Source organism: Sylvia atricapilla, chromosome 16 (genome assembly GCF_009819655.1).
Source record: "Sylvia atricapilla isolate bSylAtr1 chromosome 16, bSylAtr1.pri, whole genome shotgun sequence".
NCBI lineage: Eukaryota > Metazoa > Chordata > Aves > Passeriformes > Sylviidae > Sylvia > Sylvia atricapilla.
The window spans coordinates 5,939,764-6,055,247 of NC_089155.1; the positions used below are offsets into that span (position 1 = coordinate 5,939,764).

Below are 115,484 nucleotides of genomic sequence, written 5' to 3' on the forward strand. Positions count from 1 at the left end.
ATCTGTGTTATCTATGTTCCCAGTGTTACCAATGTTATCTATCTGTGTCATCTGTGCTCTTTGTCTGTGTCACCGGTGTTATCTGTGTTAGCTGTGTTATCTGTCTGTGTTATCTGTGTCATCCTTTTCTCAGCTGGTTATCAGAGCAGTAAGCCTGTTGTGTCCAATGCTGTTTTAGGAGGGCAGAAAGGAACAAAAACAGATGCAGCGTTTCTGCCACTTTCTTTGGCACATTGGTGAGAGGCTGCAGGCACAGGGGATGTGGGGCCTGTCCACCCTGTGCTGGTGTGGAGTGCAGTGAGCTCAGCCTCTCTGCACTGATGTGCTGTGGACAGCCCAGGTCAGCCCCAAGGAGCAGGGAAATTAGCTGTGGTAGGAGATAGAGCCCACAAATTGAAGACCCTGTTTCTCATTTCTGGTTACCATAGATTTTATGTAACTCCTGTACTTCACTTTTAAAAATAGAAAGATACTTCTGAGTTGTGTGTTGCAGGAGATAGTATCTCTTTCAGGAAAATAAACTCTTCTTCTTTTCGCTGGGAATAAAACACCCAAGTGAAAAAAACGACGAGGCTTACATCCCTCTTCATCCATCTTGGTTCTCTCTTTGGAGAGGAGAAGATGCTTTGGGATTTAGTTGCACCAATGAGGATTTGAACTGGACATAAGAAAAACTTTTTAACCGTGAAGACAGTGAAACGCTGGAACAGACTGCTGGGGGAGATTGTGGCACCCTGTCACTTGAGGAGTTTAAAAATAAGATAAGCAGATGTCTGGGTGTCTGCTGAAAATGCTCTGGGTACAGTGGGTGCTCTCCTGAAAGTGGGGGTGTCTCAATGAGCCCCCTAGAACCCCTTCCATCCCTGTCCTCAGCATTTCCATGGCCAGTGTAAGGGACACAGTGGCCTTTCCTACTGTAATTGTGAACTCTTTTTCACCCTGGCCACTCGCCACTTCCCTCCTCCTTGCTGAGCCTCCGTGCCAGCACCATTAGTGAAAGTTGTCATTGGAGAAAAAATAGACTCGGGCATCCATCAGGAGCAGCACAGGCTGCCGGCGTGCTGCTCGACATCGCAGGGCTCGCAGCCTCCTAAATCATGTGCCAGAGCCTCTGCTGGAGGAATGTGTGTGGTTTGTGCTCTCTGGGGTGTGTTTGCAGCCCTGCTAACGGGATCTGGGATGCTGTCAAACCTCCAGCCCCAGAGACATTTCTGGCCCTCCTGCTCATGAAGATGCACTTCACCTGGTGCTGGTAATTTTTTCCACTGGTCAGCATTGACTTCCCACCTTGGAGACAGGAGCCAGAGCTGCTAACTGAGATTCTGTTGGTTCCATTACAGTAGAAGGAGATCTTATGATGATTGCATCATACACCTGTCACACACCTTTTAGAGAAGGGGTTCTTGGGCCTCCAGCGCCTTGCAGGTCAAATTCTGGGATCCTCAGGTGATATTTGGAGGGTTAAGCTGATGCTGTAGCCTATTGCTGAAAGCCAGCTGCTCTGTTCAGATGTTGGGCCAACACACCCAGGTTGTAGGCTGCAGCATGGAAACCCTGGGAGATGCTCTCCACTGCTGGGTGACAGTAGGCACGAGGTGCTTGCCCAGTTTCCTTTAGGAGCAGCATCAATCTCAGCTGATCATGAACTCAATCCTGCACAGCTTATTTCAAACCCGTGTTTGTGATGGGAGCCAGCAGTGCTCAGGCAGAGATGGTACAGCAAGGCCTTCCCAAGGCACTGCCTACACAGGGAGGGGTCTGTGGGTGGCATTTCCCCCTCTGTAGGGCTGGGGACACTGGGGACAGGGGGAACATCTCTGCTGCTACAATACGAGCAGCTCTCAGTGCTCCCTACTGCCAGCCCTGTCCTCTTTGGCATTTGTGGTGGACTGACCTTGGCTGGCTTCAAGGTCTTCTCCTGACCCCAGAAGAAATCTTTACCTTGCAGTGTCTTGGGACATGACTCTTCCTCCAGAATGGCCTTTCCCTGCTGCACTGGGAGTTACAGAGACTGGGATGTCACTGATTTCTCCTTTTGGGGCTTGCTTTGACCCCCTGCAGGTCAGAGGCCCCTGTAGAATAAATGCTGCTCAGCAGGGAAAAGGGTAGCAGGATCCATCTCCTAATGGGAGATCCATCTTCCCCAGTAACAAGCCAGGACTGTATTTAGAATGGGACTAGAGGCTTCAAAATTCAGGCTGGATTCAGCTTTGTCTGTTTTTCACTGCTCACACACTGCTTTTTCCTGCCTGCAGTGATCGCAGGGCAGGAGTGACACCCAGCTCTGTCAGATGGCTGTTGTGCAGGGCCATCCTGTCCTGCTCCTCCCAAGGAACAGGAAAGTTTCACACTTTCCTGCTGGGAAACCAGAAGTTCAGCCTTTGTGTTTCTCCGGACTTTGCTCCACTTGAGGAAGGTCAAGCTGGAGCCGTGGGTTCAGGACAGGCAAGATAATGTACTTTATCATTGATTTTCAGGGAGAAGTTGCATTATGAGATTAAATGTCTCATTTTTATTGCATGGGAAGGGGAAAAAAAAAAAAGCAGGAGCTCTGAAAATAAAATGTAAATCCACGTGCTGTGTTTGGGTGGGGAGGTGCTTGCAACTGGGAGCGATTGTTCCTTTTTTCCAATCCTTTGGAGGTGAACTTTGAGAAGCTGCTTCCTCTGAGGCTGGTAAACAAAGTCAAACCTCATCTCTGTTTAAACCACTGCCTAATTAATGTGTCTAATTGGCCCACATCTACTAATTCCAGGCTGGCAGGGAGTTTATTAAAAAGCTTTTCTAGTTCTAATGGATTGAAATAAGCAAAGCTGCTTAGCAGTCTCAGATGAAAAGCACTAAACAGGGACCAGTTGTGTGGGTCTGCTCGAGGCAATCCCAAGTCCCACCAGGTGTCAGCCCCTTCCCTGCTTTCAGCTGCGAGGTGCTCCAGCTCTCTGGGGGCTTGGGGACCATCCTGATGTACTCTGCTTCTTTTGGTTATTTTTAAACACCAAATTGATGTTTTTGTTTGCTTTAGTAAAAGCATCAGCTATTCTAGCTTTAATGGCATTAATACTTAAGATTATAGATAGCCTGGCAAAGCCACAGGGTATTAGTTAATTTCTAAAAGGTTTTAGGTATTCAGAGTATGAATAACAACCAGCTGCAGCTGCCCAGATGATGTCCTTAAACCACAGCAGACTCCAGGCACTGCTGGGCTGCCCCCAGCCAGGCAGCACCGTGAGTTGTGCTCAGGGAGCAATCCTTCCTCTCTGTGTGAAGGGCCATGGCAAAGCCTTCCTCTGCAGACACAGCATTCCTGATCGCATCCAGGCTGGAGGCACTGTTTGCTTCTGTCCCATGACTCCACAAATCATCCTGTAAAACATCCTCCTGCATGCTGGAGCTGCCTCGGATGTGTCTTTTGGCCATGCTCAGAGTTACTGCAGGCTCAGGAGCCTCATGGCTTTCCCTCAGCTCTGAGAATTCCTGCTGCCTCCCTCCTGAGCTCTTTGTGGCTGCAGGCACTTCGCATTGTGATGTGGAAGCTCAGCGAGGGAACTAATGAAGCACTGGCTATTAACTGGTTGTAAATGCAGATTGCCTCTCCAGAGTCTGCCATGGATGTGACTTCCAGGTTTCCAACCCCGGAGCAGGTGGATACAATTCCATGTGTGACTGCCTTCAACCACATTACCCAGTACCAGCCATGCTAAACCTCATCATGCCACCTCCTAATACCCCAGACCTCATCGGGAAGCCTTTCCCAACTACCCTTCCTACCCAAAAAGTGTTCTATGAGGGGACACACAGCCCCATCCTCCCACCCCACTCCCCCCCAGCAGCCTGATCTGCCAGTGGCTGTACACAAAGCAGACCTGGGCTGGAAATGCTGACAGTACTCTTGACAGTTTATGGTCACAAACTCTATTTTCAGCCTAATAAGTTTTTTATATGCTTGGAAAGCTGTCAGTTGAACATCAGCCAGGCACAAAGTACCTGCCATAAAGCGCCTGGACCACAAGCAAACGGGAAAGGTGCTGCTCTGCTTTAGCAAGTTCTTGATCTCGGATACTTTAGTCGGTTCATTTATTTTGTTTGAGGATCTTGGCTTTAATTATAAAATAATACGGTAAAATCATAATGCCTCTACTTCAAAATTTGTGGAAATCTTTGCTGAGAACCTGTGAATCAAAGCTGTCAACCAGTTTGGGTTGGGCTTTGGGGCTGGGAGGCTCTAAGGTGCTGCTGCCTGTGCCAGAGTGGACCTGTTACTGCCAGACCCTGGATCCCTGTGATGAAGGAGAGAGGCTTTGGGAGTGTGTGAGGAGAAGGGTCCTGCTTCTGGGCAAGGTGAATCTGGAGATTGCCGTGGCCACCAGCACAGACTGAACGCAGGAACACGGCCACGGGGAGAACAGGATCTGATCTCTGCTCCCACCACGGGTGACAGCATCAGGATGCTATAAATGACTTCCCTGCATCACAGCCTGTGGGACTGCCAGGAAGGTCAGGGGTGGCGGGGGACAAAGGCTCTGGGAAGGAATTACAAATATGTGAAGCTCTTCTGGAGGGTTCCCCGGTGACAGCTTCACCCCTGCCCCACAAGGCAGCCCACAGCACAGAAGCAGTGCACTGGCTGGAAAGGCCCCGAAGGGATGCAGGGATGCTGTGGGACAGCCCAGGGGCAGGGATGGGCTCTGCCGTGCCGGGTGGCCTCAGCGCCGAAGGCGTCTGTCCGCCCGCACGGTGGGAGCGCTGACCGCGTCCCCCACGGCACCGCCCGTCCCCGAGTGTCCCCACGGCGGGCTGGGGGCGGGAGGCAGCGCTGGAGCCTGCCTGGATGGAGGAACCGAGGCGCTGAGCAGGAGGAGCGGCACTGCCGCAGTCCCGGCGGCGGCCCCCGGAGCTCCGCTCCCCGGGCAGACAGTTTACAGCAAATGGCTCCTTTCGGTGCTAAAAATAACCCGCTAGGAAACAAATCGGCCCCAGGACCTCAACTGGAGAAAAGTGCATTTATTAGTAAAACTCAAGACGTCCTTTCCTGTTTTCCTCTGAAGAACTGGTGCTGAGAGGTTGATTGAGTTTTCCAGCCAGGCAGCGACTTATTTCAATGCAGGGTTTGATTCCTCCAGGACTCATTTTTCTCCCCCTAGCAGCGATGTTCCATGGCTGGTCCTACACTCCACTGGCCAGAATGGTTCTGAGTTTGGGGCCACGAGCGATTTTCCAGCCAAGGGAGCTGTAAATGCCCTGTGAAAGTGTTCCTGCTGCCCATGCCTGAGAGCACAGCAGGTTCCCAGTGGGGAAGGAACAGAACAAAATGAAAAATTTGTTCTGTCTTGCAGTGTAAGCACCGTGCTAGGGACTTATTTCTTCCTCCACCTTAAAACTGCAGATTTTACTAAGTCATGTCTATACACAAAGAGTTTCCAGTTGTTTCTCTCCAGGCTTTTTCTTTCTGGGGAGATAAGACACATCCTCTCTGAACCGCAGATGCAAAAATGTCCCTGTGTTCGTTTGGCCCAGCTGCTTGTCCCCCTGCTCCAGCCCTGGCCTTTTCTTTCCAGCCACGCTCAGGGTTGTGTGGTGTCCCTGGGGAACAGCAAATGGTGGCACAGGAATCACAGCTGTTCCAGGCACTGGGATGCCAGAACAGCCATGAATCAGTCAGAGGGAATTAAATTAACAACAGACTTTTTTTGGAGGCAGGCAAACCACCTGAGGTAAACGAGAAAATAAACCAGAAGCTTCTCTGTGACCTGAAACATTGAACTGACTTTTAGGTCCTTTGTTTAAGTGTCTCTTGAGGTGGACCTGAGGCGCTGAGCTGTGACCGGAGGCCATGATCTGGGTGTCTCTTGGGCACCTCCCCGCAGGACCCAGCACAGGCTCAGGGCATGGCCATTGAGGGGTTTCTGGTTTGAGAACTGTGTGCGAACAGCCCTCGTTATGGAGACAATGGGAGCTCCACCCAGGCTGGGATTGGCAGGGGCGGCTGCAAATCCCATCTCCTCCCTCTGTTGTGCCTTTGGGAGAGGATGTGTCCTATACTCCCAGTCTGCTGGTTTGTCTATGAGCCACCCTCTGCTTCTACACACCCCACGGGAAAGGAAAATAATGTTTCAGCTCGTGAAGCCCCTCTCCCTCACTGTGCTCCTTGTGCTGCTGATGTCTGCCCTGGGGCGCCCTGCCAGAGCTTTTTCCCACATCCCAGCTCAGTGCACTGGGATATTGGTTATAGGGATGGATTTCTTGTTTCACAGAAACAGCTTTCAGTTTTGCACACAGCAAAATTCCCTCCTCCAGCAGCCCTGAGGAAGCTGCATCTCGTGATGGGTAGTGCAGATCTGCTGGGGTCTTGGATGAGCTGCTTCCCAAAGGAACTGCATCCCCATCTCCTCTGGACTCTCAGCACAACACTGTGTGGAAGAACAGCACACTTTCAAAGGTGGATTTTTTGCCTCCAAACCAAGTAACACCTAATCAGTGAGAATGCCTGGCTCTTGGCATCCCCAGCAGTGAACCTACCCTGAGCTCTCCTCCGTGCCAGCAGCTTCCCATTGCCATGGGACTGGAGACATGGAGGTTCTGCAGGGTGGCCTGTGCTGGTAAGAGCAGACTGGGAGCTGTGGTGGGTTGTTCTCCCCACCTCTGCTGAGCACAGATGTGCACCTCTGCACCTCCACACGTGAGCAAAGGCAGCCAGGACAGTTAATCTGTCTCCTGTCCTTGGATGTCCTGAGCACAGCAGGGAAGCAGCCACTCCAAGGAGGAGCTGTGGTACCTTTGGGAAGCCTGGGAGCTCTCTGATGCTCCTTAGGGTAAACTTTTTGCCCGTAAGCCCAAACAAGCAGAAGAATTTCACGCTGGCTGGGCAGTGTGTTGGCACGAAGGGCTCTTCAGGGAGCCAGATTGGATATGAGTGTCTCCTGCTCATGACAGAGGAAGGTGTTGGGCAAAATTCAAATGATAGCTTCCTCCCAGGATGCTGAGGAGGCAGCACAGGTCGTGGTGCAGTGAGCATCTCCCGTGGGTGTCTCACTGCCCCGCTCCTGCGCTGGCGCCTGCCTCGAGCAGCGATCCGGGACAAGGAGATGCTTGCTGCGGGGGGGATATTTAAAGGAACGGCGTAAAAAACGTCACAACTCTCTTTCAAAACCTTGGCTCGGCGAGTCCTCCAGGACAGAGCGGTGCCCGCAGGGTGCAGCCGCAGTGGCTCTGTAGCGCACATACAAATGCGGGCCGGGAGCTGCCGGAGCTGGCCGCGCCTTCCACGCTCTCACGCTCCCCAGGTCCCGCGCAGCACGGCATCACCTATTTATAACTGCACGCACTGCAGGAGTACTATTGGCCTGATAGCTTCACACAGGCACGCTAAGTGTTGTGCTATTTCTGTGATTTGCTCTCTTCTGCACAAGCTGTTGGTCCCTCGGATGCCAAAGCACTCCATGTAGTATAGACAAAGACTCAGCCTTTTCTCTTTGATTAAAATATTCACCAACAGCACCCCATGGCAGGCATATTTACCATTTTTTTCCCAGTTCACCTGGATAATTGCATCTGCTATTCCTTCCTAGCCTGATTGATATCCTTGATAAATCAGATAACCTGCCAGGTCTGTTGTCACTGCGGCCAAAGGTACTTTAGCAATGGAATTGTTTTGCTGAAGAAATAAATACCTCACACAGGATCTGAGGATGCTGTGACCTTTCATTAGTGACCTGAGTGACTCATCCCTTTTTGTGTGCACACTGCAGCCTCCACGCTGTAAAAGATGCTCCACAAAGTCCTACTGCTGGGTGCCTGGAGTAATGGAGAGCCATTCCTGAGTGAGCCTCCTGCTCTGGCTGCTTCTCCTCCAGCTTCACACATGGTCTTTACACCTCAGCTGGGCCTCAGGGCTCTTATGGCCATGGCCTGTTTGTCCAACAGGGAGCTGTGCACCATCTCAGTGATGTCTCCAACACCCCCAGCCCTCGTGTACAGCAGCTCCTGCTCCTCTGGGCTGTGGAAGTCTCTGACACCAAGGCACGAGCCCAGGTTCTCAGCATAGAGCAGCCAACCCACACTTGTTTAGCAATCAGCGCTCCACTGGCCATACCAACACCCCTGAACTGAGTCAGAGCCGATTTTAGCTAATGTGTGCAAAATGAAATAAAGAATTAATCACAGCTGAGTTCTGTGCATTTAGATGTTGCTGATAGCAATATTTTCTTCTTCTGGAGTGTTTTGCATGCCAAAAACACACAGTTCTGCATTTTGAAGGAAGAAAGTGGTTGTACATCTGTGCATCTGTACGTGTGCCTGATTTTTCTGCCTGACTGGCTTCCCTGGGCTGTCAGCTCCAAAGTTCTGTGTAACATAACAAACCTTGACTGTGTTTTCAACATATCCTCAACCAAGAGTGGTTTATTTAATGAAGCAAGAAATGCAGCCAAATTTCCAGGCTTGATCCTGATCACATTAGTGTCAGGAGGAGAATTCCCACCATGTTTGATTTATTGGTTAGGTCTAATCTTGGTAAAGGAGTTAAAAATCTGCTTTCAGCTTGATTTTGCAGACAAGACCATTGCTCCATGTTGCTGTACCAGAGAAGCTGTGGGAAAAGCAGAGTGTGCAGGTGGGATTCCTCTCACTTGCTTTTATACATCTTCAAAGCCTGGCAACAGCCAAGGGAGGGGAAGAGGAATGTTCAGCTCGTCATAAGCCAGGAGCCCAAAAGGGCTGATGATTCAGGAAGGAACCATGGCCCAGCTTCTCCAGTGCCACTGGCTCCTTCCTGCCAGCAGCAAATGCCTGTGTGTGGCTCTGCCAGTGTTTGGTAGAGTGTTGGGAGAAGGGGAAGAAAGAATATGACACCTCCCACCTTCCCTACCCATTTATCCTCTCCCAAAAGTTCTCCCTATGCCACAAGTGGGACCTGGGACAGACTGGCTGCTGCCCATGCTGCCTGTCCCAGGGACAATCCCACCCTCTGGTTCCAGGACATAAAGAGCTCTGGGAGGTTTTATGGGGGGATCAGCACCCACAGGCTTTGAGCAGGGTCCCTGCAGTGGCCACACACCTCCATGTCCCACAGAGAGCAGCAGCAGAGGGCAGGAAGGAGGGATGGAGGAGGGAAAGCGAGACGAAGGAGGGTGGTTTTGTTGCCCCATCACCAGCTGTGAAGAGGCTCATGTGCCAGGGGTTGAGCCTTAATTACACACACACCTAACAAAGGGAAAGAGCTCATTTCCTCCAGTTCACATGGGAAGCAGCACTGTCTGAGAGTCAAGGGGACTGCGAAGTTATAGACTAACAAAGAATTAAAAATCCCACCCCAAATATCTCAGACATCAGCCCAACACACAGATCCTTACTGGCTTTTGCTGCTTTGACAGATGCAGAACACAGAAAAATGTGCAGATTTATGCCTGCAACTGTCTCTGAGGCTCAGAGATGCTTCATAAGATACAGATCTTTAAATCATCCTTAAAAGTGAAGGGAGAGGGCACTGGAGAAGACAAGAAGGGCATCCTCTTGTCATCTGGGCATGAGGATGCAGGGGGTGAGAGCAGAGTTTGCTGGCACGTCCTAGGCAGCGCTCCCTCCCCAGCATGCAGTGATGCTTTATTTCAATCAATAATCAATCCTGCCCAAAGTGGGGGCACTGACAGGCTGTCACAGCTCCCGTGGGCTGTGGGAGCCAAGGCAGGTTCTGTGGGGAGCTGTAGCATCTTAGACAGGACCCATGTGTGAAGATGGAAGAGCTGGACAGCTTTCAGAGGCGTGGGTGTTTTCCGAGGAAAGGAGAAGAGTTCGGAGCTCTGGAGAAGCCCAGATCTGGAGCATGTGTGCAAGGAGCAGGGACCAGGTCTGATCCTAATGTCTCAATCTTCCTGCTACAGAGAGAGAAGATTTGTTGGTGAATTTATGCTTTATGTTTGGTTTTCCTCTGGATGAGATGGGAGCTGGACGTTTCAGGCTCTGCTGGACCCCTGACTGGTGCTGAGCAGGCTCCTCAGTGTGTGCCTGTCACAGAGCACTCTCCACCAGCTGCCTGCAGTATCCCAGCAGTTCCCTGTCTGCAGAGCACTGGGAAAAGCATCACCACCCCCTGAGCAGGCAGGCCCCTGCTCCAACCCACAGGCCAGCTGGCTCCCAGGCTCCCATAAAGCTTTACAAGAAGCCAGACCACTCACAAGTGAAAGCATGAGGTGTTTATTTGCACTGCAGACACATTAACTGCACTGAAAGCCAACCGTGCTCCCTCCACTGCCCCGCTAGGGTGGGTCTGTGTGAGGAACAGCTGACATAGATAAATGTCAGGTAAACAGCACAACATCCGTCTGCGGGCCAGTGCTTTCCCAGAAAGAGCTGATTTTAACTCACAGTCAACTTCCTACAGCTGGGCGCCAAAAGCTGCTGTTGCTGCAAATCACATTATTGACTTGAAATGTTCGAGCTGTTTGTTGCGGGTAACAACAGAAGATCAAAAACCAAAATACTGCTCGGGAGCCTCTGCTCACCCCAAAGCAGAGATGTCACCCCACTGCCATCACATCCTGCCTTCACAAGCCTTCACACCAGTGCTGCTTCTCTTTTTACTTGCATATCTAATTCTTACAAGTCATATCTAATGCCCTCACAAGGCTGGATGCAAGATGCAAGCATCCACCTGAAGATTTGCAAACTCTCCTGGCATTTTCCCGCTGAAAGCAGTTCAGGCGACTGCAGTCATTCACCTCCCAAAATAAAACCCCAACTAAGCCTCCAAAAACTTTAAAATGCCCATTTGTTAGTTCTGCTATGTGCTCTTCCAAAAGAGAGGGATTAATGCCAAAAATGTCTTTTTCTTCTGCAAAGGAGGTGGGCAGTAGAGGATCCCACAGATCCTGAAACAGCTCAGTCACCCAGGAACAGGCAGAGCTTAGTAATGTACTTAAAACCTGATTTTTAATGAATATTTCCATTCCAAAGCTCTTCCCTTGCTGCAAAAATTTCACCCTCTCAGCTGTTCTGCAATGCAGGACCTCTTTTTAGGTGAAAGAGGGAATCCTGTCTCAAACCCATGAACAGCAGAGTAGAGGGGATGCAGTGGAGGGACAAGGTGTCATTCCCTTCCATCCCTCAGGCACAGGGAGCTGGGAAGCAAAAGGCTGTTAACCAGCTCAGACTGCTGCATGACAGCCTGCAGGGAAACACTCTGGACTGGAGCAAACGTGATCATCTCTTTCCATCTCCAGGCGTGCTGTAGGCAAAATGGTTGGGTTGAGTGGTTTTGCTTTTGGAATCTGGTCCCTGTTTTCTCTCCAGTGCTGACAGTCCTGTCTATCCCTTGCGTGCACGGAGCCCGTGATGCTGCTGTCACCATCTCTGCAAAGCAGGTGCCAAAGTGGGGGGCTGCCCCCAGGGAGGGGCCAAGCACAAGCTGATGTGGCAGAAGTGGGGGTGTCAGGAGTCTCAGAGCTCATTAGAAGTGTCCCCCTTACAAAAACTGCTGTTCCTATTCTCAGCTGCCTGGCAGGAGGTTTTGCTCCGGAATGGCCTCAGACACCGGCCGGCGTTTTGGCGGATGGTCCTCACTCGTGACCTCCAGTCTTTGCTGGCAATCACATAGAGCAGGGGGTTGAGAGCACTGTTGAGGCTGGCCAGGCCCCGAGTCACCTGGTAGGAAATGTAGACATCCTTTGAAGCCTGTGTGCAGGACCCTTGCGGTTGCCAGCGAAAGTACAAGTTGAGGTTTCTGAAGATGTGGTAGGGGAGGAAGCAGATGGAAAAGAGAACCATTACGAGGATCACCAGCCCGATGCTTCTCCTCCTGAGGCTGGGCTCCACGCTGTCGTTCCTCCAGAGCACGAACACCACGTGGCAGTAGCACCCGATGATGATGAGGAAGGGGATGACAAACCCAATCACGGTGACAGCAAAGGTGTAGGGCAGGTAAACGCCCAGGTGCTCGTTTCCCGTCGTGTCATGGCACTTCCTCCCCTTGTCATCCGTCTTGCTGAAGGCAATATCAGGCGCTATCTGTGCGAGGACCCACACCCAGACCACCAGGCTGAGCCACCCCGAGCAGGCTGCGCCCTGGCACCTGCCCCGCGCCTTCAGCGGGTGCACGATGCCCAGGTAGCGGTGGATGCTGATGCAGGTGAGGAAGCCGATGCTGGCGTAGAGGTTCAGGTGGAAGAGGCTGCGGGTGAGGCGGCACCAGACCTGCCCGAAGATCCACTCTCTGCCCTGCCGGTAGTAGCTGACGAGGAAGGGCAGAGTGCTGACATAGAGCAGGTCAGCCAGCCCCAGGTTACCCACCAGCAGGTTGAGGGGCTGCCGGGCGGCCGTGCAGAGGTGCCACAGCCCCAGCCCGTTCCCCAGCAGCCCCAGGGGGATCACGGTCAGGTACACGGCGGGCAGGAAGCGCTGGGCGAAGGCGGAATCCACGGGGCAAGGAGGCCGAGTGCCATTGCCGGCCCACGTGGAGAGAGCCTCCGCAGCCATGGGATGGATGCAGCCGTGCGCAGGGCGCAGCCGCTGGCACCGCCCGAGGCACCGGGGCCCGCCGCAGCGCCGTACGCCCGGCACAGGGGCTGCTCTCACCTCTCCGCTCCTGCTCAGCCCGGCCTGGGACTTCAGGGCTCTGACTTTCCCCCGGGGCACGGGGAGGATGTGCCGAAAGCGGCCTCAGCGCGGCGGCTTCCGCCGCTCCCTCGGCGCCTCCCCCAGCCCAAGTGAGGCGCCCGGGGCAGGGACACGCAGCCCCTCGGCTGCTCTGGGCGCTGAGGGTGCCTGGAGGGAGCAGGAGGCACGGAGGTGGCAGAGGGGTGTCAGGAGGGGAGCCAAAGCTTCCAGCTTGTTTCTGTTCTGTCCCGCTCGCGGGCTGGAGAATCCTCCCAGTTTTCCAGACGGGGGGCTGGAAGGCTGCACCCCGTGAGCCGCCCTCACTGCCACTCCTGACAGCCTTTTTCCTGGCTCCGGCTCTCAGAAATACCGGGAGCAAAGGTAAGGAGGAGACTGGCAGCGTTCCCCGGGGCTCACGCTGCCGCGGGGGCTCACGCTGCCATCCCCGGTGCCGCAGGCGGAGATGTACCGGGCTGGCTGTCCCCAGCACAGGCAGAGTGAGCCCTGCTCAAGGGCTGCCCCTCACCACAGCTGCTCCTGCTGCCTACCCCCATCTCCCTCCCCAAGCACAAAACCCCTTTCCCCGCTGCTCCTTCCAGCGGTCCGGACCCGCGCAGGGAGGACTGAGGTGGGCTGTGCCCTTCCTTTGCTGGCACAGGGACCGTGAGGCAGAAGACACCCAGATACTGTGAAATTGGGGCAAAGAGCTGAAACCGGTGACCCCAAAACACACCCCGAGGAAGGGCAGCCCCGATTGCATCGCTGAGCAGCTGCTGCAGCATAAACTGAAATCGCTGGGATCTGCAGGCGCGGGAGATAACAGGGAAGCAATCAGCAGGGAGGAGGTTTACCCTGATAAGGCACAGGAAAACGGCGCTGGGGAAAGCGCTTGAGGTGAAAGGCCGGGCTTTGGAACGGCCACGGCCGCCTGCTTTCCGGGAATTGAGTCCGGGCAGGGAACCGGAGGAGGCTGGTACCTCAGCAGGCAGTGGGGAGTCGGAGGAGGAGGAAGGAGGATGAGTCCTGCCCAACCATCCCGGCTGAGCATCCTTCCCTCCTCGGGAGCAGATGAACACCTCGCGCTCGGGCACGGCTCTGAGGGGCCCGGGTCACGGGTGGGGCGGCGGCGAGTTGACAGTACCGGTGTGTTTGTTGACTTCAGAAAGTCCTTGCTGGAGCAGATAAGCGGTAGGAAACGTTGTGGGTTATTTCCTGCCCGTGTAATAAAATCTCAACACTGTGGGTGTGCCACCGACGAGATTAAGTGTAGAAGCCGTTTCCGTGTGGTGAAGATATGGCTTTTCTGTGGTTTGCAGAGGCTCTGGTGGGTCTGTGCTCCTGGAGAGACAGCAGCAGAGGGGCTCCATGGGGATGTACTCAGGGAAGTGGCTCCATCCTGCCCTGCTCCTGCCCCCTTCACCTCTGTGCACTTCAGCTGCTCCTGAAGCCTGGGCTTGGGGTGGCATTTGCAGAGCAACTTTATGGAGGTGTGGAAGGGCAGCGAGAGGAGAGGAACAAACTGCAAGCAGTTCCCTTTGTCCCAGAGCATCAACCTTTGGGGAAGCTGAAGCAGACAGCGTCAACCTTTGGGGAAGCTGACAGCAGCTGGCTGAGAGGACTTCTGTGATCGTGGTCATGAGCTGCTCTCAGCAATGACGACAGAGCTTTCCCTGTCCTGAGAACGAAAGCTTGGAGTTGGTGCCTCCTGCCATGGCAAGAGAGGAGCAGGGCAGGGCATGGGGAGTGCTGCTTATGAATGGGTGGAGCTCCATGTCCTCTGTATCTCCTGTTGCCTGCACCTGGCGGAGGAACAATCATGGAGCTTTTCTCTTGTGCCTGCCTCCTGTGTGTTTGGGGTGTTCACACGGCCCGTGGTTTCCCTCGCAATACAGGTGCTACTGCCCAAACATCCTGCAGGAGGAAACTCCCCCCTGGCTCCTGGCTCTGGCAGGCAACAGCACTGCTGATGTTAGGAGGAGAACACTGGGCCAAGACAGCTCCTGCAAACACATAATCTGAATCATGTGTTTCCAGGAAAAATAATTAAAAAAACCCACCCCATTTGATCTACTTGTTTTGTTTTTTTTTTCTTTCAATTGAGCACTTCATGCCTGTGCTCAGTTTCTGAAAATGTTTCACTTTAATAAGGGGCTCATCCTGCCCTTTCTCACCCAGCTCTGTGCATTTAAAAATCATCAGTCATGAGAATGGCTTGGAAAAGAAATTCTGATGCATGTTGTTTACTCATCCAGTAAGACAGTTTTCCTTCAGCTGCTGCATGTGCTTGCACAGAAATGAGCTCAATAGTGTGCTTGGCAGATCCCAGGCAGTGTGCAGATGTGCCTTTGTGCCTTGAGGACAGGAGTGAATTTTCTTTTGGTTTGGGGATTTTTATCTTTACATGTTACCTGTGGCTGGGGGGTGAATATTTCTCTGTTGCCCTACACAAGCAGGCAAAGCCAGGACCCTGCGTCAGAGCCTCAAATAACCACGTTTCCAGGGTAGCAGGGCTTTAGAGGGAAATATTGTGCGACTGGCAATCAAATTGCAAGAGTTGATTTCCCTGTATTCATGGGGAAAAATAACTCTGATTTATTTGGAATCATTAATTCATTATTTAGATGCTTAGTGAATCAGGGAGACGTTCTGCAGGGGAAAAAAAAAGATAATTATAGCAGAGGTGTGTTGAGTCATTTTTTCCAGATGAGAATTGCAGGTTTCTGCCTCAAAAGTGACTTTTTGATTTTTACCATCACTCAGAGGAGGCTAGGCAGGATCTGAGAGTGTGTGACAGCCCTGGCAGCTCACCCACTCTTGGTGGCTGAGTCCCAACATACTTGAACAAGAACTGGCTTAAAACCAGGATTTTCAGGACCCACAACGTGTTTTATCCATGTCGGTCGAGGAACGTGGCAGTTTTGAAGTCTACGTGAGCTTTAGGTCACCACTTGTTTGGCATGGCCACCACAGAACTAAAAAAGTCAACCAAAGCTTTTTGTTCTGCGATTTGCTGCCTGCTGGAGGTTCACCATGTGCCCCTATCAAACAGAATTAATGATTTGTATTCAGGCTGAGCACCAGATGATTGCAGTAAACAATTGTCTTTGTAGGCAATGTTTTACTGTGAGAGCAGTGAGGTTTTTGTGTGGTTTGGGGTTTTTTTAAAATTTTTTTTTTTTAATGTATTTGTACCCCCTAGAGGTGACTGAACTGCATCCTTGACTTTCATTTTATTTTCAGTTTCTTGCAGGGCCTGAGGGAGTGGGTGGGTGAGTTGCCTTGGCTCTGGTGCCTTTTCTGCTGCTGCTGGGGAAGCTTTTCCTTGGGCTGGAGAGAGCAGCTCCCCCTGTCATTCAGCCTTTTGCCCCTTTGCCCCCTGATCTGCCCTGGTCAGGAGCACAGTCAGCTGGTGATGGTGGCTGCATCATGCTGGGGAAATCCCAGTCCGGGGCAACTGAGGGAGGTGTGGGCCTGGCAGTAGGAGGGATGAGCTGCAGGGGAGTTTGAGCACTGATTTTTGGGAGGCTGGGAAGAGGCTGTGCCTGTGGCTGCAGACGCAGCAGCAGTGCAGCCCGTGCCCTGCCCTGCTCTCCTGCACACCCAGCACTGGAGACCTGGGCACTGCTATGGCCAGGGCTGGTGCCGTCAGCAGAGCTTATTGGCCGGGTAAGAGTGAAGGGTTTAACCCAGAATAGAATAAACTCTAATAATGTGTTCAGTGCTTTGATTCACTTTTTTCCCCCCTTTTCCTTCTCTTACTCTAAGCAGCCTGAATTCAGGTGGCTCCGAGCTGCCCCACCTGTGCCAGGACTGTCCTGCACCCACCGAGCTGGCCCTGAGCAGCAAGGCTGGGCTCACCCTGCACAGACAAGCTCCACACCTGCATGAGCACATCTTTATTTTTAGTTCTAGAAATACGCATCTGAAAAGTCCATTTCTCACCTGGACACGCCACCCAAACCGATGGGTGCTGCTCCTTCCAGCTGCCCCTCCGTGGCGTTCCCTCTGCACATTCGTGCGAGGCCGTTAGAGGGCATTTGGGTTTCATTTTCCATCGCCCAGAAGGAATTTTGACTGGGAGAAAGTACCGCCAGAGCAGCCGAGCAGCTCTCCTGCGCCGACTCCTGCACGGCTGGAGCAGCTCCAGCCTTTCGGGAGACGGCCCCGACTCATCTTTGCGATTTGTTTTCCCTTTTTTCCTGCTTCTCCCTTGGCCCCGGCTCGCGGGGAATGTGCTTGGATGGCAGGCGGAATGTCTGCGGAGAGGAGTCTGAGCCCCTGGCTGGCCCAAGCCTGCCAAACCACCAGCGCTTTGGAGAGGAGGAGCAGGCAGAGCGGGAAGGCGCGTGTTTATTCTGGAGGGATGAGGGACGGTGAATGAGAGCTGCCAGCTCAGCCCGGTGTGGCAGTGGCTTGTGGGGTGCAGCTGGATGACCTGCTCCCTCCCTGGGGAGCCAGGGCATGAGGGTTCCCTCCAGGGATTTTGGCTTCCAGGTGCTGGAGGTGGTCTCTCTTGTAAGTCCCTGCAAAGCACAGCTGCATGATGTGGCAGAGAAGCAACATCACCTGTCCAGAAGCCCCACTGATCCAGGAAAGGACCAATTCCTGGTTTCTTGGGTGGGTTTATGCTTGGAGCAGGATTTCCCCAGTTCCCATTTCCTTCAGCCTAAGGAACCTGGAATGCTGCCCAGTCACCCTGCCTGGGGCAGCGGGGTGTACAGAGGAGGCAGGTGATGGGTGACACAGGGATCTTGTTCTCTGTTTCCAGCCTCCTTTGCAGCCAAAATCCATCATTTCTCTGTTTTCCCAGTGGAAGCATCCTCCATCCTCACCATAACCACAGTGCCATGGGTGTGTGCCAGACTCTTTGCCAGGATGAGGCGTTGGCTCCGGGGTGAATTCAGAGTGGGCACAGCTACAAGTGACCTCCTCTTCCCCTCTGCAAAGGCAGAACAGAGATCAGTGTGGAGATGGAGAGGGATGGTGGTGTGTCCCCCGCAGCTGGGGAGCAGGGACAGGTGGCAGTGGCAGTGCAGGGGGAAAGTGGGCAGGAAATGCCACCTGAATGCCAGCAAGGCAGATTAGCACCGTGTCCACACTGGGGTTGTGTCAGGCTAATAAAGAGTTGAGAGAACCACCTCCCAGGTGTGCCCAGGGAGCCAGGCAGGAGCTGCAAATCCATCTCTGGCCACAGGGAGGGATGGCCGAGCTCACCTGTGTGGGATCCACAGTGCTCCTGGATGCAGACATGCAAAGACCCCAAAATTCTGCTCTGCACCTGCCATCGGCTGTTTCCCAAGCAAAGTCTCAGGAGATGGTTCATGTGTCCCTCAGCTTATGGCTGAGGAGGGCTGATGGGGGACCCACAGGCAAGGGGGGCTCCAGTGCTGGCTGGCACTTCCCTTTGCCAGCCAAACGTGGTGCCCAGAGGCAGCGGCTGCACCCAGCCCTCACTCACCGCTGGGAAGGCTGCGGGCAGGGCCGGGCAGGGTCTGGCCATGCAGAGCCGCCTCTGTGTCTCCAGCCGGCAGTAGCGGTTCTGGTTGGACACGCGGGTGGCAAAGCCCAGCCCGCAGGTGGCCGAGCAGGCGCTCCACTCCGTGCCCCACTCCGGGCAGGGCGATGGCGGCAGCGGGGACACCGCCCCGGCGGCTGCAAGAGAGGACACGACGGGAAAAGGGTTGGAGGCAGGTGCTGTTCAGCTGCCCCTGATGCTTCAGGTATAGCCCCGCGTGTGAGGTGTCTCCTGCTGATGTTTCACAGCCTGAGGTGAAGGGGCCATCCCCAGAGATTTGCGTGGGCATCCCCTCCCTGGAGCTGCCCTGCATCTTACCTGCCCGGGCATCCCGGAGGAGGTGCCGGTCCTGCGCTTCACAGACCCACTCCGGGCAGCACTTCCCGGGGATCTCCAGGCGCCGGGGGTAGGGGCAGTCCGGGGTGGGCAGCCGCACATCCTCCTGGCAGAGCGGGATGCAGTTGAAGCCCCCGTCCAAGCAATGGCACTGGATTTTGCAGCTGGGCTGGAAAATCTCCCCCTCTCGATAGACCCGGCCGTTCACCTCGCAGCCCTCCTCATCGTCTTCAACTGCAGGTGACAGCCGGGGAGCCCGTTAGGGACAGAGTGACAGAGAGATGGGGATGGCAGGGGGCAGTGCTGGGGGGAACTGCGGGGCTGAACAAAGGGATTGAAGTGGGGAGAGCCCAGAAGTGACTGAGCAGTGTGCAGGGCAGACAGGGCAGCACCTTCATCACCCAGCCTCCTCCCCTCCCCTGCCTTCTCTCTTCATCTCTCTGTTTTTTCAAAGCAACAGCTCACAAGCTGTGCCCTTTGACTCTGCCTTCAGGCTTTCCAGGCTAGGAAAAGTTTCTCTGAGATTTCTCCACAGGACTCCCAGGCTCCAGCCTTGGCTGGGTGACTGCAGTGTCCCTGGGATCCCCCCTGTCCATTCTCATTGAAACCACCCTGAATTCTCAGCCAGAAGGCAGCACAAGAGCTGGCAGGAGATGGGGCACAGCCCCACGGCCAAGCTCCATGCATTATCCTCACGAAAGCAGCTTTCCTAGGCTTAAGCACTTCCCTGGTGGTGCTGTGGGGTGCCTGCAGCCCTGTGAGGTCATGGCTGGAGCTGGGCTGTGTGCTGGGCTGGAGTGTGGGGGTATCCCGGGGGAAATGGGCATCCCCGTGCTCACAGTTGCAGGTGCCTCCTGTCCCTGCAGGTGCTGAGCTGTAGTCACAGACGAGGCCCTGGCTCTGGTCACAGACGTGTAGGAAGTCGCAGGGCTCTCCCAGGCGCCGGGCACAGATCTTGCAGCAGCCACACCCATCCAGGACCAGGGGGGACCCTCGGGGGCAGCGGGGGGGCACCCAGGGGCAGTAGCACGGTCTCCGGCACAGCTGGGCACAAACCTGGGGAGGCAAAGCTGAATCCATACAGGTGTTTTTTTGGCTAACAGCTGCTTTGTCACTGGGACAGCCAGGTAACTCTCTCAGTCATGGGGACAGATTTTTGGTGGAGGGAGGCTCTGCAAATCCATGGCAATACCTCAAAGCATCCTGGAAAGCTGCTGTCCCCTTTGAAGGGCACCTATGGAAAACCATGGAGAATCAAGGATGCTCAGAGGCTCAGCACTCTGCAAGATGAGGACTTCAACGTGCCACTGCTCTGAAGAACCAGGAGGAGGATGGAGCTACAGGGTGAACATCCCAGGCAGTGGTGGTTATTTAATGAGGTCAGCAGCCCCAAGCAGCCCAGTGGGAGAGAGGAAGGGAGGGAGGCAGGGAAAGCAGCCCACCCCCATGCCTTCCCCCAAGGCAGCAGGCTGTGCCCGGCTGGAGACATGGCTTTGAGGGACTGAATTCCTATGGTGAGTCCACAGCACATCCTAATAGTCTTAAGAGCTCTTATTCATGCCACAAAAGAGGACGTTGCATCAGCAGTGGGGATCTGAAGCCAGGCAGACCTCACTGCATTCCTCACTGGTCCAGCTGCATCCTCTGCTTGTCCCTGGCTGCAGCATCCTCACCTGGCCTGGCCCACTGGGCGAGGAGCCCGGAGATAGGCACGTTTTCAAGGACTGGGAGCTGTTTTCCCTCGTGGCTAGACTGAGTAATGACTTTGGCAGGGCTGTGCACTGCAGTCCTTTGCCTGCTCAGCCAATTGTCTGCCAGGGAGGTGCCCACAGGAATTTACCTGGGCAGGTGGATGTTTATACCCTTGGCTCACCCTGCCTGCACACCCACCCTGGCACCAACAGCTTTTTTAGGCAACTCTGGAGCTCCCATCATGTCACATGTGACAGAGCTATTGCATATAGAGCCTGAAGCCACAAGAGTTGGCTCTGCAGTTTGGAAGTGAGTCCTTTTCCAGTGCTGGCCTGACAGTGCATGTGAGCCCCCTGGCAGCCCTGCTGCTCAGCACCATGCACATCCTGCTGGATGCAGGGCCAGCACGTGCAGCACTGCGAGCAGGCAGCCAAAACATTCATCCCTGCCCTGGTCCAGGCACTGGTGTGACTGCTGAGTCTGCCAGGACACTGATGGGTTCAGCCAGACCATGTAGGTTTTAGATATAATTTTTCTTTCACTTTCTCCCCGTGGCATCAGGTCTGACATGATGAGTCAGACAGAGAGGGTAACTACCGGTGCTCTATTTGTTCCCCATTTGCAGCAGTTCAAATGCTTTTCATGGGGCTGTAGAAGTGTCAGTGCCAGTAACTGGAGTTAAAATCTATCCAAAACAGATTGGGTAATTTGGGTCTTGTTCTAGTTCTGTCAGTGAGCAGCATTATTAATGTGGCAGGGACCAAGGCACTGGCTGTGGTGGCCAGCTTTGGGCTGGCAGCACGATGGTCCTTGGTGATTCTCCAGGCACTCGTGTGCACCTGGGGCAAGAATCATTGCTCTGTTACAGCTTACCCAGGCAGCCAAGGGCATTTTTCATCTTTAAGGAGGTTGCTATTACAGATCGATGTTTTAGAAAGATTAGCCAAGCCATAAATTCATTTCCCCCTGCTCCTTGTAATTTACTTGTCTTTAGATGACAATGTGGCTCCTGTCAGTGATCTGAACTTTCTGGGAAAAGAGTCAAACAAGCACGACATTGCCACGACATCCCTGCTCAGGGATTCAACTAGCAATTAGAACTTGGAGCTGAGATGCCCCAAATTTTTCAACATTCCTGTTCTCTGCACAGGCAAATATTTTCACATAGAGTCCAAGAAAAAAAAATAAAAAATCTCTACAACAACCCAAATCCCATCGGAGGCACTGGCTTGGTGTGAGCGTTCCGAGCAGCGGGGAGAGCTGAGTAATGCCAGGGCTGGTGCTCGTGGCTTGGCTCCTGCCTCGGGAGCCTGGGCGGGGATGGAGGAGCCTGGAGGAGCCTGGAGGAGCCTGGAGGAGCCGCTCTCGCCCAGCTGCTGCTCGCTGGCTCTCAGGGACCGAACACAGCCCAGCCCGGAGAGCCGCAGGGACGGCGAGCGCACAGCACATAGCTGGCATTCCTGCGTGCTCCAGGGATTCGCACAGCGGAGCCTCGGGCCCAGGAACGCTCAGACCCCGCTGCTTCATCTCCAACACCTCTCCCGAGCACAGCTCTGCCCCCTGCACCGTCACAGCGTGGCTGCCGGCCGGCAACACCACCGGGCTCCTGGGACAGCCCAGTCCCTCCTGTCCCCGCTTTGCCACAGCCGGGTGCTCCACGGCTGACGGTCCCCATCTCCCTTACCTTGGAGAGAATGCAGAGGAGGGAGAGGAAGAGGAGCTGCTTCTCCAGCTGGAGCCTCATGGTGCTCTCCCCTGGGCCACTTCAGCACATCACCCCCCAGGCAGTTTGGAGGCAGCGGCGTGTTCGCAGGTTTTAAAGCCCAGAGTAGGTCCTGCTGGTGTTTATACTCTCCCTGCTCTGATGTCACTCAAAGGCTCCAATATAAACATGAGTAGGTTTGGACAAGCCTCAAGATTTTCTTTTTTTTCCCTTTCTTTTTTTTCCAGCCCACATTCCAGCTGCCATTTCCACTCTTCTCAAGGTGAGAATATGCTGTCCACGGAGACAAGGAGTGAAGGGAAGGGATGCTGTGCTGTCCCTGGGGAGCAGGGGAGAGAGGCTGGAGGACCAGGCTGGTGGGGTGATCCAGCTCCCTTCTCCTGGCCTGGGAGGGAAGCTTCATGCTCTGTCCTACCGATCAAGGTCTGCCCAGGCAGAACTGGTATCTTCCTCCTGGGATTTGAGGGGATTGGCAGGACTGTCCCTGCTGCTGCCGTGGGACAATGCCATGACCAGGCAGCAACAGGACACCCACCCCTGCATTTAATGCTGCACCCAGTGCATGGCAGGCTGTGGAAGAGGAGTGAGTCACACAAGGGATCTGGAAATGGATTTGCTGTGGTGGTGCTGCCACATCATCTCCATCCTGAGAGGGACTGTGGTCACCTGGGGTGGGGTGGTTGGATGCATATTGTGTTGCATTGTCTTGGGTACCTAATGCAGAGAAGGCTGCAGTCTGACCCTGCTGTTTTCAAGCTCTGTAAATGCAAATTCGGCCCCTGAAGTATTATGATCCTCTTAATCAATTATGAGAATTAGAAATCCAAGTTTGGGGAAGATAAGCAGGTGCTCAGCCATTGCCTCCCAACGCTTTCTCAGTCTGCCCTGTGCAAGCTTTTCTCTTGCCCCCCAGGACTGAGGAGGTGAGGCTGGCTCTTCGAAAAGACAAACTTAAGCACCTCAAGACCTACACTAGACAGAGACACTTCTCCATATTCCCATTCCCCAGATCTGATCACAAGATATGAGAGGACCATCTGTGAGCCCAGAGCCCAAAGGAGAGGCCTGAGCATGAGGATGTCCTGCAGCTCTCCCTGGCTCCTCTCCTGCACCCCTGTCCCTTGCCTGCAGGATGTGTTCTGGGGCCAGGACTACTGCTCCTGTGCTGGCCCGAGGGATGGATCCCGGTGCCTTGCACCGACTCCCTGTGTGATTCAGGCCTGATGAGAGCTGCTGCTAGACATCAGGTATGTGTTAAACACACAGGAGGTGCTGGCTGCTGTAAGCAGAAGACCAAAACCATGCAGCTAAGAGTGATGCCCCATCTCTCCTCTGGCCTTTTTTCCCTCTGTTTTGCTTTTGTGAAACAAGTTCTCACTCACCTGAGCAGCAATCCTGACCTCAGCTCCAGGTTCGCCAGAGCCAGGGCGTGGAGCAGGGCGGGCACAGCCCGGCAGGGAGGAGCGCAGACTGATCTCTCACATTACCACCCCGAATTCCGCTTTGGCTTTGCTTCATTAGCTGCAGTCAGGCTGTTAACGGGCTCACGGCAGCTTGTGGGAATACCAGGACACTTTCCAAAGGCTGCTGTCACTTATGCAAGCGCCTGAGCCTCCGCTCTGCTGGAGCCCCAGCTCTGTGCATCACCCTGGCGCTGCCTGGAGGTCAGGGATCTGTCCTGGCAGCCCTGCCTGCGGTGGAGAAGGCATGAGGAGGGCACACTGCTGTGAACTCACTGGCAGGGGGGTGGTTCAGGACCCACTGACAGGTTCTCACAAGCCGCAGGGTTTGATATCTAAGGCTGGAGACACTTCTCATGTTCCATTTTCTGCTCCGCAGCCAGTGCCTCCCACGGCTCTGGCTCAGCCAAACATCCTGGGGGTGGCTGTGGAGAGCCAAAGGGCCGATCCAGCCTCTCCCCATGGGGACAGTTCGATTAATTATTCCAGCCTTGTGTTTATTAGGGACTCCTGATTAATGGCCATGAGTTCATTTCCCAGTTAGAAATCAGGTGCCAGTGCTGGTAACAGAAATAAAAGCCTCTCATTCCCCACAATGAACGACCCTTGGAGCAGCTGACAGACCCATGTGTGGGGTCTCAGGGCAGGCTGAGGCTCTGGGCTGCCCAGGGCAGCCAAGTGGACATTAAACCCCTGTCACCTGATGTGTCCTGGCTACAGGGTCAGCTCCTTTCTTTACCCTCTGCTCAGCTCCGAACAAGAGGGGACCTTGCTTCCCCCCACACCTGAGTCACTGAGATTTAGATGTGGTGAGATGACATCTCTGCAGGGGTTTGACATCACCAGGAAACTGTCAGGGCTCAGGCAGTGACAGAGAGCCCGAGCCAAGCCTGAGTCAAGTCAACACTCCCAAGTCAAGCAGTCAGATGGGGCCAAACCCAGCATCCCATGTCTGGAAAGCTGCCCACACTTCCAGTGGCATTGGCAATCCTCACTGGTACATTGCTGGGTTTTAGAGGTGCCCAGAGGAGCTGGCTGGAGGGGTACCCACAATCTCCCATGATCTGTCTTCCCAAAGAGGATTCTCCATGGGTGACATGGGCTTTAGCTTCCCTTCTCTCACCTCTCTGGGTCCCACGTGGCTGCCCAGGTGGCTGTGCTGGCACTGCAGGGGCTACAGGCAGAGCCTGGCATGGGAATTCAGCTCCTGCACCAGTTTTGATGTGCAAAGCTGCACCAGAACAGCACATTAGCAGTTCATTTTATAAATACTCAGTAATATCCCTTTCCCTCTGGAGCATGTACCCTATAAGAGTTCTGTACCATACGTGTGATTTCTGAGCTACTAATTAAGTCCATATGTCTCTGCAGTTTCCATGGTATTATTGTCAGGTTTTTTTTGGGGGGGGGGGTTATAATATTTTTCTTTTTTTTTTTTTTTTTTTTTTTTTTTTTTTTTTTTTTTTTTGTCTTTTTTTTTTTTTTTTTTTTTTTTTTTTTTTTTTTTTTTTTTGTGGTCAGTTTTGTAAGAAAATAGTTGATACAGGGATCTGAATACATCTCCTTTGAGTTAGCCGCTGGCAAGCTTGGCTGTTTCTATAGAAATGAAGGAACTGCCCCAGTGAATTTACATTTTAGAGAGCTGAGTTTTTCATGTGTTTGCAGTTCTAACGTGCCATCGTGAATAACACAGAAAGGCTCTCATTTGCACACCCTGCTCAGCTGAAATTGCATCCATCTGGGATGGATATTGAGCATATTCTCCCTTCATGCCTTTCCTTTGCTGGAGACTCCCCTTCTTTACTTTACATCATGTGTTAAGCATCCTCCCTAGAGCTGGGGATGTCAGAGCAGGGTCTGGATGTCCACCTCTGGCAGGGAGCAGTGAGGCTGTCCTGGGTCCTGGCTGCGAAAATGTGGGCCTAGGGTGAGCCCAGCTCCGTGGCTTAGTGAGGAGAACATTCCCTTTGCTCCTGGGCACTCCTGGCTCAAATCCCCACTGCAGAGGAGCAGGACTGCCCACACAGGGTGGACAGCACTGGTGGAAAGCTGGACATACATCCAGCTTGGAAAAACCAAGAACCCTGAGCTGAAATGGAGATGCCTCAGGTCTCCTTCAGCTGTTGGACACTTTGGGGTGGCTGCTGGATGTTTTTCATGAGACTGCTGGAAAACACCATGGCTTTGGGAAATTTTGAAATATCTCTGCTTTTGGCAGCATGGGAGAATTGTTTCCTACCCAGAATGAATCTGGCTCCAGTTTCAAACAGCAAGAGCCGAGAGAGGTGGTGATGGCTATTTCCACCTCTGTCTGGGCAGCTTTATTCCCTCTGGTTCTCACACCTTCACTGGACAGCAGAGCCAGGCTGGGAGGACCAGCCACCCCGAGGGACAAGAGAAGGGCCAGGCAGTCTTTTACCTTGAGGTCACTGCCTCCCCCCCAGACCCGGGATGCAGGGACTGAAAGAATTTACCATCTGGTGCCTGGCCAAGTGACTTGTGAGAAAAGAATTCAGGGCTGCCGTCCAGTTTCTGATGGTCAGGCAACTGCACCAGGAACCTTGGCTACATCTGGGACAGCTGACCCCTCCAAGCTCCCAGGCACGGTGGTGAGGCCAGCAAGGCAGTGGCTGGGCATCCCCCCTGCCAAAGGAGAGACAGGAACCTTGCCTGGTGGTGGGGACACTTGATCCTTCACCGTTTCCCAGATATTTTTAGGTAGACTTCACTAGAAAGAGGCACTGATAAATGGGGCTTGGGGCTGGTTCTGCTCTCAAAGCCTGACATTGCCAAGAGGAAGGAGCTGAGTGATTACATGAGGAGCAAATGGACTATCACAACCAAGAAAAGGCTTGGCTTAGCCAAAACTGTGGTGAGAGCTCATCCTTCAGACTGAGGGGCTTCTCATTAGCACAGCACAGCCTTGTATCAGCTGTTGTGAAGGGACAACAGAGAAAGATCCAATCCATCAAACCCTGGGCAAGACTTCTGTATGATTTTTTTCCCCTGCAGTCCAGACAAGAGCAATTCATAATTGTCCCACTAAGTTAAACATTCAGATAACTCAAAGATTAAGACTTTTGTAAAACAGGCTTGGAAACTTCAACCAGATGAGGTTTTCCATTATTATCTGGAAAACAGTGTCAGAAATCATCACATATTCAATATTGTGATCCTCTGGGAGTTTATTTTTTAATTGAGTATCAAACATCATCAAACCTAAACTTCTTTTTAAAAATATCACTAGAAGTTTTATCTTCCAGACAAGACATAATCCCCAGATCCTGACCTTGTGTGGTTACTGACAGATCCTTTGTATTTTCCATGGAGCTGGATGGCTCACTCATGTTTCCTGATCAAATTACTCATTCTTTTTGACTATCTCTATTTTCCTCCTGGTTTCAGGCTAAAATAGACAATGTTTTTCCTTCAGTTCTTGTTTTGCTCGAGGGTGCTGTGTGTTCTCACACAGCTGCCATGTCCCCTGCAGCATCAAAGAGGGATGCAATGCCTCCCTGCAAATGGAGGCACTCACCAATGTGCAGCCAGTGATGCTTCAAGCTCACCTTGTAATTGTGCCAGCTCTGCTTTAGAGAGGGGTTTGGTGATGGCTGTGTTCCCTTCCAGACCTGCTTTCTGTGACTCTGCTGAGGTTTTGAGGATTCAAGTGCTGCACACATGAGGCAGCTGGTGTTGTGCCTGGGAAGTGTGTGGGGCTGTGTCTGTTCCCAAAAGTCACAGCCCTTGACATCCCCAGGGTTGGCCTTGGCTCACCAGCAGCAGCTCAGGGTGCTGGTGAGTCCAGGAGGCTGGGACAGGGCAGTGCTGGTGGGGGACAGTGACCTGTGGCGAAGACAGCTCTCTTCATCTCCAGTGGATGCTCTGCAAACCCCTGGTTGTGGCTGGAACCTTCCCAAAGGCAGTGAAGTGGGCATTCCTCACTGTCCTTGATGATTGGAAGGAGCCTGGCTCCTGCAGGAGCTTTCAGCATAGACCTTGGGAAGCAGGGCTGGGGGGGAATGATGAGCTGCCAGTTCACCCTTCACACCCAGCACTTGAAAACCCCAAATGGCTGGTCACCATCCAAGCCCAGGCAAGAGGACCTGCTGCTTCTCCTCAGGACTCATGTCAAATGCTTTGCAAGTGAGTCCCATTTCCAAATTCTACCCCAGGGAACAGAGCAATGGCTGGGCTTGCTCTCCATCTTCTGAGCAAGACTGGAAAAGCTGAAGCAAGTGGTGCCTCCATGTGAAGGAGTCCCAGGCCCTCAGCCCTTCCCTAGCTCCCTCCTGATTGCCAGAGACATCTGGAGACATTTCTGGACCTCCACTTGTCCCCTTCCCCAGCCAAATCAATAAAGACACGACTGAAACCTTTAGAGCCTGTGTGGGATCCAGCTGGGAAAAACAAACCTCTGGGTCTCACTATGGCTATGGAAGCAGCGATGTCGCCTGGAAAGTATGTACCAGGGAGCAGAGAGCAGAGGGGTGAGCAGAGGAGCTGGGCACCAGCTCAAATATGACTCAAAATCATGGGAAATTATTTCTGATTAATGTAATTACTTCGGCTCCAGCCCTGATCAATATGAGGAGCTAAAATGCTCATAAACCGGCCGAGAATGTGAACTATGCAGAATGATTTGTAAAAGGTGTTTGGCTGGGTGTTCTCTCCCCTGGCTCTTGGGCTGCCCAGGGCAGGGTGACCTGCTGCTGTGGGAGCTGGGAGAGCACTGAACTGCTAACTGCAAATTGGTGGCCCCCAAATGAGAATCTCCCCAAAGGAACAGGGAGGGGACTGCCTCATGCAGGCCTTGAGTCTAAATTAAAGCAACCAGCCTTCTTGGCTGGGCTACTTCTGTGCTCTGGCCACAAAGCAACAGCCAAGACTGGCCTTCTGCAGGCTCATGGTGGCCCCCACAGTGTGGGGAGGTTCTGGTGGGCACCCAGCACAGCCCAGGCAGGGGCTCTGTGTGGGCACTGAGGAAGGAGTGGAGGACTGCAGGACCATGGGGACACAGCTGGAGAGGACAGTGACCTCAGAGCTCCTGCTGCCTGAGCCCCAGCTGTGCCAAGGGTGGTGTCCATCTGGACAGGCAGGGCTGTGTCTGAGGGAACAGAACCCACAGAAGCAGAGCAGCAGGAGGAGCCTGGGAGATCCCTGGAGATCAAGGCCGGGTGAGAAAGGGCTTTGAGCAACTTTGTCTGGTGAAAGGTGTCCCTGGCCGTGGCAGGTGATTGGGAACTAGATGGTTTTTAAGATTCCTTTCATCTCAAACCATCTTGTGGTTCAAAGATGCCCTGCAGCAGGTCCCTGTGCATGATGCCTGTGGCCACATGAAGGTGGTAGGAATTTCCCCCTGTGAAAGCAAGCTGAGGCTGGGGAAAAGGTCCTTTGGGGCATGGGGGTCTCCAATAACTGGTGGTTTCTCTGACATGGGGAGGAAAGGGAAGAATGGCTGTTACAGTCCCATTTTTGTCCTGCTCTTCCCCAGGAAGATGAGCTGGGCTGGACTGGGAAGTGCAAGGCATCCCTCCTGTCCTTTTAAATCAAGACTCTTCGGGGTAGGCTTCCACCTGCTGCAGGGTTTTGGAGAGAGATATAGAGAAAGGGAGTGTTTGACTGATGTGGCTGCCTGCACCTGGTGATCCAAGGCTGGTGATGGCTCAGCTTGTTCTCAGGAGCTGCTCCCAGCTGGTTTGGAGTCAGCCAGAGCCCCAAAGGAGCATCTTACAAGGCAGCTCCTCTCCTGAACCAAGCTCCAGGAAGGAACCTGGCACCCCTGGAACCCCTGTGACCAGGACAGCAATTGGAGCATGGAGAGCAGTGTGTGTGTGGGCAGCCAGGCTGCTCCTCTGGCCTCCCTACTGGCCCAGGCTGCAGGGAATGTTTTGAGGTGATTTCACTGCAGTGTATGCTGTCCATGATACTTTTCCAACATTATCTCCATGTCCTTCCTGGGGCAGAGAGCTCCCCAGGCCACATGGAGTAATGCTGGTGTGTGATTTTGCTGGAAACCACATGTAGCACAGCGTGGTTGGGGTTGGAAGAGCTGTTTCCACTGCCAGAGGCTGACCACATTCAAATCCCGGTTTTCCTTGCATTCCGTGGTCCTGCTGAGCTGTGGTCTGCCACCCGTGCAGGGGAAGCCGTCCTGCTGGCCTGCCACCCAGAAATCCTGCTCTGGATCATCTGTGGGAGGATGGAACACAAACACTTGGCAAATCACAGTCCTGGAGGGTGAGGCAATGAGCCGAGGGCTGTCAGAGCAAAGGGAAGATCCTCGAGCTGTGCAGGAGAAGCCAGGCCAGCCTGGCACGTGTGAGGGGACAAGGGACAAATGCAGAGGCTCTGACTCCAAGGGACACCAGCCACTCTCTAGGTGTGACCTCAGCTTTGAGAACTCTTTGCCGCTGCCACAGTTCACCCCAGGCTCGTGGTGCAACTTCTCCTGCAGGGCAGTGCCTTGACCAGCAGCTTGGTCCAGGGATGCTCTGCTCAGCCCAGGGCCCTGCAGAGAGGCAGAGTTGTGCCTCCAGCCTTGGCTGCTGCAGCCTCCCCCTGTAACCCCGACCTTCCAGTGCTGCTGTGCCTTCCCCTGCATTACACTCACCTTGTGCCTCCTGTGATGGCACCAAAGGTGTCACAACCCACAGAGAGGCAGCTCAAAGGTCCTGAATGGCCACACAGCTTTTGCTTGGACCTGGACACATTCTCCATGGCCTGATTGTCCTCCTTGTCCCCATGCAGGACCACAGGCACCTGATTTGAGCCAAGTTGTCTCTCCGAGGATTTGTCTGCAGGGTGAGAGCCCAGCCTTGCTCCTCCTGCCTCTGAGCCCTGGCCCCTGGAAACATCTGCAAGGAAATAGCTGAAGGTATTGAAAGGGGAGACAGGAAGCACTCTGAATATTTTTTTTCCTAAATATAATGACACTAATGTTGTTTGCAGTGTTAAAAATAGAAATGAAGAGAACCTGCCTTTTTCCTGTTTGCTTTCAGCTCTCACTTTCCTGCCTGTCTCTGTGTTCTGGGGATCTGCATGAAAATAAACATAAGAAAGATCTCAGCAGTATGCAAAGCAAAGCCAGATGAGTTTGGCCTTGCCTCCAGCTGCCCCAAGTGAGGCCGTGCTCCTCTGTGGAGCACAGGGAGCCTCAGGCTGTGCACTCCCCACCTCCAGTCCCTGTCCCTGCAGGGACCAGCACTGACCCCACTGCTGCAGAACTGGCCACTGTCACTGGGAGTGACCTGCTGCTCCGTGTCCTGCCTCTGGTCACTCTCCTGCCTTCCTCAAGTGCATCAGGGGGCTCAGAGCAGCACTGTTGCTCTTCCTCCCATGGCTGTCAGAGCTGTGCTCCTGCCCTAGGCTGGATCTGCCAGGGTGCTACCACAGAAGCCCTGGGTAAAATCTCTCTGCCCCCACCTCTTCTGCTGGAGACGTTTCTCCAGATGCCTGTGGCACACCCCTCCAGCATGCACTGCATGTGCCCATCCCCAGGACCCCTCCCAGCCTCCTTCGACTGGGAAGATTTTGCTGCTCAATATTCATTACAGAGCAATGGTCATCCCTGAATTCAGAGGCTGATGGATTCAACGCCACACCAGGATTCCCAGAACCTGGAGGATCAGATGTGGGAGCCAAATCCCAGTGCTAAGGAAACTGGCCACAGTTTCACAGTGTCTGAAGAGCAGCATGCCTTTAATCTGGGAGGCAATACCACACCCCGGGTCAGCACGGCTGCCCGGTTGCTGCAGGTGTTCAGATGGAAAGCTCAGCACTCATTTTTCAGCAGAGCAACACAGGGAATGCGTGTCTTGGATGGAGGCTTCTTCCTGATTTATTACAGACTCGGCTCGAGGTGCCTCAGGAGAGTAAGGCCTGGCAGAGGATGAGAGGCAGGCGTGTGTACGGATAGATTGCAGCACACAAAATGCTGCCTTGTAGTAAGACTGCCTGGAATGCACCAAAGCTGGGAGCGGGAGGATGAATGAGTCCTCTGGCCTGGCTCACCTTCCTCTGCCATCCCCAATTTCTTTCTTGAGCTGGTGAATGGGGAGGGTGGGCAGCCTTGGGCTTTTGGTCTGTCTTGGAAATCCATGAGGCAGCCAAGCACTGGAGTGTTGCTGGCACTGTCCTGGCCACATGAGCATGCTGACAGTGCCAGAGGACTGGCTCCACTATGTCCAGGTGCCACCCCTTGTGTAACATCCCTCAAAAGGCTGACTTTTGCAAGGAGTGTGTTTTTCACAACGTGGCAACTTACAGGGTTGACCTCAGGTTGTTCTTAGTTAGCTGGAAATCAGGTGTTTAAAATGTCACTGGACTATTGTGAGTCACTGTCTGGGCCACTTTTGTGTCAAAGAGACATTTCTCCTGCATGCCACTGTAAAGTCTAGGCTTGAACCTGGCATGATGTGATTTTAAAAACAGCCAGAAGCTTCCCCATGTTTCCCTCCCCTCCACTATATGTTTTCCTGCCCCTGGCAGATTTCTGGCACCTGGCAGTCCACACACTTTTGCAGTTTTTCAGCTGCGTCTTCCAGGCACGTCTGAAGCTGCCAGTGCCCAGTCTCTGCTGGCAGAGAGTGTTCAGGTTTTTCAGCAGTGTTGTGTCAGCAGTATCCAAAGAGACCATTCATTCACAGAGTGTGACAATGATGGGCTTCACTGAGGGCTTCCTGACCATGCTTTTGGGGCCCATTTGGGCACCAAACCTGCGGTAGGACTGGGGTTCTGACCTCACCTGATGCAATCTGTCACTGTGTTAACCAGGGCTGAGCCAGAACCATTGACACAGGGTGGACAGTGGGGACTGACAGCCCACCCCCATGAACTCCTGCCCTGCTAAATGCATCTGACAGTCCCTCTGTAATGCACAGTGGGATGATAGCCCTGGATTTACAGACGATAGCTCAACCACAGGGATTCCCAGGTGTTCCTCTCTGCCTGGTCCTGCTGCTGCTGGCCTGCAAGGTGTCCTACCCACAACCCATGTCTTCAGCGTGAGCTGGGAATGAGACAAAGCCTTGGCATCTGAGGAGGAGAAAACAGCCCTTGGGAAGGATTTAGCCATAACCTGTGTGATCAGGTGCTCAGCCTCTTCACCTGGCCAGGCTGAGGAGACAAACTGAGGGTTCCCTGGGCAGAGGGCTGGGGACTGCACCCGTGGTCTGTCTGTGGCGGGGCTGCCCTGCTCCTGCAGCTCCAGCCCCACAGCCCCAGTCCCTCATCCACGGTCCCCCAGCCCAAATCCCCCAGCCCAAATCCCTTATCCCTGGTCCCTCAGCCCCAGTCCTGCAGCCCCAATCCCTCATCCCTTGTCCTCCAGCCCAAATCCCTCGTCCCCAATCTCCCGGCCCTGGTCCTTTATCCCCAGTCCCTCATCCCCAATCCCCCAGCCCCAATCCCTCATCCCCAATCTCCCAGCCCTGGTCCTTTATCCCTGGTCCCTCATCCCCGGTCCCTCATCCCCGATCCCCTATCCCCAGTCCCTCATCCCCGGTCCCTCATCCCTGGTGTCCCAGCTCCAATCCCTTATCCCCGATCCCTTATCTCCAGTCCCTTATCCCCAATCCCCTATCCCCAGTCCCTTATCCCCGATCCCTTATCCCCGGTCCCTCATCCCTGGTCCCTTATCTCCAATCCCTCATCCCCGATCCCTTATCTCCAGTCCCTCATCCCGGTCCCTCATCCCCAGTCCCTTATCCCCGATCCCCGGTCCCTTATCCCCGGTCCCTCATCCCCGGTCTCCCATCCGCGGTCCGGCCGCAGCTCACGGGCTCTGCCTCCCTCTCGTGGCCGCGGTGCTCGGGCTCGCCGTGCTCTGCTGGCCGTGCCCGGGGCTCTCCCGGTGCCCCCCGTGTCCCCGGTGCCCCTGGCTGGGCACACGCGGCCTCATCCCGGAGCCGGCGGCTGCTGCCGGTGTGAGCGGGGCCACAACAGCTCCTGGACATTCGCCTCTTGCTTTTGGGCAAATCCTCTCTGCTGCCGCTGGGGGAAAAGCTCTTTCTAGGCAGTCTTGCATCACGCCTGGCTGGAAACGAAGCCAACTTCACTAGAGTCAGCCGCCTAAAAGTTGAAGCTGTTTTATCCCCAGTAATCTGTTTTCAAATTCTTCTGCTGTCCTTGAAGCCAAGAACTGAACAAAACAAGAGTTCCAGGAGATCCTATAGAATATTAATTGGGTCAGGGCCCTGGATTAGATAAATTAAAGCATCTCCAGATGCTCCAGAAAATTCCAGCTCAAAACAGTGAAGATGAGTTTTTCTTCAAACACTTTTTGCTGAAGCAGAGGCTGTGACCAGTTGGGCCTGGGCTTTGCAGCCACCTTTGCCATGACAAGTGCCAGGCAGAGCTCCAGTATAGCCCAGCACTACCAGTCCTGCCAGGAGCCAGCACTGGGGAGACATGTGGGAACACCTGGTTATTCCTCTTCTCCCTCTGTGTCTTCTCCCCTTCACCTGCCTTTCTCTACCTGCAGTAGCTCCTGGTGTGCATAGTTCTGGTGGTGCTCAGCGAGCCCTGTTTGAGGAGTCAGCAACTCATATGAGCGCTCAGTTTGGGATCCTCAGTTTGGGATGAGCCAGACCCTCACTGGTATTTCATGATGAGTGATCTGGACATGCTGGGATGGCACCTTTGAGCTGGGATCAGGGAGGACAATTTAAGTTACTGCTCTGCTCTTCAGATCCTAAATCTGAAGAACGGCTCCTGAACCAAAATCACCTACAGGCAGGATGGAGCAGTAGCAGGGATGGACCAATGCCAGGACCAACCCTGCTGTCTGCCAGGTTTAAGGGTTCTACGGGGTCAGGGTGGCAGAAACATGGGGACAATCCCCCCAGCTTTGCTGTGCAGGATGTGATTTACAAGTGTCAGAGCCCTGAGAGCAGTAATGGGCTGTATGGCCCTGATCAGCTCCCTTGCCCCATCCCCATGGGCCCAGAAGCAGGATTTAAGCTCAGCCCAGAGCCTCAGACTCTCCTGGCTGTGCTGGGGCAATTCTGAGCTCCAGCACAGCCACAGTGGTGCCTGGCCATGGGTCTTTTTGTCTTGACTCCCACCTGTTGTCTGTTTTCCTGCCTCACTGTCATCCCTGTACCATTGCTCTGGACCTGCTGGTGCTCCTGGACCTGATCCTAGCCCTGATGGTCAGACTGACTTCCTGGCTTGGCCTGGGACCTGCCCCATCACTGTGGTGTTGCCTCATTATCTGTGCTCTTGACTGGACCTGGCTGCTACCTCTGTGTCTGTGCTGCTCCCCTTTCTGGCCCAACACGACAGCCTGAGCAGGATGGCTTGGTCAGGGCCTGTATCTGTGGAATAACTCAGTGGTAAATCCCTGGTGTGGTGGGGATTTGAGTGGATGAACGCCCTCCTTTCCCCAGTACTGAGGGACTCCACGGAGAGCACGTGTGAGCTGTGTCTCCTGCATCTTGGCAGCCGCTGACCAGCCCTGCTGCCACCCCTCTTCCCTCCGTGCCACCCAAAATGAGTGTGTGATGAAGGGCTGAGAGCTCAGCTAAAATCCCTGAGGAAGCACAGAGCTAATCCTGTGGATCCCTGGGGTGTGTAGGAATCCACCACCCAACAAACCAGGCTCCAGAAGGTGTTGTCTGGGAACTGTGTGGAGAGGTGAGAAGTGGCTTTTGGTTCAACTGGAAGCTCCCAAATTCCCCTGGGCAGGGAATGTGCTGTGCCTTTACCTGGGTTTTATCTCCAAACCTGGAGATATGGGGTTTTCTGCTGTGGCAGCAGCCTGGGCTGAGGCTGTGATATTAGAAAGAGTCTGAGGGGGGCAATATTACGCTGATATTTCTGTTTCCTGGTGCTCCGTCCCATCCAAACTATTCTCTAAGAAAGTCAGATTTGGCAAGAGCATTCTCCCTTTCTTTTTCTTTGTGCCACTACAGTGAGACAGATGGAGCTGACCTGTGGTGCCACAGTCCTGAGAAACGCTGTCCTCAGCTCCTCTCTGTCCTTCAGTGGCCCGGGTGGCATTGTCTGGCCGTGTGCTGATAATCTAATTACCTGCTTACCCTGAGGGCTGGAGAACAGCTCAGCCCTCCACAGTGTGACATGTGCTGTTAAACCTCGGCCATCAGAGCCTTTTCTGGGGCCAGAGAGGCTTGTACTGCTGGTCACAGCTTCTGGGTGTGCAGACAGCACCCTGGCCAGAGGTTTCCTTTGGGATCCCTGTCACTCTGCCCAGTGATTCTGCAACTTCTAGGCAGCACTTGGCCATGGAGCGTGGTGTGACATCTGATCTAGCTCCTTCACTGCATGTAGCTGTGAGCTGTCTGTGAGGATGGAGACCTGCTCCTCATACAGCTCTGGATAATGGGGGGGAAGAGCTCGGGGGCACTGTGGGTTTGGGGCTGTGGAGCTTTGCATACGTGAAAAACTGCACAAGCCTTGGCTCCCCTGGGCCTGCCTTGCAGAGATAAAATCAGAGGTGTCAGCCCGTGTGTCTCTTGGTCCTCGTTCAAAAAGTGGACTTGAATAGAGACATGTGTTAGCTGGCCACAGCTGGGCTTGTGTTCAGCCTGGGAGCTGCATCTGTATTGCCCCGTTCAGTGACCCTTTGCTGGAGCAGGGCATCCTGCTCCTGGTGGAATTCCCTCCAGAGAAGTGCTGCAGGAAGGGGTGTGGGGAGGAATGTGTTCTGGATTGGGCCTGGAACACTTCCCTCCACCCCTCCCCAACAGGTCCCAGAGGAATAAGCTGCTGTGGGCTCAGGGTGCTCAGGGCCAGGCCCAGAAGGGTTATTCCAGCTCTGTGGAAGAGGGCAGGAAGGTCAGAGTGGGGCACTGGGGGCATGTTCCAGCCACAGCTTAGACACAGCAGCGCTGTTCCTGTGGAGGTTTTGGTCTGCAGGTGAGCTGAACCTTTTGAGATGGTGCTAAAAATCCTAAGGAGGAGCTTGTGGTGCCAGACTGGGGTGAATCTGGGTGCAAATCTTGTCTCTGTTGGTGTAAGGAGGGCAAACAGAGTAGCAGACCTGCGTTGCTGAGTCACGGCTCTGCCACACCCAGCTGTGATCAGGGATATGTTTATTCTTTCAAGGAACACAAAAAAGGAATGTGTGCCCATGTCCTGACTGCTGGAACTCAGACTGAGCTGCACGGAGACTTTCCCAGCGTGGTGTGGGAACCCTCTGGGATGTGCTGGAACACGCCTGGCTTATGTGCTGCTCTCATCTCTGGGCTTCTCTTTGTGAAAATTGGGGTCAGGACAGGGAAGGGCTGGTGTGTACCTGCGCTGGTGTGCAGGCACCAGAAGGGTCTCCTGTCCTGCAAGGTGGGGTCTTTGGGCACTGACCCAAGCAGGAGGGGGAACCTCTTATCATCCCACCATAAGTAAGGTGGTTCCAGTCTTGCAAGCAAGTTCAGTAATTCCCTAGCAACAAAACCACTCCCCAGTGCCTGAGGCGTCACCCATTGTGGTGAAGGTGGTGGGTGCACTTGGCCAGGGAAGCCTGGTACCCACCCACCCCTTATCTCCTGCTCTCCTCAGGATGATCTTGGCATAAAACGATGTTGGTCTGTCCTTGGCAGATGTCACATCCCGGTGAGGTTTTTGTCTTAGCTGCTGTGGCTGGTTCAGGTTTCTCTCAGCTCCTCTGGACAGCACTGGCACAAGAGGAACAGGGTCACATCTTTCCATAGGGTGGAGTTGGCTCCTTGTCTTTACCCACAAGAGAAATCAAAGCCAGAGCCCAAGAGCGCAGGAGGAGCTGACCTATCTGGCAAGGTGAACCCTGCTTCCATTCGTGATGCTAATGCCCTTGTTCAGGAAGTTGAACACTGGGTTTTTACAGCGATAAAAGCTGACCAAGCAGGCAGAGCAGAGGGCAGGTGGTGCCCCTGCTGAGGTCAGGCTGCTCTGCACTGCAGGGAGTGTGTGCTCCTTTCACCTGGGACCCAAGCTGCAGTGTGAGAGTGGGGCTGCCTTCGTCCTCAGACATCCCACAGGGTGAGCCTTGGAGGCATTTCCAAGTCTGAAACACTGCCAGACTCAGACCACTGCTCTTTCCCACAGCCCAAAGCACTGGCTGTGTTTCTGTGCCTTCTCTCTGCTTTCTCACTTTCCAAGCTGTGTTTATACCAATCTTGGGGTGTGGCATACTTGTCTGGTGGGGTCTGGAGCAGTCCAACTCCCCCCTGGCTCATTCCAGGCAGCATTTTTGTCCAGGAGATGCTCAGAATAGGCTGAAATATATGATGTTGGGTGCAAATTGGCCCTCTGTGTTACAGCCCTAATCTGGTTAGGGGATCAGTGCAGCAGGATTGCAGCAGCCCACGTGGCTCTGCCCAGTGCATCCTGGGCTGTGCCCATGCGGGGCATGTCATCAACTGGGTGTGAATTTCTGTGCTGCTCAAAAGTGCCCCAAAATGGGAAAACGCAACCTGTTTACAGGGTAGCTCACCTGATCCCTGGGTGTGTCTTGGGGTTTCTACTGTGGAGGTTCTTTCTGTTTTCAGGCCGATGTTGTGTTAGGGGTGTGAGGGCTGTGGTTTCCTTGTGAGCAGTGCCAGACAGGAGCCCCCAGAGGGGTCTGCCCACTGGTGCCTCTGAGGTGTAATCACCCTCTGAGGAGCTGCTTGGTGGCTGCAGTTGCATGAATATCCTTAGGAAAAGCCCAGCACCCACTCCCTGCTGATGGGGACCTGGGGGAAAGTCTGCTTGAGATCAGGAGTAGTGCAGAATCTGCTTCTGCTGTTGGAGGCCAGTGTTGTGTCTACTTCCAGCTCCTTTGAGAACAGAGGGGAAATGAAGTCCCTTTGGGGAGCAGGGTGGATCCTCAGTGGGGTTTTTGCCCTTCCCATTGGCCACAGAGTCTCATGATCCCCAGCAGGAGCCAAATGAGACACAGCCGAGTTCCCAGCAGTGACTCCAGTGATGGCTCGCCCAGGGGCAGAGCTTTTCCCTGCCCTGCAGGGAAGCTGCAGAAATTAAATGGGAATTGCTGAGATAAGTTAAGGCTTTGTCTCAAAATCAAAAATTTTGCAGAAGCAATGGATGTTTGGGCTGAGAATGTCTCATCTGGCAAAGTCGGCCAATACAGCATTATGTCATATTTATACATGACAGTGGCATTTATACTGATAGAATTAATTAATCTAAGCACATTTTCCTCCATTAGCCACTTAGAATGGGCTGTAGTGAGATACTGGTATCTGGCAAAAAACAAAACAAAACAAAACAAAACAAAAACCCCACAACAAAAAACCCCAACAAACCAACAAAAAACTCCAAACCAAAATAGAAAAGTGCCTTTTTTAAGATCTAAGCCCAGCATAAACACACTTCTTATTATTTTTGGAAAGCTGTTTGCAGGTGTCAGCAACCCTGACACACAGCTGGTATTAACTTCTGGGGGCAAGAGAAAGGGAACAGGTTTAAATATAGATCCTGGGAAATAAGCATTGGAATAGCTTCCAAGATCAGTTTTACCCCTACTTTGCTGCCTGGAATTTTCCCTAAAAATACAAAAGATAAACAACTTCAGAGATCAGATACATGTGCAGAGGAGCAGTTGCTTTCCTCCAGGATGGCCCCAGAGCATCTTTGTGCTTGTCCAGACAGGGCCCTGTTTGTGCCCCTCTGGTTTCCCAAGTGGGAATTCACCATTAAAAGACAGATTTGTTCTTCTTGAGCCTTCTGGCTGCAGAGAGATGTGGTGTTCTCATCAGGAAACACAGATTTAATGCCAACAGCACAGCAGCTATTGCAACCACCCGATTAAGCCAGTGGTAAAGATAGATACAGTGGATCAGGGTCAGGTCAATTAAAATCAGCCCAAGCCGTGTTTCTAAGGCTCTGTAACACACTTGTGTCCAATGAATGCACTGTGCTGACACTCCTGGAAAGAGCTGAGTCTGCAGCACACGTGTATTTGCTAAGCAGAAAAAAAACCATCAAAAACCCCTTACTGCACCATTCCCAGTCGACGGGGCCAGTTCAGCTCCATTTGCCTCTTTCTGACCTCTGCTATCAACTCCCCTCCCAGCAGAAAATTGCCCTCAGGCTATTTTTTTTTACATTGTAATTTCCTCTAATCTCTAATAAATGCTGTAATTGACCTCTGTCCTCCCAGGGTACACGACACACCAGCAGAGCTGTGCCCACAAAAGATCCTTGGAAAGCACTATCTATTCACAGGGTCATTTATGTTGTAATTGCTTTGAACCAGAAGTCAGACCTCAAATATGCGATGCTGTGAGTTATTATCAATGCAAAATAGATGTTTTTCAGGTAGCTGATAAAAAAAAGCCCATGATATGCAGGTGAAATGGTCCATGTAAGCCAGAGCTCTCCTTGCCCAGAGGCAGTTTCACACCCAGTGGCTAATTTGTACCCTGCCTGGACCATGTTGTTTTTGTCCAGACCATCTATGCACACCCAGAGAGAGGAGGAGTGTTTTTTCCATATTCAGCACTTTGAGAGCTTTGGCAGCTCAAAACGATTTTAAAATATATGCTGTTTATTCCTGCTGGTTTTCCATAAGCCTGGTTAGTGCAGTCTCCTGGAAGCCCTGAGTGGTGCTGACCCCACACTTGGCAGCTAATGATTACTTTCCTCTGCCAGTCACTATTTTGTAAAGAATATTTTTGCCTGTTAGCTGTGGCTAATAGGCTTTGTCTGTACAGCATGGATGCAGTCAGGGCATCCCTGAAAAGTTGTACTTAATAAAAGAGAACATGTTGATGAACCTTCCACACCAGCCAAGCCCTGGGCTATTCCCACAGGCTCCATTGCAGTGCACGTACCCAAATAACCTTGAGATTTGAGCTGAAAAACTACTGTTTTCTCAATGCCCACTTGGCTTTGGGGCAGAAATTCCATCACTGCTCTCATGGCAAAGCTGGGGAGGAGTGACAAGGGAGGCCAGTGACATTTCCCTGTGGAGCAGTGAGGCTGTAGCATGTCCTGCACTCACTAAGCAGTGCCAGCACCAGTTTGCAGCCCCTGGTTTCAGGGCTGCTCACTCTCCTGGGCTGTTTGTTGTCACCTTGTTGTCACCTGGCTGTGACAGCACGGGGCTGGAGGAGCACCCAGCCTTCCCCATCCCCACAAGCAGGGCTCTGTGTAGCTAATCCCCTGCTGCCAGCTTCCACAAACAGTGTCCATCTGGAGTAAACACAGCTGGGGAAGGAGATGAGGAAACTTTATTTTGCAACCATTTGTGGTAGTGTTCACAACCACAGCCCCAAGTGCTTTCTCTGCTTACGCACCACAGCAAGTAACAATAGTATTTTTCATTGATATAATGACTTTTGTCTCCAAGGCTCCCTGCAGACCCAGCCTGTGGTCTGGGGATGGCCTCACCTGGGCAGGTGAACTCCTGTCATGAAGAATTAAACTGTGGTCCTTGACTCTGTGGTGATTTTGGAAATACCAGCTGCCCGGTCAGTACCTTTGAGAAACTTAGATCTTATCTCACTCAGGGCTGCATATGGGCCCCAGGGATGTTCCCCAAGGGTCAATCTAGGGAAGGGTCCATTTGGTAAATTTGCTTTTAGTGAGGTGGGGACGTTAGGTCTGGAATGACTGAACCTCTGCCCTCCTCAGTATCAGAGAATCTATGCAGAGAAGAGCAGACAAAACTTCTCTGGAAGTGTTTTTTTTTTTTCTGTAGATACTCAAAATCAACCTGGACACGATCCCATGCAACCTACTCTAGATGAAACTGTATTATTGGGGGGGCTGGACTAAATAACCTTCAGAGCTTCCCAACCATTCTGTGATTCCGTGGCTTTCTGCCTCGCTGTCTACAAAGATGTGGGCTCCCATGTGCATCGCTCACGGGAGAGGAAAGCAAGAGGCAGAGGAGCACATAAAACAGGTCACTGAAAATAAGAAATGAAAAGCTGAGGGTGAATTTGCAGGAGCTGCAAGCAGATGTATGGTGAACTGCAAGCCACCAGACAAAATAAAGTGAGTCACTGAGCAGCAGGTTTGAGAGCAGGAAAGGTTAAAACAAACATTGTTGAATGCAATCAACAAGTCAAGACTGCAATCAACGCTAGAGTTTGCTTTCCTGTTCTTCAGGCCGAGCTATCACTTTGTCCTGTTCTATTTTTTGCCCGTGTCATTGTTGCAGGAGCAGGTCCACCTGGGCCCTCAGCTCCTGAAGGAAACACGAGCAGGACTGCAGGAAGGGTGGGTTTAGATTAAACGTGAGGGAGAAATTCTTCCCTATGAGAATGCCGAGGGTGGCACAGGTCGCCCGGAGAAGCTGTAGCTGCCTCTGGATCCCTGCAAGTGTCTAAGGCCGGGCCGCACGGAGCAGCCTGGGCCAGCGGCAGGCGTCCCTGCCCATGGCAGAGGGCAGGAACGAGGTGGACTCGAAGCCTCCCGCAGCCGAAGCCGTCCCGTGTGGCCGTGTGCCGGCCGGGCTCTGCGGGCGCGGGGCGGGCCCGGGGCGGGGCCGGCGGGATCGGGGACAGGAGCGGAGCGGAGCGGCGGCAGAGCGGCGGCGGCGGCGGCAGCGGCAGCATGGAGCGGGCACAGAGGATCTTCGGGGGACCCAAGGTGAGCTGGCAGCGCTGCCAGAGGCGCAGTGCCAGGAACCGGGCGTGCACCGGCACCGAGGTGCTGTGAGCGGGAGCGGGGAGTGCCCGGGGCTGAGGTGCCGTGCCCGGGGCTGAGGTGCCGTGCTCGGGGCTGAGGTGCCCAGTGCGGAGGTGCCGTGCCCGGTGCAGAGGGACCCCAGGCGGAGGTGCCCCGTGCGGAGGTGCCGGGCTCCGGTCGTGCCCCGCAGCCGAGCGGCCGCCCCTGCTCTGTCCGCACGCCGGGCTGCAGCCGGCCGGGAACTGGGGCGCGGCTCGCTGGGGATGTGTCCCCCGGGACAGTGCTCGGTGGGCGCTGTCACCCCGCGGTCCCAGGCGGGCGCTGCGCTGCCCTGGTGCTCCCCGCAGGGACGGGCACGGGCTGTCCCGGGTGTCCTCACATCCCGGGTGTCCGCACATCCCGGGTGTCCGCACATCCCGGGTGTCCGCACATCCCGGGTGTTCGCACATCCCGGGTATCCCGCACATCCCGGGTGACCCGCACATCCCGGGTGTCCGCACATCCCGGGTGTCCACACATCCCGGGTGTCCGCACATCCCGGGTGTCCGCACATCCCGGGTGTTCGCACATCCCGGGTATCCCGCACATCCCGGGTGACCCGCACATCCCGGGTATCCCGCACATCCCGGGTGTCCCGCACATCCCGGCTGTCCCGCACATCCCGGCTGTCCCGCACATCCCGGGTATCCCGCACATCCCGGGCGTACCGCACATCCCGGCTGTCCCGCACATCCCGGGTGTTCGCACATCCCTGGTATCCCGCACATCCCGGCTGTCCCGCACATCCCGGCTGTCCCGCACATCCTGCCGCCGGAGCGATGCGGGCCCAGGCTCATCCCAGCGGCCGGCCGCAGACACGGCTCTGCGGGGCTGGGGCTGCACATGTGGCCTGGCTGAGGAAAGGGGCAAGCTCTGAAGGACCCTGCATCCCAACCACTACCGTTGTGTGCTAAAACAGATGTTTTCTCTTGTGTTTTTTTATTTTGTTTTGGGGGTTGATTTTGTTGGGTTTGGGTGCTTTCAGTTGGGTTTTTTTGTTTGTGGTTTCGTTGTTGGGTTTTTTTCTCTTGCACATTGAGTTCAGTTATTCTTCAGATACCCATGACACCACTTTGGAGCACTCTCTGACAGCAGGCACCAGTCTTTCACTCTCTCCGTGCCCTGTATACTCCATCTCTGGTAGGATCATAAGGTAATGTGTTTACTATCCAGATTGTAAAATAGAGAAGGAAGAAGATGAAACAGCTGTGGGTAGCAACAGTCCTGTATCTGATGGAAGAGCACTGCCTGTGCTGCAGGATGGCTCAGCTCTCTGTGGGCAGTGGTCTGGGTAAGGTGCTGTATGGGGAGCAGCTCTGCCCGGTTGGGCTCTTGTGGGAATGTAGGAGTCAAGGCAGAAGAGACCAAGAAAAGTGATGTGAGAGTTGTGGTGCTGCTCTGGGAGAACGTGAGTGGTGGCAACTGCTTGTTGCTTTTCCACAGAAGATTGTCTCCAAAACCACTAAAGGACTGGGGAGTTTTGCTCCTGTTTGCATCCTCTCCCAAACTGTTTATCTCTCAGTTGAGTTTGCACCAGGAAAGTCACACATACTTGGAAAGGGCAGTGTGCACAGGTCTGTTTCATGTTTCATTCCATCACTATGGTTCCCTTTCCAGGAAGCTGATCCATGCAATAGCAGGCAAACGTTGATACCAAGATCCAGGGAGCATTGGCAACTGCTAATAGAATAGTTAAAGCATTTTTAAGTCCACTTCAGTTTTGGGAGATGTTGGTGCTTCATCAGCTCCACTAAGAAAAAAGGCTGTTTCACCCCAGGTGATTTTAATCTTTTGGCTGAGAGAAGCAACTTAAGTTCTTCTTTCATTTGTGCTTCCACTTTTCCACTGTATGAGAGACTGGGATACCAAAGAGAAAGACCTAGGAAAAACTGCAGGGTTTTACTGCTAAGATCAGGCTTCTGTTGTCTGGCTATTGGCAATTATGAGACTGGTTTTCCTGACTCAGGCAGTCCCTTTCAATCCTGTGAACCTGCTAAGTCAGGCTTGGGGAAAAAAAATGGGCCTGAAGTCAGTTAATGAGCCCTATTCATTCCTCTGGATCCTCTGCCATTGGGAATGGTCAGTTTTGTGTTTTAGAGATGTTTCTGGTAACTGGAGCAGCTTCAGGCCCAGCTGAATGTGGGGCCGGGGCTGCCTCTGCGTTTTTCAAGAACTCGCTGACTCCCGGTGACTGCAGGGATGAACAGGAGGACAACTTTGAACCCTGCTTATCGTAGGCCATAAAAGAACAGAAAAGGTTGATATTCCTTTGATGTCAACTGTGACCCTTTCTGTTCCCCAACCAGAGCAGAGACCATGTCCTTGCTCACTGCCCTCTTGTTGTAGGCCAGCCCCAGCCTGGGGGTTTCAGGACATGTGGCTGTCTTCTCCTGCAGCTTCCCTGTGCCTTGAGCTGTGCTGTGGAGGGTGGAATGGGAATGGGGGTTTCTGGGGTCAGGTCCACTCTCTCCAGTGGCTGGTGTAGCTCATTTGCAAAGTAATCATCAGGTGACATGGGGCAGGTGCTCCTGCAAGGCACACTGTGTGTGTCAGCCTCTCAGAGAAGAGTGGCTGCTGACCCAGCCTAGGTGGTACCAAAGATGCCTATGCTGGCTGTACCCAGGGGGTTTGAGTGGATGTCCTGCCCCACTCCCTGTAGCACTGCAGACTCTCCCTGCCTGTTGTGGGGATGGCAAGTGCATGATGGTGTCTTGAGGATGATGTTGGATTTGGCTTGTCCACTCCTTGTGCACAGCCTGACCCCTGACTTGGCATGGATCAGAGCCTGGTGCTGCTGAGCCTGCACTGAGCTCAGGCCATACCTTACACAGTGGTACCTTGTGTGCTGAATTCTTTAATAATGGGGTACAGGGATGCTCGTGGATAACTTTCCCACATCCACTTGTCAAACGTGGTGACAGTAAGAGGTTGTCTTGGTGCTGCACAAAGTGCCAGGACTCTGTGCATTGCTCTGAAGCAATGAACCACTCCTTGCTCCAGGCAGGTGTGGGTGTGAGGTCTGTGGTGGGTTGGTGGGCACATGGCCCTGCCACCCCATGGGAACCATCACCTGTGATGACACAGCCACCGTCGCCTATTAATGTCACCAGAAGTCTTATACTGAGGTCAGTGGAGGTTGAGTGGTTGGTGCCAGGAGGGTGGTACTAAAGCTGCTCAGCACTGGAGCATCCTCCTCTTCCTCAGCCACCCAACCCATAAATCGTTGTCCAGGTGTGTAGAAAGCACAAATATTTCCTGCAGTGGAGCACTGGGGCTTGTAGCCCCCCGTGTTTCTCTTCTAAAGGCTCACCCCAAAAGCATGTGACACGTACATCTCCCAAATGCATTTGTGCTTTCCTGAGGTTTGAGGACAATGCTGTGCTACTTCCACTTCACAACTCTCTTGGGGCACTCTCACCTCTTGCTTCTAAATGAGCATTTGAGATGAACTTAGGATGAGGAACTCTTTGTTCCTAACAGCACATTTCCATAAAGCCAGTCTTTGGGGAACATAGTTAATTGTTTTTTGCAGTGATTTGCCATGCTTATCTAATAATTGACAAATTACAGCTGTAACTACCCTGGTTTTCAGCCATTGAGATTAATAGAATGAACCTAAATTACTACCTTTTAAGAGGCTGATAAATAATCCTGGGCAAAGTCACTGTTAAGGGTTTTAAAATGATGCAGCTTTATCAGCTGCCTGATTATCTATTAACATCTGCTGGAAACCTCACAATAAAAGGGGCAGACTGGCTTTGGTCTTTGTACATATTTTAAAAAAAGACCCTAAAACCACCTAGTACAGAAAATCCTTCAAGTGCCTTAGCTTGAATGGTTCTTTTTATGCCATGTAATGGGGCAAGCTGAGCAGGTAACTGTTCTGCCATGGTCCACTGATCAAACCATAATAGAGAAATTGTGTTGACTGAGGATGAAAATGCTTTGAATGTTTGGTTAACTTTTTCCCCTTAATTTCACTAAAATGAAAATAATCAGACTTGATCTTGGAATGGAACATACTTGTTTGAGTACCTTCATTTTCTGTTTGAATTTATTTTTGAAGCTTATAACATCTCAAAGAAAACATTACAATATTTTTAGAGAAGTCAAGCCAGAGCCCTTAAAACTTCTCCTTTTTTAAAAACCTGAACCAACTTGCTGATATCTGCACTAATGAGTCACGTGAAGTGGTTGAGCTAAAACTTTTTTTGCATAAAAGTGGAAACCACTGGGTTTGGTCTGATGGCCTTGCTGGGGGCTGTTTGTGCTGAGGGTGTACAATTTACAGCCCTTTGAACGTTCTTTGAACCCATCCCTCTGGCTTTCAACAAGTCTAGAGTGAAACTAGAAGTTTTATTGCATTACACTCTGGGTTTTTGATGCGCTGGTGGGAGGTCAGTGGAGGTGCAGGAGGGACTGAGGGATTCCTGCACAAAGCTGGTCCTGAGGGTCTTCAGTGTACCTGGGAGATGAACAAAGCTCCTTCCTCAGGAGAGCCTTGGAGAGTTCTGCTGCTTTCTTATTCTGAATCAGAACAGGTGGTACCACATCCAGCTGGGCTGTGAGAAGGGAAATGATCAATCTGGTCTGGTGGGTGGCATCCCTGCCCACGGCAGGGGGGTTGGAACTAAATGACGTTTAAGTTCCTTTCCAACCCAAACTTCTCTGTGGTTCTATGATCAGTGATCCTGGAATGGTTGAAGGCTCCTGTCCAGCGCTGGTGCAGCCTGTGGTGCTGTTCAGTTCCTTCACCAGGTGTTGAGATCCCAATATAACACGTGTGCTCGTGCTTTCTCTGCAAATGAATCACAGTTTGGGGTGGTAGACCACATGCACATGGAACTGTGTGCTAAGGAGCAGAGAACTCTGGAAGAAGCCCTGGCTCCTGCATTCACCTAATTTCTGCTTGCTCAGGCATCCTCCCCTGGAGCCACAGTTCAGAGAAAACTCTTTCATCCTTATCTGGCTACTTTCCTTGGCTTAAGGCAAGGTCGTGTCACCCATTTGGATCTGGAAAAGACTTGTGCTTTGTTTACCCGAAACAAACAGGCGGGAAGAGAGCTGAAATGTAATCTGCAGTGAGCAGCCTCCCACAGACCTGGAAGCCCTCAGGGTTTGAGAGCAAGGTGCCCAAGGCAGATGAGCTGCTGGGTTGTGCCTTTGCTGATTGCATCCTTATCTGGAGCCCTGTAGGCACACCTTTCCATCTTCTCTTGAATGTCCTTTGGCCATGGAAATAGCATAGATTCGTTTGCAGCTGCAGAAAACTCTGCTCTGAAGCATTGGTCTTGAGGAAACCCAAAACTTATTTGTTTTAACAGCATTGCACAAGGGTTTCTTAACACTTGGTTTAAGTGTCTCTGGACCCAAAAAAAGGCTGGCAGGGGACAAAGAGCCTGTTACTTATACTGGAGAGGAACTTGCTCTACAAGCATCTTGCCTGCAGAAGTGGCAGGAGGAGGTGACTTACATAGATGAAGGATGCCATGAAATCTGCTTTCTTATTGATGGAAATGTCATGTTGGGATGTTCTTGCAGGAAACCTTTGAAAAGTGTTTGAGGGAGAAGGCCTCAATAGACTCAGGTTGCTTTGTTTTTAAATTCAATGTGAGAAAATGTCAAGCCTGTAACTTCATCAGAAAGTCATAAGGGCTGTTGAATACCTCAAGGAGTGGATCTTGCATGGTTTTGAAATAGGGATTGGAGCTCAAGACTGGAAAACATGCCAGGCGTCCACATCTGGCAGTGCAGATCGTGTTTGTATCCTGTTATTTTATCTGCTGCTTTGTAGGACATTTAGTCCTCATAAGCAGGATTGCATAACTCAAGGAGGGGGGAAAGATCGGGTTTTGCCCTTCTTAAATCTTCCTCTCTGTAGATTCAGATGGTATCTTAAGGGTAGGAGAAGTGGTGGGGACATGTTTTTGCAATCTGCTGTCAGTGGTGTCCGTGGGCGTGTCCATGCCTCCTGGGCCAGCTGACAGACCAAACTGCTGGTGGCAATCCTTAGCCTGCCCCACCTGCATTTTGCATCTCTCCAGTGTTTCAGTGGCACCTTCATGGCCATGATGTGGAGATGGCCTGAGCCCCAGCACTGTCCCTGCCCTGCCTTTGGCAGCAGAAGTGGCCAGTGAAAGCCCTGGCAGTGAGTCAGGGGTCTCTGCCTGCAGGGCAGGGGTGCAGGGCTGTGTGTGGGGCTGGGGGTGAGCCCCTGGACATCAGTGTATGCCCCAGAGGTGGGCACTGCCAGCCCTGGGCCAGGAGCTCATAGCACCTGCTCTTGGACACTTGCAGGCACCACTTACTCAATTTTCTCCCAGCTCCTTGTAGTTATTGTTTGATACATACCCTGATGCCAGAGGGTTTGTGGGTTTTAATTAGTAACCCTGGGTAGTTTAGTTATCCATGCAAATATCCAGTCCTCTTCTGAATCCTACTCCATTCTTACCCGTGGCACCCTGCAGCTGTCATCTCTGCAGGAAAATGCATAGATGTTGTAACTAAATGTCCATGATGTTATAAGTAAAAGGAACCTTGTGTATTAAGTTTCTAATCTACAGTTTCATTTAAAAATACAATAAAATCAAATATGCATTTTGTTGGCTATTTCGTTACTTAAAAGGAAACAGTTCTGGAAAGATTGATATCTAGCTGAAACATTTTACAGCTAATACTTTCCTTCCCAGATCGACTTCCAAATCACATTTGTCATGTTCCTCCAAAAGCCTCAGTTGGCTAATGGAAAAAGCTTGCTTTTGCTTTTCTGGATCTCTTTTTCCAAAATCCAATGTTTCAGCAATAACAGGGAAATAGGGCTTCAGAGTGAAAAGACCTGAGTTACTGTCCTAGTTTTAATGAGTAAAAATTTAAGTGGTTTATTTTGAAACCTTGTTAGCTCTATGGGGTAACTTATGATTATTTTTTACAGCACCTTTGTGCCATGGGACTGACCCCTTGTGTAGGATTAGAGAGCCTGTAAGCCCTGATAATGCCATGTAATTAACAACCCATCAGGAGCTGATTCTTGGAAGTGAAATCAAAGGTTTTGTGTAATGACTCTTAGCAAATTAATTAGTGTTTGGCTGCCTGTGATTTCAAGGAGGAAGCAAGCTGGAAAATGAAGGTGTTTGGAGTTTGCTTTTTTCACTCCTCCTGAACTCTAAATAAGGACAGGGCGGTTCCTAAAACTTACTGGAAACAGGATAAATTTCTGAAGATTCATTAAATGTGTGAGCTGCATCAGCCATAACAAAATATTTAGACAATACTTAGATACTGAAAAATAAACTTTATAATGATTATATTTAAAAAAACGTTTATATGTCTCCTTGCCATGGCTTTGTCTCTGTATTAGCTACATTTACACCTATGTGAGCACCAGTTACTTCTCTCTGAATTATTGTTGCAGCTCAAGAGTACCTGACCCATTTCTCTTGTTGCAGGTAGAGCTTCACGTCCACCTGGATGGAGCCATCAGACCAGAGACCATCTTGTATTTTGGCAAGTGAGTTGTGGGGGGAAGGAAGCTCTGGGAGCTGCAGTTCAAAGGCATCCTCCCTTCTACTTCTCCAGATCTGTGACACAGCAGCTCCTGCAGGCAGCAGACCTGGCTGGTGCTGGTGCTGGTTCTGTCTCTGCCCAGACCTGACTGCACCATGTGAGGACTCTGAGCACACCCCAAAAGACACTGGGGCTCCCCACGTAGCAGGAATGTGACTGAGGTGGTGCTGGGTTTGTGAGCTGGGCAGGCTCAGAGGAGCCACCATGAGAAAAGTCCAGACAATGTCTCATAAAGAGCTGCCTGCCTTTGAAGTGTACCCAGGGCACAGCAGAGGTGCTGTACTCTCATTTCTTTTTCCATATTCCTAGTCACAAACCAAGTGGAATGACAGCAGGCCAGGAGTGTTGTCTTGGTGGTGGTGCTGCTCCACATTTTCAGAGGGAAAACCAGCTTGGGTGCCCTTGGCTGCCCTGCTGCCATGTGCATTTGAATTTGTCTGCAGTCAGGGAATCACTCTGGTGTGGGTGACCCAGGGAAACACTTGGCAGTGACTTAGAGAGAGGCTGTTTCCTTGAGAGAGTCCACGTGCATCTTCTTTCAGTGGAGATTGTGTGGGAAGCGTGTGGTGAATGATTAACCTGTGTGAGGGCCTGGCTCCACATTTGTAAGCAAAATAAACAAGATTTCTCCCAGCTGTCACTGATACCCTCAGATCAAGAAGGTGGCAAGGGTAAGGATTTTGGGAAACAGCTCTTAGGCACAGCTCTGGTATTTTCAGGAGGAAGTCAGTTCTGAGGAGGAAGGGAAGTGGTTCTGGCATCCTGTGAGCCCAGCAGATTCCAAGGCAGTGCAGTCCTAGAGGGAAATATTCTTTCTGGAGTACTTGTTCTGCAGGGCCTGGCCTTTTTTTTTTTTTTTTTTTTTTTTTTTTTTTTTTTTTTTTTTTTTTTTTGCTGTGTAGTCAGAGAAAGGAGAATGGGTCAGGGCTGTCCATCCTATCTTTTTCTGGATGCTGGCATGGTGAAGTCAGCCAGGACTCCTGCTGGTGGGCTGCAGGGCTAGAATACAGGTCCAAATGAACAAAAGAGTTGCTGCTGACTCCCTGGGGCTCTGCTAGGTCTCTCTGCCTGCAAACAGAAAATGCCAGTGTAGTCCCCTAGGAGAATTGTAGGAGCCCTGAAACCCAGGAGGCACTTGCTGTCTGGGGATTCTGTGCCAGGATCCTTTCTTCGGGCAGAAACCTTCATTGCCTGAGTGTGTCCTGAGTTCCCTCTTATTTTTAAACAGCCCTGGCATCCCCCTGAGCTGCCAGCCCTCGGGTGGAGCAAGGCTGTGCTATTCATGGGCTCTAAAACTTGCACTCACACACAGAAAAACCAGTGGGCCAGTGCAGAAGGCTGTAGGGGACTGACTGCCTTAATAACCTCACCTTGGGCACAGAAAGCTGCTTGAGGTCTATTTTTAAAGGTAAAGATCTGGAAATAATTTTGCTAGGTGCTGTTTGACCATGTGCACAGAGCCCCAAGCTGCTGGGATGCACAAGCCCCCTTGGGCAGTGCACTGCTGAACTCAGCTGTTTATAGAAACTTTGCCTCTAATTCTGTCACGTCTGGGTCAGTCTTTGCATCATTCCTGCTCAGCCAAAGGGCTCAGAGCTGTGACAGACCCCTCACAGGGACTAGGTGTCCCCAGGAGAGGTGCCATCTCTGTGATGGGATGGTGTGTGTGGTGCTGCCCGTGGGCAGGACACCGAGGTGGCAGTGAGGACAAACACATGTTCCCCTCAGGCCACTTTGTTTCAAGAAGAATCCCACCTACAAAGAGGCTTGGATAGGGCAGCAGCAGCTCCAAAAGCCACACTGGCATGATCCAGCAGTTCTCCTCATCCAGAGGCGTGATTCCAGTGTGGATCATCCCAAAACTCTGCCACTGGTGCCTGCATGAAGGCACTGCTTCAGGAGGCACACAAAAGAGATCAGGGAACTGGCTTTGCTGCAGGAAACTTTCCTGGGGCAGGTGGAAGAAGGTGCAGGTCGGTTCCTGGAGCAGAGACTGATGTGTTAGTGCCATGGAAAGGGCAAGGCAGGGAGGAAAACCGATGCCTTGGCAGTGAGGAGTGTTCCCTGCTGAGTGCCAGCAACTTAATCTGTGCAGATTGTATGTGAGGGCTGAGCGTGGGGCTGGTTTCCTTCCTGGCTGAGTGGGGAAGGAGCAGTGTTTACCGAGCCCAGGGGTTCTTTGGACTGTGTCCCTGCATGGCTCATTGGGATGGTTGCTGGCACTAAAGCTGTCTGTGGTGTTTTGTCTCTATTAGCAGAGTTCTCCCATCAATCAGCTGTAATTCAGTGTGGCAGGAAAGAGGATTAAAAACAAATGTCTGGTTATTATTCCAAATTTGCTTTGGCTTGTGCAGGGTACCAGAGGCTGGGGGTGGCAAAGGCTGCCCAAGAAGCTGCAGCACCCTTGGCTGGAAGCCCCCTTGATCTCAGCTGTTATCCCCTTGATCTCGGCTGAAGGAACTCCTTCACCCACTCGGTATTCCAGGTGCTCCTGGGAAAGATGGCCTCTTCCCTCTTGGAAGCATTTATGTGGGCATTAGAGTGTCTGTCCCTTTGGTGAGAGCAGCTGTTGCTGTTTGTTCCTGTGTGGGAGATGTTCCTGTCACAGGAGATGCCAGCAGGATGCTGGGCTCAGGAAGCAGCTCTCTCGCAGGAGCTGCTGGCACTAAACCCATGAGCCACGACACCTCTGCCTGTGTGATCCCAGGCCTCAGAGCATCTCCTTGCTTTTTCAATCCTTTGAGCCTGCATAAGTGGAAATTAACTTTTCTAAAGAATTTTGGCAATTCTGCTGCTATATCTAGGAGGTGCCAAGAAATAATCCAGAGCCCCTTTAGATGAACCTCTTCTTAAGCTTAAAATGTGCCCTGGCTGTGTTCCTGTAGGGTCAGCCTGGGCTTGTATTTTGGTTTGTTTGTGCTTTGCCTTCCTCTCTTCTGAGATTCAGGGCTCCATCCACAAGGAGATTTTGGAAGGACAGCGTGTGCTGTATCTTTCCTGTGAGGAAATGGTGGTCGATGCTGCCAGCTTTGGATGGGATTGGTGTATAAAATGGGCTGATTAAAAATGTGATAACCTTCCCTGTCAGTAATGCGTGACTTCATTTCCAGGAAAAGAGGCATCCCTCTCCCTGGGAATACTGTTGAGGAGCTCATGAGTTATGTCAGCTATGACACACCACTGACACTTCCCAAGTTTCTAGAAAAATTCAATTATTACATGCCTGCCATTGCGTAAGTACCCTGCTTTTTTGCTTTTTACCCCGCACAACCCTGGCAGGATCCCTTGGCTCAGCCTTGGAGGTCCCCTGTGGGTCCTGAGGGTGACAGGACCCACTGCCATCCCTGCAGGGGTGACCGTGAGGCGGTGAAGAGAATTGCCTACGAGTTTGTGGAAACAAAAGCCAAGGAAGGAGTCAGCTACGTGGAGGTCCGGTACAGCCCTCACCTCCTGGCCAACTCTGGTGTGACTCCCATGCCATGGGGACAAGCTGAGTGAGTGATCCTGCTGGGCTGGGGAGCTGGTGGATGGCTGGTTGGGCATGGAGAAGACATCCCCATGCCAGTCAGCCACTGTGCATTCACAGGTTGCTGTAACAAACCTCCTCTCTCCTCCTGTGCAGTAAGAGCCAGCATGCTTCCACCTCTCTCTCCCATCCATAGAGTTTTTCATCTTAAATACCTCTGTGTGCTGCAGTGTTTTAACAACCTTTGCTCTGGGCACCAAGTTCTGCATGTGCAGAGCAGCTGTGCTCAACCATCTGGCTGAAGCCCTTCCCTGGGAGAGGGAAAGAAATGTCCACATATGGACTGCCTGACCACAGAACGGGAATTTGAGCTGGCAGAGGTGGTGGGTGGTGTTGGAAGAAGCTCATGGTCTGATCTCTTCCTTTGATGTCATCCCCTCTGTGGTATGGAGCTCTTATTAAATCAATGCTGCACTCTGGGGCCCCTCCAAAGTGTGCTGTGGTAGGTGCTGAGCCCTGGGCTTGCCCCTGCCTGGCTGCAGAGAACTGTGTGCTCTAATGAGATGCTCTGGCAAAGAGAGGGTTCCTCTGCTCAGGCAGGATGGGCACCCAGTTCCCCAAGGCCTTTCTGAGCCTTAGTGTCATCTGTGCCTGCCTCAGTGCTGGTGTCTGATACTGGTGTGGAAAGTGCTCTGGGTGGTCTCATTGGGTGGGTGGGACCTAGGGCAGCCTTGTCCTTCACGGGATGCTGGGCTGGAGCTGTGGCTGCTGCCTGCTCCCTGGCAAGTGTCTGGCCTCCTGCTGATGGCTTTTCTTCCCTGCAGGGGAGACCTCACTCCAGATGAAGTGGTTCAGCTCGTCAATCAGGGACTGAAGGATGGAGAAAGGGATTTCCACATCAAAGCCAGGTCTATTCTATGCTGCATGCGCCATATGCCAAGTAATGTATTGCAGCTCCCCTGCTGCTCTGCTCCCCTTCCCTGAGGCGTGGGGGGGGGATGTCCCTGGGGCTGGGGCCCTGCAGGAATGTGGGGACAGCCCCAGTCTGAGGGTCTGATGCAGGACCAGACAGTGCTGAGGAGATTCTGGGGGTCCTCTGCTCCTTTCACTGTAGGGCAAGGGTCTGCTGGATGCAGGAGTGGGGGTCTGTGGGTACAACCAGCATCAGAAAGGTCTTGCTAGAGGGGCAAAAGGGGCTCTTCTGTCCTCTCCTGGGAGAGCTGTGATCTCTGCTCCCTGCCCAAAGGCCAGAGCTCACCTTGGGCCAGTAAAACCATTGGCACAGTGAGCACTTGCATCGGCCATGAGTGACAGGGGCTCTGAGAGCAAAGGGTCATGGAAGGAGGACCAGGCATGGCATCTCACACTTCCCTGCTCATGGTCCTACAGCAGGATGCTCCTTCCTCAGCCTGGGTCATGGGCAGCCAGAGAATCCTCTGCCAGCAGCCACTCTCTGCTGGCTTAAGCTGAAAATGCAAGGCACATATAATTAAAACATATGTAAAATGTTTTTTATAAAATCAGCAGCTCTGACAAATAAGTTTGTTGCTAACAAAGGTGCTGTGAGCCAGAATAGGAAGAAAACTCAATTTCCAGCATTTCAATGGGCTGCTGAGTTTTGCAAGCATCTTCCTCTAGGGAAGGATGCAGCCTGAGAGAGGCTGTGTGACAGTAGATATTTTATGTGAAGATTTTATTCTGAGTATCTTCATATCTCACACCAGTCTTATGTAGGCCTAGTAGGGTAGATGGTGGAAAGATTTTTCCCAGTGAGTACATGATTAATCTGTGTCTAGAAATGTGAAAAATCATATTCTTGGAAGCTGGTAGATTTGAGAGTGGGTTGTTTTTTTTTTCCTGCCTGCACAGTCAACACCAAACAATACTTTGCAAACTTGATCCTTGTATTTCATTTCTGGTTTCTAGGGAAACAAAAGTTTTTCTTTGTATAAACTGGAGAGCTGTAAGGCACAGTCAGTCTGATATGCAGTCCCTGCCAGTGCTCAAGTGGTAAAGGCAGGAGGTGGCAGGAGCATCCAAGGGTGTGCAGCCTGCACTTTACTGCAACCAGCAGAGGTGGCATTCTCATATCTGTGTCCCAGGGCACCAGCTGATACCCAGAGCCAGTGACATGCTTGCTAAAGAGTCTTTAGCAGTGCATTCAGGATGTGCTGCACAGTGAGGAGCCACCCTGTAATTAATGAACTGTTGAGAGAAAGGCAGAGATACCAGCCAGAACCTACTCATATTAAATTTGTTAATAAAATAATGACTGTAACCCAGCAAGTTGGAAAATGGTGGAAAACAAAATAGATGCATACATCATCCTGGTGTGTTCATATGATTTGGGATTGTCTGTACACAGAAGGTGCATGTTAATTATTAACACCACTGTTTATCTCTGTTTCTTGGCCTTTCTGCTAAGGTTAAGTGCTATGTGAGCTGTTAGATGCAGTTTCTTTCTCAGAGGTTATCTATCCTAGCCAGAGAGAGCTCTGAAGCAGTTGTTGGCCACTAGTCTCTTCCTCACAGATGGCAAATAGATAAAACTTCAGCTCCTTCCCACCAGGAGTAGAATCCTTGGGAGAGTCAAGGATGCCCTACAGCAGGGCTGTAGTACAGGGCCCCCAGAGATCCCTCCCAGCCCAATCTCCTCCCTGACACAGCTCATCTGGTGGGACAGTTCTTGCCTTTACCCTCACCTTGCCCAGCCCGGGAAGGGATGAAAGCTCAGGAGTTGAGGGATTTCTCCAGCGCACCGTATTACAGCCCCAGGGCAATGCGGTTCATCTTACCTTGAGCCAACTGCAGCAGTCACCACTGCTTGGAAGTTTTTTAATTAATTTTCCCCCTGCTTGCAGTGAGCAGAAAAACATGATGAGAGCAGTTTTATAGCTGGTGAATGCATTTGATTTCCCTTTCATTGAAAACAGGCTGATCAGTTGACAGCTTTTATTTGCCTGAAGATCACAGAGATGACAGACCTTTCTAGGAATTTGCCAGCTTTCTTGTTGAACATCATATTTTGAGAAAGACTTAAGAAAATAGCTCTAGCCTTCTAGTTGTAGGACCAGGATTTGCTTAGAAAAATGCTGAAGGTGTGACTCTTATGAATGCTTCCTCCTGAATCCTGGTGCTGCCTCTTCCAGGCTGGTCCCCAGAGGTGGTGGAGCTCTGCAAGAAGTATAAAAATGACTCTGTGGTGGCTGTTGACCTGGCTGGAGATGAGACCCTGAAGGTGGAGGATTACTCTGAGCATAAGAAGGCTTATGAGGTTTGTGGAATAAGTTTTCATAAAGAAATTACAAGAAAAATATATATTGAGGGGATGTGTGTGTGAAGGGACGCTTTTCAAACTACAAACAGCTGGGACAGATTAAAAATTCGTTGCAGCTATTAAAAACATTGTTACATAGCCGAAGTATTTGTTTATATTTCCTAAATGATTAATGGCAGGCATCATTACTAAAACATGGCCTTAGAGCTGGGACTTGGCTCGCTACCTTGCAGCACTGAGTGTGACAAGAGTGACAGGGAGGCCAAATCACCCCCCACCCCAGTGCTGTTGGCTCCTGGGGCTTGGTGAAACCACAGCCGAGGCTGGAAGAGACTGGCCTTTCCAGTCTGGCAGAAATCACCCAGGGAGCAGAGGAGAAGCTGCACATTTGCAGGGCTTTTATCTGATCATCTCGAATGCAAACACTGGAATGGCTTCAGGAGCTCTCACCAAACCTCAGCCTTGGCAGTGGCTCGAAGGGAGGGGGACACCCTTGCTCCTTTTTGCTGGTGGAAATTTGGGGTTGTTAGTCCCCACCATCAGTGGGGAAGGAGGAGGAGGTTGTGCACCGTCACTGACAAAGAGGGTGATGGTTTGCAAGCAGTGCTCAGGTCTGAAAGTACATGGGGCTTCACCCCATCCGTGGGAGCTGATACAAGGCTGGCCCGTACTGCTGTGCTGAGTGAACAGGGTGATTATAAACAATGCCAGGGGAACAGGCGTTCATTAACTGATGGGAAAGCAGTCTCATTCTGCCCTGGTGGACCAGCAGTACCCAGGTCCAGCCTCCTCTGCCTGAAGCATTCATCTTGTCTCTGTGCCAGGGGCTCACTCAGGCTCTGAGATGCTGAGGAACTCCCCCTCCCATCCGTATTAAGGAGCTGAAAAACACTCCTTAGTGCAAATCCCTGAAGGACTGTCTGTGGAGAACGTCTGCTGCAAGATGGGGCTTGCAGCCTGCCTGCTGCTGCCAGCTGGATGGCCCTTCTCCAGCAAAGCAGGAGCCAGGCTTCCCTCCATGCTCCATGGCTTCCCAAAGCCTAGGTGGCCTGTGACCCCCTGGCAAAGAAATTTCCAGGATGATCAGGGAGCTGCACCCAAAGCTGCTCTCTCAGGGTCCTTAGGGCTGGGCTGCCTCCAGCCCCTTACAGGAGGGAGGTGCTCAGTGTCAGAGCACCTGGCACTGTCTTCATCTCTTCCATGGGGTATTTCTGCACCCTCCCAATGTGGCTGCAGCTGGTCAAAAAATGTAGAAGTGCCAAGTGTGGAACTGCTGCAAGTTTCATGCAGAAAGGAAAGTGGTAGAGGAAGAGGAGCTCAGAGCTTGCTGCTGTCTGGAGAGGAGGCAGTGGTGAACTCAGCCAGTATTAAAAGCCCAGGAAGAGCCTGGCTGGGCTCCAGCAGAAGATAAGCAGGATTTTTAAGTGTCTCTCTGTGTGACATTACTGAGCTCTTGCAGCCCTTGGATTGCAAGGCTCGTGATCTGTGGGCTGTTGGCACAGGAGCCTTGCTGTGCCCCCAGAGCAGTGCCAGCTCTGAGCTTGCTGACCTTGCTGCAGGTGCTGGGACAGGAGCAGGTTCTCCCTTGTTTTGCAGGAAGCTGAGAGGTCTGGGATCCATCGCACTGTCCACGCTGGGGAGGCCGGCCCGGCTGCCATGGTCAAGGAGGTACCAGGAGTTCCTGACACAGGGCAGGGAGGGACAGGGGTGTGATGTGTCCTGCACTGGGGACAGAGGCGTCCCAGTCCTCCCCATACCCACACAGAACACTGGGACATGGGCACAGATCTGACCTGCTGTCTGGAAAAGGACACCCCAGGGGTTCAGCGGTGTGGGGTGTACCTGCAGTGGGATGGGGTCTCTGGGCAGGCAGGGGCTGAGCTGTGCTTGGAGGCTCTGAGTGCTTTTCCTGTGCTCTCCAGGCAGTTTATGTCCTGAAGGCCGAGCGTGTTGGCCATGGATACCATGTCGTGGAGGATCCTGAGCTCTACAAGGAGCTGCTGAAAATGAAGATGCATTTTGAGGTACGGAGTTGTGGTGGGAGCGTGACAACCAGGTAGCTGCTGTCTGAGTGCAAAACAAGCCCTCACTTGGGGTGTGCTACAGCCATGGACAGGACCTGACACCCAAATGCTGACCACATGTACAACAACAGGGATGTTGTGTTTAGCCCAGATACCCAAAGCTCCTCAGGAAAAACCTTGGGGACAAACCTATCTGTTTGCTGGGATGTGCTGCAGGGAGCACTGCTGAGCACAGCAGCTTGTGGGAGGGACATAGCAGAAAGAATAGATCCTTGTGTAGCCAAGAATAAATTCTGGAGGGCTTATTCATTGATTTATACACCTCAAGCCTGAAGCTCGTCCTTCCACAAATCTGGCTGCTGTACCAGAGCAAGTCTGGTTAGAGGGTGGAAATGCCTGGCAGTTACAGTGCATGTAAGGATAGATTTGCTTTTCTCCAGAATGGACATATCCAACTAACAGAGGGACTATGTACTTAATGCAGGTGGTTTCATAACTGTGATTGGCACAGGGCTGGTGCCTGACTGGCCATGGGCAACATCCCACGGGCCCTTGTCACAGTCATGTGGGCCGTGGGCTCCTTGCATCCATCTCCTGGGGCACGCCCTGGTCTGTCAGAGCAGTGCTGAGAGGCAGCTGTGACCAGAGCTCTAATCTGGTTTAAGCAGTGTGCTGAGCTATACACAGCTGGGGTTCAGATCCATGTGGTTGATTCTGGTTTTCGCACTTAACTCTCCCAAACAGGTCTGCCCTTGGTCCAGTTATCTCACTGGAGCGTGCTCTCCGGACTTCACCAAACACCCTGCAGTACAGTAAGGCTTCTCAATTATGTGAAATCACAAATTACTAGGATTTGGGTTGATTACAACTGCTTTATTGCTTTACAAAGCTAAGGCACATCTAATTATGTAGGACAATGTGGCACATCCATGTCCTTTGGCACAGGAGAGCCTGGTGCAGCTGGAGGGGTGAGGGGGTCCCTTGGGGAGGCTGTCCTGTCCCTCCTGCCCTGCTCTGAGCTATGGGGCACAAGATGCTGCACCCCAGGCACTCCTGGCAGGTCAGTGCAGAGCCATGGGGGGACAAGCTGAGCCTTGTGCTTTTCTCCAGCAGTGCCAGCTGCAGAGACAGCCCTGAGGTCTTTGGTTTTTTTGCATTTCACCCTGAGAACTGCACAGTATCTCACCTGGTGTTCTGCCCACCAGTTCAACCTGATTTCCTTACAGATTTAAGAAGGATCGTGCCAACTATTCCCTGAACACGGATGACCCCCTCATCTTCAACTCCACCATTGACAAGGACTATGGCATCGTGAAGGAGCACATGGGATTCACTGAAGAGGAGTTCAAGAGAGTTGTAAGTTGGCCTTGGCTGGGTGCTCTGCTGGTGTCTCAGTGCAGCCCAGAACAACCTGCTGGTTTTTCTTTATAAGCTGAAGAGTTTTTAACGGAAACCAGAAAATTCTGCTCTGGCCTTATAAGCAGGAAAGTAGGACCAGGCTCAAAGTACATATCCCAAAAATTCCAGAGTATTTAAAGACCTTTGCTTTGTGCTGGTCTCATTTCTCCTGGGACTGCTGCTAGTGATGGGCCAGAGCAGTTGGCATAAAATAAGGCCATGGAAACAAATCTGAGAGTGGAAACTTTACACTCTCCCTCGCCTGTTGCTGCTCAGAGCCAGGTGCTGGGATGTGCACAACTGTGTGTTCATGTCTGATGTGTCTTAATGTCCCTGTGTTCCCCCTTTGCCTCCTCAGAACATCAACGCAGCCCAGTCCAGCTTCTTACCTGAGAAGGAGAAGCAGGAGCTGCTGAACAAGCTGTATGAAGCCTATGGGATGGTCCCCAGCGCATTGTGACCTGTCCCTGGGAGCCAGCGTGGAGCAGAGCCCTCCTTCACCCGTGCCTGACTCTCCTCTGTGCCAGTGGGAGCACTGGCAGGAGGTGCCCAGAGTCAGTTTCTATTCCTGGCAGCCCTGTGTTGACCCTTACAGTGCTCATCAGAATCAGACTATCCCATACACCTACTTGCACCCCACAGACTCTCCTGAATGGATATCCAGCTTCCTATCCTGCTGTTGTGCAAGCAGACTGGATCTGCCTGCTGGCCTGACTCCCTCCTCCACCTGCTGGTGTTTCTGTACTGCAAATGCAAACAGAAAAACCTCCCCTGCATTTTTCCCCCCCTCTTCCCCTGCTTTACCTGTCCTGCCCCACTGACCTGCCTGGCCCTTGCTTGCAGTGCTGAAATAACCACTTTCAACTCTGGCTGCAGCCTGGGTTAATCTTCACCTTTCCAGGGAAGAGGTGTGCTTTTCAGACACAGAGGCTTTATTCCTGTCCCTGTGGGTGGGAGGGTTTGGTGGCAGCTATATTTACCCAGGGTTAGTCTTGTACTAACAAGACTGGAACAAGCTGCAAGCTGGTGCTCCTGCCCGTGCACAGGTCCGAAGGGCATTTAAAACAAAATACAATTTTCTTGGCCTTTCTTGGACAAGTTCGGTTTTGGACAAGAATTCCCATGTATCAAGCCTCCCAATGTCACTGCTGCAGAAGTGCACACCTTGGGCTCAGGCCCAGCTGTGCTCACAGCTGACCATGACCATGCTCACATATGCATAGGAAGTTGGAACATAATTTTATCACTTCGGGCCAAAATCTGCCTTCTGGGATTTTTCCCACTTTTTTACTCATCTTGGAGAACTCCTGTGAACTGCAGTTTGATCTTCCTCTTACCTTTGTTTAGGACTTGGAAAAAATGTGATTGATTGCCTGATTTAATGATTCTGCCCACTTTCTGATTTGACACAATCATTAGGCACTCTTCAGGCTGAATAAGTAAATTAACTTGGACCCAATGTCACACATTGACTCGAGTCCAGTCTGATTGCTTCTCTCACTCAATTATGACACTGGCTGGAATTCAGATCCTCAGTTTGGTGCAGAATTTATACAGAGAAACTCACCAAAAATTCCTTAGTGATTTTATGGCATTATAGTGTTTTTACTCAATAAGCAATAGAGCTGTGCAGCCAGAGAAGAGACCATTGTTTTCTTACCCGAGTGTGTGGTGTGCTTTAGCATCCCAGGGTCTGCCAAGATGCTCACTCCAAAGATACTGTACCAAAAAGTTGCCTTTGACAAGAGGCCATGGTCACCATTGCCACGGACAGACCATGGACTGATCCAGTCTCAGCCAGCAGGGATGGTGTGCTGGGAGTATTTCCATTCTTTGTGGGCTTCCATATTGGTCTTCAGAGTAAAATACTCATCTCTGAAGTACGTGGTGCATACATACACATAGATAGATAAATGAAGATGAGAGAGTGATTTTCTTACTTTTATAAAGCAAAAGATGAAAGTATCACTTTTAGGGACATGATTGTGGTAAGAAACAGGCCTTTTTTTGGTCATTTTTCTCCAAAAATTATTTCTGAAGAAGAGTTGCTTATTTGGGTTCTGGACAGTTGATTGTTAATCCTGTTTAATAAAATAACAAATTTATATTAAAAGAGAAATCCTTGTGCCTTTCTGCTCAGGGGTGACTGGTAGGGACCGTGGCCTGTGGTCCTTGACCCCTGCTAGACCACAGGGGTTCATTGATAGGTGCCATGGGGGTTTTGGTAGCTCGATTGCTGCCTTCTCCTGTTGCCAGGTTGCAGCACTTTGCCAGCCAGAGGGAAGCCTGCTCCCTTGCCAGACAGCCAAGCTGGATTTATGGCTGCAGGTTGTTCCAACCTCCCCTGTCCTTTTCCCTTCAGTAATCCAGGGCTTTGTACCACTGCTAGAGCAGCAATGCCATCACGGGGTACTCTCACCTTTCCAGCTGTTTATCAAAAACTGTCACTTTTTTCCCAGTCTGCTGGGTTTTGCAGAGTTGGTTGATGCTCAGAACCAAAGAGGAGCAGTTTTGGCTGCTGGGGTACACTGTCAGTGTGGGCAGGGGAGTGTTGGCCCAAAGGGTTTGGGTCATTTAGTCCTTGGTTAGACTTTGACTAGTCTGGCTGAAGAGAAGGGTTTGGAGCATCCCTGTGCTCAGCAGCTTTGCAGACCAGGATGTGGCTGGATGAAGGCAGTGCCCTTGGTCCTGCAGCAGTCAGTGACAGTGACAGTGGCTGAGCTGGCTGTCACTTGCAGGGGGAACCCGATGCCTCTTGCCCATCCCCTGAAAGAAGCTGGCCAACAGGTTCCTACTCTTCTGTCTAAAAATACTTCTGAAACAGATATTTTCTGACCAGGGAGAGCTAAGATTAGCCCACATTTGACTGCTGGAGGTTCTTGTGTGGTGCTCAGTCCTTCTGCACTGCCTTTCAGCTGTGTGTGTGTGTGTCAGCATGAGCCAAAATTACTGTTCTGTGGTAAGCAGAGCTGGAAATGGGGTTTAAAGACACAGCTGTGCAGCCAGCCAGGCCCAGGAGCTACCTGCTGGTTTGCCCTTGGGCATGGGAAGTGGGAGCTGGCCCTTGGCTGCTGTCTGGGCATGGCTCTGCAATGACACCCAGTCACTCCAGGAGCCCTTTGCCAAAGCAGCAGCCAAGGCCACTCCTGGCTGCCAAATCCTCCTTTCCTGTAGGGGCTGGAGCTATGGACACCTCTGTGCTCACCCCATGGCCATCACTTCTCACTGGCAGTTCTCTCTGTCTGGCAGCCACTTCTCTGCTGATTTATGGCCTTGTTTTGGCTGAGAAATCTCAAACTTTTAACATTTAGTTCTTCCCTAGGCTGTCAGGGAGATGCTTGCCCTTTTGTCACCAGTGGAGAGTTTCCCAGGTCAGCTCTGCCCTGTCCCTGTGCTGGTCAGGCCCAGTCAGGCTTCTGTGCTGCTTTCATTGAGATCAGTGAAACACCAGCACTGTTTCTGTAGTTCTGTAGAAGGAAAACAGTTCTTCCCACTGGCACCAATCCTGCTGGTGCCTGGGCAGTAAACCTGGGAAAGTGGGGGCAGACTTTTATAGTCTGTGCCCAACTACATCTGTGTGCTGCAAACCCATGGGGTTTCACAGACCCAAACTCAGGGGACTCTTCTTGCACAGCTCCTTGTCTCCCTATGAAACCAACCCACAGCTAAAGGCAAAACAAAGAAAGAAGAAACATCCAGGCAGAAAAAAACCACCTTCAGTACTTGAAGGCTGTGTCATTTATTCCAACAGCTTATGTAGTTTTATCAAACCATCTTTAACACAAAACATGTCTCCTTAAAGAGAGAAGGGTGTGAGATCCTACCAGAGATCATCTCAGCTAACAGCTTGCAAAGTTAAGCCTGAATGTCAACAGTCAACCCAGCAAAATGTTTCTCCCCTCCCCTTAACAACATCTTGAAGTGTTAAAACCCAGAGAAGAAGATGCCTGTGGCTGATGCTGCTGGTCTCCAGGTGGGGCTCATCCCCACAGAGATGAGCTTTGGTCCTTTCCTGATGCTAAGCAGCAGCAGCACAGGCGAGTGGTGTTGACATGAGGGCAGCAGGACAGGTCTGTCCCCACCGCCCACCCTGATGAGGGGCCACGTGGACAATCCAGAGGCCAGGTCTAAGATGCAGAGGGTGAGGCTTAGAAAAACCAACAATCTAAATTCCTAATCTATGGAAACAGAATAAATAATAGTCTAAATCTGCAAAGGAGGAAGGTACCTTGGACAGGAAAATCTGGTGTGTCTATTATTACTGAAATTGTTTTTCCCCTAAGAGAAAATCGCAGCTAAGGCATCTCGAGAATGGCTCATATCACTACAACCACGGCAGTGTTGCTCTAAACCATTAGGGATGGGGCCAGAAGTCTTTTGGAGGTGCCAGTCCTTGTGTCTTGTGCCTTCTGTCTGTTGTGGGTCTCTCTACATAAGCACAGTTCCAGCAGAGGCATTTGACAGAAAACTTGCTGTTCCAGGTTGGCTTTTGTCCACAGATTCATCGAATTCTTGTTTAATGTTCACAGCAAGGCCCTCCTCCTGCCCACCCCACCCCCTTTTTGCTCTCATGGGGAGGGGCTGCTTTCTTGCCCCTTTGGTCTTGCTCCAGGGTCGTTGTCAGAAGAACTGGCATCTCTTTGGCTTTCTGCAGAAGGGAGGATTGGGAAGAAAGCACAGTTACACCCTGCTGAGGACACAAGCCATCAGTGATTGCTATAGCTGATTTCATCCAGAAAGATGAAAGGTTTTCACCTGAATATGTATCACTCCCCCTCCTGTGACCAGATGCTTGGCTCTATCCATGGCAGTGTTCAAGACCAGGCTGGGTTGACTGGGAGATATAGTGGAAGAGGTCCCTGCCCATGGCAGATGGTCTTTAAGGTCCTTTCCAAACCAAACCATTTTCTATGATTCTATAATTAAAAGTATTGGGCTCTCCCTTTATGTTCCTGGAGTACAAACACTTCTCAACATGCCTGGCAATGCTAGGAGGGAGCCTCGATGTAGGGATGTGCGCTCACCCAACTTTCAAGTGCTCCAGAACTGTCTTCTTGACAGCCTGGCAGCTGCCTGAGCTGCTCTCTGGTAGAGCAGCTCCAATTTGTGCTTACTTTGGATGGGTGGATGGACACATGCTGGGATGGTCGTGCTGAAAGAAGTCCAGTTGAGATAATGAATGTATTTTAAAGTGTTTTTGTAGTTACAGGTTGTAGGCTAGAGGGTTAAGAAAGCAAGGGAAAAAAATGAGTTTCCCTTCTGCAATGATAGTCTGTGTTGTGTTGCTTATTAGTGAAAGGAGAGTGGCAGATTTGGACAGAGGATTCAGCTCCTCAGAGCCAGCTGGCCAGCAGACAATGAGCAGGGTGATACTGCTGCCACATTTGGGCTGAAGGGGAGGATGTGGAGATGCCTGCTGGTGTGAAAGTTTTTTCTGTTTTTTGAAATACTGCAGCACTGTTCAAAGGTTGGTTTTTTTACAGCCAACCAACAAACAAAAAACATACCACAACCTGCCCAATACATGATTTTTATAAAGCCTAAGGTACAACTGATGTGTAATTTGCTCTGGGAAGGATCTTGGTCAGTGCATGCCTTGTCTAAGCACCAGTGAGCAAAGGGCCTGGGCAGGACTGTGCAATGCTCCTATGCCAGGAACCAGGGATCATTCTGCTCACTGCAAGCACCCCTTGACCTGGAGAGTGTCCCACCACCTGAGCATCCACGAGCACGAAGGCACTGACTGATGCAGTGAGGAATGGGATGTTCCTCCTGAGCATCAGTGCGACACTCCTGGAGACAGCACTGGTCACTGGTGCTGCCGTTCTGTGCCTGCCCTCCCAGCCTGTGCCAAGAGCTGCTGGGCCCTCTGGTGTGTGTGTGGCAGCTGACCTGCTCCTTCCATGGCGAGGTCACCCATGTCCTGGGTCAGCTTGCGCATACTGATGGTGGTGGCCTCTCTCTGGATGTCATGGACAGCGTTCCTCCGGCCGGCGCGGTCGCAGGAGATGAAGTCGGTGTAGGTGCTGGACTCTACCTCCATTGCATCTCTATTGGCTTGCAAAACACTGCAGAGAGAACACAGCTGTGAGGCCCAGGATGCTCAAGTCACGGCTCCCTCCAGGTTAGGTGACTGGAAGGTAACATTACAGCTTGAGAAAATAGCGCCTGTGACTCTGCTGCAGCTCCTCTGGCAGCAGGCACTGGAATGTCAGATATCACCTCCCTCATATGGGGCAATGTGTGGGGAGACACACCGTGCTGGGTGACCCACTGTGCCAGGTGACAAGAATCCACCCCAGCTGCCTGACTCGTTCTGCCTTCCCACTGCAAAGGCAGACATGGCATTTGTCTCTCCTTTGAGTTTCCAGCCTTCTCCTTTAGGCACCCTAAAAAAAAAAAAAAAAAAAAAAAAAAAAAGCCCTGCTTCCTCCTCAGAATGCCACAGGAGCTTTGAACACAGGCCAAATTTGGCTCACTGCTTGGGGGATGGGGTGGTGATCCAGCCTGAATTTGTAATGGGAAATGATGGATACCCACTGGAAAGTTGAGGGAGCAGGGAACATTTTATAGGTACGGGGCTCGGAGCAGTACTGGCCTCCACTGGCTGTTGGATGTCACTGAAGAAGCACTGGGCTGGATTGCTGTGAGATAAACACTTTACCATGTGAAAATCAGCCCTTCTGCAAGACATTTGGATCCCTTCACTCCAGACTTGTGCCAGTGCCAACTGCACAGCACGAAGAAAGGCCCAGAGCAGCCACTTGTCACATGCGAGCTCTGCTGTGAGCCAGCTCCGAGTTCAGCTGATGAATCCTTAAGTTGCTGGGTTTTCATTTAGGCTGGTTTCCCTTGCCAGAGCTTGCACAGCACGCACAGTACAGGGACCCCAGGATGGAGTTGTGGGCATCCTGGCTCCTGGGCACAGAGCTGGCAAGCACACACTGCCTCTGCACAGGAAACCTCCAGCTCTCAGTTCCTGCTCCTGTATACTCTGTTTGGCACTTGGTTTTTCTGCGTGGAATGAGGAGATTAATTGCTGCCTTATCTGTGATTCTGATCACTGTAAAATGTGCCTCTAGCCCTGCTGATTGCTGGCAGTGCTTGGAGCAGGTCTCGATTAGAAACACTCGTGTGCAGTGAAAACAAATTCATGCACATTTAATGCACATTCACTCGCTTTTGTGCCTTGGAGTTAATGACCCACAAAGGAGTTTGCTCAGCTTACTTTACAAATCCTGCTTGATATTGATTTCCCCACCAGGGAAACCTGTTGGCAGATTCAGGCACCAGCCTGAACAAGAATCACACTCCTCACTCTAATCCCCAATGTTATGGCAGTAGAAAGGACATGTAGGTGAAGATGAAATAACTGGTATAAAATAGTAACTGGTATAAAATCTGATTAGATTCTCTCTGTTCCTGAGCTGAGTCGGGTGCAGTAACCAAAAACCCACGGAAACTCAGGATGTTTTGGTAGCCCCAGGGACTCCTCTCCAAGTGTGGATGCCAGCTCAGGGAGTGCTGGCACCAGCTCACTGGGGGGATGTGGGGCTTGGCCCACCCAGATCTTGCAGGAGATCCTGTTTCCTCAAAGCTAACACTGCTTGTGAACACTTGCCTCCACCACAGGCTTGGCATCCATCTAGCTCCTGCTAAATGAGCACTGGGAAAAGCTGCATCCTTTGCCCCAGGAAGAGATGCCCCAGATATTTTTCCTCATCTTCCCTCCTTCCATCCCTGGTGTGCCCTTCCTGGGATAAGGCACTTACTCTGGATGCAGCGGGCTGGGTGAGCTCAGTGAGCAAAGTGCCTTTTCTCCAGGACAGGACAAGCATCCATCATTCCCAGACGAGTTCTCACGGGTCACTGAAGCCCAGACAGTGCTGACCTACTACAGCTGCCAGAGAGATGTCGTATGGACTCGGGAGGCTGCCCTAGAAGCCAGCCAGACAAGCCCAGCTCCATCTCCATCAGTGTGGCCATTCCAGAGCTGATATGCTCCAGTCCTGCTGCCCTTGTACCTTGGGCAGGACCACCAGGTCTCCCCAAACTGGGGAGCAGGAGCCAGCCCCTGGGATGCAGCATTTTCCCGGTGTCCCTTGATGGAGCTGCCGGTGCTAGTGGCAGTGCTGTGCCAAGTAATTTTTTCCCCTGACCCTGGAAAAGGACGGGATGCTGATGAAAAACAGAAGGCAGCAAGTGTGCAGGTCTGGGGCCCGACTCGGTGGCCGGGAGATGGCGTGTGTGATTTATTTATTCCCGCGGCTGGGATGGTTCCTGCCTTCCACGCAAAGAGCTGGAGACAGGCAGATTTAACAGGGAAGCTTTCATTTTTGAGCAGTTCCTCGGGGATTTTCAAGGTGGGTGGCTCTCAGAAACCTCGGAGGCAGATCCCTCCCCGCTGGCAGAAAGATTCCATCCTCCGCCTCCGGGAAATTGTTGGGCTGAGGGTGATGGGAGCAGCTGCCTCCATTGTGATAGGAAAACCTGACTCCTCAAACAGCATTTCCATACTTCCAAGCACAGAACCCAGAGAATCTCCGGGGTTTCACTCAGTAACTGCTTTTAACATCTTTCAGGGACTGCAAAGGAGCTACCTTCCCTCTTGCCTACACAGTTCGGTGGAACCCGAAACTGTGTCACTGTGGCAGTCACTTGGGGGTGGCAGGGGGTGCAAAGAGAGGTGCATCACCCGCTGCCTCCCCACCTTTGATTTTTCACTCTCCCATGGACAAGACAATGGGCCTGCTCTTGCCAGGCGTCGCAGGAATAATCCCATGGCACACACATACAACGTGCAAAGGTTTCCAGGGCGCTTCACAGAGGTGACGTGGTTTGTCCCCAGAGGGTCCTTTCCTGCCCTCCCTTTTCTCTTGCTGCTGATGGTAGCAGGAACAGTCCCTGTGCCCACAGCACAGCGTGCCAGCCCACAGGGATGGGGCAGGGAAGCTGGGATCTGCTGCCTGTTGCACATTCCTCACAAGTTTGCTGCTTGGAGGAAGGCTGTGACCCCTCTGCCAGGGGACATGGTGCTGCCTGTCCCAGGACAGCTGGCCACAAAACTGAAGAAGCTCCTCACAAGCTGCCACTGACACCAGGTATGTCCCCAGAGCTGCCTCTGCTCCTGTCCCTGGATCTGCCAAGCTGATGTTTGGTTTGGACTTATTTTTCTGTAGTGTCTTGTGAGTATTAAAAAATCTGAGCTGTAACAGTCTTGGCTTTGCTGGTAGGGACTTGGCTTCCTGAGCAGTTCTGCTGTTGGATTGCAACTGGGCTTGCTGGCATTTTCCAGGGAAATCACCCAGCAGCTGACAGAGCAGCTGGCTCCACTCTGGGGGCTGCAGATAAACCAGCCCTACTCATTCTGGGGCTGAGTTTTGCCCACTTAGAAGGTGGGTGCTAAGAAATTAAAGGGTTAAATGTTTGCTCTGGCTTTTGGTAGAATAAACTGAGGCTTTTTTTTTTTTTTGGCTCAGCTCCATGTCCCATTCGCTTCCACTGCACTCAATTCCTGTGTCCCCTGTGCCTGCTTCTCAGCACGTTTGCCAGGGACTACAGCAAACAGTTACCGCAAACAAGGGACGAGTGGCAGAGAAGGGACCTGGGCACACCTGGCAGGTTCCCCTCAGCACAGGGCTGTGCCCAAGCTCTGCCATCCCAGCCAGTGCCCAGGGCTGATCCTTGGGACTGGGTGATGCTACAGTCACAGCCAGCCCTGACTCCAGTTTCAAGGAGACCCTTCACACAATACTACTGCATCTGTCCCTTGTCTAGGTTACACTTTTTATGACTAGGAAGGGCTATTTTTGGGTGCTGGTGCTGGCTATCAGCAGGCTGGGCTGAAGATTTCTCTCCCTGCCTGCTTTATACCTCCTGCTCTGCCCCTTAAGCTCTTGTCTTTCTCAGTGTTCTCCTCCTCACCTGGTTCTGCACAGATCCATGAGGCAGCTTAGGCCCCTGCTTGGACATCCTTGTCCCTCCAGGCAGGCAGCACAGCCCTGCCCTCTGTGCTGTCCCTGGGACACCTGAGGCAGGGTGTCCCTGTACCTCTGCCTTCCCTGTGCCTGCTGCAGGCAATTCCCAGCTTCAGGAGTCCTGGCAGAGTCCTGTTCCAAGGTGCTGCAGCCCAGCTTTGGCCTCATGCTGTCCATTGCCTGGGGCAGTTGGGACCAAGAGCTGCAGGTTTTGTTTGGAGATGCCCCCCTCACCCCACAGCCCAGCCCAGGACACGCTCTCCCTCCTGCTTGGTGGATTTAACCAGTGGATTTAACACTCTCCAGACTTCTGGAGTTGTAAAGCCCTGAAGCTGAACAAAACCTTGCCATGTTTCTGGGCTGAAATTCCAAAGTTCTGCTTGGGAACAGGGACCTGACCCCTTTTTCTGCTCAAGCATCACATCCCACCATCAAGGCATGAAGTGGTGCAGTCACCTTGGAGCTCTCCATATTGTGCAGTGCCCCTTGCCCTTTCATTCCAGGGTACAGGGACTATTATTAGATCTCTCCTGCTGGGGCGGATCCATAACAACAGCAAAACATACTCAACAGCCCTGCTGGGCTTTTAAAATATTTACAGTGCAGAATGGTTTACTAAAGAGGGGGGCCTGGTAGAGCACAAAGACGGGAGCACCGGGATTTCTGTGCTCCCTGTGGGTTTGCTGTGAGGTTTCCTGCTGGGAGAGTCGCATCCAGCGAGGAGAAAAAAATATCCCGTAGGGCTGAAGCCAGCACTTGAGGTCAGGGGGTTTCCACCAACTGTCTGACACAGTCCAGCTGGAATTTCAGCAAATTTTCCACTGGGTCTTGTCTGGGAACATGTATGAGGGGCTGCACATCAAAGAAGAAGGGCTCTGTAATGGTGTTACTGCGGTATTTTGTGATTGTGCCATAAAGGCCTCGTTATGTCTCATGACTCCCAGGCACTAAAGCTCAGATCCATGGCCAGAAACTGAGCTGAAGATACAGTTGAGGATGAAGATGCTCCTGTTGGGAGCCCAGTCTGGCTGCAACAAGCTGTGTAAGGCTGGTGACAGGCTCTGCACCAGACACAGAGCTCCCCTGCTTTCCTGTTGGCTCTGTGTTCTCCACAGTGTGGTGGTGATGGGTCTTACTGGCCAGAACTGGTGTGCTCCAAACTGCTGAGCTCTGACGTTCCTGAGATTCTGAGGAGCAGGGCAGCAGCCTGATCTCCTACCAGGGCACATGTGTCCATCTCATGTGCTGAGCAGCTTCTGTCCAGGTGAGAATAGCACAGAAAAGCCTCACCAGACTTCAGTGATGAAAAGACATCAAGCTGGGTCTGGCACATCCGTATTTATGGAAGGTTTTTGCTGTGGGATCCCTTGTAATAACTCTGCACCCTCAGGCTCTTACACTAAATATGATGAATTCAGCCAGGACAGACATCACAGCTGCTCCAGCCACTGCAGTGGTTTTGCAGGAACAGAGCTTCCAGCATTCTCCAGGACTTGCTGGAAATCTTTAATTCCTTTAGGAGGAGAGCAGATACAGCTGAGGTTTAGTGTCCACAAATAGATCCCTTCTTTTCAGTTGGCCTGGTTTTACAGTATAAAGATCATTTAATGCCCGTAGAACTGATAACCAATTGCTAAGCCTCATGTTTAAGATTAGGTTTAGACTAACTCCTCTATGACTTCACAAACGTTGTATTTAGCTCTGCCAAGCTCCCCAAACTCCTTCACCTCCCTCCTGGCCTTCAGCACATCCCCAGGGCGCCCCAGTGCAGAGTCCCCACTGTCCCAAGGCACCTTCTGCTGTCCCACAGCCTCACAGCCACTGCCTGGCTTCCTGCTGATGTGAGAAATGGTCCAACCCGATTCCAAAATCACAGCCAACCCTTGGCATCAGGGTAGGGCGAGTCCTTGCGTACTCTGCTCTGATGCCCAGGGGAGAGGGGGAGCTTGAGGGAGGCAGGAGGGCAATGCTCAGCCCCAGTGGCTCTTGTTAGCATCAGGATGTGTGGGAGAGAGCTGCCTGTCCGTCCATCCATCCATCCATCCATCCATCCATCCATCCATCCATCCATCCACCCACCTGCCAGGAAGGCAGCCCAGTGCCCAGCCCTGGCCATGCAGTGCTGCCAGCCTGCATTCCCACATCTGGAGCAGCAGCATCTGTCTGTCAGCCCCCCCAAAGCACAGGTGCTGAGAATCTGCTCCAAAAATCCTCCACCACGGGAAGAATCACTGTTTGATGGAGCCCCTCTGCTCCTCCCTCCCCTCACTACTGAGCCTTGATGCAGCTTAAGCCTCTTCTGCAGCTTCTCACTAAGTTGATTAATGGAATAATTGGTCTCTTTGTGCATCTGGAGACAGTTGCCGTGACAGCAGTTGTATTTTTGTTTTGTTCCCAGGTCGAGCTTGTTTTTCCCATCTCTCGGCTTCAAGGTGCTAAGGAATCAGGACACCCTGGTTTGCCCCCACCTCCCAAAGACACACGTCCTGAGGGATGGGACAGCAGGGACAGGGCACACTCAGCCCCAGCAGCCTTTAGGACATGGCAGGCTGGCACCTTTCTCCCTGCCCATTTCTCACCCCCTCAAGGCAGGCTTGCCCTGGATGGACACAGCACTGTGGCTTTTGCACGGCAGAGAGAAGAGAGCCAAATCCCTCCTGTTCACCCAGAGCAGCCATGAGCACCCACAGGACCCTCTGTCCCCTGCAGGGACCCTTTCAAAGCTCCAAGGAGTCTGGGGCTATGAGTCTCTTCTTACTTTCATTTTCTCACAGCATCTTAATTATTTGTCAATAATTATGCGTCAATGTAATTTTACACGAACAACTGTGTGGAAGATCTGCTAGTGCCTGAAGTTACAAAGCAGACAAACCACAGACCAGTGGCCCTTCAGCTACACAAGTCCCACAGCTGCTGTGGCAGGCGTGTCCCATGTAGGCCCCCTGCTCGTGATATGCAGTCACCCTCTCACACCTGGGCCATGGGGTGAACTCCTGTGCAATGGGGATCCCCTTCAGGCTTGGGTTCTCTGCCCTCCTCCAGGTTGTTCATGATGAAAAATCCCAGCTGGATTCCACCTCAAAGGCTGGAGAATCCCCAGCAGTCCCACAGCTCTTCTGATCACACTGAGGGACCAACCCCTGAGTGAACATCACCTTCTAAAACCCCACCTGAACTCCTGGCCCAGGGATGCTCAACCTCAGCACAAGCTCCCCAATATCTTGCAGGCTTCTCTGGGTAAGGAGAAGTCAAACAAGTGCTGAGGAGATGAGCTGGGGCTATTTTCTAGCACAGCCCTTGTCACAAATAAGAGGAAGGCAAAGCCACAGCAGCCTTTGATGGTGTAGCTCTGTTTCTGGGTTGAGGGAGACCTTTCTACAAGGACAGAGGTAAGCAAGGATGAGTCCTTATTTTTATGCCTAAAACAAAAGAGAGATATTTAGTCCAGCTTTTCTTTGCCATCTGGAGAGCTGAGCTCTGCTGCTGTGGGAAAACTGTGCTTCCCTGACTGGAGAGGGGAGCTGAGCTTGGAAGAGGAGTTGTGAAGGCTGTAACTGGGCAGGTTTGGCTGCTGCTGCTTGAGGAGGCTTTGCCTGGGGAAGCTCTGCTCAGCACAGGGTGCCTGAAGCTGAGAGCCACCTGCCTTGGCTCTGCCTCAGTGAGGCTTGCTCAATCCCACAGGAATTTGCATCCAGCATCCAAAGAGTCCTCCTGACTCAGAGCAGCGCAAGGGGCTGAGAGAAAGGCTGTGAAGCCTCCTGGGGTGCAAGAGCCCTGGCAGCTCCCAGTGGTGCCTAAAAATAACCAGGGCACCTCTTAAGAGTGTCAGTACAGAACGAAGCTGATTAGCAAAACCAGGCTTAGCTCTGCTCCCTGGAGGTGGCTGCCCTGTGTCTCTGCTCCGCTGCTGGGACTCCCACCGTGCCTTTGTCACCCAGTGGAATCAGGAGCCCCTTTGGTTGTGCTACCCTGCTGGGATCCCCATCTGGGCAGGGAAAGCTCTGCAGGCCTGCACACCTCCTTTGCTGAAGATTTCTGTGATGGATGCAACATTTCCTTATAGCTGTGTCAGGTGACAGCAGCTCCTGATCCTTCCTGCAGGCAGGGTAAAAATCCTTCTGTCTTAGTCCCCAGGGATGTGACATCTAAACCTGAGCTGCAGTGGTGCTCAGGATGTGCCCATATCACTACCCTGGGGGTGCTCAGAGATCGTTGCCAGCTGTAGTCTCAGGAAAAGGAAAGCTCCTAATAAAATCAATTGCCAAGTGTTTCATGGCCTGCTGAAGTGGAGCCTGGGCATAGAAAAACATGAGGTGTCTCCAGCATACGTAGGGAAGGTGCTGGATGCAAGAGATGAACTGCTCCGAGAGACCTGCAGCAGGAGGGATGTCTGTGTGCACCAGAGTCCTGAGATCCTGCACTGCAGAGCTCACACAAAACAGCCCTGGAAGCAAGGGACAGCACAGCTCAGGGAAGGGAAAGCAGTGACATGACCTGAGGACAGAGGGGTGCTCTGAGTGCAGGAGCCACAGGTGAAACCACAGAGAGGACTTGCCATTTATCAGGAGCCATGGAAGGTTTAAGCTCTGGGGGTTTCCTGGATCTTGCTGGGCTGACTCTGCACACAGAACAGAGCTCACATCGTAATGTACAGGCAAACAGCATTCCTGTGCAAAGCGTGTGGGCAGCCTTTAGCAGGATTTGCAGAGCACATCCCCATGGCTGGTAGGGACAGGCCATGGAGCACAGCAGCACTGGGGCTGCCTGGAGTCAGAGCTGCAACGTGGCTTGGTACAAGGACGTGGCTGTGAGGCGTGGATAATACAGCAGGAAAGTCATTATGGTGGAACTGTTGGTATTTTTTTACCTATTAGCAGCTTTCTACTATCTAGTAATTCAGAATAGAGAGGGAGGTCAAGTGACTCAATGCTACAGGAAGGAAAAAACTCATTTCTGTTTGTAATATTTGCCTGTGAATAAAAGCTTTATCAAGCATAGCGTGAGTCCCTACCTGATTTAGAGGACTTTCCTTCTGGACATGACTTCAAACACGCTTCATGCACAGCAGGACAACAGCTTCTGGGAAAGAAGAAGAAAAAAAAAAGTAAGAAAACATTATCTGTGCTTGTTTTGGGAAGCATAAAGCTCAGCTGCTCTTCCCACTCCCTGTGACCAGAGGGGTGACAGGGCTCTGCCCAGCAGACTCAGATGGAGCCTGGCTTGGTTGAGGCACCAGCCCAGGAGCTGTGGGATGTTGTGTTCATACGGCACCTCCTCAGGAAGGTTTGTGCTGATAGACTCCGACTGTTGTGTTAAAGCACATGGGAAGTCCAGCTGGGCTGCACAGAGAAGTCCTCTTTGGTCTTGCTTCATTCTTTGCCCTCCCACAGGTGCTGGGAGAACTGAGACAACTCATGTCCTGACCTGCACTGCAGGGACCAGCAGCTGCCTCCAGACTATAAATGAATATTGGTTTGCAGCTCTGCTGCCCTTTAAAGAAGTGAAATTCCCATATCAGCTTCTATGAGGTGAAAAGGGGAAGTTCAATCTGGTTCTGGTTGCTTTGCTGGGTCTATGTCCAGCTCCTTGGGTCTCTGCTGTTTGTGCACAGCTGAGCCTCCTCCTACTGTCCCCAAGCCCTGCTCAAAGACATTTCCTCTGTGGCCTCAACATCTGTGGGTGCTTTGCAATTCCCTGACCTGCAGAGCCCAGCCAACAGGACACTTGCTTATTTTAGCAGCTGTTTCAGCTTTCTGACTATTTTGGAACATCATGGACTGTGTTTTTCCTTTTCCAGGGACAAATGTTAGCAGAACAGAAATCAAGAGATGAGCCACTTAACCATATAAGCAGTAGCTCATCCAGCAATTCATCTGTCTGGTCCATCTGGGCTGAGTACCACTGTGACTGGAACTGTTTCCCATCATTTTCCAAACTGGGACAGATCTTCAGCCTTTCTCTTTATTTTTTTGACCCACTTTCAAAACTTTGTAGTTGGAGCTGACTACTTGCTGGCTCTGGCCCTGCTTCAAGGACAGGGCACTTGCTGCTTTTATGTGTCAGTTTGCCCATCTGTTAAATGGAGCTATTAATACTCCCTCCCCCTGCTAGATGCTTCAAATATTTTAAAGCACTTTCAGCTCTGCAGATGACAGGCTTGCAGAAGTGGAAAATGCTAATTATGATCATGACAGGAGCTAAACAAAGACACAGGGATTTAACAATAAACTTTTGTTAGTCTTAACCCCATTTATAGCAAAATGCTTTACTGGAAACACTGGACCGGAAAAGAAACAGTATTCCCACAACTCTGGGAATATGCATTGCCCTTTTCGGGCACCAAACAAGCAAACAAAACCAGGAAGGAAGAAACACAGCTTTGGAAACCCATAAGCCTTTATTTTCCTCCTTTGCCTTCCTGCCCTGGCTTGTGTGTTACACTGCCCAAACAGTTAAACCTCCAGCACTTCAGCAGTGTTGCAAAACATCTCAAAACATGTGGGCCTCTGCCAAGAGAGGCTTAAAGTAAACTGGAGCAATGATGCTCTGAAGTAGAAGCTATCACTGAGCAGCCCTGTTCATGATGGGAACCCCCCATTTTGTCTCTCAAAACACAGCTGGTTCTGGAGACAAAAACACTTCAGCAGCTGGTATTGGCTTTCCAGCCCTGAAGGCCTGGCCCCACCTGGATGTTTCTCCCCACAGCCCTTGTTTGGGCATCTGGAGTCTGCAGATTTGAAGCTGACCCTCTTGCTCCATCCACAAAGGCTGATGCTTTTCTGGCTCACCTGCTCCTGCTGCCCCCAGGGTGATGGGCAGAGCTCCAGAGACCCCTCAGCACAAAGATCAGGCTGTTGGGACTTTAATGGTGGCACATGGATTGGTGCCACCTAAGGATGGGCTACAGTGACTTTTTAAAGAACTCTTTGTTTTGTAGTTTAGTCCTGGAACACATCAAGGTACTGTGGATTATTTTGGCACTCTAGTGGAAATGTTCATTGGCTAGGTAAGCATCCATACCCCGTCAGGAATGAATTACAAGGGCATCAGCATAGAATTATAGAATAATTTAGACTGAAAAAGATCCTTAAGGTTATCAAGTCCACCACTAAGCCATGTCCTCAACTGCCACATTCACGTATTTTTTTAATATCTCCAGGCATAGTGACTCCACCACTTCCCTGGGCAGCCCATTTCAGCACTTGACAACCCTTTTGGTGAAGAAATTTTTCTTAATATTCAACCTAAACCTTCCACGGTGTAACTTTAGACAAATCCTCTTGTCCTATTCAATGTGCTCGATTGCACATGTCAGATTCCCTCCGTGGTGACCAGCTGTTACCCAAAAGGAGCAAACACATGAAACAACCTCAGTTCTCTCAGCGTTGCTTCAAAATTAATGTATGCTCCAATAAAAAAAAACACACCCCAGAATGTTTTTTGGCAGAATTCAAGACTATTCTACACAACAGCTGTTGTGGTGCTGCTTTGATCCAGAGAGGAAATCCTTCCTGGTTTCAAGCAAGGTGATAGCAGCAGAGAGAAGGTTGCTCTTGTGTCTCTTGGCTGCTGGGTAAACAACAGGCTGCATGCATGGCTGCTCAGGGCAGCAGCCTGGTCCTCCCAGAGCAGCCAGACCGCCTCATTTAGTGCCCTGTCTCCAGCAGCAGCTGGCATCCTCGGCTTCAGAGGTACAAGAAAACCTCTAATTGTAATGGAATGCTTTTCATAAGTCACAAATGACTCTGAACCAGGAGGTGTTACAATCCTTACAATGCAATATCCTCTTATTCATACCCGGGATTGTTTTGTTACCAAGATAACTACCTGATATCCATTAAAATGCCTTCGGAGCTCTTTGTTCCACCGGTATCTCAGGGCAATGAGCACCACAGACTAATTACACTTGGTGGAAACAGTAACTCCAGTAAAGTTGGTGACGTTCTGGTGGGGATATGTTTGGCTTATTACATCACTGCAAATATCAACAGAAATGGCATTTCGGCTCCCGCCGGGGAGTTCCCGGGCAGGGCTGTGACGGGCAGTGTGCCTGCAGCAGGAGCTGTGCAAAGAGCACCCGGCTCCCTGGGCCCTCCTGGCAAGGGAAGTGCTGGGGAACTCGCTGTGGAAACCAGAAATGAGTGCTGTAAAGTACATATTCCCTTAGGCTCAAAGAGAGTGAGAGTTTTTGAAGTGGGGCCCAGGGCAGTTCATAGTCCAACTGCTGCTCTTCCTGCTTGTGCTGCAGGTTCCAGGCAAGGTCTGGAGCGACCTCAACCTCTCTGACTGCAACCATGAGGAGCCTGGGACAAGGCCCATGGAGCACCTGAACCTTCCCTTCTCCCTGGCTGCTGCTGGAAGCCTGGGGAGCAGCTTCCCTTATGACTTGTCTTTTTCTAGTCCTGAGCAAAAGGCAACCAGAAGCAGTGGGCTTTTTCCCCTTTCACCCTTCTCTAAAATGAGTGTTACGATGGAAAACTTATTTTCTGGATCAGTCCATATAAACAGCTTTGGTGACATTAAAGAAACCCCTAAGGGTGTGGAGAAACAATTGAAATGTGAAAATGGGAGCGATCAGAACAGGGTGACACAGGCAAAGGAAAAGCCAAGTTGAAGCTTCTGCTGTTCCTTATGGTTTTGTAGATTCACCCCCCGTTCTGCCACAGACCTGTGTGAGCCCAGGGAAATAATCTGCTTTGTGTGAGGCCCATGTAAAATAGGAATGATGCTGGTGCTCGGGTGCCCAGACAGGCTGGAGGCATTAGTGCAGAGTAGTGTGCTGCAGGAACTGGCTCTGAAATGTGGGAGATCAGGAAATGTTAGCAGCTTGAAAAACATCTGCCATGGTTATTTCAGGTGGCAAGGTTGTGTGCCTGTGGGTATTCCTCTGAGTGGGATCAAAAGCACATTGATTTTTCTTCGGAATGAAAGGAAAAAGCAAAGCTCCCATCCTAGCTCATCATGAGCCTGCACACCCCTCAGGATCCGCCACTGGGCACAGAAGTGCCAGGTGGCTGGAAGATGCACAGCTATGAACATTGCTGGGTTTCATCTCTTGGTGACCAAGCTGCCCGTGTACTGTAGCTAATGGTCTCCATTTCTCTGAGGCATTTGAGTCTACACTCTGAGGAAAGTGTCCCCCAAAATGATGGCACGGGGCGCTCACATCCCTGTGGAACTCTGTTTGAAGGATTCAGTGCTGTGCTCTGTGCCCAAGGTACATTAAGCTATGTTGGTATATCCATGTTTGTAAATGGCCATTTAACCAACATGTGCATTATAAACAAATACAGCCATTGAGGATCTCTTCATGGATCCTTCTTTCTTAAACACTGTTCCTCACAAAAGCTGAAAGGTGGCGATTTCATAGCTGGGTGGCCACACATTAGCAGGGTGGCTCTGTCCAGCCAAGACCCTCTGAAGCCAAGCGCTGCCCCACAGGAACCAAGCCAGGCACGCTGAGCAAACAGCCCAGAGCTCGAGGGAATGTCACCATCGGGGAGGGATGTCACCATCGGGGAGGAGATGTCACCATCGGGGACTCTCAGGCACCCAATCAAGCCAGACCCACTCCCCAAATGGCCCTTCACCCTCGCACTGCAGCAGCATCCCCGCTGCAGCTGCCCTGTGCTCACTGACCCCAGCTCATCCTCCTCCCAGTTTGAGTCACCAGCACAGCCACCCAGGGCACTGCCTCTGGGTTCACGGCTATTCTTGGCTCTTGATCTGCAGAACTATTTACCCCTTCCCAGCGAAGGGAAATTTCCCAAACACGCCTTTGGGGCCAAGGCATTACATGCATGTGAAAGCTCCCCACCACGGCTCGCTACCAGCTGCTTAGGGGAATCCAGAGAGAGGGAAGACACACAGCTTCGAGGTGGAGGAATTCGCAAAGCCTCCTGAGAATACCACCGCGCAGCAGTTCTTTTTTTATCCCGAGTCTTCGCCTTTTCGAACATTTGCTCGGAAAGCCGGATGCCAGCAAGTCTCCGAGGCTGCTCGTGCTGCCCCGCTCCGGGAGCTCTGCTGGTGCCCGCAGCTCCGAGGGGAGCCCCGGCAGCCGCAGCCCGGCTCCGGCCATCCCGAGGGATGAATTCCCGGCACGGCCGGACCGCCGGCTGCCTGGCGTTCCCCTGCGAGCACACAGCAGCTCCCGTGCTGGAAGGGATTCCCTCCGGCAAACCGCTCAGAACAAGCGGACACACGATAGAAATGAGGCCAGAAATCCCCACGGGGGTCACCGATCCACGGTCCTCTGTGATTTCTCTCCTCTGACTCTTCTCTCCCTGCTACCCCTTGGCGGCGAGTGCTGAACCGCGTTATTCCCCAAGCGAAACAGCAGCCACCTCCCTGCCATCAGCCTGCGAGCCTCCTGTCTCCCGACAGCAAAAAGCCGGCACGCAGCTCTGCTCTTCCAGCCCACGGTGTGCCGGCAGCAAACCCCTCGCTGCTCGCAGTCGGGTGGGTAAAAGTTCACCGCGTCTCCGGACAAACCCCCCTCGTGGCGCGGCCGTGGGCAGGAGGAGAGCCCCTGGAGCACCCCCGGGCAGGTGTCCTTGTCACCCACAGCCCGCCAGCCCCTCACAGCCCCACTTACAGCCCCGGCTCCCGCCGCTCCTCAGCTCCCGAGGAAGGCACCGAGGCTGGATCCCACCCTGCCGCCGTCTCTGCCCGCCGTGGCGAGCAGCCAAAGCCGGCCCGGAGCCTCGCAGCCACTTTCAGACTTGCAGTTTCCTTCTACTGGGAGCTGCTAAATGAAGTTGCACTTGTGGGGCCAAGGGGCGTGTTCTCCTCCCCTCGAGTCAGTCCCTGCCTGCTGTAATCCAATGCTCTGCCCGATGATGTCAAGCGGCTCCCGCTCGGCTCCTACCTTACGGGCGGCAGGAGGGATCCGTTTCCTTTTCACAGGGATCTTTGTTTAGCTTCGGCTTGTAACCCCATCCCCCGGCAGCTGCGTGTGCCCGAGCATCCTCCCTTCGCTGCTCAGCGCTGGGCTTCTGCTGCCGGGCGCTCCCTCCTGCCTGCCGCTCCCCCCGGTTTCTCCAGCGTATTGCTCGGATGCGTGTCCCACCTGCATCCCACCCTTTGTCCTGTCCACCAGGGCTGGCCAAAGACACCATCACACGCCCGCAGCCCCAACTGTCCTACCAGGTGTAGCACTGTGAAAGTGCCTCCCAAGAAAACCCAGCGTTGTGTTGTTTTGGAGTGCTTCTTGCTCCACTGCTCCCATGGAGTAAAACCCAGGAGTACTTCAGCTCATCTGCCGCTGTGTGCCGGCTGTATCTGGGGGTGAAGTGTAGAGCTAGCTGGTGACAGCACCTAGATTTTAGGGGGAAGGTGCCAAGGCAGTACCCCATTTCAAACACACGCCTTTGTAGCCTCCTGCTGTGTGAAGCACAAGCCTGGGAGCTCTCAGTGAGTTCGAGGTCACTACAGAAGAAGAGGAATTTTCGGATGTTCCTGGTACCACATGGACTGAGGAATGATGGTGTCCCATCACCTCCTGGTGTCCATCAGCCTTGCAGACCCCACCGAGTGGCTGAAACCAATCAGTCAAGGTTGTTGCAGTTTGTTCCCTGGTCCTGAGCTCCTGCCCAGCCCCAGCAGCGTGGTGGGAAGGTGTGTGAGCACACAGGAATGTACACAGTGCTGCCTGCTCCTGCCTGAACTCTGCCTGGAACAGGGCTCATCAGTGGTGATAGCTTTGCTGAGAGAGTGAAAGATTTGCTCCATCCCTGCTGTGAGAACACTCAGGTCCTCCTAACTCAGCTGGAGAGCACAAAGGGTGTTTGGCAAGGAATGGATCCAGTCCCCACACGAGCTAGGCGAGTGTTTGTTTCAGGTTGCATGCAAAGTGAGTGGTGTGAGCCAGGAGCACTTTCCCAACCCATTGTCTCTCTGAGCAGCAGACAGGCACAGAAGCAGCATCTCTGCATTCCTGCAGCTGTCCCATGACGGACGGGACCCAGAGCCACTCAGTGCCAGGTGAAGAGCACCAGCCTCTCCTCCCACCCTGGCACCACCCTGCACACTCGGACCTTTTCCACCTCTGCTGCCATCACCGCCTCCAGCCAGAATCTGTGTGTGCCCAAAAACATGGTGGTTGCTGTGAAAGATACCCACAGGATCAGAGGAAGAGATAAAACCAGCAACAATAGCAGCACAGGAAACACCCTGATGAGAATACTGAGGCACAGATGAAGGAGAGTGGACCTCAGTAGAGCAGAACACACCCATACTCAGTGCGTGCCTAAACCAACCTTATGCAGCCTCCTGACTCAATTCAGTTTTAGTTCAAAAGTAGCCCCAGGAAGCCCACTTGATTTCCTGAGATGCATTACCTGGCAGAACTCATCTCTTTCCAGCCGTTTTGAGTCACAGATTGCTGCTGCTAACCCAAAAGTAGCAGTAAGGGATTCACCACAGTGCCCTGCCTGTCTTCATGAGGTGCCAGGGAGGGAGGAGGGCTCTGCTGTGCCAAGGGCCAGCACAGCCTCAGGAGACTGTTGTGCTGGTCTGGCCAAGGCTGCAGTTTTCCCTTTACTCCAGCTTACATTTGAAAAGGATCCAGAAGGTTATAGCTTCACACTGACACTTGGACTGCAGGGTTTGGAGGCCAAGTCTGGTGAGGACGCAAGTGCTACAGCAGTTACCCAGGCGTTTCCTTGGCAGAATGTGGCCAGTACCATTACAGAACAGACAACAAAGAACAATGGCAACAGCCAAGTCCTTCAGAAAGCCAGGAGCTCAGTGTGTGTACTTCTAAATTGAGACATGGCTTGTCTCGCTCAAAGCTCCCAATCCTGCGTGTGGTCCTGGAAACAAGCCCCTCAAAGCATCTACCACAAAGTCCATCCTTTTCTGCACATACTTGTGCATCCTTACAGTGACTTTTTTTATCAAACACCATCCCCTATAGTCAAACAGTTTCCATCAACACTCTTTTTAAGTAAAAAAATGCAGTTTCAGTTTTTCTACAGACTGTATTTTTGGGGTTTTTTTGCAAGCGGGAGAAAGGGGTGGCAATCCCAAGATGCCAAAGAGTTTGCCTGAAATCTTGATGTATTAGGATAAAAATGCATGGCTTTCAATATATTCAGTCTTCCTGTTCTTAAGCAAAAGCTGACATTTTACAATAATATATCCTACCTTCTAGCTGATGCTCATGCTCACCACCTCTTGCCCTGTTGCTTTGTCCACCTTAAGACATTCATCTGGAGGTGGTGGCAGATGTTAGAGCTGCCTGGGGTGGCTCGCCCTGTGTGACGGATGGTGTCACAGCCTTGAGCTGTCTGACTCAGCTGCAGCCACAATCAGCCTTTAGTGGCTCCTACTTTACTCACACTTAGTCTTTGGTGAGGTTGTTGTCTCCATCGGCCTCATACTGTGCTGTCCTGCGTAGTCCAGGATCGATGGGGATGCCATTACCACTCTGGACAACTGGAGGTTTGGCTCTGCTGTTTTTGACCTTGCAGTTGGTCTGCAGTGAACTGTGAATTTTTTAGTTCTGTGCCACAGAGTGGGATGCAGAGAGCAGTGCCCCAGGGAAAAGATGGTCTTGTGCTGGCTGGCAGCCCATGCTGTTGGTGCCAACTTCACTACTCTGGTGCCACATGGGATGGGAGAGCACAGCTCAGGGAAGTGCAAGAAGCTGCCCTGCAGGTTGACTGTCAACCTTTAGCTGGAAGAGGGACAAAACCGATGCAATCTTAGAGGGCAAATGTCAAAATGAGGTGGGAGTATCGCCAAGGGTGCAGTGGAAAGAAGCCCAGCCCTGAGGCAGCAGAGCTGTGCTGGACTGCACGCTGCCTGCCCCGGCAAGGAAAACCACCAGCACAAAGGACACTCCGGGAAGCTCTGGAGCCCAAGGAGACAGGCTGTCACTTCAGAGGGGTCTGACCCGCCTCTGACCCGAATGTTTTTGCAGCCTGAGCCTTGCTTCCCCAAGAAGCCCGTGCTGCCAGGGTTAGAGCAGTGCTGTGGCAGCGCTGATGCAGCACGCAGCCTCCTCACGTAAGAGCAGCTTCCCGCTGCATTTCCCAGGCACCGAGGTCTCCGTGTCACTTGATGTCATCCAGATTGCAAGGAAACGTGGAATGGCACAAGATACGCATGGAAAAAATGGGACAACCTTTTTTTTTTTTTTTTTTCCAGACTTCCTCCCATAAAATAAATACTCCAAATAAACTATTTGTGATCTAAAAAAAACCCCACAGAACATATTTCATGGATGTGCTGGGCTCCCCAAGGCAAGAGTGGATATCTTAAGCCATCAGATAACACTTGGAGATTAATGGGAAGAGAAACCAACAAGTAAAAGCAGCTTTAGTGACAAGCCACTCTTTTGCTGTCAAGGGAGGGACACAGTTGCTGTTGATTAGGGAAGAGAGAGTGGGTGTTGAGATGTCTGAATGAATTACCCGGTGTTCAGACCCATTTCGTTTTTATAGAAGTTGCTCATCCAGAAAGGTTCAACAAGTGAAACACAAAAAAGCTTGTAATGAGGCTAAACTCATTAGTGACCCCCCTCCAGGGTCACCCCTATTAACGGGCAGGGTTGAGGAGGGCTGTGGGGAGCCCCTCTGGGCACTGGGACCGTGGGGACACACTTGTGGCTGCTGGTATGGTAGCTCTATCCGGGGCTGGCATTCCAGCAGGGCAGAGCACACTCAAAAACTGTTTACTTTGAGCTGAAGCTATTTTTAGCTGCACTAATCTGTGCAGAGATGATAAAGCTTTTCATTGCAAAGTGAGTGGCTGTGCTTTGCTTCTGGGCAATTTCACTCCACGAGCTCATCCCTTCCCCCTTCCCAGCCACTTCTTTCCACTCACCTTATCTCCTCTGCCTCTGTGCCAAACACCTCCAAAAGGTTTGTCCCAACTAGATACAGATGAGTCTCAGTCCAAACTTTTTTTTTTTTCCCATTTTTCCCTAGGGAACGTCTTCAGTTTAGAAAATAAATGAATTTTGTGTTTATTAGCACCCCAAGTCTAGTTCCAAGGCTTTGCTGGAAGCCTGTCATGGACATGCACCATCTCATCTTTCATTTCTACAAAATCCCTTCTTGTCCAAAGGCTTGCAAAAGAAGTCACTTGACAGCAAAAGAAAGAAGTCACTTGACAAATACCTCGTTGCAGCTGTAACCAATACAAGCAGATCTCCAGCTCAGATCTCATGGCAAGCCAGAGTCCCAAGGCAGCGACAGACTGCCTGCACCACGTTTTTCCTGAGGGGTCCCCCAGCCCATTCCAAAGTCCCTCACACAGTCTCTATAAGAAGCACTTTACCTGCTGCTGATGGGAGCGAGCACGGCAGCGGGCTCAGGGCACAAAGGCTACAAAACACACATAAATCCTGCTTGGTCAGGGGTTGGTTTGTCTAAAACACTCCAGAAGCTTCTCCAGTGTAATCCCACAAAGGTCACACACCCAGCACATGCTTCATCAGAAAATCATCCCTTGTGGTAAAAGCTTTCTTGTCTGGAGCACAGCGTGAATAACCTCTCTGTCGGCTCAGAGTGTGTCCAGAGCGGGGAAGAACATGCAAGTATTAATTAAATAGGTTCACCCTGCCTGCTAGGAAGGGTCAGATATACAAAAAAAGCTAAAAATTATTGTCAGGATGAGAAAACATAGCAGGAGAGGTATTGCTTAAGTTGATCATGACTGACTGCTCAGGTGTTAGTGGCAGGGAAGCAGGTGGTGTCCTGAGGTCCACACACACCTTCTTCCCTTTGTCTCTCTGATTCTGACAGCGAATGTAGCTGGAGGAAATCAAGGAGCAGGCTGGGTTGGCAGCTGTGTTCCTCCCTTTTGAAGAGCAAAGAGGTTTGCTGATAAATGAGAAGCAAATAGTAATCTCTGTCAGTGTTTAATACATGCCAGAGCCACCCAGCCAACAGATGATTGTTCACCAGTTGTTGGCAACCAGACAAGGATTCCTTTTGCCCATGTGCAGCAGACAAGTAAATATTTTGATTCTAACTTGTGCTCTCAGCTAAATGGGCTTTTATATGACTTTATTCCACAAAGTCTGCAAAGAGGAGTCCTGCTCTGGAGTAGTGAGGGATCCAACTTGTGCTATTAATCCTCTGTGTGAGTCAAAAGACTACAACCTTCAGGATACACTCATGCTCTACCTATGGCTGGAAAAAATTCAGCCTAACCCCTTGCAAAGTTTCCTTGCTTTCCATGTTGGTTGATTCAGGGAGTAAGTGTAACCAGATGCCTTCTTGTGAAGCAGCTGACCACTGCAACAGCCAGGATGAGCCCAGCAAGGCTGCTCCTGTGTCCTGTGCTATGCCATGCCCTTAGACATGGTGCCATTTATCTTTCCTAGCTCTTCCCAAGGCCACAGACTTGAGGTCAGGGAGGTGCAGCATCACTGTGACTTTGTGTGACAGCAGCAGGAATTCAGGGTGCTCCAGGAGCTCTGTGTTCTGCCCAGAGAACAAAATATTCTGTTGTGCCAACAGTGTACATGAAATAAAACCAGGGTTTGCCTGGTGACCTGGGAGCATTTCACTCAAGCCCTGCACACAGCCCTCTGCTCCCAGCACTGTACTGGCAACAGGTCCTGTGTTTCAGGTGTTGGCCAGGTGTGCAGTGGCTGACACAGGGAGGTGTAAGATGTGGTGACAGGACTGTCCTGCATATTGGGTGGCCCAGAGAAGTTCTCAGTGAATTACAGCAGTGTCTCAAGCTGAGATCCCTGCTCCTTCCCTACTGAAGCAGTAGATCCTAAAGCATAGTCCCAGCCTCAAAAATCTGACTCCTTCTAATAGCCAAGACAGACAAAGTTAAAGACGTACTTGTACTATGACCTCCTTTTGGCAGGTGCCTGGTGGAAGGACAGATGGCTGAATGTCCTCTACAGAGACAGCTTTTCACCCAGACCAGAATATTACCCTTGTCTGCTCTGTAACTGGCAGCTCCTCCATGGCCATCACAGGTAGATGGCCTGATGCTCTCATGGGTCTGTGCCAGCAGACAGACCTTCCTCCCCTAATCATGGCCAAGCTCACACCCTGATGCTTTGAGAAGTATTTTATGTACTGCTGTTAATGTCATGACTATTCCCTTATGGCTGTTCCGGAATTTCCAGTTTTCAAAGTGTTCTTCTTACTCTCTTGGTTCACTATCTTTGTTTCAGATTCTTACTTTCTCCCAAAGCTGGGATGGGTTTTCTTGGACAGGTGTAAAATTTTCATTTTTATGCAGGATTATGGCTTTTTGGAGACAGAGTTAAATGTTTTCTTACAAACCCCTGTTGCCGCCCACTTTTGTGGATTAAATAATTTTTTTTATAACATCTCTCAAGCAATTGTTTTCAGCTTTGTAAAATTTGGCCTGATAAAGTATCAAGGGTCTTTATCCAGATTGTCCATTGCAAGAATAATCTAGCAATAGCATTGAAATAGACATCAGCTTTCTTGAGGTATTTGTTAAAACCTTAGCTCCACACAGTCCCAAGTTAGATGTCTCACAGGAAGCTCTTGCAGAAGACCCTTTAATAAAAGCCACCATCCAGGCTGACTTGGGCCAGAAACTTTCAGTCGTGTTTTATCTAAAAATCTGTGTTTGAGGCTGGTTCCTTCCCTCTGAGGGAGAAGAAAATGCCAGTCACCACCCAAAGTCCCCTTTGCCCAAACTGCTGTGGTGGCTCCTCACTCACACAACGGTGGTGGCAGTGATGTGACCTGCCAGGTATGCAGCAAGCCACCAGTGTGACAGCTGTGCTGTTATTTCTGTATGGACAGACACATTTCTCTGTTTGAACCCACCCTGAAGTGTTGCCCATCCTGCACAGGCAGGCGTGTTCCAGGGAGAACCTCTACAACAACACCCTGCACCTGCAGTGTCCCTCAGCCCCGGGGACCGAGCTGCTGACAAGGGGGACGAGGTACCAAACTGGCATTTGCAGTGCAGAACTGTTGCACAAAAGGGCCTCAGCTCTCCACCTCTATGGCAACCAGCAGGAGATCTTGCAGTTCAGATGTGTGCTCCACTGTAGCCCTACCTGCTTTCCTGCAGGAATGAGGGCTCAGACTGAGAGACCAGGTGGGAAAATCCACTTTATTGTGGCTAAGAGGCCCTTTAGTTATTATTTATCCAAGTCTCCAGGCACTGTCATTTATCATTAATACCAGAATTAAATCTCAGCTGTCTTCAAGGATGAGTTGAACAAGAATGTACCCAGCTGGGCACCTGGAAACATTTTTTAATGCCTCTTCATTGCAGGGGAAGCTCATCCCTATATCTCCAAGAGCTCCACCAAACACACCAGTTCCGTCCTGAAGAAAAAAAGTCACCAGCTTTTCAGTATCTAAGCCAGTTTGGGAAATAAGTCTGCTAGATGTTGTGTTACTGGTTATCAGGAAATTGCATGAAACTGAGAACTAGAATTAATAGAATAACAGATCTGCTTTTCTCATCTTTATTTGCACAAGAGAAAAAAAAACAGACTCTTGAATCTACTGGTTTATTAGATAAAATTAAGATGCAAAATAAGAGAAACCTGATAGATTTGATACTGAAATGTTGGATGCTGGAGGGAGAAGTGTGTGATCCCATGTGCAAAATAATTACTATTTTAGAGTAAACCATTACATGATAGGGTTCTTTACCCCAAGAAACAATATGGAGGGGTTTGTGTGCTATGAATTTCATCCCAATTTGCTGCATGCTGACTTCCTCATGTAAGCAGGTCATTTTTGGCAAAGCTTGTGGAATATTTACCACTGTTTCTTCCACGGTCTTCAAACTGGGACACCACCACAGTCCAAACAACTGAGCTGTGCCTGCTGGCCATGGTTCCAGCCCTGCAAGAGCCAGGAGCTGGCACTGTCAGTGATGGTATCCAAACAAGCCACATTTGGGAAGCAGTTAGGAGTCATCTTTAATCATTCAGCACTTTCAGTTGGGTTCGTTTAGTTCCAAGCAGGGTAATTACAGCCTCATTATTTTTCTTTTTACAATGAAGACAAGCCTGCAAGCCAGGCAGAATAATTTCTTCTGCTACGGTTGCCAAGATATGATAGCACATCTACGCCATAAGGAATTTGTCATGGTATCAGTTTTATTAATGGTAAATAATGACTCTTCTGTTAAGCAACATCTTCACATCAGCTGGTGCCTAACCATAAAACACTAAGTAAATTTGAAACCCTACAGACAGGTAATTGAGTTGAGATTCCCAGTGCCCAGCATGTTTCTTGCTGACCAGCATGTATCAGGTTTTCCATGTTATTTTTTTCACTGAAATTAATACCCAGCTACAATCAGACTTTAATTTTAAAACCACAAAAGCTCATCTAAAAATACAACATCAAAGTTCCCATGACAGTAAATAGAGGCCAGGAGTAAGGGAATGATGGTAGATCAGGTATCAGAGAGCAATTCATCCTGTCTGTCCACCTTCACTGGCTGGAGGGAGAGCTCAGTTCTTGCAGGGACTATTTCTCAGCCAGAAACAACTGTCAGTGTGGCAAACACTGAAACACACAGGGGCATTGCTTTGATGGATCTTGCATCAAATGGTTTGAAGACTGTAACAATACAAAATACATGTTTGAAAGAAAAACAGCTTTGAAAAGAAAATATCCACAAGAATTTGTACTGTGGGCCTCTCCAGGCACTGGGTTCTGCACAAGTCTGGGAAAACAAGGTAGGAAATACAGTTATACCGGCACACCTTTTAATTAAAAATTGTAAGTCATCTTGTAGAGTCTGAAGAAACTTCTGCCATTACCTCAAAAAGCCAAGAAGTTCAGAACTGAACTATTATTTGTAACAGGAGAAATGACTCTGCTCCTGCCACTGAAACACCTGTGTGTGTCATGCTGAGCACAGTGACCTGCTTTTGTTTCCTATGGACACGCTCGGGTTTGCAGGAACACGACACACTTAACGTGCACTTTCACACGACTGCGTGCATTTGCAGCTCAGCTTGCTCAAGTGTGCTCTGCAGCAGGAAGCTGGTTGTAAGATCCTCTGATAAACCAACACTCAGCCCTCAGTTCTTCCCCTTCCTTCCTTTCCAGGATTAAGGTTGTGGCTGTTTCTGCCCTCAGTGCACGTGGATGCTGTGAATGCTGAGCCTTGTCAGCCCTTGCCCTGCGCTGCCTTCTGCAAAACTGCTTGATTTACACCCTCCTGGGCAACAACCCTATTGAACCCAGAGATGTGACTGGCATGGCGTTGTATTATTAGACTTCCCCAGTTCACTTCTTCTAAATCATCTAGGATGGGAAAAACAGTTAGATAAAAAAGAACGTCATGACTCATTCCCCAGTGCCACGGAGGTTCAGAACAACCAGAAAAGAGTTAACAGCACAACCCTGGCGCAGTAGTATTTCAGAGTTTCTAAATACAGAGTTCCTTTCTGAGCTGGATGCCCATTTTTGTTATCTTAAAAGTATTTCTGGAACTCTTGGCCAACTTTAAACAAACAAACAGGGAGAAATATTTGTGAAGATAACACGGCTAACAGTGTTTGGTTACTTAGTCTTTCTAAGTTGAAGGTTTTAATTTTTAGACTATTTCTTTAAAGCTTGTGAAGAGAAGAAAAAATTGCTTTGGAGATGTTAAATCACACAACCATCCTAGCTATGGCTTTGGAATAACAATCATTCAACTTAGCAAATATCAAACGTGGGAAGGGATTTATCTGACGCATCTATATGATCATGTGAGCTTTTTTCTCAAGGAGAAACAGTCTCTGCTGGAGACCCAAGAGGAAGGAACTGTTTTGCCTTCTTTTAAAAAAAATATAACAACATAAGCAATTATAACATGCTCAAAGCTTCCTGGCACAAATGCAAAAATGCAACATCTGAAATGTCAGCTGGTACACTGGGAGGATTTACATGATTTAAAAGATTTATGAGAAAGAACTATCTGACTGGCTTCAGAGCATCTTGGAAAGCAGCAGTGGGGGGGGACAATGGAAAAGGAGTAGAAAAAAATCTCCAGCTAAGAGAAATTATCATGGCCAGTATGATTCTGTATTGCTCTTTTTAGTGCAAGAAAAAAAAAATGGGTCAGGCATTCATTGGATTTTAAGCTGCATTTAAAGATGAATGAACAGAGTCTGCCATGACTCTGGGATATGCTCATTTTCTCACATTACATATTGACTCACATAGTCCTGTGGCTCACCTAAAGCCACACGACTCGTCGCTGCTCAAGGCAGGATTAAATGAAGAATTCCTGCCTTTTCCTCCCACTGTTGTTTCACTAGAAGCTGATACACAAAGGCTGGCCAGCTGGATTTCAGTGCAGGCTCTCAGGGGAGAGATGGGGTCACAGAGACAGGGGAAATAAATCCTGCCTTAATAAAATGATAATATATCAAGCAAGGAAAAGGCATGAACCCATTTGAAACTCTAAACTCAGCAATGTTTGTAAGTGTTCTTTGGCAACACTCAGGTGGAAGATTGGCTTGCTTTGTGGTTACCCAGTCTTGAAATGGCTACATAAAATCACAGTCCTCAATGCCCTGCACAGCCTGAGGTGCTCCAGCACCAAAGATGAGGCCAGCTCAGCTCTGCCAGAGGGCAGGGGTTGGTGCTGGCTCTGCTGTGCCAGGATGGGGGAAAGTGCCAGCTCCAGCAATGCCTCTGGCTCCAAGGCTCCTCCTGGGACAGCTACAACCCTCACATCAGCACAGGGCTGTCTGGGTCAGATCCTGCACCCCTGGGAGCCCTGTCTGAGCAGCCTGTGCTGTTTGCAGGGTACCACATTCACCTAGCATGAAACTGCTCACTCCCTCCTCCTTTTTACCAGCCATCTGTTGCTAGTGCCTTCTGTGGTTCATTCACAGATGTCACTGCAGATCTTTTGTGCAAAATATTCCCTCCAATCTATCTCTGTTTGTGTTTTATTGTTATTTTTTTTCTACATAAGCTTTTATTTAATTTCATTTAAATACTTTTCAATACATTTAAGTTTCACTAATGCTTCAATAAATAATGAGATGAAAGAGCTCAGTAATATCATTCCAGGGTATTAGATTAAGGTGAACATTTTTCTCCATCTGTTTCACCAATAACCTAAACTAATGCAGTTTCCAGACCAGAGCACATGATCCTAAGTGAACTGAAGAGAGTGAAAAGGTCTCTGGTGACATATAAAGACTTAGAGGAGATTGAACAAAGGTGTCCCATAAAATAAATTTCTGGCCAAACAGAACTGGAAAGACACAGAGATTACAATTCCTCTATCATAACAGCAGTGACTCATCCAGTTGCATAGTCACTTGGGGTGAAAAAGAAAACAGTTACTCAATCTCTCAGGGATTTAGACACAGAAGAATATATTATGCAAGTTTTAGCTGCGTTACTAATGGCCTTGGAGCACACAACTCTACTATGACTCTCACTCAGCTCAGCAGATCACAAATAAGATGACTCACGTATCCATGACATGATGGGAAAATGGAGAGTCTAAGAAGTGCAGAGGCAGGTGCTAATACAGTCACAGAGCACGCAGTCAAGGGAAGAAGAGATTTATAAAATCATGAGCAAAGGACTGCAGAGAAATCAGCTTGCATTTGAAGACTGGAGGGCATGGACTAGGTTGATTTTTCTCGGGAGGCTGTGAGTGTGAAGCCTGGCTGTGTGCAGAGATGAGCCAGGCCACTGGCACCACTCAGCTGTGTGTCCCCAGGGAATGGCAGCCACGAGCTGGCCCTGGGCTCTGCAGGGCAGTGCTGAGCGAGCCCCTGGACACACAGCACACGGTGAGATCTCACACTGCTGAAAGTCATCCACAAACTCAACAATATTTATACTTGGCAGGACTTCCTACCCTGCTGCTACATCGTGATTTTGTAGGAGCTGTTAACTCTGATTGTTTAAAGACTAATTAAACCCGCTGGCAGTGCCAGCCACAGCAGTATTTTGCCCATTATCTCATGACTTACCTCCTCATGGGTGAGGGCTTTGACAGCTGTTCCCAAAGCACTGGTTAAAATCTGAATGGTTGGGCAGAGCTCAACTCAAATTCTGGACTAAACAGCTGGAAAAGCAGTTGTCCCAAGAAAACTGGAATTCTTTATGCTCTGGAGCTCAAATCAAAGCGCAGATGTAAATGTAGCTTAAAGCTAAACACTTTACAGAAGTCCAGTAATAAAGAGGATTATATTAGAAAGGTGATGCTGATACATCTAAATTTGGAAGTTTATGCAGGCCAGAGCACGGTAAGGTGTTTAGACCTGCATATGAGTCAAGACAATGCTGCTGAAGAAAAACAGACAATGTCTGATTATAATTTTTTAATTTTTACAGGCAGTTTGGTACAGCCATTCCAATTCGCAGATCCCATCACCTGACTAAAAGATTCTGGATGGTCAAAGGGTTATTCAATTATAATGTGTCTGTGGGATCTATTACCTACAAAACCACAGCCCATGCAAAGCAGGAACCCTCAAAGACTCAGGGGAACATCAGGAAAAATTCTGCGTTTCTGTTATCACAGAAAGGAGACCCTTGAGAGTAACAAGAATAGCACTAACGCACAAGCTTGAGTGACATTTTTTTTATGAGCTCAGTTGCACAAAGGAACTGCAGAGAACTGCTTTCAAATGACTAAATCTGACACATTTCCTTTAAATATTACCTAATTCCAAGGGGTTTATTCTAGGCATTTCAACTCACATATGTATGGGATGTAACATATAGATACAGAAGGGATGCACCATTTCTTTCTGCTGTCAGAGCTGATTAACAAACCAGAGCAGGGTATTTTTGTACAAACCAGGATAACCTCCTGCCATATCCTGTCTTGTTCCCAGAGCTGACAGTCCCTAGGCTGACTTCATCCTTATCTCCTGTTAAACATGTAAGGGTTTAGGTGACGTGATGCAGAATCAGAGGGGGTTTATGCTGGGAAGTAAAATGAGCACTTGGAAATCTCTTGTTACGTGGACAGTGCAAGGAAAAAGCTTTTTATCTGCATCCCTTGTCTCTGCCCAGCATAACCCAGTGGAGGATCACCAGTACTTAACAAAACTATTTGTCTCATAAATTGCCTGAGAAGAAAACACTTGCAGGTTCAGGATTTAGATGAGTTTCATCACTGCATTACTAATACACGGTATTTCAATATATTTGAATTATTTGCCCAGGATTACTGGGAACACAGAATTTGTGATTGTGCCTTTATTCTGCGTACATTCATTGGAACAAACAGTGAAGGAGCAGGGATATGGCAAAAGCTCTCTTAGAGATCCAGCTGGTGCAACCAGGAGGGTAATAAAAATACATTAGCAATAAAGTAAAGGCTCATCTATTATCTGAAAGAAGCACAGTTTTGATGATTTATGGAGTGACCTTTTTCTGAAAGAAGCCTGCATGTCCTCATGAATAAGGCTGATTGCAAGAGCCGATACTGTTAACATAGTGTTCATATATTCTGAGTGTTAAAACTGCTGTGGAAAATAAGTGGCAGGTTTACAGGATCATCTTTGTCATTTCTTGGCAATTTCAAATGGCAGTAAAGCTGTCTTTCTGATTACTATTGCCTTTCTGTGATGGAAGCAGGTTTTTTGGACAGGGACTGTGTGAAGGGTCTGACAGAGTGTAAAGTGATGTGCAATAGCTGGAACTGCTACAGCCAGAAAATATCCTGTAACCCCAGCTGGTCAGTTCTGACCCTGCCCTGGGATATTTTGCAACATGCAACACCAATTAAAACCAATGCAAACTGCTTTCCTAAACCTCTGTTCAAACTTTTGTCAAATCCCGGTGCTGTTACATCATCACAGCCAACTCTCATCCAGTTCATTTGCTCCCAGACTTTAGTGAGGAGGAGTGAAATCACTCAGCTGTCCCTCTCCAACTCCTCCAGGCTGCAAGTTGTGCAGTGTGCTGGGAATCCAGACCCAGGGAGGTCCCTGTGCTCTGGGCAGTGGCAAAACCACGTCTCCTTTCACCTGGCTCCTCTACCTTTCTCTCCTTCCACGGTGAAGGAGCCCATCTGTAGCTTTTGCAGCTGTGCATCTCCCAAGTATGAACTGAGCCTGGTGTGACCTGCTGCTAAAGTGTCTCCTTGAGAAACTCCACTTCTGAAAAGCTCCTGAGCTTCCCCACTTCCCCCCAGAGCTCCCTTTAACCACACAGCCCAAAATTCACGGACACCCTTCAGTGCTCAGCAAGTCACAAAGGAAAAGAGGGGCAGCAAAGTGGTATTAGGAAGAGGCTCCTCATCCAAATGTCGGAGGACAGGCTGGAACAGGCTCCCCAAGGCAGTGGTCATGGCCCCAGGCCCGGCAGAGCTCAAGGAGTGTTTGGACAACACTCTCAAGCACACGGTAGAATTGTCGAGGTTGTCCCATGCAGGCTACAAGTCACACTCGATGATCCTGATGGATCTCTTCCAACCTGGAACATTCTGTGTGACGTGAATTCCGGGGCACAAACACAAAAAGTGTCTGTTATCACGATGGCTCAGGACTGGAACGAGTTACAGATTCTGTCCCGGTCAAACGGCTTCGAGAGGCTGAGCAGGCCCGCGGCCCCCTCAGGGCAGGTGACAGCAGTGTCGCCAGCCCTGGGCCACGGCCATTGCTCGCACCACCATCCACACAGGCTCTACATGAAGTGGCAGAAGGCTGCCCGCTGGGTCACTCCGGCATCCCGGGTGTGTCGGCGCCGCCGGTGAGCTCAGCGGTGACGCGGGTGTCACCACACGGCCGTGGCGCCTGTCACCGCGCCGGGTCACGCCCCGTGGGGCCCGAGGGCGCAGCGTTACCGGATCACGAGCCGCGCCAGGGCGCCCTGCGGGCCGCTGGAGCCCAGGGGCGGGAAAACACCCCTGTTACAATGCTGGGCGGCCCGGTGTCATCCCGGTGTCACCCCGGTGCCACCCGGAGCCCGCGCTGCTGCCATGGCAACCGCTGCGCGCCCAGGCACCGCCGAGCGCCCCCCGCGGCCGCAGGCAGGTATGGAGCGGCTGCCGGCCTGCCCAGCCACCTCACTCATTGGCTGCCACGCTGCAGGAACCGCCCACTCGTGACCTTCCGACCAGTCAATGTCCTGCCTCCGCCTGGCGAAGGCGGAAGAAGTGTTGATAAACAACATCGCCCCGCCCCTGCCCTCGCCGACCCTCCCGCTCCTCCCCCTGACGCGTAGCTGCATAGCGCCTTCTCATTGGCCGGCGGCCGCCTCCGGGCTGGGAAACAGCCAATGAGCGGCGGCGGCGGCTCGGGCCGGAGCCCGGCAGGCGCCGCCCCCTGAGGCCGGGGGCTGTGGGCGGAAGCAGGAAGCGGAGGGGCGGCGGCGGCGGCGCCATGGGGGCCGTGCTGGGGGTCTGTTCGCTGGCCAGTTGGGTGAGTGCGGGGCTCCCCTCCCACCCCAAACCTGCCCCTTCACACCCCGAACCTTCCCTTCCATCCCGGGGAGCGGGTCTGGCCCGGAACGGTGCCTCCGCTGGCGCCCTGGGTCGGGCCAGGGATGGGTGACCACTCGTGAGTTCCCGCGGGCTCAGTCGCGGGCTCAGTCGCGGTCCCGCCGGAGCTGAGGCCGCTCCAGCCCCTCGGAGCGGAGCGGTGCCCGGCTGGAGCCCTCCTTGTCCTTCCCGGGGCTGGCCTGGCCGGAGCGGGTGGCTGGCGGCCGGCGCCCGCCCTGGCGAGGCCCCAGGGGCAGCTCAGGCCGATAAGCCCGGTTATCTCCGGGTGTTCACAAACGCGCTGTCAGTCCTAAACGCCGATTAGCGGTTTATCTGTGCGGTCCGGGAGTGAAGTGTCTCTAAATGGGGTTCGGGTTTTCCTCTCGGTGTCGCCTATCGCGCCGGTGTCAGCTGCGAGGGGAATGCCCTAACTATTCTTGTCAATGCCCTTCAGATTCCCTGTCTGTGCAGCGGTGCCTCGTGTTTACTGTGCCGATGTTGCCCCAACAGCAAGAATTCGACAGTGACACGTCTTATCTATGCCTTCCTCCTCCTCCTCAGTACTGTGCTTGCCTGCATTATGCTGGCACCAGGCATGGAAGAGCAGCTGAAAAAGGTATGGAGGGGGAAAACCTCTTTCTAACTGCTTTAAATGCCATTACTTGTGCCTGTGGCTATTGATTTCCTTTACTTGGAATGGATTATGTGTGAGACACAAACACCCAAGTGCCCTTGTTCCTGAGTTAAGGGGCTGCTTGTACTGAATGACTTCTGGCAGAAACAGCAAATTCAGTGAATGTTCCTTTTTTAGTCCATGCCTGGTCTCTGAAATCTGACCAGACCTGGATACTGTCAGTTGTTATCAGAGGCCTGCTGCTGTGGTATCTTAATCTTCCTGGGTGAAAAGTGCTGACATGGGGAGAGACAGATAATAAGGTCTGAGCACAAGGTCTTTTGTTCTCTGATCTCCTAGAAGTTTGTTGACTGCAAGCCTTGGCTGTTACGGGACTTAAAAAATGTAATAGCAAACGCAGATGTAAATTCACACTGAAATGTGTCTTTACCCAGATACCTGGATTTTGTGACGAGGGGCTTCACACTCAGTTCCCCCACTTGGATGGGTTTGTCAGCTGTGATGTGTTTGTGGGGTACAGAGCTGTCTACCGTGTCAGCTTTGCCATGGCCGTGTTCTTCTTCCTCCTCTCCCTGCTCATGATAGAAGTGAAAACAAGTAATGACCCGAGAGCCTCGATACACAATGGGTATGTGTGAGCCAGCTGGCTGCCCTTCCAGCTGCTTCTCTCCTTCCAGCTTCTCTGCTGAACACAGTGGAAATTCCTTTATGCATACAAGGATGGCCTCAGGTTTCTTCTGGGCCCAGTACAGAGCAGTGCTTTGGTCTCCTTAAAAGCTTCCTATTGATGTAAGATGTTCAATGTCCTGGTCGAGGTGGGGTAACCAAAAGGGCAGTGCTCCATATTTCCACAGAGATGTCAGATTGAAGCTAGTTTATATCTCCAACCTTGTGCTGCTTCTGGCACTCACTGGGTCATTCTCAAGGTCAGTCTGACTCAGCCAGCAAAAACTGGTTTCTGATTTCCAATTCCCTGATTTAACTGAGTTAGTTTGGGGCTAGATGACTGAATCATCCTAGAGTCATTTAATTGGAAAGGGACCTTTGGAGAGCATAGAATCGTAAAATTATAAAGTGGTTTGAGTTGGAAGAAACCTTAAGATCATTCACTCCCACCCCCCTGCTGTGGGCAGGGACACCTTCCACTAGACCAGGTTGCTCAGAGCCCCATCCAGGGAGGAGAAGTCCTCAGCCTCCCTGGTCAGCAGGGTCATATGATCCAAAGCCCTGCTTGGAGCAGGACCAAGCTGCTTACAGATCATGGAGCACATGACTACTGTGTGTGAACTGACTGTGTAGAGTAAGACCAATATTTATGACATCTGTCTTCTTTTAAAGGTTCTGGTTCTTCAAAATAGCTGCCATTGTGGCTATCATGGTTGGAGCATTTTATATCCCTGAAGGGCCTTTCACAAGAGGTACAGTTAATCTTCATCATGGAATTCTGACTTGTATAAACTCAACCCTTTTCACAGATTTGCCTGGCAATAGTGAGAGTTCTCTTGTAGAAAATGCAGTTTCTGCTCACCTTTGTTGGAATACCTTGGTTCATCCAGTATTTTGGTGACCAGCTGAAGTTATGGCAATAAAAAATCCCTTTTCAACTGCATAGGTTTTGGTTATTAATAACTTTCTACTTCATGAGACAGTCACTACTGAGCTGAGTCTTCTGACACTAGACTGGGGGCAATTCAGGACACTGACAAATGCTAAATATTTCCCTAGAGTCTCTGAAAAATCTGTGTGGGAAACTTCTACTGTCTGGCCACATCAGAGGAACTTAAAGGGCTTATTGACCCTCAAAGAAATATGGCATGATGGCACTTACATACACAAAGATGCCACATGTTAGATGTTGCCTTCATTCAGAAAATGTGTTGGGCTAAACATCCCCGTGCTGAGCTTGACCAGTGTTGGCTGCATCTCTGAATAGCTGGGACTCCTTCCATACTCCTGCCAGATTGAGGCCAAAGGGGTTAACAGCATCTGCACTTCTAATTACAGTTTCAATTTTTTTCATTATTTGCAGTATAATTAGGAGCATTTTTGTTTTTCAACAGAGGTAGGTCGCATGTGATGAAAGCTAACTTTTTTTTCTTGTGTCCTTTTCCAGCTTGGTTTTGGATTGGTGTTTCTGGAGCCTTCTGCTTCATTCTTATCCAGTTGGTTCTACTTGTGGATTTTGCTCACTCTTGGAATGAAAGCTGGGTTGAGAAAATGGAAGAGGGTAATTCTAAATGCTGGTATGCAGGTAAGAATCTTAACCCGTAAAGGATTTGCTTGTAGTGGCCAGTACCCTGCAGAATATCATTTACTGGTTTGCAGACATACCTAGAATTAAACTCCACAGTGTCCCTGAGTCGCTGCTGTAAACATCTAAAATTAATAGTGGCAGTATTTCCTTTTTCTTGTTCAATAAAATGCGAAATAGTTTAGGCTTGTGAGTAGCACATCTGGCAGTCCCAATAAACCACACTTGCCTGGTTTGCAGAGCTCAGAGCCTGGTTCTCTTCAAACCTGAGCTTTGCTCTGCACTCCCCTGCTGTGCCCCCAGGAGCTCAGTCCTGTCCCTGACAGTGGCTGCAGTACCACACTGAGTGCCTTGGTGCCTGCTCCCCAGCTGGCTACTAATTACAAAGTGCTAATTGTTGTGGTTCTTAGCTCAGAGCTGAGAATGCTGCAGCAGCATTTCGTAGCTTCTTGCAAAGAACAGAGTGGAAACAAAAATGGGTGACCTCCAGCACAGGAATCCAGGGCAGGTAAATGTCCATGAGAAGTGTGCAAAAAGCACTCTCTCATTATGCCACTGTGGCCTCATACCAGTTGAACTAATTAAACTGCTGCTGAAAGGCAAGTCCTGGTCCCCTGATGGCAGCACTGGCCTTCCTCTGAGCTATGCTGCTTAGTGAGCCCAAGCAGAAATTTAGCCATACCTTACAAAAATGCCATCTGCTAGTCTGGTTTTGTGACCCAGACTGCCAGTGAGGAAGAGAGATGTCTTATTGCAGTGTTAGCTGTTCATGAAGCCACTTTACTATTGAACTTATATGTGTAATGTAATTATTTTTTTCCTCCAGCTCTGTTCTCCTGTACAAGCTTGTTCTATGCCTTGTCCCTGGTTTTTGTTATTCTTTTCTACGTTTTCTACACGAAGCCTGATGACTGCACTGAGAACAAGTTCTTCATAAGCTTTAACATGATCCTGTGCATTGCTGTCTCCATAGTTTCTGTCCTTCCAAAAGTTCAGGTATTACTTTGCTCTTTTTTTCTGACATACCAAGCAGGGAAGTGAGAGGGATGTCGTATCAGCTCAGTCACACATAAGAACTTGAAAACTTGGCTATCGTAGCTGTGCTAGTTAGGAACTTAAAAAATGTTGCTCTGAAACCATTGCATTGCATAGTGACACATTTTTTGAAGAGAGGTATTTTTGAGCTAATGTGGTTTTGGATTTATTTCCGTGTGGAGGACTGCTGGCATGGTTTTAGTGATGAAGGCCCTGGCAGAACAGAGAAATCTGTAAGGGAGTATCAAAATAGCTGGACATTTATTTGCTTAATATTGTGGGTTTGAAATTAGGGGTAAGCTTGTTTAACATAAGAGGAAAGTTCCATGTTACTTGATTTTGAACTGGTATTGCTCAAGTCATATGTTAGACTCACATCTACAAAATTATTTGAAAAGGTTGAGATTAACTCAGTAAGAGCCCATAACTGAGTGTTGGGCACAGAAAAGATCGATTTGGTTTGCTTATTCCCTCTGTGTTTGAGTTGCCTTTTGCATAAATTATATGACTCTAAGGAGTTTTTTCCAATCTTTTGAACACAGAACAAAGCCCAATGCATTTCTACAGCAATGGTTTTCATGCTGGTAATTGTTTAATCTGTGGCAGTGGGCTAAAACTATCCAACTCTAGGTAAAACTTGCCCTTTTGACCTTGGCTTGCTCTTCTGCTTTGGAACAGGAACATCAGCCTCGCTCTGGCCTCCTGCAGTCCTCTGTCATCACACTCTACACCATGTACCTCACCTGGGCTGCCATGTCCAATGAGCCTGGTAAGCAACATGCTGTCTTGAGTCACATATTTTAGTGTGAAAGCAGAAGCTGCTGATGGTTATTACAGATCACTCTGTGGGAATTGCTGATCTGTCCAGATCAAATCCACTGAGGCTGAAAAGCTGACTTGACTGCAACTATCAAACTGCCTCTTTGCAGAACTAAATTGGGGTGTTTGTAAGGGGGGAAAAAGAAACAGTGTCAGGGCATTCTGATGTTATTTATTTATTATACCCTTGTCTAGCTCACAGGCAGGAAAAATATTGCAGGTAATTTCTGCCTCTGGAGAATCGAAGAGATCAGCAGTTAAAGGGAATGAAAAATTGCAAGCATACCTGTCATGTTTTCTTAGCTGAATGCTGGTAAAGCTCATCTCTCTAATCTGCCTTAAAAATCCCTTTCAGAACGAAACTGTAACCCAAGTTTGCTGAATATCATCACCCAGATAGCTGCACCCACAGCTGTTCCAGCCAATGCCACTGCCCCACCTGCCACTCCTGCTCCGCCCAAGTCCCTGCAGTGGTGGGATGCCCAGAGTGTTGTTGGACTGGTTATCTTTGTCCTTTGCCTCTTGTATTCCAGGTAGGATCTGCACTGCTATCCAGTGATAAAGAACTGGGATTTGTCTGCCTCTTTTGTTTGAATCTGGGTCTAGTGGAAAATGCACCTGCATTTATTCATAGCCAGCTGCTGTCTCAGGCCCCAGGCCAAATGTGGCTCATAAACCTGTGTTTTGCTTTGGGCATGAGGATCAGCCTTGTAAGCCCAATCCAGATAACAGAACAACATGTGTTAGATGATGATTAGAGGGATGGAACACCTCTCCTGTGAGGAAAGGCTGGAAAAGCTTTTGTTCAGTCTGGAGAAAGGAAGGCTTTAGGGTGACCTAATTGTGGCTTTCCAGTGTCCAAAGGGAGCCTACAAGGAACGTGGAGAGACACTTTTACAAGGACATGGATTAAAACTGGAAGAGTAAGTTTAGATGAGATATTAGGGGAAAATTCTTTACTGTGAGGGTGGTGAGGCACTGGAATGGTTGTCTAGAGAAGTTGTGGGTGTTCTGTCCCTGGAAGTGTTCAAGGCCAGGCTGGAGCAGCCTGGTCTAGTGTAACGTGTCCCCGCCCACAGCAGGTGGATTTGAGCAAGATAATCTTTAGGGTTCCTTCCAAACCACACCTTGCTATGATCTGGGACTAGGAATGCTGTTTAATTAGGCTAACAAAAGCTTGGATGAAAACAGTTGGAGGAATTTCATATTGCATATATAGCATATTATTTGCTAGTCCCAGACATTCCTTGTGGTCCACTGCTTGCTTTATTAGCAAACACAGCTGTAAAAGGAGTTGTTAACCACGTTTCTCTCTGGGTTGCACTGCAGCATCCGCTCCTCAAGCAACAGCCAGGTGAACAAGCTGACCCTGTCCAGCAGTGACACTGCCTTCCTGGAGGAGCCTGTGGGGACAGGCAGCAGCGCTGCTGAGGAGGGGGACGTGCGCCGTGTCACGGACAATGAGAAGGATGGGGTTCAGTACAGCTACACCTTCTTCCACTTCATGCTCTTCCTGGCCTCTCTTTACATCATGATGACGCTCACAAACTGGTACAGGTAAGAGGCAGATGGGCAGAGATGGGTTCTGTGTGCCAGTGTTTCTGTGTGGATAGGAGACTCCTGCCCTGTGGGCTGCTCCTGCCACAGTGAAGGTGCTGTCCCTGTGCCAGTTGCCTCAGAGTTGTGCCATCTCAGCTTAGTGTTACTGAATTCAGATGTGAGAAGGCAGCACAGCACAATCAGCAGCTGTGGTTCCAGGGCACTACCTAAGAGCTGCAAGGGCAGAAAGTGTGGCAGCCATTCTTCAGCTGGACGAGTAGCAGGAAGGCTGCAAAGTTTGTTGGAAGCCAGCCTGCTGTTAGTGGCCCTTTTTCCTGGGGAAGATGTGCAGGGACAGCCAGATGTGCTGCTTATCAGAGCTGTGATCTCCCACATCTGTTAGAAACACTTGGACATACTGTCTGCTGCGTCAGCTCAGAACCACTGCTGCCAGGGCATTGTATGAATCACTTAGAGATCAAGAGCCACCAGAGTCTATTGCACAGCTCATGCAAATACTTATTTCAACAGCAGCACATCAGCGTGGGCAAGCAGGCTGGAAAACTGGGTTCCAAGAACAAGAGCCTGTGAAGGAGCCACAGGAAAGTGCTGGTTTAGTTGTCTCACTGTGTTCTCACAAAGGCTCTGGCATTGGAGTGTCTCAAGGAATTGCCCTCACTTCAGATTCATATGGCAGGGACCAAAGAGCAGTGGAAGGTGCTTTCTGTGTCTACTAATGGACTTCTTTACTTTTTAGCCCTGATGCAGATTTCAAAACCATGACAAGCAAGTGGCCAGCCGTGTGGGTGAAGATAACCTCCAGCTGGGTTTGTCTGCTTCTCTACCTTTGGACCTTAGTGGCTCCTCTTGTCCTTACTAACAGAGACTTCAGTTAAGTTCCTGAACCTGTCTGAGCTTACAAAGTGGGGAACTCTTTGCTGAAAAGCCAAAATGTTCATTTATTGCTTTAGTTACTGTTTCTTATGTTGGTATTAAAATGCAGTTGGATAGAGAGTTACATATTGCATAATGCTTGATGCAGCATCAAAATTATCAGTTCTATTTTAACTTTTACCAGGGTTATCTTATTACTGCATTTATAAAATTCACTACAGCTGTGCTGTTAAAGCACAAAAGAAATCTGTTCTGTCCAATAGCCACAACTTTCTATTGAATGGAAGTTAACATTTAGTTAAATATGAAGTATATATATTTTAAAGAACAATTATAATCAGTATAATGCACTATTATGCTCATGCTTCAGTTTCTGGAAGTATAAGCCATGCTGCTTGATTTCTACATTCCACTGCTAAAGTTTATTTACAAGAAAAGTTTATTTAAATTACTTAACTTTGTGTTGTGGCAAAAAGCACCCTTATTCCTCACCAAAAGAACAGAACTCTGAAGTTGAAAAAATGGTTAACTCTTAATTCTTTTTAAGACATACTTGCTCTTTTTAAGAGGCAATTTCTGTGGTAACTTACTTTTTAAGGATATTTGCCAAATAGAGTGGTAAGTGTATGAGTAGCTTAATCGACTTTATGATTATGTTGGAAAGATAGAGCTTATTGGTTGATTGATTTCAGTTGTCCAATATGCTTAATAAAAGTCACATACATGGAATTATTATTGGCTCTAAAGGCATTTGCACTGTAAACTCATTTGAATAAAGCAGACTAACTACTGAAAGTGACCCAGCTCTGTTGAAGTGTTTAAGAAACAGCAGTCACTTCTCCAGTGGAAAGTACCGTATGAATGATGCTGCAGTGTCCAGGTGGATGTGACTGGGGGTTTTCTCTATGCAGGAAATACCAAGTGACCTATTCCTTTTGAAACAAACACTCTCTTCCCTGTGAGTCTGTGAATGTCAAATCCTGGTCCTTGAAGTTGCTCAGTTCAAGTAAACTTGTGTTCTCCAGCAGAGAGGAACACCTTTTGCTAATGCAGTGCTGTGGTGATTATGTGTAGTTGCAACTGTGTGTAAATGTGGAACTTGTGTGTTATTGATGTTTACAGTAAAATATCCCAACATGACACAAGACAAATGTATTGAAAATCTCAAATGAGCAGCTCTTACAATGTGTTTAATCACCCACTCATGCATCATAAACTTACACATTTTTGACGACTTTGTTTTATAAAATGCAATATAAAAATAAATTTTATCAAAATAAGATGTACACTTAACCACCCAACACCTCTAGGCCCACATCTAACAGAAGGCAAAATTAATATTTGAATAACACAACGCTTAAACTCATGCCAAAATGAGATTTAACAAAAACAATACTTCAGCCAGTTCCTGAAAATACCTCAGGGCTCATAACACCCATTTGCAAGAGTATAAATTCAAGTACTTTTATGTACAGTTTGCAGCTACCTTTTGTGCCACCTAATGCCAATGCAGTTCAAGTATCCTTATTATGTGCTGGATTTGGTAGGGATGGCTTATGTACTGGGAAAGGCATAAGAACCATGGAAAACAAAACTATTTCAAGTGGGAAGAAGGAAAAAAGTGGTTGTTGTGCTGTAAAAAAACCCCAAACAACTCCCAAGCAAAAAAAAAAAAAAAAAACTACCCCCTCCTGTAAGTTTTTCCTAGCTATTCCCTTAACTTGCAGATAAGAAGATGCTATACTTGACACAAACATTTATTTTCCAAAAGCTAACGTGAGAAATTCTGTGAACAAACTGATTTCTTTGCTATGAAGTGCTACAGCTCAAAGAACATTCTCAGCTCTGTAGCCAGTCACACATAAGCCAGAGCTGTGCTTTCTGTAAGACACGCCAAGCACTGGTCAGAGATACTTCAGGGTTAGAGGCACAGCTCAAGTAAAGCTGCAATCCTGGCTGAGTTCTAAAGCCAAGGAACAGCAAATTAGAAATAAGAGATGCCTGATAAAGCCTGGCTTAATTCAGCAGCCTGACATTCACTGCCCAGGAGCCAGCTTTAAGAAAAAAGCTCTGGAGGCACAAGACTAGCACTTTTCAGCATTGGCAATTGTGGTGGTTTAAGCCCAGCCAGCACTGTGTCTGCTCACTCACACAGTGCCACACCAACAACTCCTGTGAAGAGAATTCCACCCCAGCCAACCCCAGCACAACCATGTAACCTCACTTACTATGTTTAAACCATATTCTTTATTCTTAGTGAGCAGAGGAAAGAAGAGGGTGAGGTGGATCTAGTCTGCCTACTATTTAAGGCATGCAAGAAAATAAAACAGCCTGAAAAAGGATGAGTTTTGTAGAGGTTCCTCAGCCTTCTGCTGAACACCACTAGATTTATTTCTTTTTGAAGGACACTGAATTGGAATATCCAACCTCTATCTCTAGTAGTTACATAAGGGGATGAGAGTAGCTGTTTCTACAGTCAATAAACCCTCACTTCTAACCCTGCAACACAATTAAGGAAAGACTATCAGTCAGGCCTTCATCTCTAGGTTAGATGGTCCATTCTGATTTTTTCACCTGTACATTGTGACTGGAATTAAGAGGCACTAAAACAACAGAGGCACCACTCTGTTCTAGCAGTTCAGCAGTGTGGGCAGCCACTTATCTGTCCAAGTCCTGGTGCTGTGTGCTACTGGCTTCTGGGTGGCAAAAAATGGAATTAATTTCTGCAAAACACAGAACATATTCTAGTCACAAAGGAGGAGCTGCCTAGTAGTACTCCTTTTCCTTACTATATATAGATTAAAATGGTAGTTTCTTTTTTTCCCTGCACTAAAGGTAACAGTTATCAAAGAGGAGTTGCAGTTGATGTCTAAATGTAAGAAAAATGAGATGCTTTCACTGGAAAAATTAATCTCTTCACACCTTTAATCTACAACTGTTCATGTGATGAGTTTTCTGCTCCTACAGATTCTAAACTGCCACCCAGAAAAGGAAAAAAGCTTCATGGTTTTACCCCTTTTCAGAACTCAGTCTTTTTTTCCTAATGTTAGATGACAGGTGTGGCATTTGTCACCCCTCAGTTCCAGGATGAGGTCTGCTGCCAGGTCAGGAAGTGGTTACAGTCGTAGAGGAGTCTCCTTTTGGCAGTGCAGTCATGCTGCAAGGGGGCTGAGAGGAAGAAAGACATTCAAAACAGAGTTTGGCACTTTGAAAAATGAATGTCTGAGATCCTCAAGATAATTTAGTTTTATATTTACAGAAATGTAACTGGTGCCTATAATCACATTTGGCACTAAATCAAGATTTCATCCAGAGAAAGTGCTCTAGTGATAAATTCCAAATTAGAAGGGATGTTCTTTTCCACCAAATAGTGAATTATTTCACCTTGAAGTAACAGACTGAGCTTTCCCTGTCCTAGTGAGGTTTCCCATCTCCACACCATTATTGTGCAGAAAAATGTGTGCAAAGAGCGTGCTGAGAGTTAAGTTCTAATTCAAGACCATTAAACAAAATGAACTTGGGGAGTGGGAACAGCTTATTCAGACACAAGTATCTTACCCTGGTTTGACATCAGTTAGTTCTGTCTCTAGACAAAGACCTAGAAGCACAGGCATACAAGTAATGGGTAAACATCACAGAGATGATTCAAGTCTAACTTCATACAGGAATATGACAACCAAAGACAAAAGAGGTCAACAAAGTTAAAAACCAAGTTCTAACATTTCACAGAAGAGCTGACAAGCACAGTGAACAAAATGCTACGATATCAGGAAATTTAAGAATGTGCTTTTTAAAAGCCTGTCTGCATTTGGTTTCACAGACTTAAAACTCAAATTCAGCCCAAAGTAACAAGCTAAAGCAGCACTTTGCTGTCTTACATGAAGTATTGCCTTCCATACATCACATATCAACTGCTACAAAACGTCCTCACACATCCTGGGTGTGAGGTACTTACCCAATTCCTCATCTCAACCAGAAAAGAACTGTCAATGTGGGAAGGTGGCTGACACAGCTTTCTTTTATTTGGTCCTGAACCTCATTATTTGAGGCTGTTGTCCAATCAAAAACCTTAGTAAATGATCTGAAAAACTTGCTGTTTTCTGAAAATGAAGATTGCATCTGCTGTATAAACCTTGGTATAGGTGTTGTGATAGTTAATCCATCACAGTTCTTCCAACTGTGAAGAAGTTTAAGAGATGATCTCCATACAGCCATTCATGAGTAAATTTTGTTCTGTATTAATTTGAAACAAATATTCACTGAGATACTTCAGAAACACCAACTCACAATCTGAACCACATAACAGAGGATAGGCCAAGTTAGACTTTTGTGGTTTTAAGCAATCTTCACTACAAATTATATTTGCAGGGGTTCAAAAGCCATTTTCTTGCCTTGGATTACTGGTGTTTGCAGAAGGGGAAGGGACCAGATGATCACAAAGCTCGTAAATCATCCTTACTTTTCACCTGTGTCGGATGGGGACATGAAATCTTCAAGCTTACCTATCTGCAATATTTTTTTCCCTTTATCATTAGAAAGAATAGGCCACTTTGCACCATTCACACAGAGGTTGATGAGCCTCAAGTCTTCTACATAACTTGTGCTCTTTGCTTTTACCCTCCCTGAACTCTGCCCTGCCCCCATTGTGCCCTCTCCAGCTTCCTTTGGTTCTACAGTGTAAAGTGCCTCAGCAGTCAGTCCCTAAACTGCAGGTTTAGGAGTAAGGCAGAGTTCACAACATCACCTAGCAGAGCAGATCTTAACTGTGCTGGAAAACTTCCCTCTGTTAGTAACAGTAATAGAGCTGAGGTTTCATCCCTCGCAGGGCATCATCACACTGCTTCTCCTCAGCATCCCCACTCACTAGCAGGTCGTGGGGAGAGCTGTCACACGGGAGCACCAGCTCTGAGAAATCATGCAGGAAATCCTCTTCAGAGGCCAGCAGCAGCTCGTTCCAGGCAGAGATGTCCAGCTTGCCTGCAGTACCGCCGTACTCTTCAGGAAGGATCACTGGAGGAATGTTTTGGTGAAGGGAATTCAGATCACAGCCATGAAGAAAAAACTGAAGAAGAAAGCAAAAGAGCTTTAAAAGCGCACATCAAACACTTTGCAGCAAACTGCTGGAACAGTCAGCTAACAAGCTTATTTTGAGCTAAAGAACAACTTCAAGAAGTGATGTGTTCATGGGCAAGTGGCAGCATAGAACAGTGGGCAGGACCAGGCAGACACAATAGTGAAAGAAGTCTTGAGACAAAATCCACACCTTGTGCAGATTAAATTCCAGCAAGAGAGACTTGACATGTGCCTGGACTGAGCTTCCAAATTCAGTTCATCCCCAAATTCACTTATGGGATTGAAAGTACTTATCCTTGTGGGAAAAAAATCATCCTTGGCAACCACACTCCTGTGAAGAGGACACTGCTGCCACAGAGGACCCTTGCACAGAGCAAGGAAAGGGCAACAGAGTTTCCCTGTGACACCACGTCATGAACAAAGTGCTACTGGCAGAAATAATCCAGCCACAGGGATAATGCCCTGGATACAGAGCATTATTGCCCTACTGAGTTCCTCAAACTTTCTGTCTTGCAGAGAATTTTCCCAACAGGCATATTTTTAAAAATTAAGGCAGAAAGTAAAAAGGCACCAACACTTTTCTAACTGTCAAGTATTGTATTTTTGATTTTTTTTTTTTTTTTTACATAGGAGTGGCCAAGCAAGTACCTTAAAAACATTAATATTAACGTTAAAATCACATAGATCCTTACCCTGTTTGCGATCTTTTCCTTCAGAAAAGGTTTGATGATTGCAAAAATGCCTTTGAATATACGAGGCTCATTTATTATGTTAACAGCCTTTATTCGAATGGGGAATCCATCCTGAAGGGTAAAGAACATTTTTACAATGCGGTTTAAAAAACATTTGCCATCTTCTTCTTTTTGAAATGTCCTGAGACTGACTACCAGCAAAACCCACTGGCTCCCCAGCTTTAATCTGAGGTACCAACAGAAACCAATACAACAACAGAAATTCAATGTGTTACAGAGAGCAGTCCTAGCATGACATCTGTGAGCATAAAAACCAAGTCAAGGGACAAGAAAACCTCCATCAAAAACTACACTGCAGTCAGTAAATCCTCATTTCTAATGTTGATGTTTATCTCCCTTGACAAAAACACTGAGATAATCCCTGTCCTTTGGCTATGCCCAGCCCTGATAAGGATGCAGCCACAAAGGGATGGCTGCAGCTCCTGCGGAGTGCACCACACTCAGTGCCAGAGCAGGCTGCTTCCAACAGTGTGCCCAGCAACAAGACTTGGTGCCCAAGACACTCTAAAATGTATTTTTAAGTGAAGAAGGAATCTAATATCACTAGGACACACTGTTTCCCATACAGGACAGTTTAAAACAACAGCTTATTTTGGGATTTTTGCTGCAGAAATTTATTTGCAGAATTATTTTTCATATGCAAAAGCTCATGATCAGCAATTAAGGACTCAGTGACATTTCTTTCCCCTATAACCAGCTCTACATATACAAATCAGTCAGTGCTTGGAGTGAAAAGCAGACAAGAGGCACTGCTGGAGCATTTTTCTCCATAGGAACGTAAGTGAATTACCTCATCTTTACAGGAGCTGCAGCTCAGCAAGGTTGATGCAACACATTTATATTCCACCATACCTTTATGTCCTTCCCCATGTCCAGCTATTGTTTTGTGAATATCTTCCAGTAGGAACAGCAGGACACTCATGGCTTTATTTGTACAAATTAAATATGGGCTTACAGTTAAATGACACATTTAGATCATAATGTAAAGGCCTTCCTTAACTCATGAGTCTCACCTCCATACATTCCCCTGACTCACCCTACCCTTCCTGATCCCCCCATGGATACAATAAAGGACATAACCAGCTCAGGCCAGAGCAAAAGTAATGATGGAATGAACCCATTTGAGAGACATTTTCTCATCTCACCCCTCCAGACTGCATCAACATCAACTGAAATCATCAGACCACCCTGCCACTTTGGCCAGGCTACTCCTGAATCCTTTCCCCTTCCCGTTTTGTCCAGCTTCACTGTGTTTACACCCTTGCTCTCCAACACTTTCCTTCCACACAACCAGGCAGAGATGTTTTCATTACTGTCTCTCCTGCTGCCCCTGTGCTAAAGAAGCCTCTCCCTTCAGGGCATGGATGGAAATCCTCCTCAAATCACACCCATTCAAAAGTCCTCTTAAAATTTTTGCAGCAGCACTTGAGTTGCTGGGGCACTTGCCCCATGGTTGGCTCCATCTCGGCTGACAGGAACCTTTTAAATATCAGGCCATTTCCTCATTGTCTCCTCTCTAACTGCAATTATCTGATCTCTTTCATCTTACTACTACCTAGCAGAACTGCTTTTGTCTGTTCCAACTCAAAGTCTGCATTTCTAATGCAAATTTAGTTTTAGGGATGCAAAAGTCAAAAAAAAGGGGGCAAGTGAGGTAAGTTGGCTGTAAGGGTGTGAGAAACTGGTTGTGCAGAAACATATTTAACTCTGCTAGTGAAGGCCAGGATGGTGAAGTCTGTGGTGACACAGTCAAGAATTCTACACACAGAAGCAGTCATTTCCAATGCACAAGCTCATTTTCCCACCAGTTCAGGTCTTACCTGAAGAATTCCAATCACTTTTTTGGCTACAAAAGGACCAAAATGAGACGCCTTAGATAAGCTGACTCCTTTGTAGTCTGCCAGGATTACAATTCCATTCACCTGGGTCTCTTCGGACTGAATGAGTTTTTCTAAGGTTAAGTATATGGCACGAATGTTCTCAGTAATCGGATAATTACTGGGTGTCCATCTGTCTGAGGTTACAAGACAGGGATGGTAAGTTGGAGAGTGAAGATAAACTAACAATACACATTCCAAAAAACTGACTTTCTGTTTTCCTGGACTCAAAAGTTAGTCTGTACAGCCACAGTTCTAGTTCAGAGCAGCCTTTCTTAAGCAAGAGGTAAATGGCAACTCATGTTTACTTCAGGGAGCAAAGGCAGTGGTTTTAAGAACCCCATTCTCCACCCAGCACAGCTCATTAATAACAGTTTCAGCTCAGAAAGAAGGCAGGTAAATGGAAAAGAGGAGAATGAATGATGAGAAATTTACAGCAAGCCTGGCAGCACCAAAAGCACATGAAAGACTCTGATTATTTACACAGGAATCAGAGCTATAGGCTTCTCTCTGTGTTTATTGTAAAAACAAATTACAAACCTCTAAGGGGAGGCCGGCAGCCCTGCTTCAATTTGAGTTACTGTGTATTAATTTTTCTTGAACTGCCTAATGTTTCATCAACCTACCTCACCGGATTTTCATTTTGCCCTGACCACAGTTATTGCTGACACAGGAAAAGGAACTGGAATAACGCTGGCTAAGGACCAGCATGTGCCTTCCCCAGTCAGCTTTCCAAATCTGAGAGAGCCCACATGCTCTGTGCAAGTCACCACTGTTCACAGGAGAGCAGGGAACAGGCTTTTGGCCCAGACACACCTGGAGCACAGGGAACAGACCCTCAGGACTGCGTACCTGGGCGGATGCAGACGACGTGGCGTCCCTGCGGGTCCCGGTGAGGCAGCACAGTGACAAAGCCTGACTCCAGGACAGGCTTGATTGCAGATGGCTTCAGGTTACTGAACACCTCTGGCCAGGTCCTCCTGCAGGTGTGGTAGTTCACCAGGAGCTGAAGAGCTCGATCATAATCAAACTTCCTGGCTCGGAGGAACCTTAGCAAGAAAGCATCGTCCAGGCACGTCCCCAGGGAGGGGTAGTCCTTGCACACCATATCTCGGAGTGCCTGCACGTCTCGGAGCCTCCATTCGGGCTTCTCCTGGAGCTCCTCCCGGGCTTTGGTCACAAGATCAGGAGACAGGGTACAGACATACTTGGGCCGGTCTGGCAGGAGCTCACTGTCTGATGGAGACCCTGCTGACGGACTTGTCCTGGTGCAGTCGCTCTCTCCTGACATAATGCAGCAGGAATCTGTAAAAAAACAAGTGCTGCACATGACAAACAAACCCACAGATTCAGAACCACACTGACTGTCTACATATTTATTATGTTCTGTATCCCTCTATTTCCCAACTAAAGACTTGCCTTTCCAAGAACCACCATTACAGTAAAGGCACTCGATTCATTTTAATTCTCCTACCAGGATTAGAAAGTGCAAGTTACTCTAATCTCTTTATCATACCTAGCAGGTAGAATGCTGCCTTGGATGAAACTTAACCAAATAAAGTTAAAATACACAATTACACAGCTTCATTGCAAAACACTGCATTTAATTTGCCTTAATGTTTATTTCCTACGTCTAGTTGGAAACTACAGCAAAGCAAACATCCCAGTTTGTCACAATTTGGTCAAATTACACCCTCTTCTGTGAAGCTCCCTGTTCTCTGGCAATGCATGCACTTACCAGCACCTCTGCCCACGTGAATGTTTTGAGCAATTCAGGAGGAGCAGCACTCAGGAATATAAGAAATGGCTGCAGTGCACAGACTGGATGAGCAGGTAAGAAAATTACACACTCCTATGCCAGCACTGCATGGGTACTGAGGCTGGCTCAATCTAATTTCAACTTTTCAGTGTGATGCCAGTATGTCTGACCTGGGAGCTGAAACTCCAAATCCAGTCACAAGTGGATAGAGATGAGTAAGAATTAGAAAGCCATGAGCCTGCCATAATTCCTGTAGCTGGGGCTGGCAGGGAAACAAGGCTTTATTTTGCTGAGCAGTTCACATTCAGAGTCACTCACAGCACATCACACCGCTCCTGGCTGTCATACAGAACCGCCTGCCACAGGGACACTTGTCACCCACATCCACCTTCCTCCTGCACTGACAGACTCTCAATGCCTCGCTCCCACCTCACCTTCCCTGGCTACCCGGGACGGCCGCCGGGATCGTCCCCAGGGACGCGTTTCACCCGGGAACAGCCCAGGCCGGGGAGCACCCAACCCCGAGCGCCGGAGAGAGGAGACTGCCAGGGGCCGCCAGACGCTGCGCGGCCCCTCAGCCCCCGGGCTCCTCAGCCCCCTCAGCCCCAGGCCCCTCAGCCCCCGGGCTCCTCAGGCCCCTCAGCCCCCGGCTCCGCAACCCCCGGGCCCACAGCACATCCGTACCGGAGCTCCCGGACCCCGCAGCCCACCCGTACCAGAGCCCCCGGAACTCCCGAGGCCAGCAGCCCCCAGGCCCACAGCCCGCCCTTACCGGAGCTCCCGCGGAGCAGCCGCGTCCCGGCCCCGCCGCCCCGGAACGGCCCCGCCGCTCGGAAGTGACGGTCCGGCCGCGCCTGCGCCATGGCCGCGGGGCGGGGCCCGAGCCGCCGGCGGGGACAGCGCTGCTGCGGTTCGGCCGTGGGCTAAACCCGGCCGTGGGCCCGACCCGGCCTGGGCCCGAACCCGGCCGTGGGCTAAACCCGGCCGTGGGCTAAACCCGGCCGTGGGCCCGAACCCGGCCGTGGGCCCAAACCCGGCCGTGGGCTAAACCCGGCCGTGGGCTAAACCCGGCCGTGGGCCCGAACCCGGCCGTGGGCCCAAACCCGGCCGTGGGCTAAACCCGGCCGTGGGCCAAACCCGGGCTCCCTCCATCACCGGCCCCTGCTCCGTGCCGCGAGAGGGGCGCCCGGGGACTCTTGCCGATGGGACATCTGCCCTTCTGTTCCACCTCATCCTCTGTGACAACGACAGGCCACTGCCTCCGGCCGTGAGCCACGAAGGCAGAATTTTATATACATACATACATACATGCATATATATATATACCTACATACATACACACATAATTTTATATACATACATCCATCCATACCTACCTACATACGTAATTTTATATACATACATATATGCATACATACATACACACATATGTGTGTATACACACACATACATATATGTATACACATATATGTACATATACATATATATATGCACAGACATTTATGTAAGTAATACACATCTTTTACAAGACATATTTTATAAATGCATTTTACACCTGTAAAATAAATTTTAATGTATAGACTATTATGTATGAAATATATTTTTATTATGCATATGTATGTGTGTGTATGTATATATACATATATATGTATGCATATATATACATTTAAATACACTTATGCATGGATATATGTAATGTGTACATATATGTTGTTGCTATTTAATGTATGTAACTATATAACATACAGCAAATATCTTTACCTATATAATCTATATTATTAGAATATAGGTAATAACCTATATTATTTATATATAATATATAATCGCATATATAAAATACATTTTTATGTACATACATATATATGCACACACACATACAGAAGAACATAGATATCCTATATTTTTTCATATATATATATATGCATCTCAGGGCCTCTCCCAGCTAGAGCACAGCCTTTTTCCTTCTATTGTGGGAGGAAAAACCGGTACTTGTGAGGCAGCAGCGACCCGATCAGAGGGGAAAGGCAGCCGAGAACGGGGCCACAGCACCATCTGCGGGACTAAATGTTAATAAAAGGAGAATTTTGGGGTAGTTTGGTTTGGTTTTTGACAGGATAGAAAACCTTACAATCCCACACGAGGTCAGGTGGTGATGCCTGACCTGTCTGCATGGAATTTGTAATTAAAAAAAAAAAAAAAAAAAAAAAAAAAAGTCACTCCCAGGTTTGCAGCATTAAAAAAGGTTCACCGGGGAGTGCTGGGGAGGGAGAAGTGGCACGTTCATCCCCACAGATAACACAGAGGTTAATTGGAAATGCCTCAGCATCCTGACTGTCCCCAGGTTCCTGCCCTTCCCTCTCGCTGTAAGCCGTGTTCTCAGCCAGGAGAGGGAGTCAGAGATAGTTGGACAAAGAGTGGGAATCCCGGGAAGCCGCAGTGGGAATCAAGGCCCTCGTGCGCCATACAGGACTCAGCTGATTTGTTTCTCTGCCAAGGGTTCACCCTTCCAAAGTAGAAAATGTTTCAGTGACACTTGGTTAGAGATATGCCAACATGGAAACAAATGGTGTATCCCAGGTGTCCACCTGTGTTCCAGGGAAGGGGAACACATCCATTCCAGCCTGTGCTCGTGGTCAAGCCCAGACCTGGGTGCAACCTGGCAAGCTGCTGCTCGAAGCTGGATCCAGCTCGGATCTGAGTAAACTGGACCTGTTTTTGATGTTGCTCCGTGCCCTTTCCAGTAGATTTGTGGGATAAATAAGGTTGGAAGGGACCTCAGGAGGTCAAGAGATTTTGCATTGCTCCCATTTCCATTCATACAGCTCCTGGGCA

At 50.3% G+C, this 115,484-nt stretch overlaps 6 protein-coding genes across 8 annotated transcripts; 2 read left to right on the forward strand and 4 right to left on the reverse strand.

Moving 5' to 3' along the window:
* Nucleotides 1–10,172: 10,172 nt before the first annotated feature.
* Nucleotides 10,173–12,601, reverse strand: LOC136368424 (P2Y purinoceptor 1-like). The gene has a single exon (XM_066330617.1). It carries the CDS (start codon nt 12,463–12,465, stop codon nt 11,431–11,433), a length of 1,035 nt encoding a protein of 344 aa, XP_066186714.1. The 5' UTR covers nt 12,466–12,601; the 3' UTR covers nt 10,173–11,430.
* Nucleotides 12,602–16,976: 4,375 nt separating this feature from the next.
* Nucleotides 16,977–21,931, reverse strand: CCN5 (cellular communication network factor 5). Its single transcript, XM_066330425.1, is given in 5 exon segments — nt 16,977–17,524; nt 18,044–18,280; nt 18,282–18,670; nt 19,276–19,492; nt 21,813–21,931. Coding segments are annotated over 5 exon segments (927 nt in total). The 5' UTR covers nt 21,873–21,931; the 3' UTR covers nt 16,977–17,500.
* Nucleotides 21,932–41,773: 19,842 nt separating this feature from the next.
* On the forward strand, nt 41,774–61,773 carry ADA (adenosine deaminase). The gene is made up of 11 exons (XM_066330625.1): nt 41,774–41,848; nt 49,372–49,433; nt 52,600–52,722; nt 52,840–52,983; nt 53,780–53,895; nt 56,105–56,229; nt 57,829–57,900; nt 58,155–58,256; nt 59,001–59,068; nt 59,483–59,612; nt 60,013–61,773. Exons 1-11 carry the CDS (start codon nt 41,813–41,815, stop codon nt 60,112–60,114), a joined length of 1,080 nt encoding a protein of 359 aa, XP_066186722.1. The 5' UTR covers nt 41,774–41,812; the 3' UTR covers nt 60,115–61,773.
* A 1,601-nt stretch (nt 61,774–63,374) lies between these two features.
* Nucleotides 63,375–80,440, reverse strand: PKIG (cAMP-dependent protein kinase inhibitor gamma). Its single transcript, XM_066330618.1, has 4 exons — nt 80,229–80,440; nt 74,643–74,710; nt 65,547–65,722; nt 63,375–64,302 (listed from the first exon to the last, which is right to left on the reverse strand). The coding sequence occupies exons 3-4, from the start codon at nt 65,695–65,697 to the stop codon at nt 64,223–64,225; spliced, it is 231 nt and encodes a 76-aa protein (XP_066186715.1). The 5' UTR covers nt 65,698–65,722; nt 74,643–74,710; nt 80,229–80,440; the 3' UTR covers nt 63,375–64,222.
* A 15,367-nt stretch (nt 80,441–95,807) lies between these two features.
* On the forward strand, nt 95,808–103,986 carry SERINC3 (serine incorporator 3). Of its 2 annotated transcripts, XM_066330619.1 has the most exons (10): nt 95,808–95,960; nt 96,474–96,635; nt 97,088–97,281; nt 97,992–98,071; nt 98,767–98,904; nt 99,731–99,900; nt 100,618–100,708; nt 101,114–101,291; nt 102,088–102,315; nt 103,055–103,986. In XM_066330619.1, exons 1-10 carry the CDS (start codon nt 95,922–95,924, stop codon nt 103,191–103,193), a joined length of 1,419 nt encoding a protein of 472 aa, XP_066186716.1. In that variant the 5' UTR covers nt 95,808–95,921; the 3' UTR covers nt 103,194–103,986. The 2 variants fall into 2 exon arrangements, with proteins under 2 accessions (XP_066186716.1, XP_066186717.1); XM_066330620.1 differs by lacking the exons at nt 95,808–95,960; nt 97,088–97,281; nt 97,992–98,071 and having other exon boundaries at nt 96,341–96,635.
* Nucleotides 103,987–104,365: 379 nt separating this feature from the next.
* On the reverse strand, nt 104,366–113,472 carry TTPAL (alpha tocopherol transfer protein like). 2 transcript variants are annotated; one of them, XM_066330622.1, is made up of 5 exons: nt 113,425–113,472; nt 111,746–112,198; nt 110,837–111,030; nt 108,957–109,067; nt 104,366–108,253 (listed from the first exon to the last, which is right to left on the reverse strand). In XM_066330622.1, the coding sequence occupies exons 2-5, from the start codon at nt 112,182–112,184 to the stop codon at nt 107,978–107,980; spliced, it is 1,020 nt and encodes a 339-aa protein (XP_066186719.1). In that variant the 5' UTR covers nt 112,185–112,198; nt 113,425–113,472; the 3' UTR covers nt 104,366–107,977. The 2 variants fall into 2 exon arrangements, with proteins under 2 accessions (XP_066186719.1, XP_066186718.1); XM_066330621.1 differs by lacking the exon at nt 113,425–113,472 and adding an exon at nt 112,632–113,146.
* Nucleotides 113,473–115,484: the final 2,012 nt, after the last annotated feature.

Coding starts and splice junctions, on each gene's coding strand:
- PKIG (XM_066330618.1), bottom strand. CDS start 65,697: ATGGAGGTAGAGTCCAGCACCTACACCGACTTCATCTCCTGCGACCGC. Junction 64,303..65,546: donor CCTCGCCATGGAAGGAGCAG/GTCAGCTGCCAC, acceptor TCCCTTCTGCAG/AAAGCCAAAGAGATGCCAGT.
- SERINC3 (XM_066330619.1), top strand. CDS start 95,922: ATGGGGGCCGTGCTGGGGGTCTGTTCGCTGGCCAGTTGG. Junction 96,636..97,087: donor TGGAAGAGCAGCTGAAAAAG/GTATGGAGGGGG, acceptor GTCTTTACCCAG/ATACCTGGATTTTGTGACGA. Junction 99,901..100,617: donor CTGTCCTTCCAAAAGTTCAG/GTATTACTTTGC, acceptor GCTTTGGAACAG/GAACATCAGCCTCGCTCTGG.
- LOC136368424 (XM_066330617.1), bottom strand. CDS start 12,465: ATGGCTGCGGAGGCTCTCTCCACGTGGGCCGGCAATGGCACTCGGCCT.
- ADA (XM_066330625.1), top strand. CDS start 41,813: ATGGAGCGGGCACAGAGGATCTTCGGGGGACCCAAG. Junction 49,434..52,599: donor ACCATCTTGTATTTTGGCAA/GTGAGTTGTGGG, acceptor CTTCATTTCCAG/GAAAAGAGGCATCCCTCTCC. Junction 58,257..59,000: donor AAATGAAGATGCATTTTGAG/GTACGGAGTTGT, acceptor TCTCCCAAACAG/GTCTGCCCTTGGTCCAGTTA.
- TTPAL (XM_066330622.1), bottom strand. CDS start 112,184: ATGTCAGGAGAGAGCGACTGCACCAGGACAAGTCCGTCAGCAGGGTCT. Junction 111,031..111,745: donor CGTCGTCTGCATCCGCCCAG/GTACGCAGTCCT, acceptor TTGTAACCTCAG/ACAGATGGACACCCAGTAAT. Junction 108,254..108,956: donor AGGAAAAGATCGCAAACAGG/GTAAGGATCTAT, acceptor TTTCTTCTTCAG/TTTTTTCTTCATGGCTGTGA.